General features: G+C 46.0%; 10 protein-coding genes across 13 annotated transcripts; 6 read left to right on the plus strand and 4 right to left on the minus strand.

The window, feature by feature from the left end:
- Positions 1 to 1,246: 1,246 nt before the first annotated feature.
- tefb (TEF transcription factor, PAR bZIP family member b) lies at positions 1,247 to 4,679 on the minus strand. Its single transcript, XM_084438856.1, has 5 exons — positions 4,610 to 4,679; positions 3,241 to 3,681; positions 2,647 to 2,864; positions 1,930 to 2,141; positions 1,247 to 1,377 (listed from the first exon to the last, which is right to left on the minus strand). The coding sequence occupies exons 1-5, from the start codon at positions 4,650 to 4,652 to the stop codon at positions 1,344 to 1,346; spliced, it is 948 nt and encodes a 315-aa protein (XP_084294982.1). The 5' UTR covers positions 4,653 to 4,679; the 3' UTR covers positions 1,247 to 1,343.
- A 9,016-nt stretch (positions 4,680 to 13,695) lies between these two features.
- LOC311309712 (zinc finger CCCH domain-containing protein 7B-like) lies at positions 13,696 to 30,240 on the minus strand. Its single transcript, XM_084439036.1, has 23 exons — positions 30,104 to 30,240; positions 29,824 to 29,884; positions 29,560 to 29,596; positions 29,207 to 29,404; positions 27,596 to 27,754; positions 25,736 to 25,816; positions 24,743 to 24,799; positions 24,604 to 24,646; positions 24,261 to 24,478; positions 23,101 to 23,725; positions 22,898 to 22,956; positions 22,700 to 22,799; positions 21,963 to 22,124; positions 21,100 to 21,305; positions 20,707 to 20,807; positions 20,376 to 20,557; positions 20,053 to 20,132; positions 19,775 to 19,941; positions 18,472 to 18,577; positions 18,072 to 18,180; positions 17,752 to 17,894; positions 17,400 to 17,572; positions 13,696 to 16,286 (listed from the first exon to the last, which is right to left on the minus strand). The coding sequence occupies exons 2-23, from the start codon at positions 29,880 to 29,882 to the stop codon at positions 16,106 to 16,108; spliced, it is 3,246 nt and encodes a 1,081-aa protein (XP_084295162.1). The 5' UTR covers positions 29,883 to 29,884; positions 30,104 to 30,240; the 3' UTR covers positions 13,696 to 16,105.
- Positions 30,241 to 30,529: 289 nt separating this feature from the next.
- LOC311309470 (ran GTPase-activating protein 1-like) lies at positions 30,530 to 48,038 on the plus strand. 3 transcript variants are annotated; one of them, XM_084438768.1, is made up of 16 exons: positions 30,530 to 30,645; positions 31,087 to 31,212; positions 31,380 to 31,507; positions 31,739 to 31,798; positions 32,118 to 32,297; positions 32,664 to 32,798; positions 33,001 to 33,159; positions 33,245 to 33,358; positions 34,051 to 34,150; positions 34,802 to 34,886; positions 35,178 to 35,325; positions 43,700 to 43,816; positions 45,306 to 45,411; positions 46,348 to 46,436; positions 46,717 to 46,838; positions 47,310 to 48,038. In XM_084438768.1, the coding sequence occupies exons 2-16, from the start codon at positions 31,095 to 31,097 to the stop codon at positions 47,593 to 47,595; spliced, it is 1,947 nt and encodes a 648-aa protein (XP_084294894.1). In that variant the 5' UTR covers positions 30,530 to 30,645; positions 31,087 to 31,094; the 3' UTR covers positions 47,596 to 48,038. The 3 variants fall into 3 exon arrangements, with proteins under 3 accessions (XP_084294894.1, XP_084294896.1, XP_084294895.1); XM_084438770.1 differs by having other exon boundaries at positions 47,306 to 47,519; XM_084438769.1 differs by having other exon boundaries at positions 30,562 to 30,645; positions 31,080 to 31,212.
- Positions 48,039 to 55,121: 7,083 nt separating this feature from the next.
- On the plus strand, positions 55,122 to 59,440 carry chadla (chondroadherin-like a). The gene is made up of 8 exons (XM_084437831.1): positions 55,122 to 55,210; positions 55,644 to 55,817; positions 56,011 to 56,205; positions 56,490 to 56,791; positions 56,871 to 57,375; positions 57,595 to 58,281; positions 58,524 to 58,690; positions 58,827 to 59,440. Exons 2-8 carry the CDS (start codon positions 55,644 to 55,646, stop codon positions 59,140 to 59,142), a joined length of 2,346 nt encoding a protein of 781 aa, XP_084293957.1. The 5' UTR covers positions 55,122 to 55,210; the 3' UTR covers positions 59,143 to 59,440.
- A 602-nt stretch (positions 59,441 to 60,042) lies between these two features.
- rbx1 (ring-box 1, E3 ubiquitin protein ligase) lies at positions 60,043 to 62,946 on the plus strand (the record flags this gene model as incomplete). Of its 2 annotated transcripts, XM_084438706.1 has the most annotated exons (5): positions 60,043 to 60,157; positions 60,688 to 60,766; positions 61,350 to 61,420; positions 62,538 to 62,623; positions 62,740 to 62,946. In XM_084438706.1, the coding sequence occupies exons 1-5, from the start codon at positions 60,080 to 60,082 to the stop codon at positions 62,750 to 62,752; spliced, it is 327 nt and encodes a 108-aa protein (XP_084294832.1). In that variant the 5' UTR covers positions 60,043 to 60,079. The 2 variants fall into 2 exon arrangements, with proteins under 2 accessions (XP_084294832.1, XP_084294833.1); XM_084438707.1 differs by lacking the exon at positions 62,740 to 62,946 and having other exon boundaries at positions 62,538 to 62,627.
- A 796-nt stretch (positions 62,947 to 63,742) lies between these two features.
- st13 (ST13 Hsp70 interacting protein) lies at positions 63,743 to 70,800 on the minus strand. Its single transcript, XM_084437577.1, has 13 exons — positions 70,692 to 70,800; positions 70,108 to 70,244; positions 69,307 to 69,355; positions 69,025 to 69,109; positions 68,645 to 68,718; positions 68,327 to 68,393; positions 67,481 to 67,565; positions 66,077 to 66,187; positions 65,783 to 65,885; positions 65,589 to 65,705; positions 65,228 to 65,312; positions 64,947 to 65,041; positions 63,743 to 64,672 (listed from the first exon to the last, which is right to left on the minus strand). Exons 2-13 carry the CDS (start codon positions 70,215 to 70,217, stop codon positions 64,541 to 64,543), a joined length of 1,113 nt encoding a protein of 370 aa, XP_084293703.1. The 5' UTR covers positions 70,218 to 70,244; positions 70,692 to 70,800; the 3' UTR covers positions 63,743 to 64,540.
- Positions 70,801 to 71,003: 203 nt separating this feature from the next.
- Positions 71,004 to 79,227, plus strand: xpnpep3 (X-prolyl aminopeptidase 3, mitochondrial). The gene is made up of 10 exons (XM_084438863.1): positions 71,004 to 71,272; positions 71,552 to 71,674; positions 71,900 to 72,307; positions 73,368 to 73,552; positions 73,876 to 73,938; positions 74,084 to 74,197; positions 75,883 to 75,968; positions 76,120 to 76,303; positions 78,634 to 78,754; positions 78,874 to 79,227. The coding sequence occupies exons 1-10, from the start codon at positions 71,203 to 71,205 to the stop codon at positions 79,038 to 79,040; spliced, it is 1,521 nt and encodes a 506-aa protein (XP_084294989.1). The 5' UTR covers positions 71,004 to 71,202; the 3' UTR covers positions 79,041 to 79,227.
- A 563-nt stretch (positions 79,228 to 79,790) lies between these two features.
- Positions 79,791 to 111,649, plus strand: ep300b (EP300 lysine acetyltransferase b). The gene is made up of 30 exons (XM_084437994.1): positions 79,791 to 81,856; positions 84,664 to 85,256; positions 85,916 to 86,092; positions 86,481 to 86,778; positions 87,107 to 87,220; positions 87,454 to 87,690; positions 87,808 to 87,913; positions 88,057 to 88,191; positions 88,450 to 88,567; positions 88,675 to 88,858; positions 90,148 to 90,225; positions 90,366 to 90,451; positions 90,820 to 90,972; positions 92,196 to 92,720; positions 93,031 to 93,279; positions 93,788 to 94,001; positions 94,674 to 94,792; positions 97,450 to 97,689; positions 97,972 to 98,060; positions 99,142 to 99,222; positions 99,670 to 99,726; positions 100,035 to 100,112; positions 100,473 to 100,549; positions 102,091 to 102,241; positions 102,491 to 102,751; positions 105,481 to 105,646; positions 105,823 to 105,990; positions 106,167 to 106,331; positions 106,588 to 106,869; positions 107,169 to 111,649. Exons 1-30 carry the CDS (start codon positions 81,763 to 81,765, stop codon positions 110,403 to 110,405), a joined length of 8,532 nt encoding a protein of 2,843 aa, XP_084294120.1. The 5' UTR covers positions 79,791 to 81,762; the 3' UTR covers positions 110,406 to 111,649.
- A 4,964-nt stretch (positions 111,650 to 116,613) lies between these two features.
- Positions 116,614 to 121,087, minus strand: cbx7a (chromobox homolog 7a). The gene is made up of 6 exons (XM_084437805.1): positions 120,859 to 121,087; positions 119,719 to 119,762; positions 119,549 to 119,614; positions 119,204 to 119,270; positions 118,235 to 118,544; positions 116,614 to 118,112 (listed from the first exon to the last, which is right to left on the minus strand). Exons 1-6 carry the CDS (start codon positions 120,925 to 120,927, stop codon positions 117,433 to 117,435), a joined length of 1,236 nt encoding a protein of 411 aa, XP_084293931.1. The 5' UTR covers positions 120,928 to 121,087; the 3' UTR covers positions 116,614 to 117,432.
- Positions 121,088 to 123,962: 2,875 nt separating this feature from the next.
- Positions 123,963 to 128,462, plus strand: desi1a (desumoylating isopeptidase 1a; the record flags this gene model as incomplete). The annotated part of the gene is made up of 6 exons (XM_084438097.1): positions 123,963 to 124,053; positions 124,294 to 124,315; positions 124,509 to 124,578; positions 124,807 to 124,916; positions 125,591 to 125,713; positions 128,375 to 128,462. The coding sequence occupies 6 exons, from the start codon at positions 123,963 to 123,965 to the stop codon at positions 128,460 to 128,462; spliced, it is 504 nt and encodes a 167-aa protein (XP_084294223.1).
- Between the last annotated feature and the right edge of the window lie 11,871 nt (positions 128,463 to 140,333).

Here is a 140,333-nt window from a genome sequence, read left to right on the forward strand (position 1 = left end):
CAGCTGAAGACACTTTGGAGAGTCCCATAGTTTAACAGTCTGTCATGTATTTTTGTATAACAAGAAATTCAGCCACAACCACTTTGGCAAGCTGAACTCCCGAGTCTGTTTTGATTCGTGATTCGGCTTTGCCAAATTCGGCCTTGATGTACTCGCCGTACCTGCCTCCATCACATTGGAACCTTCACCTTCCTGAATCTCCACCTCCACTTCTATCCAACAGGATAAGAGCATTTCAACAATGGAAGTGTACGAGGTTAATGTGAAACTGCCCTATCTTTAGAAGAAAAAAAAACAACATTTCCAGTACAATTCTCTTTTAAAATCCTGTATTCATCAGGAGAAAAAAAATCCAAAAGCACAGTTTATCCATTGAAGTCCCTGCTTAGTCATTGGTGATTATTGTTTCTCAGAGGAAATATAAGGTAACCTATTGATGCTCATCACAATCAATAGATGCATTATTATCAAAATAAATACAACACTGATCATAATGGATATTCAACAAACAGAAGGAATAGTAGTAAGTTAATAAGGTAAAAAGACAGCTAGTGACTGATTTACTGTCTTACTGTTGATAAATAAGACCATGTCCGTCAATTATTTACAATGTTCAGGAGCAGGTAACAGCAGGCATCTTCGGGTCTTGCTCAAATCTGTGACAACTTGAAGCACCAGTTCTCTAGTGCCCTCTACTTGCAGTGAAATAAACCACCCTACATCGTACGTACCCCTCCACCAATGAGGGCCTTGAGAAACGCCAAACGTAATCCTTCGTCTATGAGCAGTAACATACAGAAAAGATAGTCCTTGCCCTGCTCCTTTAAAAAGTGTAATTTGGGAATATCCCTACAGTTTTATTTATAAATCTGTGAGCAACATTGGAAGTAGATCTGGGGTTGTAGGAAACAAAGATACACAATTACTTAAAATTGTGAATCATGCTTTTTTCATTGCTACTATACCTCCCATATGATACAGAAAAGGTACCCACCCACTCCAATATCTAAGTGCAAAACAGGGGTAACACAGATAACACATATCTATGTGGTGCACGGAAAAGTATTTGTACATAAGAGTTCTTTAAGCGTGTGTGTGTGTGAGGGGGGGGGATGGGGGGTACAAACAAGGGCAAACGAGGGAGGAAGAACTGTGTCAATGTCAATGTCAATGTCACCGACTCCCCCTTGCTCTGATATAATTTATCAATTATTTCTCTTCCTCAATCTTCTCTTCCTCCTTCTGTTCATGATCCTGGAGGTGTGCTCTGGTTCTGGCCGCTCCGGTATTCATTTATTCATCGTTTTCTCCCCTGACCCGTTATGAATAAAACAACAGTTTTCTCACTTGTGCTTCTTCACAGTCTCTGCCCGAGTACTTCAAACAAAGGAGAGAGACAGTCAGTTACTGCACACAAAAGGGGGTGGGTGGGTACACCTTTCACTGACTAAGTTTTCGTATATGGTACTCATGCTTTGGTCCACTAAAGAACTTGTCGGTGTGTGCAGCGCTAAGTGTGTGTGGATGTAGCCTGTGTTGTTTATGTTTTCACAAGCTTGCAATTCTCCAGCAAAACCAATATTTCTTGGACTTCTCTGACCAGTCCCGAGATGTTTCTCTGTATGTGAGTGACTAATACAGTGACCAGAACCATGTCCCTCTGTGTGTGTGGGAGCAAGCCGCTCCCCTCAGGCCCTCCAGTCTCCACCACTTCCTATGCAGCTGTCTCACTCCCTGTCAGTGTGTGTCCATCTCTCCAGATAAGCGTTGGAGCTGGACCAGTGCTGGACGCAGAGACTGACTGGTGGTCAGCACAGGACAGTAGTGCAATGCATGAATTCCCTTTGCGTTTGTGTCTGCAACTCGTGTTTTGGTGGGGAGCTCTGTGTCGTTGGGATACAGTCTCTAGGATAGAAATCTGTCCCTTACATCGGTCCGTATTTGGCCTCGTATCGGGCCATGATGTTCTTGCAGCGGCCGCAGTCCTTCCGCAGCTCGGCCACCTGCTGCCGCAGCGCCGCGTTCTCCCGCTCCAGGAAGGATGCGCGGACCGTGATCTGGTTCTCCTTCAGACGCCGTGCGTCACGGGAACGCTTGGCAGCCACGTTGTTCTTCTTTCTCCTGGACCAGTACTTCTCATCCTGAGGGCATGGAGGAGGGAGAGAAGGAGAGGGACAGCAGACATCAAAAAAGGGAATTTTAATCAAAAGTACATCTGTGTTGTGGAAACAGCCTTAGTCTTTGATCACTTATCTACTGACCAGCCCTCATACTTGGTCTCTAACTCTAACTTTACATGAGGCTAGAACACAGTAATACTATAACCTTCACTAACCGGCTAGGCAACTATCACAGCGCAACAACGCTGGCCCTCATCACAGCCAGGTTCTCAATTCTAGATGGAAAAGTGCTTCAATCTCATCACTGCTACCCATGAAATATCCCACCATAAAATTCCATTATGTAGTAATAAAAACGGGCGTATACGACTTATTCCTCCTTATTATACCCGTTCACCAATAAACGTGACATTACTCCTACTACAGCCCACCACCACTACCACTACTACAACCACCACCACCACCACTACCACTACTACTACAACTACAACCACCACCACTACTACTCATGACCTAAACAGCTTACCTTTTGTTCATTAGGCACAAAGACCTTTTTCGCCTTCTTGATCATGGGCTGAGGTTTGAGCTCCTCGTCTGAGAACTTGTGTTTGCGGGGGTTGAACAGTTCTCCTCCAGGAACGCTGGACAACACCAGGTCGGTGGGGTCCGGCTGGAAGTTGACGTCCACCTCGATGGCCTCCGGGTCGATAGGGGAAGGTGTGTTGCGGTCTAAGCTTTTTCTCTCTAGGGGGAGATGGAAAGTCAGTGTGAAGCCGGGGTTCAAGGGTAAGTGGATTTCTATGGAGAAACCTTGCTTGTTTTATAGCTGGTGGACAGGCTGATTAGAATGTTCATAGAAAATGCCAATAATAAGGAGCTCAACTGAAAATTCACAGCCGTTTGATAGATTATTTTCGTAGGACAGCAAGTATGTTTGAACTCCAGGAGTGCTATGGTATGAATACCATTAAGTAGTGCAAGCATTTGGGTGGCTAGTATGAGCCAGACCAGCATGGTTTTGCACACACACATGTGCTTCAGTGCAAGGGTGTCTTATTTGATGAGATGAGGACTACATTAACATGATTCAATATCACGTTTGACTCAGCCTGTCACTCACCTTTACAATCAGTCACCTCTACCTCTGTAGCATCAGCCACAGACACGGACTCCTGATCTTCCTCCTCCTCCTCCTCCCCCTCCTGCTCTTCCTCCTGCTCCATCTTGGCCGTCTGCAGGGTGATGGTGATGGTCTCTGAGGCTGAGGAGAGGGTGGCAGAGGCCGAAGGCGAAGTGGCGTCACTCCCCTTGCCCTCCTCCTGGGTCAGGCTCTTCTGTAGCTCGTCCTCCAGGGAGGTGGAGATACCGTTCTCCAGCAGGAACTCGTCCAGGTCCATATACTCCAGGTGGAACTTCTCGCCATCGTAGGGGATGGTCTTCTCCCAGATGGCCGGGGTCAGGGAGGCTGAGACACCGCCTGTGCCCCCCACTCCGCTGCCCCCTCCTCCGCCCGAACCAACCTCCACATCCTCAGATGAACACAACTTCTCCTTCTCTATTTCTGGATATAGGATAGAGAAATACTTTACCATTAGTTGCTTGCTTAGAAAGGAGATGCACTTGTGAGTTCTGGTGAGTAGTAGTAGGGCTACACTTTACCAGTACCTAAGTTAAATGCTATTATTTTACCTTTTAGATAAAAGCATCTGCTAAAAGACTAATGTAATGTATCTGTCTGCAACATTCAGATCAAAGGACGATTACATTTAGATACATTGTCACACATTGTCAAAACTAAATGTCACAAAAATGTCTCAAATGCCAAAAACATTGAATGGAAGGCTACACGTGTTATACAGACACAAAGAAAGGCGAGTAAACAAATGTAAGTACAGGTCCTAAGTAAAGAGTCAGAGTTCGAACATAGGAAAAATACGGGTAGAAAGACGAAGAAACGGAACGAGAGAAGGTGCACCAGTGAATACAGGCAGGGGAGGCGAAAAGGGTACACAAAGGTTGAAAAAAAGTTAGTTGTTGCAAATGGGCAAACGTAAACATAACCTTAGCCTAAATGTCTCAAAAGACAGTTGAGTGTACACGTGATGAGATATTTTGTCCCGTACCCTCATTCAGATTTAACTGCACTGCTCTGGGGAAAGCAGAGAGGTGCAAGAACTTTTTGTTCTTTTTCTGTACCCACCCTACCCCCACCCACTCCAGTATAGGCTACTAGAGCCTCGGGGGGGAACTGAACTGGCGCACTAGCCGTGACAGTGTGAGTGATGTCTATTACTACAAACTATTCATAAAATAAAACAAGATTTCCAGTTGAACAATTACATTTCAGTAGGATAGCAATCAGCTTCATGCCGCGTGGGTCTTCATTCAATTTCGCTCAAGTTGTTTTTTTCAGCCTAAATATCCTACATTGTCTACATGAAAATCAAAACTTGGAAGGTTTTCATTCATGTGCGCACAACTAGTCTTACCGTCGTCACCTTCCTCTAGAATATTGGGAGGCGGTATGTCCATAATCTTCTTCAAAACAAAAGGGAACGATTTCTGCAGACCTGTTCTAGGCTCCATTGCCCCAGTGATAGTCGCCTTCCCAGGCATTACGTTACAGGGCGATGTACCGTGAATAAAAGAAAGCACAGCAAAAACGAGTGGATGGTGCCTGGTCTTCTTGTTTCAGGATCTATATCGCTTCGAAACCTATTTGCCAAATTCAAGCTATAGAAACAAACCCCTATCTTCCAGAGACCTGTCAGTCCGTCTCTGCGCGAAGCCTGTTTCGTTATTCATGAGCGGGCCACGCCTACTTGGGACATAGTAAGCGCTAAGCGGACGCTTTTGAGGAGTGCATATGAATATTTAGTTGGTGTGCTTTTCAGTGTCGTAGCAGTACAACACTAATCTGAGTATCGTACTCAGAAGCTTTTAACACTACAGAGCAGCCGCACAAACCTTTAATACCTGTACATTACAAAGCCTGTACATTACGTGCGGAAAGAGGAGCGGGAATATAGTGGCTCGCCTGACACACGTGTCATGTCAATACAATAGATTCGCTCGCGCATGCAAAACGCAAGCGAGGAGACAACTGGGGCATTCGAACTTCATCTGCTTCCAAGCAGGGTGATGATTCAAGACTGCCGAATACAAAGTATAAATCATGTCAACATATGCACATCATCGTGCCGTTGCAACAAGAATACATCTCCACGACTTTCCTTCCACAAGGTGACACTCCGCTCGTGGCCAAACATGTGCCCCTCCCCTCACGTGCAGCACAAGCTGTCCGGTGGGTGTGGCTACAGCACAAAACAGGCACGCTTGCAAAGAAGAAACAGCTGTTCCTTCCAATAGAAAACATTCTGTCCTCAGCATTCACGTGCTCGAATTTCATGTGTAGGGAGGGTGTAAATAGGACGAGTCCATACAGATGGAATCACACAAGTGACTTATGTTTCTCCACTGTAAAATGTTCTCATTATTTTCGAGCACGCGCACCGTTTGCCCCTCAATGCGACATTGTGGTTTTCGGAAGGATGTTCAGGAACATTATGTACTGAAGAACATTCCACCGTACACCCGCCATATGGTTCAACCACAAGTTCAAGTAAACAGAAAGAGGGAGTGTGCACTAGCCTCTGACACAGACCTTATTATCTGAAGTTACCATGCAACATTTAGTAACATTTAGTAAACCACACTACAGGCTATAGGGAAACATAACACCCAGCAGCTCTCTCCTCCAGACTGCATAGGCTACATCCCTGTCTGAAATAGGACCTGTCTACTGTTACAAGATAAGCTGAATCCCACTGTGGGGGGCACTTCCAAGACTAGACAAAATTAAAGTAAAGATGTGAGTTCATAAAGCAGTATAGGCCTAGTTCATCAAACGTGTGTTGTGTTGTTATTAAAATGTATGATCTACCTGGACGATTGTCTCTGTGTTCTGACTGTGTTTAGAGAGATGATAATAAATAAACAAACGTCAAATCCATCTGATTCCAAATGTGTGAATATGCCACAGCACGGACAAGTGACCATCAGTGCCTGTCTGTGACAGGAATGGCCGCTACTCCGACACTGCCATCCCCTGCAACCTGCCAGCAAACGTGAGAACTCTGGAGGAGGAGGAGGATATGTGCAACCACTGCACTATCCCTGACCATTTCCTCCCATGTCAAGACAACATGACTGTATCAACAGTCCCTCTGTGACATCATGTCTCCAGAGGAACTACCGTAGGCTACACATGCTGTACATATGGATGTACATAGTCCCTGTTCTACCTCTTTTTATGCTACTACTCTATCTACATATCTAGTGTGTTTTTTCCAACCTTGCTGTAATTCCACTGCTGAAACGCCAAATTTCCTCATAGGAGGATATCTATCTATCGATCGATTGATTAAACGCCACCGCACCACAGAGGTTGCAGCTTTCTGTATGAGAAGATTGTGCTTTTGTCTGCCAACAGACAGGGTGATGATGATATCGGTCCCAGTCTGGTGCTTGCCAACATAAACTGATGGCTTTCTGGTTATCAAGGCTGTGTCTATCTGAACTACTTGAACAGGGCAAAGGCTGCCATTGCAGCAGTCCACTGACCACAACACTCTCAATGGTGCTTTATAAGTAGGCTAACAAGATAAACACACAATGTAGGGAAATTAGACTATGAACAAGGAAGGTAGCCTAGATGAATAGCAATGAAATCTCACACTGAGCAATCCTGTTGACCCAACTGATAAAAAGCAGGCATGTATTAATAGGCTATTCTTGATTCCTTGCATGCTCTCTCAAATCACATTGGAGTTACTGCACAGGCCAGTGTATTATAAGAACGAGGCAAGGAGAGAGGACACAGGAAACACGGAGAATGCATGAGATTAATCTGAATGAGACTAACTGGAGGTAAATGAAAATGATTGATCCTGATCATTCTCAAGGACAGAGAAGATGAGAGAGAGTAGGAGGAGTGAAGGGAAGGGAGGTGTTCACCTCACCTTGGAGAGAGTAGGCTAGTGTCAGTAAATATGTAGGGAGATTTATGGAAAAGAACATGCAATCTTAAGAACACAGAGAGCACAAGGATAATTGACAACCAGGGTGAACCATCAATGCCATGTGATATCACTGTTATTTGGGCATGCAAGTGGCGTAGCATGTATACGGGATTGACTGGGTGAGGTGTCCCGCTGACAACGTTTTAAACAACCAAGACGTTCCTCAAGACATGGATAAGGAACAAGCCAAAATTGACACACAACACAAAATGGCCCCATTTTATAAGACACATAATGTGTCAAACTCTGGTTTGGCCAGAGCCTGTAACAGTAACTGCAGTGCAAACAGGTCGTTTTCAGCAGGCGTCCACCCATTTCAAAGCTATTGCACCAGTTAATTTGTGAACACAAGGAAGGGGCTATTCAATTGCTCAATGTAGCAGATATTGAAAAGAGGTTACTTTCTTGTAAATAGCCTATAATCCCGATCTCAGGTAACCATAACTGGCTTCAGTTCTCACCGCTGAGTATCTGTGTGCCTACTTTAGGCTATGATATATGAAGTAAAACTAAAATAATATAACTAATATAAATGCACAAGTGGACTTTCCGCTTACCGTTGTCATCAAAGGCAGAGAAGGAGAATGGATAGTCAATCACGGCTTTGAAGATTTGAGGAACATCGCGGAACAAGTCCCCGAAAATTTCATTAGCTGTACACATTTTATGGTGAGTAGGCTAACTTAAATCACTTAACAACTGCTGCCTATGCGTGAAAGGCAAATAAACTTGAGCTCACTTCAACAGTAGGCCTACTTCGCAAAAACTTGTCAGGTCACGTCACGGGGATGCAATGTGCGAGCAACTGGTATTAAAATGAGCTCTGTGGTAACGCCTCCCAACTTCATGAATATTGTAGCATATTGTCCAATGACCAATGAATCGTCATGAAATGAATCACATAATGTTTATTCAATTAGAACACGAGTTAAATTGGCCTTTAGGGCTGTCACTTATAGTCTACGTCCAATTGCACACTAGTGTGCTCTGACTCCCATACGCATGTTAGTCGATGTGACAGTACTGTATATGCCAGGCAGATTGTTTTGATATTTCTGGCCAAATTCCATGGCCTGCCCTATGCACTTCCCTTTAGGACACAGTGGCTTATCTGGACATTTTGCCTGAAGACGACCGGGCCGAAACATTGCTCATTGTTTAATAAATTTGACTTTATTTTACATTACTGGGAGCTGTAATCCAGTGTGTGGATATCCCTTTCCCGTAAGATCTTAATAATTAATAAAATAGGCTACTGGGAGCTGTAATCCAGTGTGCAGATTTCCTGCCCTTTCCTGTAAGATCTACATGACGTTAAATAAAAGTGGGAGAATTCATTAAAGTCGCACTGAAATGAAAAAAGCATTCTGTCCCATTTTGGTTCACAGAATTGGTCATAGTGTTCACCTATTCAACGATGTATGCCCAAAAATTTACAAAATTCTACTTTTGTTGTAATCTTTTAAAAAAGTATATAATTTCTTACTTCCTGGAAAACAGTAGGTCACGTGCAATGACGACAGCAGGTACCTTAGATTTTAGGCCAATAATCTCACGACATACACCCGTCAATCAACACTCTAGCGAATCTGTCTAAAGTTCTGAAAACCCGTCCACTTGTCAATGTTCCAATCAAATTCCTCTAAACATATGTCCCACCTTCATAGCTTGTTTGCATCGGAAATACGTCAAACTACGGAAGTTAGATGATCTCAAACGTCCGTTTCAGTGCGACTTTAAACATATTTCCGTCGGCCTAGCCTTGGGTGTATTATGATATGATAGTGGCCTTTGAGATATCCTTTCACTATCCTATAGGGCCCTTGTGTAAATGATGGTGCCTTTTTTCTGAGCGCCAGAATTGTTTCCAATGAGGAGACAGTGTTTGCATTTCTATTGAAAACACTTGAACATGCTTTAACCAACTATCTTCATACCTCCACCAGAACAACCTCCTGGACCCCCACTAGTCCGGGTTCAAGGCTGGCCACTCGACAGAGACCGCCCTCCTTGCAGTGACAGAATCACTCCATGCTGCGAGAGCAAACTCTCTCTTCCTGCTTGATACTTACTTGTCAGCAGGATTTGATATGATAGACCACCAGATCCTCTACACCCTTGAGGAGAACACTACACTCTAGGTTCTGTCATTCGCTCGCATGGCTTTTCTTCTCACTGCTATGCTGATGACAACCAACTGGTCCTGTCATTTCCCCCTTCTGACACAGGAGTGGCGACACACCACCTCAAGCTCAACCTGGACAAGACTGAGCTGCTGTTCCTCCCGTGGAAGGGCTGCCCACACCAGGGACCTGGCCATTGCCATTGAAGACACAGTGGTGACACCAACTCAAACTGCGAAGAATTTGAGCGTGACCCTGGATGACCAACTGTCGTTCTCCACACATAGCACATCTGATACACACGCTCTTGTAGATTCCTGCTCTACAACATCAGGATGATTCGCCCTTTCCTCACTGACGAAACAGCGCAGGTGCTCATCCAGGCCCTTGTCATCTCCCGCCTGGACTACTGCAACTCCCTCCTTGCTGGGGCCCCGGTGTCAGCGATTAAACCTCTGGACTTGTCCAGAAAGCTGCTGCTTGCCTGGTGTTCAACCACCCCAAGTTCTCCCACACAACTGGGACAGGTCCCTGCTACCTCCAGGCCATGGTCAAACCCTACACCCCCTCCCAAACACTACGCTTTGCTACCTCGGGGCGAGTGGTTGCCCCGTCACTCGAGGTCCCTGCGGTTTATCAACAATGGTCATGGCTGTTCTCTGTCCTGGCCCTGCAGTGGTGGCATGAACTGCTTACTGACCTCAGGACAGTAGCCTAGAGTTGCTGCCCATCTTTCGCCGCAGGTTCAAAACTCACCACTTCAAGAAGTACTACCAGGATCCTCCCTCTAAAGCACCCATTGTATTTTTAGTTTGCTATTCTTGCACTTTGCCTTCAGCACAAGATTATGCTCTTAGTCACATGTTATAGAAAGGAGATGCACTTGTGATTTCAGACAAGTACATTGGCTTTTCCTATGTTAAATGCAATTATTTTAAGTCATTTTGGATAAAAGCGTCAGCTAAATGACTGTAATGTAATGCTGCTGTCCATTAAAAAAAGCACTGCACCAGTGTCTTCTTTCAGATTTCAGACTTTTAGGGTTGTATCTTACTTAAATATCTTACTACCGTGGCCTTAGAGATATCAAATTATTATTATTATTATTAAAGCATGACGTGAACGTGATGTCTATCCCATAGGCCATCAGTCTATTTATTGGTTTAGATGGGGCCCCATGGTTTGACCCTGCAGGGAGGCCCTGAAAAATTGCACAACGCCACTGGCTAGCATCCACTACAAACTCACTTTAAACACTCCACAGTGCACCCAGCGCAAATAAAATGAGGGGTTAATTTCAGTGTTTATACCAGCGTATCACACAAACAGTAATCAGATATCTAAGCTGAAAGCACATTATGAGAGGGTTAGTTAGCAATAACTAGCAGACCTCAGCTGGCAGGAATGTGAAAAGAACCCAACGGATTAATGCGCCTTCTTATAGCCTACTACTAATATGTCTCAGCATCATTACTGTATGAGTAGGGCTAAACTAGGACTAACTGCTATTAAGCTAGTACACTGTGACAATTTCTCAATAGAACCAATAAAACAAAACTATACCAATAGTCTTGTAAATCTCAAAAGAATCTTTATTTTAAAACAGGTTGTGCAATTTGGTCAAAAGCTCTGAGCGCACAAGTGAAAAAAGCATAAACAATACAATAAACAGTGAATAACCCACAAACTCACATTCTCCCTTCATCCTAGTTTTTTATTATTGGCCACACGGCAGTGTAGTCGCCGATGGAATGCGTCTGCTTCAGACCCATCCAAGCTAGGAGCAGTGGGCAGTCTCACCAGTGGCACCCAGGAAGCCATTAGGGCACTTCGACATGTTGCCGGGAGAAGCTGGTCAGGAACCGGGGACCTTCCAATTCCCAGACGGCTTCTCTACCCCCTTCTCTGGTTAAGTGCAAATTACCTTTTATTTAACTTTAGTCAGTCTTTGCACGAAGGCCACCACCCTCAGATTACAGGGATGACCTTCCTACTGTAGATACTTGATACCTACAGTAGATGCCCTCCTAGATACTACACCTGATATCAAACAATATGACTTAGTAACGTAATGGACTAACTGATGTATATCTGCAATAAGATTTCATTTGAATTCGGTTGAACTACTAGGCCTATGTAAAATGATATGCAAGCATTATTTTAATATACTGAGTAACAAATGTTTATTTATACATTCAAAATCACTGAAGATAACACTCAAGAGCGAGACTATACTATAGATACTAAATACTGTAGGCACTTACAATATATTCCAACTTCCCTTACATTTGGTATCAATTGAAGGTCAACTAAAACTTCACAGGTAAAGTCTCAATAGGTTGCTCACTCTTGCTCCTCACAATGAACAAGACTGTCTGCCATGACAACTCCATCCATTCCCCTGCATGGATTTTTGAACAAAGGATTTGTGCAAAAGCCATGCTTCAGTCCTACACCAAGTGCAGACATTAAGGGAAAAGGTGGGATTTAGTTCACTGGCTGTTCACTCACAATACATAAAAATGTTGAACAAATGTACTGTCAGATTTCTTTCCCACATAGAAAACATGTTAAGAGAACAGCTATTTATCTGTATTACTTCAAAGCAGCAGGTTCTCCACTTGGCACATAGATACCTTACATCAACTCAACGTTAACAGGCCTACAGTGTGAAGTAACAGCTCACACTTTACTGCTAGTGTAAACACTCCCCATTCACTTATAATCCTGTCTAGCCTACTTGTGTGTGGGGGGTGTGTGTGTATGCATACAAAAGGATGAGATGCCTTTGTGATGTGTGTTTGTGTGTGTGTGTGTTTGTGTGTGTGCCTTTGTGATGTGTGTTTGTGTGTGTGTTTCCCAGCATGACATTGCCCAGAGCATGACACTGCCACCGCCTGCCTCCTTCAGAGGTTTGAATGTTGCGGCTGATCGCTGTATGTGTTTACAGTTCTGTGAAAGTGTGTTTTGGGAATTATTTGAGAGTTTTACAGAGGGCCTGTGGCAGAGTTCTCTAGTTGGTCGTTGAGGGAGAAGAAAGCAACAAATCTCCGCCTGTTACCTGCTTTCTGTTTTGTTGCATTATTTGCATGTGAGATAAATGTACAAGTTATAGATGAACTGATATATAATACTACATATGATGATTACTGTGAATGTTTGGGAAGTTTTGTGGAAGTTTTCTTGCACTTTGCCTTCAGCACGAGATTATGCTCTTAGTCACATGTTATAGAAAGGAGATGCACTTGTGATTTCAGGCAAGTACATTGGCTTTTCCTATGTTTAATGCAATTATTTTAAGTCATTTTGGATAAAATCGTCAGCTAAATGACTGTAATGTAATGCTGCTGTCCATTAAAAAAAGCACTGCACCAGTGTCTTCTTTCAGATTTCAGACTTTTAGGGTTGTATCTTACTTAAATATCTTACTACCGTGGCCTTAGAGATATCAAATTATTATTATTATTATTATTAAAGCATGACGTGAACGTGATGTCTATCCCATAGGCCATCAGTCTATTTATTGGTTTAGAAGGGGCCCCATGGTTTGACCCTGCAGGGAGGCCCTGAAAAATTGCACAACGCCACTGTCTAGCATCCACTACAAACTCACTTTAAACACTCCACAGTGCGCCCAGCGCAAATAAAATGAGGGGTTAATTTCAGTGTTTATACCAGCGTATCACACGAACAGTAATCAGATATCTAAGCTGAAAGCACATTATGAGAGGGTTAGTTAGCAATAACTAGCAGACCTCAGCTGGCAGGAATGTGAAAAGAACCCAACGGATTAATGCGCTATGATTGTAATTTTAATACTTGGTTTAAAAATAAGAGCACGCGAGTGGTCGATTCAAGCTGGTTTCAAAGACAATAGCTTTATTCTGAAATACGTTTACAAGCGGTCTCTCACACAGGAAGTGATTCCATAGTCAGAGCAAAGACACTGAGACGGGAGAATCCTTTTAAAGGGGGGTATGGGGATGAGAGACGTACCAACTGGTCTGGACAAACAAGATTACTTCTGTGGGAATGGAGTTAACTTCTGGTTTCCACAAACATTGTAAAACAATAAACTCAGAGAACTTCAGGAACATCAATCAAGTAGGAAAACAGAAAAACTATTTCTGGAGTGAACACATGGGTGATGACTTTAAATACTTTAACAGCGCCTTCTTATAGCCTACTACTAATATGTCTCAGCATCATTACTGTATGAGTAGGGCTAAACTAGGACTAACTGCTATTAAGCTAGTACACTGTGACAATTTCTCAATAGAACCAATAAAACAAAACTATACCAATAGTCTTGTAAATCTCAAAAGAATCTTTATTTTATAACAGGTTGTGCAATTTGGTCAAAAGCTCTGAGTGCACAAGTGAAAAAAGCATAAACAATACAATAAACAGTGAATAACCCACAAACTCACATTCTCCCTTCATCCTAGTTTTTTATTATTGGCCACACGGCAGTGTAGTCGCCGATGGAATGCGTCTGCTTCAGACCCATCCAAGCTAGGAGCAGTGGGCAGTCTCACCAGTGGCACCCAGGAAGCCATTAGGGCACTTCGACATGTTGCCGGGAGAAGCTGGTCAGGAACCGGGGACCTTCCAATTCCCAGACGGCTTCTCTACCCCCTTCTCTGGTTAAGTGCAAATTACCTTTTATTTAACTTTAGTCAGTCTTTGCACGAAGGCCACCACCCTCAGATTACAGGGATGACCTTCCTACTGTAGATACTTGATACCTACAGTAGATGCCCTCCTAGATACTACACCTGATATCAAACAATATGACTTAGTAACGTAATGGACTAACTGATGTATATCTGCAATAAAATTTCATTTGAATTCGGTTGAACTACTAGGCCTATGTAAAATGATATGCAAGCATTATTTTAATATACTGAGTAACAAATGTTTATTTATACATTCAAAATCACTGAAGATAACACTCAAGAGCGAGACTATACTATAGATACTAAATACTGTAGGCACTTACAATATATTCCAACTTCCCTTACATTTGGTATCAATTGAAGGTCAACTAAAACTTCACAGGTAAAGTCTCAATAGGTTGCTCACTCTTGCTCCTCACAATGAACAAGACTGTCTGCCATGACAACTCCATCCATTCCCCTGCATGGATTTTTGAACAAAGGATTTGTGCAAAAGCCATGCTTCCGTCCTACACCAAGTGCAGACATTAAGGGAAAAGGTGGGATTTAGTTCACTGGCTGTTCACTCACAATACATAAAAATGTTGAACAAATGTACTGTCAGATTTCTTTCCCACATATAAAACATGTTAAGAGAACAGCTATTTATCTGAATTACTTCAAAGCAGCAGGTTCTCCACTTGGCACATAGATACCTTACATCAACTCAACGTTAACAGGCCTACAGTGTGAAGTAACAGCTCACACTTTACTGATAGTGTAAACACTCCCCATTCACTTATAATCCTGTCTAGCCTACTTGTGTGTGGGGGGGGTGTGTGTATGCATTCAAAAGGATTAGATGCCTTTGTGATGTGTGTTTGTGTGTGTGTTTGTGTGTGTGCCTTTGTGATGTGTGTTTGTGTGTGTGTTTCCCAGCATGACATTGCCCAGAGCATGACACTGCCACCGCCTGCCTCCTTCAGAGGTTTGAATGTTGCGGCTGATCGCTGTATGTGTTTACAGTTCTGTGAAAGTGTGTTTTGGGAATTATTTGAGAGTTTTACAGAGGGCCTGTGGCAGAGTTCTCTAGTTGGTCGTTGAGGGAGAAGAAAGCAACAAATCTCCGCCCGTTACCTGCTTTCTGTTTTGTTGCATTTTGCAGGTGAGATAAATGTACAAGTTATAGATGAACTGATATATAATACTACATATGATGATTACTGTGAATGTTTGGGAAGTTTTGTGGGGATTGTGGATATTGTTTTAGGATTGAGGCTAGCTAACGTAAGCTAGGCTAAGGAATACTATTTTTATGTTTGTTTGTTTTTCTTTCCGGGTAAGTTTAATTATAGATTCAGTCGGTTGTTGTCTGACTCTCCGACCGACAGTATGATCTGAATGCACATTTTCAGCTTTATGCATATTTAGTTGTAGAAACCTAAGTTTTGTACCTGTGATTCATTGTCTCTATGGTAACGCAACAGGACAAGATCTGCATTAAATGTTAGGAAATTATTATTCTTACAGCATCTTTTTGTACCGAATCCATGTAGTGGCGCTAGCGGGCATGTCTATTCTTCATTCTTCATTCATTATTTCATTTTAGCCATATCCATATTTGGGTTTAGGGTTGTGGTGCCATAAGAATAGACAGTCTAAGAAGGTAAATAGAGTGGTGAGATCTGATGTCACTTTGTAGGCTTAAAAGTTACCATCGCTGCCATTAGGTTTTGAAAAAATGAATGGGATATAAAATATCCTATAAAATCACATCACCTCACCACTCTATAAGGAAGCGATACACAGGAAAATCATAAATATTTACAATTGTATAAGATAGATACTTAGAAGATAAAATGTATTACTGTTATTTAGAAATTAGTGTTACTTACATAGCCAGATTCTGTGTTGTATTCTTGATAAGATTAGATATGTTGTTTATTGTATTCTCTTCTGTAGTTCGCCATGAAAGTAACTAAATTCTGCCTGTCACCTGATTTCTGTTTTCTTTTATCATTTGCAGGCAATAAACCCAAACCTCAACCCAACTAAAATGTGATAAGTGCAACATATGCGCATGTGGGTATAATGTATGCATTGCCATATAGCGAACAGGGGCTTCAATCCTGGAGGAGGAAGTTGTAGTTCCCGAAGTCAGAATCCTCGGGCCTGATGAGCATGTCCTCACGGGCCTTGGCCAGCTTCCGACGCATAAACTCCCTCCTCTCCTTCCACTCAAGCAGCTCCGCCTCGCTGTGGGCAAAGTCACAGCTCACCCCCTCCAGACAGCTGCTTTCCAGCCTGTTGATCAGAACAAACGCATTCACCAATGACTGAGTGCACTTTGTGTTCTGTAGTTCATCGTGCAATTCCATTGGTTTTTAGGTGGGAGTTACACCCATATAGCTCTAGACAGTATCTAAATCACTGACTTGGGTACATAAGGTGACCCTAAGCCTTATGCTGGCAGCACAATAGAGGAGGATTTTAGGCCTGATGTCGGCTCCAATTCGCCAGGGGTGGGGGTGGTAATCCTGTAGGGTGAGGGGGTTTACCAACATAATCTTAACCAGAGTCTCGAATTGGAGTCTCCCCGATTTCTAATGTTAAATATAAACATGTTAAATACTTATCCAGGCAACTCAGGTTTTCTACCCAGCAACTGACAGTAGCCAGGTAGCTAGCTATAGGGCTCGAAGCATAGATGCAACATTGAAAACACTTTTTGTGCTCAGATAATTATCTTGTTGGCTAGCCATGACTTCTCTAGCTGGTGCATATTTTTGGTATGCTTATTCATTGTAATAATGTATTTAGCAGAGCTATATGAGAGCTAAAGCATAGATGCAACGTTGAAATCTACTGCTCACTGAGTATAGGCTTGTGTACAATCCCAAAGCACAGTAGGCTATTTATATTGAATGGCATTTCCATGGCAAGGTCAGAGTGTATAAAAATGACTACATTTCTAATGATTACAGGTTTCACTCTCCCTTCCACCTGTGTACAAATAACAATAACGTTAACTTGTAGTTCTACTGTATATCTATGCAGCTGATGACGGTCCGCCTCCATGTTTGTTTTGCTCTGAAGTCACGTTTGATCATGCGAGATTCTGTGAGATCCCAAGTCCCTTGCCTGGAATCGCCACTCTGAAATCATTTAGTGTGTGGTCCTGCGTCTTGACTGAGTAGTCTAGTGTGTGTGCTCTTACAATTAAAATAGAAAAAAGTGGTTCAATCTCTGTGGTCTCCCACGTTTTTTAAAATCGGTTAAGATTTGAACATCCTCTAGTGTGCACCCAGCGTTACACATTTGAGTGGATGTGAAAGTACTGGTACATGCATGATAGCCACATACTGCATAGTTATACAGGTTTTAGGAAACAGGCACTAAGGGTGGTGTCTGGTTGACCTGGGGCAGAGGGCGAAGCAGTGTCCAGGGAAGCGGTAGGCCCAGGCAAGGCTCTCGTCCTCTCCCTCACAGCTGAACACTCGCTCCTTGTGCTTCTCCGTGGAGATGTGGTCCTGCCACTGGCGCTCACTGTTGCTGTGCCTCCCACACAAACGGCAGTATAAACCGTCCTCCTGTAGTAGTAGTAGTAGTAGTAGTAGTAGTACTTTATTGATCCTCGGGGGGGGAAATTGCACATGTATTTGTACACATAGCCGTTTATGTGTGTTACATTAGAAACATTTAAAACAGTGACACCATAGCTGCATGGATGCAAGCGCACTCGATCAGAGAGGTCAGCCAGTCTACCTACCATTGACTCAGCTAAGTCGGTTGGCATGGCGATGTACTTCTCCTCTGGGTAATGAGGAGGTTGGGCAGGTAAAGCACCTTCTGGCCGGCGGTCCTGACTGGTCAGAGACAGCCAAATGCCGTACATCTGCTGCTTATCCCTCACTGCAAGAACATGGTGAACAGAAACGGTAAGACCCCCCATGTTCTCTCACAATGGTCCGGGGGAGGTGACCCACTATGGCACAGGGCGTCCCCCGGGTATACGAGAAATAGACAAAGATTCAGAAATGCTATGAAGGAAGAGCAGTGTGTATGTGCGCGCGTGTGTGAGTAACGTACAGTCGTAGGTCTTTATGTAGGTCCACACCTCCTTCTCCTCTTGACTGTGAGCGAAGTTGCAGTTCCCAATATAGGTGCACTTCCTCTGCTTCGCAATGTGGCCACATATCTGTGGGGGGGGGGCAATGGCCCTCTTTACACTCGCTTGAGCATAGTGAGACTTCTGTGATGAGTCTAGCTTACTGTACAATATATATATACATCTACATTCAATAAAATACAATCTAGCACCATATATTACATGAAATGCAAACTAGCAGCACCATATATGACATATATGACGAAATACAACCTATCCAAGCACACAGCAGCCAATGTACAGATGCCCATGACGCTACATACATATAGACGCCCACTACACACGTATCTGAGGGCAGGGTACTAGAAGAAGTGGACGTACGTCGTAGTGTTGAGGGTAGTTCTTGGCAGGCGGCAGAGGTCTCACCATCACCCACTTCTTCCTCTCCGGAGACATCACCAACAGCACAGCAGGCTCCTTTGTCCAGCTGTGGGGGGAGAGAGGGAGGGAGAGAGAGAGAGAGAGAGAGAAAGAGAGGGGTATTAAAAGGGAGGAGTTGACAGTGAAAGAGAAAAGAGGACAGGAGGCAGGGCTAAAGAGAGCAGGTATAATGTGTGTGTGTACGCCTCAGAGAGAGAGACGGACACAGGCCTGGATTACACTACAGCGTTTTTCCCCGGAAAAGACCTACGTTTGCGCCTTGTACGTTTCCGTGGTGAACCGAGAATGGCAGGCCTATAGAACGCTGCGCTCGAGGACGAAGTTGGGTGAATGGGTGGACTTTTCTCTCTTGGTTAAAGTTGATGTAATCGCGTATCGTCGGTTCGAAAGCGTAGCCATGGACACCCACGCGAGTGTAATCCAGGCCATAGGCTTCCATTCAGCAAAAGCATACAAAACAGGGTGCTGGGTATAGCCATAATCATCTATATCACAAGAAAATGGTCTACTTACATACCATCCCACATCCTGGATCAAGTTTCTAGATCCTTAATTTTATGCCACTTGGATTACTGTTCTGTTGTATGGGCCTCAGCATCAACAATAGAGCTGTCACAATTACAAGTTGCTCATAACAAGGCTGCTAGGCTTATTTTGGGTTGCTCTATTAGAACTAGCATCAATAAGATGCACTCTAGCCTATTGTGGCTTAATGTGGAGAAGAGGCTGTGCAATACATTTTTCTGGTACTCACTTTTCTGGCCCCCGGGTGATACTGTTTTTTTTGCTTCCCTCTGGAATATGTAGAGGTGGGTCGTATGCCCACCTCCCTTGTTCTCTGTAAACAATTGTGTTGCCTCTGGGTATGAAATGCGCTATACAAATAAATAAATAAAGCTTTGATAGTAATACAACGTGTACACATAAACCGGAGTTCTTGCTAGATCAAATTGCTTTTTGGAACAATGTTCACAGCCACAAGAGAGAGGGATTCTTGGTTGTTGTTTATTTTTGTTGGAAAGATGTTTGCTTTTTGATGATGCCTTTTAAAAGTGGAATTATCTTTTGTGATTTACATTTTAATGGAATGTATCAATTGTTAGCATTTTAATGTCGTTTTTGTTATAATGTCGTTTTTGTTATAATGTTTGTTGTGTGTGGACACCAGGAAGACTAGCTCATTGCAATAGCATTAGCTAATGGGGATCCTTTAAATAAACAAATAGGTAGGCTGGCTCCCTACCTGTGCCTGGCCTTGGCTGTGCAGTACTTGAGGGCTTTATCTGGTTCACTGACCAAACCAGCCCTCCAGCACTGAGCACAGACAAACTTCATCCTCATGTTCCACCCTCTGCCGCCCCCTCCTCTTCCCCCCGCTGCTGCTCCTCGAGGTTGTGGCACGTTCACAGGCTTGGGATTGACAAGAAACACGTGCACGCATTGGCCATAAACACGAGAGATTAAAAGAAATGAAGCAAACTATGGGCTGATATAAGGGTTGTGTTAAGATGTTGTTTTTACTTTGTTTGCCTTCGTTTTGTGTGCATTCTGCTCCTGCCAGTGTTTTGTTGACTCCTGTACAATCTCTTCACGGGTGATACCTGTATAAAAGACATACATACACAACAACCTGATTTTATACAGAGAAACACAACAACCTGATTTTATACAGAGAAAAAAAATACAGAGTCTACTGCCACCTACTGGTATAAGCTGAGAATGGCTATTGTAAATTAATGATCCTTTGATGCTGGTTTGTTCTTGCTTGTTCATACTGTGTGTGTGTGTGTGTGTGTGTGTGTGTGTGTGCGCGCGTGCATTCGTGGCAGCCTATCTGACTGTACCCGAGTCTCTCTGCAGCATCCAGCACTTCAGCTCTATGACAGAGTGGGCGAAATGGCAGCGGTCCTCTTGCTGGCAGCCGTAGAGGATGGCATGGCAACACACATCATACTGGCACCGGGCATGCAGGGGGCGGATCTTATTGTAGCTCACAATGGTGGACCTCACCACATGAACCAGGCACCTGGGAGGGGGGCAGGGTGGGCTGTAGTCAAGGTGTGTGTGCGTGCATTGAGATAGTGTCTTTTTGTGTATTTTTTCTGTTTATCAGTGTTTACGTTTATTAAGCAGGAGGTTGGACTGTGTGTGTGTGTAATTGTTCATGTGACTCACTTGTTGCTTTCGAATGGGTGGCGATCGGAGAGGTTGGAGCAGGTGGCCATGTCCTCTTCATTGCACTTACTAATGATCCTGGGCTTACTGTCATAACACTCCTGAGAAGAGGCACAGAGGGTATGAGGTATGACGAGGAGTGGAGGAGGCATTAAAGACTGCCAATGAGAATATCTGATATCTGTGTACACACACTCGCAGTGGCCACTTTATTACCTATTACCTATTGTATTACTTTAATGTCTACATGCTTTTTATATTGAGTTATGGCCACATGATTCGCTGCTTGGAGGAGCAGGCAATTTGTGTCAATTGTGTACCCAATTAAAGTGGCAACTAAGTGGTACGTGTGTGTGTGTGTGTGTCAAGAGTGCCGGTGTGTGTACACACTACCTCACAGAGGAACATGAACATGCCGTTGTGCAGCTGCAGCAGGCGTGTGACGGAGAGGGCGGGTCCGCGGCCGGTAGCCGGTGTGTCAAACAGCAGGTCTCTGTTTAGAGATCCATTCCTTTCCAGGGTCCAAATATCAATCTCCATCTGGCAGAAGGCGAATGTGCAGGCGTCCCCGAACTTTGAACAGTTTCCCTGCTGCAGATCTGGACGGGGAGAAGAGACAAAGTCATCAATAGGGATGAGACGGTATACCGTAAAACCGTGAACCGCGGTATAAAATGTCCACGGTATAAGAACCGTGACATTCCCTGTGTTTACGGTATTACGTTTACGGTATTACACAATAATGCGCTGCTGAAACTTCACATTTCAAGTTGCTTGCAACAGTTAATTTTGTAATTTAATGTAAGCTTGCTATTAATAAACTGAGCTTAATTACAATAGTGTGTATTTTCCATCACGTGTTGCACTGTAGTTCCTTCAAAGTAAAATACTTTTTTTTTTTATGTGTGTTGGGGAGGTAAAATGCCATATACCGCGAAATGCCGTAAACCGTACCGTGTAACTAGATACCGTACCGTACAGTAATGCAAAAATTCATACCGTCTCATACCTAGTCATCAACTTCATCAAGTACACATGAACATAATGTGATAGTCTAGCTTCCCCTGATGTAGACAGACGGCTGAAAACCTGAAAAGCGCTTCGTGTCACCAGCAGACGCAGCGTCATTTAGTTTAAATGAAAGACTGGTGGAATGACGGGTGGATTTCATTCGAGGAAAGGAGAGAATTTAAAAACATTAACTGTTACAGTTCAACATGCAGGTCCCATCGGTTTTATGTCGTAGTCGTCTTTACCCCTGCAGATGATAAACTTTCCGCAGAATTGGATCTTTGTGGGCCTCGGTCGCACCCTGGTCCAGGTAGAGTCCGAGGCTGCCCTCAGCTTGCACAGCAGGACGCTCCGGTCACAGTTGTGGGCCAGGTCTGGTTGGTGATTGTAATCACAGACCCCTGGACCTGGGAGGGAGAGAGAAGAGAAGAGAGACAAAGACAGAGAGAGCACAGGGAAAGAGAGGTGATTATCAGAGAGACATGGTCAGAGAGCGGGGGTCGGAGATCCGGACAGAGAGAGCGGGGGGGTAATACTGTTATAGAATTTAATAATTACAATATAGTCTGAAATAAGTGTGTAAGTAAGCTCCAGGCCTGTCCTAGATAATGTGAGGGGCTACCGAGAAGGACAAACACATATGTTGAAGGCAGAGTGCGGGGGAGGGGGTCTTGTGATTTCACTCCTTTCTACTTCTGACCAGGAGTCACAACGAGGCCTTTGTATAAGGACTGTCACAGGACTGTCAGTACATCATAAAATCATCTTTGCATCAAATTCTTCTGTGTCATGGTCAGGTATAAAGAGGAGTGTGTGACCTTGGTGTGTGTGCATTCTCTGCATCAGCGACTTGTCTGCCTGTTTCTCCGTATGTGAATTCACCCTCTGAGCTCAGACGAATTAAATCTTCAACTTCTATCCGAGGACGGTGTGGTTTATTCTTGGTATCCTACAAACTGAAGTTTTCCTAAACAGTACATGCCTGCGTGGCTGCAGCAGGTGGAGCAGGCCTGCAGGAACATGTGGGTGGAGGCCAGGGGGTTCTGGTACAGCTTGGAGAGGACCGAGCCACCTGGGCCCACCTGCCATAACAGGTTTCAGTTAACATTGTCATCAGGGCAAAACGGCAGCGTGAATATCCTGATTAATAACCGACAGGGCAGAAAACGTCAATTCGTACTGTATGGCGGGATCTGGCTGAACGGGGTGCCGGGGGAGCGCTGAGGGACCTCCCACCACCTAGTGAGAAGGTAGAGAAAAGCGACAGATGCATCTCTATTTGACACCGGGATCGGGCTCATTTCTGTGTACAGAAATAAAACAATGAATTGTGGAGGACACGCATGGGATAAAAGCCCCCTCGACCCCCCTCAGTCCACTCACCTGGCAGGGTGAAGTTAGAGAGGGAGCCCAGCCCGCCTGTGCCAACCGCAACCGGCTTACATTTAAGGATGGGGGCTGTAGCGCCCTCCAGTGGTGAGAAAGTGTCAAGAGCATCAAGGGAGTCCAGTATATCAAGAGGATACAGAGCCGTGTTATGGGCATCCCCACCAACAGGGATGGTGTCCAGGTCATCTAAGAAATCAAGATCGTCAAGGTCAAGGTCGTCCAGGCCATCAACTGCTGCTATCTTGCGGGCCGCCTCAGCCCCACTGCTGGGGAGAAGGTCCAGGCTGTCTAGAGCATTCAGGGAATCAAGACCATCCAGGGCATTTAGTGCCGGTTTGGGGGCATCGCCGCCACCTCCTCCATGAGCCGGGAAGCTGTCCAAGGCATCTAGGCCGTTTGAGTCGTCGAGAGGATCTAGGGCGCTCAGTGCCGTCTTGGGCTTCCCCCCCACACCTGGGGGGCAGAAGGTGTCCAGAGAGTTGAGCTGGCTGACGGCTGAGGAGAAGAAGGCCGGGGGGAGCTGGGGAGCGAGGGAGGGCAGACTGGAGGGGAACAGGCTCTGAGCAGGGCCGGAGGCGGATTTCGGGGGGTCGACAGGAAAGGTAGCCTGGAGGTGGGTCTAGGTGGGAGACAAAAGTGGAGGGAGGAAGGGAGGAAGAAAGTCAGAGAGATTAAGGAAAAACCTGTTGGTCGTAGTTTTAAATTCTCAACCATTAGGCTGCGTGTCCACCAACGAGCTGTATGTAGCTAAACAGCGGCAAGCTTACAGCTGCTTAGAGCGCACTAGAACTTAGAGCGCAGTTAGGCTAACTATGTTTTACAGCTAAGTTAGTACAGAGTATTGTGTTTTTGCAGACTGGAGTATTTAACTAGCTAGTGTTAGCTAGTGCTAACCTTAGCTGTTTCTACAAACCGACCGTCAGAACAGCCTTTAACTGTTGTCAGAACAGCCTTTTACAGCCTGCGCTTTAGCCCTGGAGCACTCAGCACTGGGAAAAAAAAAAAGACTAGTGCTCACAGTGCTCACTTAGAACACAGCTCTCGTCTCTAGATCTCTCTAGAGCTCATTACCCACTGTAAACAACGAGAAAACAGTGCCAGCTCTAAAATACAGCTCGCTGGAGGACAAGCCCCCTTAATGCCACTCGTCTCACCGCAGTAGCCTCTGGCTCTTTGGGGAAGCAGTCCAGGAGGCTGTCTAGATCATCTCCTATTACATCAAAGTCTCCCAGGGGCTCAGGTCCAGGCACTGAGAGGTGCTGCCCGTGAGGGTTTTGTCCAGACCTGTCCACAGGTTGGGCAGAGCTCATAGATCCAGAGGCAAGGGGGAAGGAATCATCGCTGATTGGTGCAGTGGCAGACTGAGCAATGTCTGAGAAGGAAGAGGAGTTTGAGTGGAAAAGGTGACGTCTCATTTTCTGCCATTTGCTGATGTGTGGCTTTAGTCTACTATTACAGTCAGCATTACAATACTATTATTGTGAGTAGAATTCCTACTTGGTGTGATGTCACTCAAGGAATCCAGACCATTAGCAGATATCTTGAAATCAAAGAGGAGAAAGACATGGGTGAACTGAAGTCCATAAAAAAAAAATCTCCTAAAAGTGAGATAGTTGAATTATGTTGCTGTACTCGCCTTTCCCATGCGAGGAGCCGTCTTCCCATTACTCTCACTTCCAGTAGCAGCCTCCGCCTGAAAAGAGCAATGATCGCAAAGCTCAATATAGCCAAGAGAAGAGAGAATTCCCGCACACTGTACGTTTTTACTTGCAATATTAGTACTGATACGATACAACAGTCCTTAGACCTTCATCAGGAAAAACTGAGGAACAGCCTCCTCCGGTGAGGCGTTACTTTGTGCCAGCAGCCATCAGACTCTATAACAGTGCCTGAGCCCCCCCCCCCTTCAAACGCCAAAACTACCAGACTGAAACTATCATGAAACTCAGTGGAGGTGTAGTGTAGTATGGGACTGAGAACCCATTCAATTCTGGAGCGGAACAGGGCGGGTCCACGAGCCGTCCAAACACGGCCGGGCCGACCCATTCATCTCTGTTCATTTTTTGGACTAGGGTTACGCAAAAACTACCAGACCGCTTTTCATGAAACTCAGTGGAGGGGTGTAGCATGGGCCAATTTAGAACCCATTCAATTTTGGTGCAAACAGAGCCACAAAATGCATTCAGGGGCAGAGGTCTGTGCTCTGTGTGCACTGCACCATTTCTAGTTATGTATATTTTTACTCTTGATCTATTCTGTGCCTTCTCTGTTCTTCTTGCTGATGTAATGCCTAAAGCCCCTGGGGATTTTTATTAAGTATTATAATTTATTATATTATAAAGTATATCTTATTTTATGAGCTGTTAGGCAATTGGTCCCACAGTCTATTTGCATTTCGCCTATTAGAAAGTACCTGATGCATCAGTTACTTTGATCTTTGGACAACTTGGAAGAATTACAGTAAAGTATCATTGGATATAAACTTTTTTTGTTTGAAATTTTTGGAAGACCGGACTCACGAAAGAACCCAGTTGGAAATCGAAAGCTTTTCCTCCACATAGAACCAAAGATTAACTCATTTTATCAGTCTCTTGCTGTGCTGAATTGGATCTGGGGAAAACATGCTTACCTCAAAGTTAACATAGGCTTTACGGGCATTCAGACCCAGTCTGTTCGCCAGCTCCTGTGCCAAATCATTGACTTGTTGGTCCTATGAGGGGAGATGAAGGAAACACATTGAGCACACACACACAATATATCCTCATGAATAGGATTTAAAAAGTCTTACATAGACCTCTAACATGATACTGTAACTAGGGATGCAAAGGGGTGGAACATTTCCGGAAATTTTCCATGGGAAGTTAAGCTCAGGAATTTTGGAAATGTTGACCTTTTTTGTAGCCTATAACAGCTTTTTTTCATTTTTATTTTATTTTATATATTTATTTTAGGATTTTATCCTGTTTTCATCCAATTTGATAGCCAATTTACCCTGACCTAGTGTCCGGTCACCCTCTACTAACTGTTGAGGATTCGTCACACAACCTGGCCAGTCGGCAATGTGAAAGGGAGAGACAACTCCTTGACTCTCTCAGCTCGCAACTGTAATTCCGACACCAGACAGGGTTGCTGTTGTGTGACGAACTCTCAAGCCAAGATTAAACTAAACACCCTCAGGGAGCAGTGGCCCAATAGGCCGCTCCCTCTGGGATCCGCCCATACTCTGGTGAGACCACTGGTTCCTGGTGGGCAGCTGCACTGGTACACAATGCATTAGACTGCTACACCACCGCAGACCCCTATAACAGGGAACCTAAATGTAGCCTAGTTGGAGAAAAAACATAAAATGCAATTCTAGAGCTTGCAGAATGATCTTGGTTAAAACAACCTGATTTAATGACAATTCAGTTGAGTTTCATACTGTGAGATTCATCCATCACATGTTCAGTGCATTCTTCCATCCAATGCACAGCTAATTCCTAGCATCCTGCACACTAAGAGGGCTGTAGAATACATTAAAGTTCTACTCACAAATAGATTAAGCAAAAAATGACATTTTTAATTTTTTTATTAGAAATGTTTGCCTGCATGTCTGTTTATGACAAAACAAAATGTTCATATTTATGACAAGGTAACTACAGTTGGTATAAATAACCCCAACATTCCCAGTTTATTCCTGTTAATTACCATAAATTCACGTTAATTCCCATGGAAAGTTTCCAACTTTTAATATTCCTGGAATTTTACAACCCTAATGCTAATATCTACTTCCACCCAAGTCCGCAGTGGCATGTGAAGTGCCAGGTAAGTATGGACCATGGAGATTATGACAAAATTGTGTGCCTTTGTGGAAGCTTAGTATCGCAAGGAATGTTACCTTCAAGGTTTCAAATATTTACAGTAACATTGGCTCAGATAGGCACTTCTGTATAGGCTGTATCTGTTGTTATGATAAGCTGTATCTGTTGTTATGGGAAACTTACTATAACACCTTCTTGTAGGGTTTGTTGTATGATAACCTATTGGAGCCTATTCTTATTGTGCTTTCTATAAGAAGTAATGTACTCAAAATTGATGTTTTTTGCAACACTGTTTTTGCACCTACTGCCTGAACAAGGCAAGTACTGTTGAGTATAGACTGACAAACACAGGAGCCTGGCTGACCGTGCCTGTGCCTTAGTAACCACACAAACTTCCTTTACCAAAAAGTGGGGCCATCAGGTAACATTCAACTACTGCCCCTGTGGAGAGGACCCCTCCTCTGTAAGACTGTGTATAAATATCCTGTGTATTGTGTGTGTGTAAGAGAGCCACTGTGAAGAATGAGTGCTTCCTGAGCTTGCAATCTCTGAGTAAAAGATCTTAAGAGTCTTGTTGTGTCTTCATGTTTATTGATTAATCTCACATAAGTGTACAATACGTGTGCGCTGGTAATTAGCATTTGCAGCACACTGTATGGACTCTTACCTGACCTGTGAGTGTGACTTACATTAGGAGCAGCAAGCAGGCAGCCATTGCTGCAGGTGTAGGCTTCTCTGTATCGGCCAAGCTCCTTCAGACACATGGCCTTCCTGTAAAGAGCCCTCCGGCTGCTCTCACACACTGCCAATGCGCTGTCACAGTCCTGAACGCCAAGCTCAAATTCCTCCTAGAGTGAGAGAGACAGACACACTGTGACCAGCGGAGGGGTGTGGGGCGGGGCACACTTGGTCAAATAGTTTCTAAGGCTACGTTTACACGACAATGACTTTTCAAAAACGGGAAAGTTTTTCTTTTGTGTTTTAAAAAACTTCTGCGGTCGCAAAACAGTGTTGTGATAATGATCCTCGTTTACACGGATCCGCAAAAATGATTGAAAATGCTGTAGTAGGCTATGCATGCCAGGCCAGCAGGCAACAGGCTTTGGACATGGCCTTCCATCTATGCTCGGGCCATTCACAAAGTTGTCCCACCAAATGCTTGCAGTTTGCATGTAGCCTAATAAATGTTTCTCTGCTGATCACAGTAGGCTAGGGCCTTAAAGTGCAGCTTGAGGAGAGTTAGTGATTATATATTTTTATGAAGAGTTTGGTTGTGAGATATTCATTTTAAGAAATGAAACATTACTGTTTAAGAAATCAAATTCGTTCACATCCTTTATCAACACCACTTCCGCCAGGCTTTCACACACCTGTCAGACCACTGTGTAACATGTAGGCCTAATATTATTTCACAATAGTAAGCACAGTCTTTATTTACACAGCAGTCTTTATTTATTCTTAATTTATATTTTGTTATATTATATATAAAAAAGGATCCTTAAAAGTACACAGGTATGATACAAACTAAAAATGACGTGTCTTTTAGCCATATCGACTGCCTTGGGCTTCATGGCCTAGCTGATTTGTAGGTTATGGTTAAATGTGTCATTTTGTTACCAGGTTATTCTATTCGATTCTACTATATTTATATTTTGCTATTCTATGTTGTTATTATTATAATTATTATTATTATGTTATTCTAATCCCTTTTCTATATGCAGTAGGTCTCTGCCTCTGCAGTCAATAGGCTAGTCCTAGGTCTCGTTCTGAATGGTATTGTAATGCCCACTGGGTCATTTTGTTACCAGGCTAGTCTATTCAATTCTGTTGCATTATGTTTTGCTATTCTATGTTATTGTTGTTATTATTATTATTATTATTATTATATGACTATGTTAATCTAATCTCTTTTCTATATGCAGTAAGTCTCTATGCCTGCAGTCAATAGGCTCATCCTACTGTAGGTCTCGTTCTGAATGTTATTATAATGCCCAGATTATGGACAGCAAAAGTCTGGTGAGGGACTAAAATGCTTTAGGGTGTCCAGATGTGGTTCCGTTTTTTTTTTTTTTAAAGGTCTCTTTATTTTGTATTGCCAGTTTGCACAACAACGATAAGGGTGGCATTCTTTAATAATTCCACTCTGGAACCCGGTTTCAAAAGTTTGTGGTTTCAGACCCCCAAAATGCCGTTGTTGTGTAAACGAAACAAAGGTTTGCCGTTTTATACAGGGACCGTTGTCGTGTAAACTAGGCCTAAAAAGGTTCCACATCAGTGCCACAACACTCTGTATGTCTCACCATGCTGTGGTAGGTGCTGGCCCGGTTGACATACAGACTCTCCAACAGGGCTGAAGGGACATCCAGGTCCTCTGCCTGGCCATACTTGGCCACATTCAAACCCTCGCTGTAGTCCTTGATGGCCTGGCCCCACGCTCCCTCCCTGAACGATAGATTCCCCTCCTCCATGAGGTTACACACCAGCTGGGTCAGAAAGCCCTGGAGGAGAGAAGGGAGGACAGTTAGAGGGGGAGTGGTGAGCAACCCACATACTGTATCTTTGAACCACAAGGCGATGTTGTGGAATACTTGGCCAAGGTCACAACAACAGAGGAACTGGACTAGACTAGACAAAACTTTATTCATAACACTACCTCAAAGCTTCCAGGTTCTGTATAAGGCAATGAAGACCTAGAACACAAGAGAACACAGTCAGCTCATTAAACAACACAAATTGATGATCAGTCCAAGCAACCTTCCAGGCATTTATCACCAGTTTGGACTATAGTGAAGGGTGTAGCCTCGTCAAGTGTGACAATGGGAATTAAATGTAGTAGCCTAGTATATAGGTTACTCCGCAGGAATGTAGCACGTGGGCCTAAAGTAAAAACAAGTTGCAAGAAAAAATTCCTTCTCACTGTATGAAAGCGAGTGCTCTCTGTATCTCATCCTTGCGTTTCTGTCGTGCACGGTCCATAGCTGATTAGATTAGAAATAGAGAGGCAGACATACATATTTTTAAGTACAACAAGAAATGCATGGACATTCACTATTTATTCACAAAATACAAAAATAGCAAGCTAGCTAGCTAATTGTGGACGTTTATCTAAACAAGTTCAATGTTCAACCCCCCCAAAAATGGCATGTATTAGCTACAACTTGCAAACGCGAGCGAGCAAGCAAGCAAGACCCACATACCTGTTAAGAAACATCAAATCGTTTAGCTAGTTAAGTGGCCTGTCCACATAGAGAGGAAAATGTACTTATTAGTGCAATAATGCAATAATATTAGCTAACGTTAGCTTGGCTATTCGTGCACGGAGAATGAGTTTCACTTCCAATTCCTCAGCTCTCACTGTAGACTCGCCCACTCGTCAGAGGTTGTTTGCTGATTTCCACCCGGGTCCTACAGTTAGTACTTTTAGTAAGAGGCGACGCTGTCGGAAAATAAGATAGATAGCAAATTTCTTTGATAACATTCTAACATTTTACAATCAAGCTTCTATTTCTTTTTGTGTTTCTTTAATTGCATAATGAATGAAACCACCAACCACGAATGAATTATCGAAAGGTTATTGGAACTACAAGTCCCATCATGTATCCCGGTGTTCTCAGCGCCGTCCTCCGGTTCCAAAACAGGGTGGTGGAGTTTTGAACGAACACAGCGAGCGGGAGACAACGATTTACCCTCGGCTTCAAAGTCACAACACGCCACAGATATACGCAGATCTTTGGATTTGGTACGCATATACTATTAGAAAAACATTTAACGTAGAACCAAGGCGCTAAGATAAACCCAGTGTAAAGTTTGACAACGAACTAACTAGCGTTAGCTAACCAGCGCGTGTCACCCTTTAGCTAGCTAGCTAACGCGTCAGCAGCTGAGCTAGCTGCGTTAGCTAGCCTGCTACCACTTGTAGCTATGTAGTAGGATGGTCATGTCACATATCACAATAACACTGATAGTAACTGGCGAACTAGCTATGTATGTACCTACCTGGGATCAGAAGCTAACGTTAGTAGGTTATCCATTGTTATTGGAAAGCTGAACATGATCTATATAGATATCTGTCTATCTCTTAAGAGATATACATAATCGACCTAATTAATTAATCGTAATGTGTTTATGCTCATCACGGTGTGTTTGTTATTTTGTGCCTTTGTGTCTGATAAGGTTTTAGGTGTCACAATGTCGACTGATGATGTTGCACAGTTGGCTGACTCTCTGGCCAAAACCCAGGTGGGAGAGGCAGAGGGAGAGTTGAGCTACAAGGGTCAGGGACTGAAACTGGATAACGCACAGTCTGGTGAGTAATATGCAGAAGATAAGTATACTCACAAATGTTGACCCAACTTTGATTAGACATGGCCACTCATCTCTCATTTCCCACCTTCTCTTGTCTATCCCTTCTCTATCACGCTCCTCCTACCTCCCCACTAACCCCCCACCCCTCTCTTTCTTTCTCTCCTCCAGTGGAGGAGATTGTGAAGGATATCCAGGAGTTCCAGGGGCTGCAGGCTCTTAGGCTGGAGGGGAACACCATTGGGGTAGAGGCAGCACGGGCCATCGCTAAGGCTCTGGAAACCAAGAGCGAGTTCAAGGTACCAGCTGGCCTCGGAGTGACGTTGTTACCTGGTGTGTTTGGATGGTGGTGTTCTGTTAAAGAACTCTCCTACCAGATGCAATATTGAGAATATGGTGCGGGAAGTGTCCCATGTTTTGATGTTTGCTTTGACATTACCATAACAAAATCTCTACCTTGTTCTCTCTCTCACACTATGTTGCTCTCTCTCTCTCGCTTCACCCCCCCACTCTCTTCCTCCTCCTCCTAGTGCTGTTACTGGAGTGACATGTTTACTGGTCGTCTGCGTTCTGAGATCCCTCCTGCTCTGGTGAGACTCCTAAGCTGCCTTCTTCTGACTTCTTCACTTGCCCTCCCACTTTTAATTCAGTTGACTGAAACAGATTAAATTGCAGATATACAATTCTGAACCTTTGTTGTTGAGTCATATCCATCCTGTTCTATTTCGTGGAGCTGGTGCACCCTTCCTATCTTCCCTGGAGAAATCACTCATCTTATGTGACTGGATTGGCTACTTTTCACCTAACCAGTTCTGTTAGATCAGTGATAACCTCAAGGTGGGGACAAAGAAAGGATACCCTTGGCGACAATGGCTTCAGTCTCAGAACAGCCTAATCTCCTGCTTCTAGAACTCTCTGGGCGATGCCCTGATGCAAGCAGGTGCCAGGCTGACAGTGCTAGACCTCAGTGACAACGCCTTTGGGCCGGACGGAGTCAAGGGCATCGAGAAACTGCTGAAGAGCACCGCTTGCCACACGCTGCAGGAGCTGCGTCTCAACAACTGTGGCATGGGCGTCGGCGGAGGCAAGGTGAGTCAGTGGACTGTGTATCAGATGTGGGTGGAACCACCCCACCCCCCCCACACACACACACACACACACACATACTCTATTCAAACCCAGTCCAGGACTGAAAACTGAGACACTGTTGAAATGGCTTTCAGGTTGTTTATGCTCTGGGAAATTAGAAATTTGGGACTGGGAAATTGCTCCATTGGTTTGTCTTTATTGAGCTTGCTGCTGGCAACAGTGGCATGTTTTTCCTGGTTGTTGAGATGTACATAGAACATAACACTGTGTGTGTGTGTGTGTGTGTGTGTGTGTGTGTGTGTGTGTGTGTGTGTGTGTGTGTGTGTGTGTGTGTGTGTGTGTGTGTGTGTGCGCGTGTGCTCGCAGATCTTGGCTGCAGCATTGACAGAGTGCCATAAACAGTCCAGTGCCAAGGGGTCCCCCCTCAGGCTAAAAGTGTTCATTGCAGGCAGGAACCGTTTGGAGAATGATGGGGCCACAGCTCTGGCCAAGGCCTTCCAGGTACTCTCACACATAGAAACCTCATACTACATGTTTTTTTCACAGTATTTTGGACTTTCAAAATAATAGGTTGTGGTAATGTAGATTACAGAAAAACAACTCTCCTCCACTTGTTTTTGACAACCATCGTTGTTAAGATTTAGTGTGGTATCAATTTGTGCATAGTACCTACCGCTCTGACCATCAGTGCTGCTGTCCTCAGCTAATGGGAAGTCTGGAAGAGGTACACATGCCCCAGAATGGCATCAACCACCCAGGGGTGACGGCCCTGGCAACAGCCATGCAGCACAATCCAGACCTACGCGTCCTCAACCTTAACGACAACACCTTCACCAAGAAAGGAGCCATCGCCATGGCCCAGGTACACACATGGACCCAGCTGTTAATAAATGTATGCGTGTTTGTGTGTTTACATTGTCACTCTCACAGCCTGTGTGTCCCCTCAGGCCTTGAAACATCTCCGCAGTGTCCAGGTGATAAACTTCGGTGACTGTCTAGTGCGTTCTGCGGGTGCCATAGCCATAGCCGAAACAGTGTCGGAGGGTCTGCCCATCCTCAGGGTAAGTCATACTCCTACCCTATGTAATGGATTTTATTGATCAACTCGTGATTGAGTGTTACAATGTAAATCAGTGTTAAGAATGCACACCAGATTGATGTTGAAACAATTGCTTAACCTTTGTTGTGAGATGACTCTGAACTAACCTATGTCCTCAACCCAAACTGGGGAGAGACCAGTTCCTCATTTATGTTTTTATGTAAGATTAATGCAGAAGTGAGTCTGATGGAAAATTAAATAATAGCATTTCGGCCAAAAAGAGACCTATTGCCTGAACAGATGTGAGATCATCCAGACTGGAATGCCTATATAAACTAACTTGTACCTTGTCTCGGGACCGTTTCAATCTGACACAGATTTAGAGAGGCTTTTCTTGAGAAGGTTGTGTACTGGTCTTTTCTTTTAATAAACTTTGCTGTTACTTTAAGAACGTTGACATTGAATATCTTCCAAAGAACACATTGAGTCAATAATTTCCACCACACCTGTGCTACAGAAACATCATCTGGACAACCTCTCATAGACTCACATATGCTGTGCTTGTATTGTTTACAAGAGGCTGAATAGAGTATAATGGAAGGCCATCTAGGGCTGTAGAACGGTAACAAACAAACTGATATACATATGATTGGATCTATTTCAAGATTTGACAGATGTTTGAAAATACATTCTTTCATTGCTCTTCTTTGTCAGGAGTTGAATCTTTCATTTGGGGAGATCACAGACGAAGCTGCTCTGGTGGTGGCACAGGCTGTCCAGGGCAAAGATCAGCTGGAGAAACTGGACCTGAATGGTACCTACATACACACGGACTACATGCCAAGCACTTCAGTTTTTCAATGTTGCTAAAACGTCTTAATAAACTGTTGAGATGGAATGAGTCAATTTCTAACACCTCTGACTAAGGCTGCGTGCACACTATGGGTATTTTTCAAATGCGCTGCGGATTTCGGCAGCTTATTTTCCATTCAAAGCTATGGGAAAAGATCAAAATGTGGCGGATATTGAAATGCGCTGCGCATTTGCGCTGTACGCTGGCCAGAGCGGATTCCTGAAGTTGAAAATAGTTCAACTTTTTGAGAAATCCGCTATGACGTGGAGCGTATTTTTATCAGACGACCCATAATCGAGTCCAACCAACTCTCTCCTCTTCAGCCTCTCTAAATAGGCTACAGCCAGAGCAATCTTTCTACTTTTTGACATGACAGTAAAAGCCAAAAAGTTGCGAAGTGCAAGTAAATAATGTAACGGTTGGTTACAAGATAAAACGTAAGGTACAATGTATCGAACTTGGGTAGAGTCAAGAATGTTGTTATGGAAACGAAATACACTTCGCGAGAGCCGCATCTCATTTTCAACACAAAATCCGCTCTCGGTAACTTAACCACTACATAAAATATCCGCAGTGTGCACACAGCCTAATGTGCGTGTTCCCTCTCCTCAGGTAACTGTCTGGGAGAGGAGGGGTGTGAAGCTCTGAGAGAGACTATGGACAGCATGGACATGGGAAATCTGCTGGGGTCCCTCAGGTAGACCAGACATTCATTTTCACCCCGGTTGGAGAGAAGTCCAACTATGCAAGTCTGCTAGGTCTTCCAAGGTTGCAGGAGCCACCTGGCCTTTTGTCTTACAATAACAGTTAAAGATTTCCTCACCTGATCCTCTGTTTTGAGGGTTCCAGAGTACAAACGGTGTCCCAAGTACTTATATATAAAATATTGATTGATTGCAACCAAGGTTAGTTTCCTCTTCAGCTAACTGTACCTTGTCCTCTCTCACAAGTCCCGTATGACAAGCCATGTTCTATCACTTGTTCACAGTGATGACGAAGGTGAGCCAGAAGATGATGATGATGATGAGGATGAAGACGAAGATGAGGATGATGACAAGGAGGATGTTGAGGAAGAGGAGGAGGAGGAGGAGGAGGAGGAGGAAGAAGAAGAAGAGGGAGACAGCAGTGTGACCCCGGTGAGGGACTCAGACTGTAATCTGTGTAACAGATTTTTTTCTAAACACATTGGCCCTCATTTATCAAAAGGAGCGCAGATCCGATCACAGAAGTGATGGTACGACAGCATCCACTTGTGATCTATCAAACATTCGTATGATCCCGCCAATCCCATCATACGAATGATCGGGCGTTGATAAATGTAACGGAAGAAAACAATGTTCATTTAAATATCACACTCCTACATATTCTGGCCTCGCCCCTGTAGTTTATGGTATGGTGATACAAAATACAGCCAAAACTAGAAGTTTCTCATTTAATTGTGTAGCCTATCCAAAAACCATTGCACATCATGTCAATTTGAGGATTTATAATAATAATAATAATTATAAAACGTTATTTTACCTTCCATACAGAAAAATTTACTTTGTAAATTACAAAGTATCAAAATCTAATTAGAGCCAACACCTGTGTGAATGTAATATATATATAATATCCTATTTCAACTAGTAGGCTTATAGAAACGTATAGCCTACCTCTCTCGCCCACTCCTCTCACCTCGGCGGAACGATAGGACGTGCATAGTCTTCTAGAGCATGGCATTACCGATATGATGACTCACTTATTTAAATACGTGACTGAAGCCTACCCATTGCTTTTCATTTGTTAATTTTGATTGCTAGTAATTATGTCACCGGCACATTGATTTGTGTAACCGTAATTTTGCTTTCATTTTAAGACTTGTAAGGCTGCATAGTCGAGTATGTTCAAAATGAAAGTGAAATTACTCTGTTTACCTCTTTAATGGCAAATAATTGGAAAATGCCCATAGATATATGACACAGTACATAGAAGAGGCCTTTACAAAATATATTTTGCCATAGGAAAGGCTGCATATTTTGAAGTGATGAATGGGCCTACTGCATATGGCTGCGCTTAGATGCCAGTCAGAATCAGTCTCATGACATTTCTCAAACGCAGTTTCCGCTCACGTCCAAATTGATAAATGCCAAACATGGCATGGAAATGACCGTACAACCAGTTTTATGTCTTATGGTCGCTTAGTAAATGAGGGCCATTATACATGTTAGACAGTAATTGCTGTAAACAAGTGGAAGCCTGTAATCTATGTAGTACTGAATTGTGGAATTATGCCCGTAAACAGTTTTTCAACATTTTTATTTTCCTGATTTTTTGGATGTCCCTAAATCAGAGCCTTAAGAACAATGCGAGCATGATGATGGAGAAATGTGCCTATCTGTCTGCATCAGTCCCACTCTCCCCACATGCTCTATGAATGTGTTAGTGCTGCTAGCAACAAGTCCAATAAAGCTGCTAGATGGAGCATTTATTTCTCACGTCATAGTGGTATTTGACAGCACATATGCTTCTAGCAGAAAGCCCTGTAGCCTACTGTATCCATCTTGTGCATTCTTGCAAAGGACAAACTTCTCGCGATTAGGCGTCCCATCAAATGGTAGCCTATCTAGTTTCAGCTGGCGTTTTAGAGCAGAGCATACTGGTTATTTGCATACAATTTTGAAACCTAATTTCGTATCATTGGCGATTTTTCAATTATTCTGAATTGTCTGGATGGCTAATAATACAATATTTAAAAATATTTAAGAAATATAAAAAATAATAAGTTTACTTTACAGACACTTTAAAGTCGCACTGAAATGAAAAAATCATTCTCTCCCATTCGGGTTCACATAATTGGTCATAGTGAAAAAATTCTACTTTTGTTGTAATCTTATATCAAAGTATATAATTTCTTACTTCATGTAAAAGGGTAGGTCACGTGCAATGACGACAACAGGTACCTTAGATTTTAGACCAATAATCTCACGACATCCACCCGTCAATCAACGCTATCCTTCTATCGAATCTGTCTAAAGTTCTTAAAACCCGTCCACTTGTCAATGTTCCAATCAAATTCCTCTAAACATATGTCCCACCCTCATAGCTTGTTTGCGTCGGAAATACGTCAAACTACGGAAGTTAGATGATCTCAAACGTCCGTTTCAGTGCGACTTTAAAGATGCATTGTGGGATTTTTTGTTGCATCTAGTGGTGGGGTGAACAAACTGAATTATTTTCAAGTAGGTATAGAAATTTTGACCAATCAACAAAGAGTCAACAAAAATATCACCTCATAGTCAGGAAAAATATGTGAAACATCATCACAATGTTCACACGTTGTGTAGTTCTGTTCCAAACATTCATTCATGTTTCATCAATCAATCAATCAATCAATCAATCAAAGCTTTATTTGTATAGCGCATTTCATACCCAGAGGCAACACAATGCGCTTTACAGAGAACAATCTCTCTTCATCTATGGTCTCGCCTCCGAGGATATATACATTTGGTGTCACCGCGCCAACGACATTCTCGCTTTCTTCCCCGGAAGAACTGCGTTGACCTACGCTTGGAGATCAGCGTTGTTCTAGGTACTGTTCGCTCTACTGCTCGCAGGCGGATTCAGTGGCCATTCTTGGTGACTGTTTTCCTGTCAAAGAGCACGGATCAGCATCCTCTTGAACTTGGCCGTCTCTGTGAAGCTACTATTTTAGCTGCTAGCTACAGAGAGCTAACCTTCGCAGGGCTCTCGTCTGTTGCTACTTAGCCACCAGTTATCTAGTGCAGAACTGTCGCACAAGATTAACCTTCACCAGGGTCTCTCGACAGTCTCTATTTTAGCCAACGAGCTTATCTAGCACCGAACAATTACAAGCACTACTGTCACACAGAAGTTACCTGTCAGGGGTTCCCCGGCAGGTGCTACAGAGAGCTAACCTTTCCGGGACTCTGCAACTGTTGCTATTTAGCCATTAGCTGTTTAGCACTGGACTGTCCGGGATTTCTCGGCGGTCGCTGGTTTAGCCAATAAGCTAACCTAGCACCGGACAGTTGCAAAGAGCCCAACCGTTCGGATACGGGATTTTACCTCACAGGGGTCCCTCAGCTGCTATCGCTATCATCCAACTGTCACTCGCTATCATCCAACACTTAAAGGACAATGCTCGTTTTTGACAACCTGGACCTTATTTACGACATATTATAAGACGTTTGACTCACCGAGATCACTTTGGTGTAGTTCGGAGGCATGTAGAAGAAATTTAAAATCCAGCGCGAGCCAAGTATATCCATGTAATGGCGGTGATCGGGGCACTTAGAATGCAGTTTCTAAAAATCTATTTTCTGCCGCGAAACGGTTGTTTTCATCAATCTGTCTTGATGAATCGCTAGTTGTGCTTACATAGAGCAGTGGTTCTCAAACTTTTTCTGCCCAAGGCACACCAAAGGGCAAGCCAAAATCTCAAGGCACACCTATGTTCATATCCATGCAAAATAGCCCCTATAACACGTGCTATTACTCTTATGACTCACTGTTAATTTTTATTTAATGCCTATTTGCTAATGCCAAACAATACAAACATCTATGTAACTCAAAATATTTATTAACAAAATAATTGAAGAATTAATTTAAAGCTTTATAGATTTAAATCAAAGCAGCAATACACCCATTAAACCAGACAGGTCACAACACTAAAGTGAGGTCATGGAACTTAAGAGGAAGAGACTGTGTGTGTGTGCGTGTGTGCGTGTGTGCGTGTGTGCGTGTGTGCGTGCGTGCGTGTGTGCGTGCGTGCGTGCGCGCGAGAGAGAGAGAGAGAGAGAGAGGAGGGGTAGATCTGGCCTGAGACAGCAGTAGGCTTATCCCTGGTGTACAGTAATCACTCTTTACAGAGAGAAGGCCTGAGAATGAAAACTCATTTGTATAACAGGAACTACTAAACATAATTAAACCGAGTATGCATTCAGTTAAAAAAACAAAAAACTTTAGTCTAAAATTGTGCTGTGAGTGTGCAGGTGAGGCAAGCAGGATGAACTGGAATGGGATCCTGGAAGCACAGCACAAAAGCACAGAAAAAAGACTATTAATCTTTTAGAAAGTTTCAGAAATATAATATCTTATTATCTATTCATCATTTATGTATATACACCTTGATGATTATTTAATTATGAATGAATAGTTATTGAAATGAGGCTAACAGATCCTTATTATGTTTTGCCAAATTGTAGGCCTAATTAGCCTATAATGTGTTAAAGAAATTATAAGTGTTATTTAAAATTGAATCAGTAACATTTACTATTATCAATAGGTTTTGCCTACTTACAAGCTAGTGAGACACATGTGCCTGTCGCTGGCTGCAGATTTTCTAAATCCTTGGTGGTACTGAAGAGAGGGCCACTCGCAAGTCCTGTTCAACAGAGAGGCTTGAGCTGCTCTTGTTCTTCATATACACCAGAGTAGAGAACGCCAGCTCACACAGGTAGGTAGTGGGGAACTGAAGAAGTTGCTGAATAGCGTGGCTGGAGATGGTCGGGTACTCTGATGCAGAAGCCAACCAAAACTGATCCAGAGGGAGCTCTCTCAATTTGAGTTTCAGTGTGCGGTCCATACGGAGCTCTGCGCATTCCGCTCTCTCTCTCAAAGTGAGATTTTCTGTTGATGCTTCCTGGTTGAATGGGTCTCGAATCCAGTCATAGAGTCCTCGATGTCGTCCACACATGGGAAGTAGCGCTCAAACCTCTCTGCCGGCTACATAAGCGCAAGCAACGCAAGCTTCGCAAGGCCACGCAAGATCTCGTTGCGTCCTTGCGTGTGTCATGCCGAAATTTGTCACGACGCAAGCAATAGTGCAATTCCTTGCGTTTCCACAAAACAAAACACAGAACGCACACAACATAGCTTGTGTTGTTTACGTCAACTATGAATCAAGGTGCGCAGCAAATACAGCGCGCTCTGTCTGCCTGGGGCGCGGCTGATGTCAGTGGGAACATTTCGAATTCGATTATGAACTATTCCAGCCAATCCGAATCGAATAATTACCCAGGCCATGAACTAATAATAAAATAACCATTATAATATTTATTTATGTTACGCCCCCTGGTGGCTCGAGGCAGAAGAGCGCAACATAGGGCGACACAATGGGTCAGTGAGGGTGCAAGTACACAAAACCAAGACACTAATATGCAATAAAAGATTTATTACCAAAGAAAGGCAACACAGGGAAGTCAGTGAGAAACTAAATGTGGCACCAAAATAAAGAACCAAACATAAATCCCCGCCCCTCCCTTAACAGGTGCAAAGCACCCAACAAAATACAAGGAATGGTGACCACAACTAAAACTGGGGTTCTAACAGAAAATAACTACATGTGGTGAAAGAAATGGAAACCCCGGGGTGTCTAAGGCCTGCTCACTGCTCCCTGTGTGCAAACAGACAAAAATGGTTAACAAAACACAAACAAACGAATACAACTAAAGTGGGCTGTTAAGCAAAACAAGGATCAGGTTAACAACTAATAATACTACTTTGAAGCTCCAACAAAAGGTTAACCAATAACGCAAACAAGAAAGCTAAACAAAACCAAACCCGCTCTACATACCCAGAGCTCTGCCACCGCTCAGGTAGCAGAGACAGAACTGAACACAAAAGGACATATATATAGGGGAGGGACACCAGGCGATTGGATGATTGGATGAGTGGGGAGGTGGGCTGGAGAACCGGAACAGGTGTGAATGATGAATGATGATTGGAACCAGGCGGCCGCATCTGCTAGAAGCTTGACAATGAAGAAACAGAAGGGGGAGACAAAAACAACACCAAGACAACACCAAACACATACTGGGCCCAAAAGAAAACACATCCAACACAAACAATACGTAACAATTTATTATTATTATTATTTACATAAATTGTCACAAAATTGCACGGCACACCCGGACTTGCCTCACGGCACACCAGTGTGCCGCGGCACACCGTTTGAGAACCACTGACATAGAGCATAACTGTTGTGGTTTTCACATGCCATGATCTTTAGAAACGTCTTTCGAAACGAAATAGTTACTCCAGCACGCTGTGCGCATGCGTGCTGGAGCAAGTGAGGAAGCTATTTCGTGTCTAAAGACGTTTCTAAAGATCATATTACCGAGGCATGTGAAATACCACAACAGGCCTATGCTCTCTATGTAAGCACAACTAGCGATTCATCAAGACAGATTGATGAAAATAACCGTTTCGCGGCAGAAAATAGATTTTTAGAAACTGCATTCTAAGTGCCCCGATCACCGCCATTACATGGATATACTGGCTCGCGCTGGATTTTAAATTTCTTCTACATGCCTCCGAACTACACCAAAGTGATCTCGGTGAGTCAAACGTCTTATAATATGTCGTAAATAAGGTCCAGGTTGTCAAAAACGAGCATTGTCCTTTAACCTTACCTGGGTCCCACCGATGAAACCGGCATAGTTTTATCACTAGTTCTGCTGTCGGTTTGTCACGTTGGTATCAGACTCACCTTCAGGACAGCTGAACTTGCTTGGCTAGCACTGCCGGTTGCAGAGATCTTTTGGCGGAGCCTGGGAGGACAGCAGCAGCTGTGTGTCCTGCGTGGGTCTTGCTCCGCAGGTCCTTAAGAGGAGCCTCCCCGCCCCCTATGACCCCGTCGAAGGGCTGGTTGCATCAGAGGATGAGATGGGAGAACTCGGGGAGACCAACTCCCCCAGTGAGCGAGCCTGGGGAGCCAGACCTGGGGACCCAGACCTCTGCTACTATACGCTTTCCCCCCGGTTGCCCTGATCTCTCAGGTTCTGACCAGAATTCGGGAGCAGGGCTTGTCACTGATTCTGATTGCGCCACACTGGTCGGGCAGACCATGGCTGGCGGAAATCAGTCAGCTTCTCTCGGGGCAGCCTTGGCCACTCCTATTGCGCAGAGATCTTGTGTCTCAAGCGCACGGGCAGGTTTTTCATCCTCATCCAGACCACCTGGCCCTGTGGGCCTGGCCTGTCCGGGGATGAATGCGAGCATGGATCACTCATACAGTAAACGGACTGCGCGATTGACGATGTGGACCGACCCAGTCCATTCTCCTGCACGGGGACCTTTGGTTACCAGCGCGCAGGCGGATAACCTCCCACCGACTGACCCGTTCGACCCTGTGGGCCTTACCTGTTGGAGACTGAATGTGGACATGAGTGAACTCACACCAAGTGTAATTGATACCATGCTCAATGCCAGAGCACCGGCTACGCGGGCACAATACTCCATTAAATGGTGTGTGTTTGAGAGATGGTGCGCTGAACAGTTAATAACTTAATCCTGCATTCGTGCCCAAAGTTATGTCCGCTCCCAACAGTATGACTGCGGAGCTACAGGCTTTCCACCCTCCTCCTTTCTCCTCGCCTGAGGACCGGAGGCTCAATTGTCCTGTACGAGCGTTACGCACGTACGTGGATAGGACCAGTGCAATTAGACAGAGCTCCTAGCTCTTTGTCCCGTGGGCTCCTCCTCGGGTGGGGAAGCCTATTTCTAGCCAGAGGCTATCGCACTGGATTGTGGATGCCATTTCTATGGCTTATGGGTGTAAAGGCATACATCCCCTGACTGGCCTCAAGGCGCATTCTACTCGGGGAATGACTCTGGTCATGGTGCCTCTAGGGCACTGTCCAAGGATTTGTCAGTAAAAGAAATCTGCACAGCGGTGAGTTGGTCTACTCCCCACACGTTTTCCAGATTTTACCGACAATGTGACTGCGCCATCTGTGGCTCATGCGGTGTTAGGTGTCGGCTCTTAGGTGGACGGCTGTTGGTCCCCAGCCACTCCGCTCTCTAAACTTGGTTTTTAACTTCTCTCCCTCTCTCTTTAACCACTCCCTCTGCAATACGGGAGTGGTCTATATCCATCCCATAGGTGAAACATGAACGAATGTTTGAAAGAAACTTCAGGTTACTTGCGTAACCACGGTTCTCTGATAACATGACTGAAATGTTTCACCAATTTCCCCGAATTGCATACACATTATGCACGGGTTCAGAAAGTTTGATCAAGAATGACATTAACGCGGTGACACCAGGGCTGAGTTTCCCAGAGGCATCGTACTGCTACGTTCATCGTAGCGCTATGATGAACGCCATAGCTTACGATGAACGTAGCGCTACGATGCCTCTGGGAAACTCAGCCCAGATATATATATCCTTGGAGGCGGGACCTCTTGGAGGCGGGACCTCTTGTCACGCGTCGCCAGTCTGTCCTATCAGGACAGATGTTGTTTAAACCTTCCGTCGTAGGGTCGCGTGAGCGCATCCCATAGGTGAAACGTGAACAAATGTTATCAGAGAACTGGGATTACGCAAGTAACCTAAAGTTGCTTGTGCATCCTCGTACGCGTGAAGAACACAATACACACATTCCCGGGGACCACGTTCTCCTGCGTGCTCTATATTGCCACCTAGTGTTTCTGAAACTCTTGTGCCCCTTCAAAACTCGTAGTCACGCCTGTATGATTGGCTAACCTCTGACTTCCCTCCCCCTGTCAGGTGTCCACCCCCCCGTCCATCACCCGCCCCCCAGATGTCTCCTCCTTCCTCAGCTTCCCGTCCCCAGACAAGCTGCTCAAACTGGGGGCTAAGAGGGCTGTGCTCATCCAACAGCAGGTACACACATCTGTTCACACCCTCCACATCCACTCACTGACTATTACTAACAGACAGTAAGACGATAAGGTATGAACTATGAACAGGATCAAATAGGTGAGATGTGCTAAAATCAGGATACAGTAGGGTTGGGACGATACCATTTAAAAAATAAAATAAAATTTAAGTACTACTCACTTTTGTGTATTTGCTGATACTGATACGAGTACAATTTTCACTTACCATAATCAGGCCCGGAATATCAATAGCTAGCCAAGTAGCTAAATCAGCCAAGTGTAATCGGATTCTTACTATGCTAACTAGCTGTTTATCAAGCTAGTAGCTAGATTAGGGATGTCCGTTAAGCACTCAATAGGTCAAGTATTTATTTAGCTAACGATGCTGTCTGCCACTAATGTAACGTTAGCTAGTTAACTGGTAAGGTGTGGTGGGGTCTGTGGAGCTAGCTAGAATAGTTAGGGTGCATGTCCACCTGCAAACTGTATTTTAGAGCTGGCGCTCTAGAGAAGAGAGCTGTGTTCCAAGCGCTATAGCGGTTTGTGGGCAGCACGGTGGCTCAGTGGTTAGCACTGTCGCCTCACAGCAAGAAGGTCCTGGTCGTTCCAGGTCCTTTCTGTGTGGAGTTTGCATGTTTTCCCCGTGCCTGCGTGGGTTCCCTCCGGGTACTCCGGCTTCCCCCACCATCATACATCATCATCATGTATGAATGTGAATGAATGTTCGTGGTGGTCGGAGGGGCCGTAGGCGCTGATAGGCAGCCACGCTTCTGTCAGTCTGCCCCAGGGCAGCTGTGGCTACAGATGTAGCTTACCACCACCGGTATGACTGTGTCTGAATGAATACTGGACTCTGTAAAGCGCTCTGGGTATCATGAAGGGCGCTATATAAATCCAACTTGATTGATTGATTGATATAGCACCATGAGCTCTACGTTATTTTTTCTACAGTTGAAAAAAGTTGAACTTTCTGGTCTAGAGCACTGTAAAAGGCTGTTCCGATGATGAGGATGGGCAGTTTTTGGCAATACTGCAGAGACAGCGAATGTTAGCACTAGTTAACATTAGTCGACATTGTGACATTGTCGAACACGCAGGACTCAGCTACTCAAAGTTTCTAGCTAACATTAGTCACCACTGATTAGCTTACTGACAATGTTACAACAATGTTCATTTTTCAGTGCAAATCTGAACAGAAGCCGATTTCAGTAATGGAATCAGCGTGAATTGTCCTACAGTTGCCTACAATTCATGCTGATTCCATTGCTGAAATCGGCTTCTGTTCTGTACTTTCGTGAGTCACTCAGTGTGATGTTATGATGTTGATATGGGTTAGGAGTATCGGTACATTTTTACGAGTAAGAGTACATGAGCACAGTACATGAGGACAGTATCGGCCCCAATACCTAAATACCTGTACGGCAGATATCTCTATATCTGATAGCTGTATCTGTGCATCTCTCTCTCTCGCTCTCCCTCTCTCATCCGTGCAGGTGGATGTGCTGGATGCTGGGAAGACAGCGGAGGCGTTCCTCAAGATCTCCTCAGTGTACAAGGAGGAGGACGAGGAGGTCAAGTCTGCTGTGCTGGACAGTGTTGGTGAGAGAGTTGCTCTCAGCATCTGTCTCATAAGCATCTATACAGGCCATCTTATCAACGATTCTATGCTTTGAAGTCCTTGTTGGAGAGATTACGAGGGCAGTATCTTTTCTTCATTACTCTTTGGGGCAGATGTACGTTTCGCCAGCGCAAAAAAGCACATGCTGTGCCTCTTCATTTTAAATTGGATGTACCAAACCTGCAGCTGATCCCCTTATCACCATGTCACCACCCTCGAAACATAATGAGTTATTTGGGAGGAAACCTTTGCAAACACGGGGAGGACAAGCAAACTCCGCACAGAAAGGCCCGGGAGACCTTCTTGCTGTGAGGCGACAGTACTAAGTACTGCGCCACCGTGCCACACCTGAGGGATTTTGGCACAATGCTAGGAGCTGGGATCGAACTGGGGACCTTGCCTCCCCAGCCGGCCACTCTACCTCCCGAGCTACGTGCCGAAGGTTATATTTGCTGTTGATGGTTTAATGTGATGATTGCATCGGTCATACTGTATCTTATTTGCAAGTGCACTGATTGCGGTGCCAATCTCCCCTGTTTAGTCATTGTAGACTATCCCTGGCAGCTATTTTCTAAAGCCAATTATTTACAAACCCTTGTACAGTACGTGCCCCTGATTCGTGCCAATTGTCTAATCATTGAAAATCTGTATTTGGAAGGTTTTGTTGCCGGCCTCCACAATCGTAACTTACTGCCTTTGAATAATTTTAGGCCTAATACATTGGGACATTAAATCTATCTGAAATCAACTTAGTTATGCGTGAGTGCTGCACAAATACAATAGTGTATTGGATTATCAAAAACATTTAATAATAATTGTGCCCCCCCTAAACCCCTAAAATTGGCGCTAACATGTTAGAATATTATAGTACTTCTGCCTCTTTGAGAGTCTCACAGTTTCTACTTTTTCTCGTGCAGATGGGATTCTCAGAAAAGCGTTCTCCAGTCCCTCCTTTGATGGCTACAACTTTGTATCAACTGTATTAGTGATGCTGGGACTGCTCAAGGTATGAGTCCACTGAACATATGACCACTCACATTCTCCTCACTCTGCTTTCTTTTCACTCCCTGCTTTGCTCCTCCGGTCTCTCTACCACTCCTCCTTACTCACCCACAGCCTCTTGTCTCTCTTGCCCATGATCTCTCTCATTGTCTCTCTGTCTCGTCCATTTCTCTTCCCCTGTGCTCTCACTTTCATGAATGTATTTCCTTTCATCCATGCACTCTTCCATACTCACTCGCTACTTCTCTCTGTTCCACCTCTGCCTCCCCCGCTTGCGGTGTCAGAGTGAGGACAAGGTGAAGCCCGTGCGCGTGGTGCCTGGTCACCTGCAGGCTCTGGAGCACGCCGTGCGCCAGGACTACTTCCCCCAACAACACATAGCCGTGCTGGAGGCCTTCGTGTCCCGGTAAGGACATGAGTGAGAGGCATGGATGTAGCTCTCTGGTACCCCTTCCCAGACACGCACACACACGCACACACACACACACACACACACACACACACACACACACACACGTGTACACCAGCACACACATCAGTTTGAATGTTCCACACACATTCAACTTGTGTGATGCTGTATGTAAACTGGGGCTTGTTAAGATGTCATTGTGTAGAAAATGGTTAGGTTACCTACAAAAAGAATGTGTTCCTGTAGATGTGCCAGGGAGAGAGTACTTTACAAGAGCCAAAATCACAAAAATCGTCACTGTCCAAATACCTTTGGAATTCATATTATTATTACGCGTACCTCTCAAATGTAAGCTTGGACCACTGCGGAGTGGGATATTTGTGGTTCACCTCACTCTACAATCTCAGTGAAATGTGTTATTGTCCAGTCATACAGGCTTTTGACTGATTGTGTGTGACCTGCAGACAGAGTAAGACCCTGGAGTCGTGCAGCAGAGCCAGGAACAGCCTCCATTCCACACTGCAGGAGGTCCAGTCTGAGAGCTGAACCATGGGACCACCAGTACCACCTGTCTGACTGGACTATGAACTCTCCACCTCTGTCTGACTGGACTATGAACCCACCACCTCTGTCTGACTGGACTATGAACCCACCACCTCTGTCTGACTGGACTATGAACCCACCACCTCTGTCTGACTGGACTATGAACCCACCACCTCTGTCTGACTGGACTATGAACCCACCACCTCTCTGACCGGACTATGAACCCACCACCTCTGTCTGACTGGACTATGAACCCACCACCTCTGTCTGACTGGACTATGAACCCACCACCTCTGTCTGACTGGACTATGAACCCACCACCTCTGTCTGACTGCACTATGAACCCACCACCTCTGTCTGACTGGACTATGAACCCACCACCTCTGTCTGACTGGACTATGAACCCACCACGTCTGTCTGACTGCACTATGAACCCACCACCTCTGTCTGACTGGACTATGAACCCACATGTGAAGGGGATTGAACACACTGATTGACTGAAGAATTAACACTCCCCTAATACAGGAGGGAAATGAAGCTCATATCACAAGCATGACCCACATGGCGACAAGCATACCTTCCTACTGCTCTCATGGACGAGGAAGACCAATATGGAGGATACAAGCATGGGGACTATCTCATGAATGTTTTTTGAAGTGGAATAAAGTCAAAGTCAGGTTTTTTTTGTGATCAATTTTTAGTGATATTTATATTTACTGGGGTAAATTGTGGTTATAAACTCAATTCAATAGAGGAGAAACATTATGGATAAATTATACAAAAGTAAAAAGAGATTTAAGAATACAAGTCAAAAAATATTAAGACAAATGTCATAAAAGTAAGGAAAAGATAACAAGAAAAATGAAATTGAGTTGTCATTCTCCCCTGCATTAATACAGCTATATAAACAAACATCCTGGTGCCCCAAGGATACTGGGGCAGGGATAGTTTAACAGAGAGACAGACTCACTACTGGCCATAAAACCCTATCTTACCTCCCACCATCCTTCTATCCCTTCTCTTCTTCCCTTGCCCCAGATCCTCAGGACCACAGGGACAACCAGACTACATTCATAATAAGGACATGATAATGATGATCAACTGTATCTGTATAGCACCTTTCATACAGAAACTCAACTCAGAGCCTAACAACAAATAAATTATATTCACATAAAACAAGATGGAAAATAAGATGGAAGATAAAACAATAAAAAGAAGTTGAAAGTTCAATTTAAGTTATAATTCCTTCATAAGAATATTGATGAGATGATTCCTACATGTAACATAATTTAGCATGCATATCAACCGCCCAGTATTCCATGCTAGCTATACCAATAAAATCAAATAAGTCAGAGAGTGGGGGGCCTCTATCTACAGGCTTTGAGTCTTTTCACAGCTCTAAGGCCAGCCAGACGCCACAGAGAGACGGCTCTAGTTGGAGCTGTATCAAAGTCAAGTTTATTTGTCACATACATGGAATTCGGTAGTGATCTCACAATTCGATTTCAATTCTTGTGGTCATGATTGGATTTCAAATAGATTATTACAGATTAAATTATGATACTAACATTTATGACAATAACATTTACACCATTTGACTGCAGTAACCCATTAAGTACAGTAACCCATTAAAGCTGCATGAGATAACTTGGCACTTTGGCAGCCCCTCTGGTCGTGATTAAAAAAAAACGCAGTATACTAGTAGTTCAGTAATACATTCAGTGTCTCATGTTACAAAAATGTTTTTTTGGATCTTGCTAAGGCCAATTCATAAACTAATAACAGAAAACCCTGAATATTTAACAATAAAAAAAAATAATCTCATGCCTCTTTAAATACAGGTGGTCCCGTAATGGTAGAGGAAACATTTTTTTAATGTGTAGTAAAATTTTATAAGTGCTTAAAATTAGTTGTATTTTTAAGTACGTAAAAAACTAAGTAAATACAAAGTAAAACACAAAATATGTACAAGAATGGGATGAGCTGAACAATATGCATGGATGAATTTACAGATAAGAAAACAAAGATACAGATTCATTTTACAGTTGAGTTAAATAGATTAATATGTTTATATTATGCTATTTTAAACAGACACGCATGCACACACACATTTCTCATGTTGGGACATAACCAGTGCCACAAGCTTTTGTTTCTGATGTGCTGAAGTGGTGTGAGAAACTCCTGGGCTCACATAACACAAACTCTTCAAACCTGTGGTGGCCCCTGGCTGACCCCCTGTCAGGGAAAGGACCTGATGACTTCAACATTGATTTTTCTGTCCCTGTTTACACCTTTATTGGACTTATGTATTATTTTATAAGGTTTATTAAATAATTGTTGTAGCTTGGTTTACTGAAGACAGGGAAATCTGAGCTGTGTAATAACACAGTAGTTACAATCAAAAGGGAAGAGCAGAATGATTGTGTGGGTCACTTGTTTGTCGCTCATAATCAGGTACAGTACTGAGTTTAATCAGCTTGAATAATGGACTGACTAATAAATAAATTACTGTACAGTTCAATTGGACTACATTTTGCCAGCGCTGCCTGAGTTTTCGTTGGCTTTGATCTGACGTTTGATTATTTTCAGGTTAATTGAACTGTAATAATGAGATGTGCATTACTTTTTTATATATGACAAAAAGGTATCATACTATAATAATATTATTAGTCCTGAGGTATTTGTTTAGGCCATGTACCTGTATGGGGTGAACATCTAATAACTTCACTTAACACAGTTTAAGATTCTCCAGCACACACCCTTGTACAGAAGATCAGGATAAGTATAGCACTGATTTCTGGTATTAATATGGCATTTGGGATTACAGCATAGTTTATCTGATAATTTAAACTTCATGCAGAAAAAAACAACAGGCCGATCCACACCAGAAACATTCCCCTGTATCAAGACAGCACCAGCGCCCACGTTACTACTGTCGACCTGCAGGGAGAACCGGATCTGAAGTCAGGAGCTGTTCAACATTCTAAAAGGCTAATTGGCAAAGAGAAGTCCACTCAAACTTAGCTTTAAGCAGGTTGGTCAGTGGGGTCACAATGGTAGAAAGGTTTCTACAGAACCCATAGTAATATCCCATCATCCCAAGAAAATACTGAAGCAGCTTGGTTGGACAGCATAGAGGTCAATACTGGAAACTTAAGCATGCACAGGACTCACTTAACCCTGAACAACCACCTTGCCAAGGTACATCATGGTAGCCTTAGCAAACTCACATAGGTTAACAGTAAGACGTGCCTCATCCAGACGATCAAACAGATGCCTTACATAGGCAAGATTTAGCTCCCAGGTGTCACAAAAAGTTGAAAGGTGGCTGGGGCATTACACAAACCAAAACTGAATATGAATACAATCCAAATGGAGTTATATGAATGCAGAGATTTCTCAGCAGTGTTATTCTCCAACATATACTAGATTTCTATGAATCTCTTTGTCTAGATGGAAACGCTTCACACAATAAAAACGCTACCAGATTGACTGCACATCCCCAACATTGATATCATGCTCCACTAAATGTGTGCTGGAAGGTGTGTCTGCAAACAAGGAGGGATATTCACAGATCAAATTAGCCGACTCCATAAGTCCAGACACAGGCAGATGAGACGGCAACATATCCACATTTTCAAGGGACTAAAAATTATTCAGTCTACCAAGTAACACACATGCCACCCTCTTCACCTTCCTGCCCTGCAGGGCAAGGAGAGCTGGACACCTACACCACCCACCAACAGCCCTGGCTTAGAGTCTGGATCCAGGGCAACATGTGTCATAGATGGGCAAGTATACAGTATACAGTAGGTTAACATGACAAAGTTAAGTCATCTTTCTCTTGTCAGGAGTTGAAACCACATAGTTTTTGTCAGAAACTTTACGGATCACCCTATAGGGACCAGAAAACAAGGCTTGAAAAGGAGTGCCAGACAGAGGCAACAGAGACAGAACTTGATAATAGGGCTAAAGTCACAATCCTCTGCCTGGCAGCCGTACAACCTCTTCATTTTGCCCTGGCTGACAACTTCTCCCTCGTCAACATACCAGCCGCATACAACTGTCTAAAACTACTGACCTAAGAAAGTAAATTCTGAGGAGGCTCAGACATCCTCCAGTCATCCATCAACACTGCCAAATGGCCACACACTATGACCAAAAGCCAAATAATTTGGACTAAACCCAAGGCTCTCCTGAGAGACTTCTCTTGCAGCCAAGAGCAGCCATGCTGCAGCATGCCTTCTTCCATTCTTGAGCCAACTTATGCAAATGCACAAACGCACCCTGACTTTGTGGATGGTATACACTGGCTTGGTTATGTTTGACAGGACGCTTCTGTGAAACTTGTGCAAACATATGGTAGGTAATATTGGACCCTTGGCCACTCTGAATAACCTCAGACTTCAGCCACAACTCTGAAGTGTGCCACTTCCAGAAGTTATCGGACGATTCCTCTATTGTGGGCTGCATCAGGGCAGACGACGAGTAGGAGTACAGGGACATGGTCAGGAGATTCGTTGAATGGTCTGAGAACCAGCTCCAACTCAACATCAGCAAGACCAAGGAACTGGTGGTGGACTTCAGAAGGAACAAGAAGCCACCAACCCCCATCACCATCCAGGGGGAGGAAGTTGAGATGGTGGACTCACACAAGTTCCTGGGAGTGCACCTGAACAACAAACTGGATTGACAACACTGAGGCCCTCTACAGGAAAGGACAGAGCAGACTGTTCTTCCTCAGGAAGCTCAGGTCCTTCGATGTGTGTAGCAGGCTGCTGCAGATGTTCTACCAGTCTGTTGTAGCCAGCACACTGTTATTTGCTGTTGCCTGCTGGGGAGGCAGCATCAGGTCTGGGGAGTCAAACAAGATGAACATCTTGTTTGACTCCTTGCAAGCTGCTGAGGAAGGCCGGCTCTGTTGTGGGGCAATGACTGGACAGCCTGGAGTCTGTGGTGGAGAGGAGGATGAGAGACAAACTGAAGTCTATTCTAGACAACCCCTCCCATCCCCTCTATGATGAGCTGTGGCAGATGGGGAGCACTCTCAGCCACAGGCTCATCCCACCCAGGTGCAATACGGAGCGGTTCAGGCATTCCTGTGTGCCTGCGGCCATCAGACTGTATGACAGCCTGAGCATTCCTGAGTGTTGTAGAGGTGTGCATTTATGTATATTTTTTTTATTAGACCTTTATTTAACCAGGTAAGCTTATTGAGATAAAGAATCTCTTTTTCAAAAGCGACCCGGCCAAGAGGCAGCAAATTACAATACAAAAGGTTACAATACAAATAGCATACATACAATAAATAAAATAAGCTCAAGTTAGTAGTATAACAACTGATTTAAAAGCAGTGACAAACCCCAATGCCTTCAAGTTCCTTATCCTTGAGAATGTCAACAAAGCTGTCAAACAGGATCAGTTCAGGCAATTTGAAGTCAGCTTGCAAGGAATTCCATGCAGAGGGAGCAGCATAGCGAAATGCCTTTTTCCCCAGTTCTGTGAACACTCGAGGGACAGTCGTGTAAAGAAGTCAGATGATCGTAAGATGTAGTATCCTTGATTCCTAATTAGGTAGTTTCCTAGATAGGATGGGACAACACCAATATTACTAGACATATCTATACAGTCTGGATGTACTTATGTGTACTCCTAGACATATCTATTTATACAGACTGGATGTTTGTATGTACATCTTTATTCTATTCTATATTATACTGTACACATGCTGTAATACAGTATGGATGCATATAGTCCCTGTTCTTCCTCTTTTTTATGCTTACTACTCTGGATCTAGTGCATTTTCCAACCTTTCTTTAAATTTTCCACTGCTGAAACACCAAATTTCCCCTTAGGGGTGATCATTAAAGTATATTGATCTATGCTCCAATTTAGGTTGAAATATCCTTCTTTAAACAGGGTCAATAAAAATGACGCAAAATGCGGTCATGTCTTTCTGACCTCCAAATGACCAGCCACATCATGTGAAGCCTGCAAAACCATTTCACGAGAAGTGTGAGGTTACAGCAATCTGAACAATGGGATCACCAACAAAACAATCTCCCTGATGAACCCACTTCATTACCGATAGCTGATCCTGAAGGTAGTACCCAACAACAGCACTCTCCATCTCATCAGAGAAGCTGTTCGAACATATCCTTTCAACATAGGCTCTCTGTTCCCTCAACAGGTCATTTTGAGTAACTGGACTGGGGAATTTAGACAAAAGATCACTTGATTTATTGATAACCTTGGTTACAGGGACATGTAAGCACAGGCTGGAAGACCCTTAGGGGAACAGCGTTCGCTCTCGTCAGAATCTGCTGAGAGTGGGGCAGATGAAACCACCAGAGGTGGGGATACCTCACACCAGATGCGTCCACCCACTAAATTGTTCCCCCAAGATCATCTCCACACCCTTAACAGGCAACAAGGGCCGCACTCATATAACTAGAAATGGTGCTTGGAGACCACAGACCTCCGCCCATCAATGCATTTCGTGCCTCTGTGCGCGCACACGTGCATGACAAAGGATGGGGGAGATTTTTAGCTCCTGAGCCCAAGTCCAAAAAATGAATGGTGGTAAATGGACGGCCGTGTTTGGGCAGCTCTGTGGTGCCCCCCTCCCCCCACACACCCCAGTCCAAACCCCATGTCTCTAGTGCCCCCACACAAGGAGCTGGCTGGTGGTGATTTGGATCCGCTCCAAAATGTAAAAGGTTCTAAGCTGGGCCATGCTACACCCCTCCAGTTTCGTGAAAATCAGTCTTGTAGTTTTTGCGTAATCCTGCTAAACAACCAACCAACCTGCACCGTTACTGGGGCAGAGGTAATGACAGACAGACATGTCCAATAACTGAGCATTTAGAAAATGAAAATAGGCTGTTGTATTTCTGCATTATTGTTTTTTCAATGTTCAATTTCATCCATGAAGCAAGAGTAAGTTCCTCGTTCCTTGTCATTAAGTTGGTCTCGGTTTACTGGGTTCCTTTCTTGACCAGGTAGGTCTGGTAGGTCAGGTAGGGCCTGGTAGGTCAGGTCCTCCTCTTATTTTTACCCTGGAGAGATAAGCAGTCCTGAGCCTTTTTAATTGTTTCTAAGTTGGCCCATGCTACACCCTTCTACCAAATTTAATGAAAATTGGTATGATAATTTTTGCGTAATCATAGTCCAAAGAATGAGGTGAATGGCCGGCCGTGTTTGGGCGGATCGTGGACCCACCCGTGATTCGGATCCACTCCAAAATGTAATGGTTTCTAAGTTGAACCATGCTCCACCATTTCACTAAGTTTCGTGAAAATTGGTCCAGTATCCTGCTATATGCAAACACACAAACGCGCAAACAAATGCATGCCACCGAAAAACATTACCTTTCGCCCTACGCTATTGCTGGGGGGGTGTGTAGGTAATCAGAACATTGAACTCACTTTTCAACTTTTTGTTGTGAATTAAGAAAAACAAATTTCAAAATGATAAGCTGTAGGCTACAGTCTCCGGTGTATCGGTCGTATGTGCCATTCAAAATGTAGATATAGTGCACTTACCTTATCTCCAACCTGTCCGGAAATGTATTGTCAAGGTGTTAATTTGAAGTGGGGCTCTAGGGTCATGACTGAGAATTTGCCAAAGTCGTGTTTGCGAGACCCCCTCACTCTTTCAACTGGTCAGTTATTCTAACAATGCAAAGTCTAGTGTACGCGCGAATACCTCATGCACTCACATTCTGCGTTGCGCGCAGGCCCAAGCGCATTGTAAATTATTCCAGACCTCTGTATGCTTATAGAGGAGAACACGCATTGGATGAGTGTTTCACAAATTCAACCAAGGTATGGACTACTGCAAACCGCGTTTTATTTCTCAAAATGTAACTTTTAAATGTGTGCTCTTTAGAAGTAGACCTACGCTTTTGGCCAAGTGGGCATTCTGTGATGTTGTGAATTGTCAACAGCATTTTTTTATTTTTTAAAGCTATGCCTGACAGAATTATACATTTTCCAGATATTTCAAATGTTGCTTAATGGAAAAGACACGTAAACAAAGAGTGGTGCGCATAATTTTTGCGCAAAAAATCTAAATCCCTACCAAAGACGGACGGAATAACCGATTATTGCGCATTTTCAGTGGATGTAATGCGCAACGTTTTATGGATCGTTTGTGCGTAATTACGTATTAGCCTACTGTAGCCGAAGTGAGTTCGTTCATTTTGCCTTATCTTTGTTATTACAATTCATTGTGTAACCAGTTTTATCCCCACCACAGATGCGTTCAGCAGCGGATTGCGTTATGCTCTCGGTCTGGGTGTTCATACTTTGGGCAGCAGTGTTGCCATCACAGGCAGGCAAGTGCCCAAAGACCTGCGTCTGCAACAGCCGCAAACTGACAGTGGCTTGCATCGGCAAGAATCTGACTGAAGTTCCTCCAACCATAGATGAGGTGAGGTTTAAATATATCCGAAAGTATTAATGCTCATACATTATTTAAAAGTAAATTGATGCCATTATCAAATAATAATGGGCCAAGTCACACTGTAATTAATAGGCCTACTATAAGACTATAAGATCATCCTACTAATAATCATTCTATATATTTTCCTGCAAATCCCTCCCAACACCTCACCTCCTCTTAGATCACAGTAAAACTGGACCTGAGGAACAATAACATCCAGGTGCTGCCGACAGGAGCGTTCCTGCACACCCCGTACCTCACCCACCTCACCCTGCAGCGCTGCAACATCCGGACGGTGAAGGAGGGGGCCTTCCGCACCCTGGGCCGCCTGGTCTCCCTCAACCTGGCCAACAACAACATTGAGATCCTCTATCAGGTGACAGAGAGAGATGGGGACAGTGCTGCATTCCATTCTAGAATCTTGTTCCTAGTCTGTCCCAGAATGTTTCTGCAGCCTGTTCCAGAATTCTGCTTCTTTGATGTGCCCTCCCTCCCTGTCATGTATCACAGACGTTTGTAGGAGGGGGCAGAAGGGAGTGAACAGCTTTCTGAAATGGAATACACCCTGGGTCACACTGCACACAGGTCCTTCAGGTCCTGTATATCAGATAGTACTCTCTCTTCATCCCTCCATCTCTCCGTTCCTCCCCCATCCACCAGGAGTCTTTTGATGGCCTTTCCTCCCTGAAGCTGCTACAGCTGGAGCACAACCGTGTGGAGGAGATCCGTCCTGGTGCCTTCACCCAGCTGGGTTTCCTCAACATGCTCTCCCTCACACACAACCAGCTGGTCTACATCCCCAACATGGCCTTCCAGGGCCTGCAGAACATCAAGTGGCTGCGCCTCAGCTACAACTCCCTTAACAACCTGGCCACCGAGGCCTTCGCCGGCCTCTTCACCCTCACGCGCCTCAGCCTCGACCACAACGAGCTGCAGTTCTTCCCCACCCTGACCATGACCAGGTGAACTGTCGAGAACACATACGCCCACACACAGGCTAGAGATACTTAGGATTGACTGACATCTCTTGTTTCCACTCAGATTACCAGAGGTCACCCGTCTGGACCTGAGCTTCAACCTCATGACCTACCTGGGCGAGGAGGCGGTCATTATGGCCAAGGTCACCGACCTCTACCTGGACCACATGTCCCTGCAGGACCTCTCAGACACAGCTATATCACGGGCCCCTCTCCTCTCCCACCTGGACCTCAGCCACAACCAGTTGAGATACCTGGAGCCCATCTCTGGACCCAAAGAGCTGTCGAGCCTCAACCTTACAGGCAACCCCATCCACTGCAACTGCTACCTGCGTCCTCTGAGGGAGTGGGCCAAACAGGGCCGGTTGAAGCTGCTGGGGGCCTGTGCGGGGCCCCCTCACCTGTCTGGCGAGCCCCTGGAGATGGTGGGTCCCCTGGACCTGCGCTGCCGGAGCAGGGAGGACATGCTGAAGGAAGAGTTTGAAGAGCAGGAGGAGAGCAGGGAGCAGGCCCTGCCCACAGCCAAGCCAAAGAAGAAAACCAAATGCCCAAATGACTGTGACTGTGATGTGAGTGGTCACTGTTAGTGAGACGAGACTTACCGTATGTATTGGTTTGTTTGATGTGTGCCAGACAAAAGCGGTCAATGGGAATGTATCTTACTATACATACTATATGAGATTCAGCCAAAATTTGACAGACATTGAAAATCTCACTTTCTGCTCCCTTTATCACAAGTATCATTGAATTTCCTCTAGCCTTTAGCATGTCTCCCTCTCCCTGCTCAGGTTGAGGCTCAGCATGTCACCTGTGAGGGGCGGAGTCACACCATGGTCCCCCGCGGCTTCCCCTCCCGCACCCAGCTCCTGGATCTCCGCGGCAACCACTTCCACTACCTCCCCAGCAACAGTTTTCCTGGCACGGAACAGGTGGTCTCTCTGCACCTGGACTTTTGCAAGATCCACAGCATTGACCCTGGTGCCTTCCGGGGCATGAAGGGCCTGGTCTACCTTTACCTGTCCGACAATGACCTCACCACACTGGACCCAGAGACCTTTGCAGGGGCACCTGAGCTTACCTACCTCCACCTGGAGGGGAACCAGCTCGCCCAGTTCCCAAGTACAGCCCTCACTCCACTGTTCAACCTGCTGGTGCTCCACCTGGAGCGTAATGCTATTAGTAAGCTGGAGTCCTCCAGCCTGCGGTCCTCAGCCCCTAGGCTGAGAGGACTCTATCTGACTAATAACACCATAGCCATCATCGCCCCTGGTGCCCTGGACTCCGCCCACCTGAAGACACTTCACCTGGAGGCCAATCAGCTCCCAGAGGTGCCTACTCGTGCATTGTCCAAAGCTTCCGGTTTGGAGGAGCTCTGCCTCTCAAGGAATCCCATTCGTTGGGTTGGACCAAAGGCGTTACTTCCTGTCTGGAAGACTCTGAAGCGGCTCTATCTGGATGATATGGGTTTGGAGAAGGTAGGGAATATCTGTGTGTTCTTGCGCACGTGTGTGTGTGTGTGTGTGTATTTATGTCTATTCCCCAGCTGATGATCATCTCAGTAGTTCATGAACAATTCATACACAGTTCCTTATTCACAGTCCTCCCAGTACAATGTCATTTATCTATGATCTTTATTTGTTGTTGTTGTTGTTGTTGTTTGTTTTCCATAGTCATAACATCAGTGTCCTTCAGATCTCCCCCCTCTGTTTCTCCTCAGATGTCCAGAGACTCTCTGGTGGGGCTGGGCTCTAGGCTGAAGGTATTGTCTCTGGGGGGGAACCAGCTAGAGGCGCTGCCTGACCTGAGTCCCCTCTCTGGTCTGGAGGTCATCAACCTGGCTGACAACCCTCTGCTGTGTGACTGCGCCCTGCTGCCCCTGCGCAGGTCAATCTGATACACACACATACACACAAGTGCAGACATGCACATATAAGTTGAAGTTCATGTCACACAAACATACCGTATACACAGTCAGGCAATTAACAATCCAGTTCCTTGCTCTGCCCTTCTCTCTGCCCAGATGGATGGAGAAGGCCCCCCTCAAGGTGACAGCGACCTGCGGTCGCCCTCGTGAGCTCCAGGGTCAGAGTGTCACAGACGTCCATGTCTTCAAGAGCTGTCCAGAGAAGATAGCCAAGGCCAAGCCACTCAAGGCCTCCAAAGCCCCAAAATCCACCAAGCCCAAACCAACGATCCTCAAGCTGGATAAAGGGAAAGCCAAGCTGCCAGTGAAAGCTAAAACCAAGCCAACCAAAGCCAAAGTCAAGCCACAAAAGAACCCCACTACAGCAGTGAACAAAAAGAACAAGAAGACTCTGAAATTACAAAATAAGTAGTTGTGAGTAACGAAGTAACCAAAATGAAGCCTCTGTGTCAAATATATTTAATTACCACAAGAAAGAAGTAAACTCTACCCGAGCCCAAGCTGGCGAATCTGTTCTCTTGTGGAAATTAAAGATACTTGACAGTTATGACAGATATGTGACAGTGACGTTGTTCGAATGAACTTTGACTGAAAAAGAGACAAAGGTGCAAGACCTGTGATTCTTCATTGTAATACTACATCTGCCCAACAGGTGTCACACATATCTCATAATCTATTATGATACTCGAATATTATGCTAAAGTGTAGGCTCTGTAGGCTACCCAATGTAAATACTGTACGCCTAACCATAAAATGCATTTCAAACAAATCAATATACACTGGCATCGTTCTTTTTTGGTGAATTCATTATGTTCATGCATAACTAATGTCATTTTAGAACAGTGATTAGGAGCTTGATGTTCGATAGGTAAGTAAGGATGATGTCTCATAATTTCATACTGATGACATCTGACATCTAGTTAATTTGTCCCTCTATCTAGACGACATCGTGGTGTATATGCATTGACTAAGATCGGAAAGAATAAAATCAATGCGCAACAATACACTTTGTATTTAATTGAAAAGTGGACATTTCGCTAGGACGAGCACAGTGGTTCTATGGTGTAATGGTTAGCACTCTGGACTCTGAATCCAGCGATCCGAGTTCAAATCTCGGTAGAACCTGATTTTTTTTCTTAATGGGTTTAATTGATCAGCGAACCCGCAAACCGACCAAATACTTTCTCATTTGTAATAATTGTATGTAATTTGTTTTTAGTGATACGGGCAAGTAATTGTCCCTTTTCATTATTCAATGCACTAAAACCTCCCCTTTAACTAAGGGCAGGCTATCGTTTGTTGCAAGCACGCAACCGCGCATTTATTCACGCGAAGATTCCCCAGTCAAGATGGCAGCAGCTATGGATGTTGATACCCCAAGTGGCACAAACAGTGGAGCGAGCAAGAAACGGTTTGAAGTGAAGAAGGTAACGTTAACGTGAATTTATTATCGGTGTTGACACCTCTACAGTTGTAGTAATTAGCTAGCTAGCAAGAAATTGCTACCAGTCAAATCTGCACCTGTTTAGCTAGCTAGCTAACTAGCCTAGCCAGCTAGCTAAGCGCTAGCTGTCGTCCCGGACATTATAGAATGAATATGCATTTCGCTAGGCTAGCTATTGCTTACTATCTAGCTTGAGAGTAGCTACAGAACTGAATGTACTCGTTTTTACAGTACTTGTTAACATAGAAAATGATTAATTGATCGCGTGTTCGAACAGAGGAAATTGTAGATATGGCAAGTGTGTTGCCAAACTAAATCGACAGGCCCCTTTGCCTGTTTCCCTTCTGTTCCGTATTTCTTGATGTATTGTAACCACTATCTTTATAATTAAATGCATCATTGTCTAATGATAATGTGATAGCCATATTTCACCCATATATCAATTTTGCGCTTTGATCATTGCGCAATGTTTGAGTCAGAATTACACTAATGTTTCTCTTTATTGCTCATCAGTGGAATGCAGTGGCACTCTGGGCATGGGACATTGTGGTGGACAACTGTGCCATCTGCCGGAACCACATTATGGATCTCTGTGAGTAGTTTATGGTCAAATATTTAAACCTCATTCTCCCGGTTCCCTCATTCTCTCGATGTCTCCTTCGTTCCTCCCTCCCTGCTTTGGCCCCAATTCTATCGGCCTCCTCAATAACGCTAGATAACAGATATACGATGTATGTACTGTGCTTCTACATGTATTTGTACTTGTCTATATTATTGTGGAATGTGAGTGAGTATGCAGCTTTTTATTATGTTCTCTTACTGTACCCTGTCATGAGACCAGAGACAAATTCCCAACCATGGTTGGACAATACAGTTATCTTTTCCTCTCTTCGTATCCTCTCAAAACAAAGTGGAAGAGATGGTCAAAGGAAAGGCACTTTGAATCTTCTTGTGTTTTGAGGAAGTAAGGAGAGAGAGGATACCAAGAAGCAAGGAATGACTTTGAGATCCATCCTATGAAAGATGGTGTCCAGGTTCTCCACCCACCTGGCCTTCTCTGGTTGTTTTATGTACTCAGTTCCACTCTAATTTGTGAAAAGATCTGGCTATGAATTGGTTCTAGACATGGCTGCTAATATGACATAATGACACCATGCTCTTCCTGTTCCCTTCAGGTATAGAGTGCCAGGCCAACCAAGCCTCTGCTACATCGGAAGAGTGCACAGTAGCCTGGGGAGTCTGCAATGTGAGTGACACTTTTTCATTTCATTTCAAACCTTTATTTATACTACTATACTTAGGGCTCAACACTAACCTTTCGAGTAGTACTGATGTGACAGACTTTTTCAGTGGGTCACACCTGCACATTTTTTTGTCGCACCGGACAGGTGAAGCTCCCGCGCTGAGGCGCTACTTGGCACGCGCAGATTTACAGACTTTTTCGTTTGGGCTTTACTTGCATTGCATAGCATTCCCCTCATACTGCAACCACAGGTACTGCGTTAGCCATTGTGGTTGAAAGTAGTACTTTTTCTTCTCAGAGGAACTCTCGTTCGTTCTCCCTCAACCTCCTCGACCCTCTATCTCCTCAATTTTTTGAAATAATCCTCTATAGACCGCTTCACCTTTGTAACACTAGCTAAATGGATAACAGACAGCAGGTGGGTGGGGGGTGCCTGACTTTATTCTCGGGGGTGCTTGATGCACACTCTACCAATACTTGTCTGCACTTTGATCGTTTCGTGAGTCTGGCACTTTCATGGTCAGTAGGCTACACGAGCTGGTGGGGGGGGGGGGGGGGGGGGCGCAGGCGGGAGCTTTATGCACTGGCGTGAATGGGACCGTGTGAATATTGAACTCGCGCACACTCAAACGGGTGCATATGCGACCATTTTGGTCGCAGTCTCGAGCCCTACTTAGGTTACAATCTTTATTTAACAGTGTGACAGTACATATTCCAGCAGATGATGATAAATCAATATATAACAAATCACAGCAATTTACATTGTCTCTATAAGAATGCATACTTTTCTGCTTGAAGAAAAATGTTACTACAAAAACTAAAATGTTAAATCCAATGGTTGTTACACTGGATAGTTGTACAGTATAGTCTTTTTTGTTTTATTTATACTATGCACTATTTATTATGTATATTTTTGCTCTTGATCTGAACCTTCTCTGTTCTTGCTGCTGAAATGCCCAAATTCCCCCCCCTGGGGATCGTGTCTTCTATGTTTTATACTTGTAGTCACAATGTAAGGACAGGTGTTTCCAACATCCAGTAGAGGCAGGTATTCTCAACCGAATAGTCTTTTGATATCAATGTTTGTGACACATCCTGCCGTTCCCTCCATCTGTTCCAGCATGCGTTCCATTTCCACTGTATCTCCCGTTGGCTGAAGACCAGGCAGGTGTGCCCACTAGACAACAGGGAGTGGGAGTTTCAGAAGTGAGTATTGGGTTAAGTGTAATCAGTGATGCTGGCTGTAATTTGGAGCCACAGAATGCCTGGCGTATTCCATTTACTCACTGACTAAGCTTCGGTCTGCTTTCTCTTTCATACAGGTATGGACACTAGGTGCAAAACTCTGGACCGAGACTTGGCAACTGCTGCCAGTTTCATGCTTACTGTTGTTTTCCCCTTCCTCCTCTCTTTGTTCTACAAAAGAACATTACCCCCATTTTCCCCATGTCATTGTTTTAGGTTAGCTAAAACAAAAAAAAAAAAGTTTTGAATTTGCAATGTTATTGTAAATTATGAATAAACATCAATGCTCTGTCAAAATTAGGTTCGTCTTTGTTGCCTTAAAGTGAAATTACGCAGAAGTCCACAAAGATGTTCTAACAGCATGTAGACTCTTAAGAGTTTCAGAAAATGAGACATACTGTGATCCCTAGTGCATAATCCTAATTGGTTGGCTTAACAAAAGAGATGTATGATGACAGGCATGGAAGCCAATTAGCAGGTTGACATTCCCTGGATGTGACAAGAAGCGGCCTCATCTCTCAACTCAGTCATTACTAACAAAGGAAAGGGGCGTCTGCTGTTACATGTGCATTCAACATTGCAAGAAATAGTGATGATCAGTTTCTAAAAACTGACTGTTTCCTGTATATTCCTGGTCATATCCCTGGTTGACTTAACCAGGCCAGTGGAGGCAGCTCAGACAGCTATGGATCCAGGCATGGTCTGGAAACTACATGGCCCAGAAAGACAACTAATCCTTCAGCAGGAAGACAGGGAAGATTTGCAGGCTTGCTAAAGCTGGCAGCCTGTAGGCCACTCAGCAGGAGAACACTGCACAATAGTGAGAGGTCATGAGGCTCTGAGTCAGCCATGTTTTCCAACTGTGATAATCAAAAGGCATGCAGTCATCAGTGTTATATTAATGCAATCTGTCAGTATGGCTGCAGTCTAGTGTAAACACTTCTGGGTCAGTACCTTATCCCGTTGTAATGAACGCTCTGCTGTCACCAACATTAATGGAACTGATTTTCATCACCAACAGTTAACCGATTTCAGTTTAGCCACGTTATGACTGCACTGTTGAAGAAACAAATAATACAAATAGGAAGAAATGTATTGTTTGGCAACCAAAATGTATTGATTTAATTTTTTTTTCCAACACAGATTCAAAAGCAAAAGGACAGTAATGCATTCATTTTTGCATTTGAAAGGAGACAAGGAAAACGTTACATTTAGAGTGAAAGTGAGGCGGAAAAAAAACCTGAGGGAGAAATCAGTTTACCAGAAACACACTCTACTGTAGACTACTCAACTCCTGATAAAACAAACAGGTTTGGTCAGCTCACTAGAGACCCCCAAAAGATGAGTAATAATCCATAGAGTAATAATGTCTCGAATGTTCCTCTATGCTGGTGGTATTAAGTGAGAGGTTGTGTTTAACTATTCCAGATTCAGGTTAAAGATAGACCAACCTGTGTGGAAGCGTAGCCCTAAGGGAGATTGGTGGGAAGAGTTGTCAGGGATTCTGTATGATAAACAGGGATTCTGTATGATAAAGGCTGCAGCAGACCTCAGTAGGACTCCCCAACAATAACCATGAAGCTGGCTTGTGTATAACCACTAAGTGCAAACTGCCTTAAACAGGCTGGCCCCCAATTAAGAACATTTAAGAGTTGCTATCACCCATCCCTCCCCAACCCTTGGCTAGAGTAAAACTTGCTGCATGCCTCTTTTTTTTTTTATATATCAGTCTGCCGGTCACCCTTCCTCATTTGATCCATACACAGGCTTCTTTGCTGTGCAGATCACCATGACTACCTCCACTCAAACTGACACCATCTCCTACTCTCCTTTTCTGAACCCGCCCCTGTTCTTGCAGCTTCTCTCCTCTTCGACCATCTATGCCTGCGGGCCTCCAAACTTGGAGCTCAGCTTGGTGATGAGGGCCATAACCTTGGGGTTGCCCTGGTACTTGGCAATGTTGGCTGGGTTCTGAGCCACATCCTGGAAGGCTGCCATCACCTCAGGGTCCTGGAAACGACGCACAACCATTAGATTGCATATGGGGATCAACTAACATGAAACCACTTCAGTTTAGCCCCTACTAACTATCCATAATTCCAGACTATCCCTTTAAGATAAGTGCAATTATGTCCATCTTGCTTAGACCAAGTGTTCTACAGTTTTGTCAAGTGGAAAAAAGCAAAGTGTTGTTCCTGAGAGAGAAGTTCTCCTGAGGAACAACTACTAAACTTGAATCTTGAATCACTTTAAGGTGCAACAGAGGTGGGACTTTGTTTCTTACTTTCATGGCATTAAGCACTTCTGGGTCATTGAAGAGCTCGCCCAGTCCGGGCATGCCGAACGGAGACGCTCCACCTGGAAAGCCACCGGCGCCACCTATGGGAAAAGACAACAGTGCTGGGGGTTAGAAATGGCTCTACTGGATTCAATGGTAACTTCCTACTATAGAGATTATAAAATATATATATATAAAAAAATAACTACAATTAATAATCTAAGGTAACTGTTTATGTGGACTTTCATTTTTGTCTTTGGAAAGGAGTGCGTCTCTGTAACTCTTACCTGGGAACCCTCCTGGCATACCACCAGGCATACCTCCAGGCATACCTCCAGGCATACCCCCTGCTGCTTGTCTGGCCTCCTCCTCCTGGCGAGAGAAACACAGGAGATGTAGCCCAGGGAGTTTACGTAGTGGAGGGATTGACTAGGCTACGCCCACAATTCACTCCCATTGTGAAGGTCCAATGGCGGCTGAACCAATTCACTCCCCATTCTCTCGGAATGGGGAGTCGAGCTCATTGGCTTAGGTAGAAACTCCCTCGACTAGAGTCGCCCACAATGCATTTAGTCTCCTTGGCTTTGATGCAGCCCGAGTCTCCAACGTTTACCTTCACTCTCCTGCTGCTGTTCGTACTGTACTCACCTTCTGGGCTTTCTCGTGTTCCTCTCTGGCCTTCTTTATCCTATCCTTCTTGTCATGGATCTCTTGCTCGTCCCTCTTGCGCTGGTACTTGCGCCTGTGCTCGATGATTTTGTTGGCCTGAAGAGATGAAGTGATAACGTGAGAAGGCGACAGGAGTGTAGAGGAGATCTTTAGGAACAGGGCAGGGTCAGTACCTTGGGCTGGACCTCTTTGAGCATAGCACTGGCATCCTCGTCGTAGTCCAGTTTACAGGCAGTGGCCAGGTCCTTGGCGGCCTCCTCCCAGTGCCCCAGCAACCTGATACACGAGGTAGGGAGTGGAAAATGAGCGGACCTCAAGTGAGCATCTGTCATCCCATCCCAGCAATCTCTTTATCTATTTAAGCCCAAACTGTAATAGCCTATGAATGTACATCAACCAAAATGATATCTGATTGTTATTGTAACTACTGTATGTGTTGTATTCCATGTTAAAGATGCGCAGCTTACTTGTGAGCCTTCCCCCTCCACTTGTAGGGCTGTGCAGAGTCTGGGTTGATCTCGATGGCTCTGTCGCAGTCCCTTATGGCGGCGTTGGGCTTTTGCATCCGGATGTAGACGCTGACAGAAGAGCATAAATGGGTCTGTATCACTATTCTGTGTTGATGTTTAGTCAACATGATATGTTCTACTGTCCTACGGACACAAACACATCTATAGTTGTTTAGCTGTCCTCTATACAATCTAATACTGTATAGTGGAGTATATGTGATTGCTACTGGCACAATGCATTATGGCCAACAGTCAAATAAACCAAACTGTAAATGGTTAAACCTGCATTCATTGATTTCATTCATATTGTCAAAACTAATTAAAACCACCTGATATCAGATTATTTCATTGAGCCATATCATCCTAATAGCATCCTACTTCAATGACTCACCCTTACCGGTCGCCTGGCTGTTGTTATTCCAGCATTCCTGCCTGTGTAGCCAATAGTAGTGCCTGTGCTCCGCCCCCTGTGCCTTGTGCCTTATACGGCTCTGGCCGTTCGTTTTAGCCGTTGGTTTATAAGCAAGTTTGCGCAGGTCCCTTACTACCATGTAATGGTAAAATAAAATCAATGAATGCAGCTTTAATACACGAAGGCCTTTGACATAGCATGTGGTTTTTAGATGGTGGTATACTGCTTTCTCTCTGTAACATTGCTTGGTTTGGCCAACGTTAGCAAGCTACCTAGCTAACGTTAGCTACTATTGTGTACAATGGGACCTCACAGACTCACGCTTGTGATGTAAAAGGAGTCACTATGAATGATAGTTTGCTTTGGCTAACGTTAGTGAGAAACTCACATACAATACGAACTATAGACTATGAGAGACATTATTCCCTTATTTCTGCTATCATCTCCTATGCCTAGCTAGCTAGCTTCCACTGCCAAAGCACTGTTTCCTCAAGCTTAATGGCTTGGACGCACACAGCCCAGCTCTGCAAAGCTACTATTGGTTGGCTTTACTTGGGTGCAATAGATTTAGACCGGAGCAGCACTTTGTGAAAGGAAGGTGGCTATGGAGCAGTATTTTTGGTTAAAATGACCCAAAACGTAAATTGATAAAAAATTCAGCTCCATCACTGCCTGCCCAGGACCCCTGTGGATACCCGTGCCAAATATGAATGCTGTCAGGCCGATGGTGTCCGAGGGAAATGCGGATCGACAGATTTGCTCTTTTATGTGTTCGATTATGAAGGGATCTTCCATAGAATGTATAAAACACAAATGTCGGCAAGTGACATGGCTGAATGAATGATGTAGTCCTCCGTGAGTTTTGCGAATGATGTAGTCCTCCGTGAGTTTTGCGAAGTTTGGGGGACCCCCCAGACAGTTCCATTGTGAAGTACCGCCTGGCAACTCACCTGGCCCTCTTGGCGTACATGACGGCTACACGCGGGTTGAGCTGGATGGCTTCAGTGAAGAGGTCCAGGGCTTTCTGCAGCTCACCTACATTTGACAGACAGCAACAAAGAGGACATTTAATCCATTGCTACCACAAATTTAATCCTTTGTTTAATTCTTAATTATTCAGTGTGAACATGCTCCCATTGCAGCAATTTTCTGAGATGGCCGTTGCCGAGGGAGTCCTCAGCGATTAGTTTATCCCCTAACCAATCATGTCACACAGTTTAATTCCATCACCACACTCAAAGGACACTGATTGGCCTGGTTAGATTTCCAACTGAGAAATCACTGTGGATGACAGCCTTTCCAGACCCTGAATCACATTTATAAAATTCAGATTCAGAGCTGGAGCCAGGCTAACATTTGTCTAATCCTTTCTTACACTGATGCAGAAAAACACCTATAGTACATGCATTCATCAAGGTCCTGCTCCTTACTTACAAGGTCTCACATGGCTTAGCCCTCTCCTACCCATCTCAACTTCCCCTGCCCCACTCTTCTGCATGAACCCTGTTCCTTCTACCTGTAGTCCCCAAGACGAAACTAAGTACAATAGAAGACAGGGCCTTTTCATCTACAGGGCCTTTTCATCTACAGGGCCTTTTAATCTTCCCTCCAGTGTCCGAGGCTGATACAGCTGAAGCTCACTTGATTAAACATGCCTGAACTTACTGTACAGTATGTTTGTTTTATATAGCTTTGTGTACACATTTTTCTGTTATGCACTTTTAATTTTGTGAAGAGTACTTTATAAACGAAGGTTAAATAACAACAACAAAAATGGGATGAGAGGAGAGACCCACCCTCTCCTAGTGCTTCGAGGGCCTCCATCTTCTTCTCATTGGCCTGGTCCATCATTTCCTCTGTGACCTGAAGGAGCAGGAAACCATTGTCATTGATGCATTGTGGGACATTTGAGATGCCATATCCTGTCCAGGCTAAAGTGGAATGTTACATTCAGAGTTAAGTGTTAAACATTTCTTCTGTGCTGCTATGCTCTGTGGCGATGGGTCTTCAGGTTCTTAACCGTGTAAAAAGGAAAAAAGAAAACTGGATAAGGTACTTTGTTCGTTCATCCATTCCATTCCTAAACCCATAATCTGCAGTGCCTATATCCTCACCTCCAGGTTTTCAAAGTCTCCCATCTCCTGGGGTTCATCTGTGTCTGGTTCAATCACCCCCTCAGCATCGATCTCTGAGGACAGAGGAGATCAATCTTCAATTGTCATTCTACAAATTTAGGAGTGGTTTCTATTTCACAGAGACATTCCCTCCCTTACTGTGTTCAGATGGCCAGCAGGCAGCTCAATGCCAGATTAATTTCCTATGTGAGCAGCTAGAGGCGATATGAAGGTTAAGGAGCAGGATGGCGACACGTAAAAAAGTTGTGAACATGTTTGCAATATCCCCCAGCATGGGAACACTGCACTGAGTAGATGCATAGAGATTAAAACGCTAATGATTAAAATGCGTGTGTATTTATCTCTATACGAGTACATACCAAGCTCACTCTCCTCACTCTCAGATGGCATGGTGGGCTCATGAGATGGAGCAGAGGTAGGGGGAGGACCACATGGGCAGCCACCCTGTGAACAGAGGAACAGGTAGACGAGTGAATGGCTATATGGGCATTAACCCACTGTGGTTTGAAAACCTGAACAGACAGAGCAATATGTAGGAACATCTAATGTGCTTTGCAAGCAAACAAATGGGTCACTAGTATAAAAAAAGAGGAAAAATGCATCTATTATTTTTGCCCCGGTTTGATTGTGACTCATCTCACCTTGCACGAAGAGTCATTTTTGGTTGCTTGTGGAAGATTGGCGCCCATTCTGAAACAAAACAAGAAATAATCTTAGCAGAGACTCATCTCTCTCTAAAGAGAGAAATGGTGTCTGCCTGCCTGTATCCTGAATTGGCTTGGGTATTGAGAAACAGTGCCATTTGGCACTAACCGAATGATGATGTCGCAGGGGGTGGAACAGATTTCAAGAATTTTAGCCATAAATACCTTATATTTGGGTTATGGTTAGGTTTGGTTAGGGCACCATAAGAATAGCGGGCACATAAGTCATATAGAACTGTAAAGTGGCTTTACCCGGTGAATATACAACAGCTCTTAACCAATCAGATTGCAAGGTCCAAACTACCCATTGTATAATAAAAATAATGCGTTATGCAATAAATCAATAATATATTTTAATTTGGTCTGGTGGTTATTGTACAGTACATCATATTATCATGGAAGGACTGCTCTCTTTTTAATGGGCATTGCACTAGTTCTATCAATAACTAGGTCTATCAAATACTATGTTATGTATAATACATGGTTCCTAACATGGATGCAGTCTCATCACCCATGTGTCCTATGGTAACATAGATGGAGTCTCATCAACCCCTTTCTGATGCGCCGCGCTGTCGAGCACAGACTGTGGGTGGGCGTGACTGCGGCAAAGAATTACGAGGCTTGAATGTTGAACCGAAGGTGCAAGTTAGCGATACAGGTGTGAATCAAAATAACTTTCAAATATTGTGACTTCACCCGCTGACATGGCTGTGCGCTAATGCAGAAAGGATTACTGACCCCTTCAACCAGGCCCGAAGGAAGCCAAGCTCGGGCAGGTGCAATACGGATGAGTTGGATTCGCACAGCTGCACGAAAGCCCTCAACTCTGACACTTTCCGCGAGTCCATTCTGGTCTCTCAGGTCCAACACAACCGCTGCAGAGAAGGAGAGAGAAACAAACGTACAGTTGGCTAGTCGTCTAGCTAGCTTGGCTTGAATGAATTGATAGCTTGGTTTGCTTGCTACCACTAGCTACCTAACGTTAGCATATTATGGCCTATATGAGCTATTGAAGCTAGCTAGTTAGCAACCCACAATAACGGACAATAATATCTAACTTACAGTCTTAAGGATCGTCAGGACGTACGTAGGCCACGTGCATTAGATACAATTGTGAATAGGTTATGTTACCCCTCAACGTTGGGAAGCGAGATAGGAGGCGGGATATCTGGAATATTCTGGAAATCGAACGTCAGCCAGCTAGCTACCTAGCATGCACGCAGGACGCGTGCTTGTTTTGATGCAGCAAATAGCTTGACAATTCAAGTATTTGAGTATCAAATGAATTATAATACGTAAAACAAATACATTTGGTTAACTACCTGTAATAGCAGTAAAATCTTCAACGGCAGGTAGGAATGGGTGGAGAGAGTTGCAACCAAGACTTCCACTCCCGCTTTGAATTTCGATGGTGTAGGTCTGGTAATTTTATGCAGGCTCAAATTAGACCAAAACATGACAACCAAAACACGCGATGGGGTCTTAAGTGAAAGACCTTTAGTCGCAAATAAACGTGTCACATCATTTCTATCCAATCATCAACCCGACGTTGCACTTTTCCGCCAATAGCAGCGAGGGTCTTAAAGGGGAGGCCGATCTGTCACCTTTCCACAAGCAGGGACAGCAATAATTTGATCTCGGTCTCTCCCTTCCCACATACTGTAGATATAAAATAAGGTACAAGTTAACTCCAGATTATACATTTATGTAGTTTCATCTATTTTATCTCATTATAATGCATGCACTGTCAGAATAGTCTAAGGAGGCGAAGACTGGAATAGACCAAACATGGTGGGACTTGACTGTCGCTAATGTTCTCACCGACTTGCAAGAATGTTGCCCTCACCCAACATTCTCATCAGATCGACCGTCAGATTGCTGTCACGCTCTAATTGGAGTCGAGGTTCGGTGTGATTTGTTGTTTCGTTTTATTTGTTTTGGTTTATTTGTAATTTGCAATGTAACTCTTATGCAAGTTATCTTATATGTTTGTATAAGAGCTTCGTCCTTCAGTGTGTATGAAAATGTTTACTACTTTCCCAGTTGGTTGATTTATTAGTACATTTTAGGAATATTGTGTTCTTTATACACTGGACCACGTGTAGTCAGCAGCAGAATATCCCATTTATCTAGCTGAATGAATTCTAGAAATCTTCTCCTAACTGGAACCCTGTCTGGCTAGGCTGTGTCTGGTGTCCATTCAGGAATGTGTCGGTCAAACCCGGAGGATGGAAACAGAACAAGGTTCCACCACGATACCTTGGCCAGCCTAGCACATTCACACACCCACACCTTATTAAACATGGTGAGTCTTGTTTGTGTGCATGGCTTGTTCCATCTCTATGAATCAACCACTAAAATGTACATAATTTAAATTAAATCAAAACCGGCTTGTAATTGTGTTATCTGCAAACCCAAACTGTAGCTCACAAGCTAAAACAAGTGTGCATCATTTAACACAGGGTAGTAGACAGACGCACAGTATTTCTGTTTCAATGACCTCAGCATCAACTCCTCATTTCTGTCGCAGGTGAGGTGACCCCAGGCTTGACCCAGACAGAGTATGAGCTTCGAAGACACAGGCTGGCCTCTCTCATTGAGGCCCAGGCGGATCGTCAGGGACCCAGTGCCTCCTCCAGCTCCCACGTGGTGGTGGTCCTCTCACACCCCATCCGCTACATGACCAACGACATCCCCTATCCCTTCCACCAGAACCAGGACTTCCTCTACCTCACAGGCTTCATGGAGCCTGACAGCGCCCTGGTCCTGTGTGGCAGCGGACATCCAGACCAGGCCATCCTCTTCGTGCCCCGCAGGGACCCCGCCCGGGAGCTGTGGGATGGTCCCAGGTCAGGGAAGGACGGGGCGGCAGCGTTGACAGGGATTGAGAGGGTCAACAGTACTGAGGAGCTTGGCCTGATCCTCAAGAGCCTCAAAGGTAGGTGCAGAGATGGGGGGGGGTCATGTGAACACACTGATGTTGATGGACACAGTGGAGGAAACACTACAAGATACTATGCCCGATTTTATACACAATTCACAATCCTGCCGAGTCTGTCCTAGTCAGCAGCAGTCTGCACTAGTTGGGGGCAGTCGGAGTGGCAATTTGGCACAGAAATCTGTAAGTGTATGGGGTACAGATTTAAATCGGCAAGTGTATGTTGAGAACAGACTTCTCCCGATCCGAGTCACATCAAACATGTTTGATATTTTTTAGCAGATTCTGGACGCAATCGTGTAGTGTAAACTCGTCACCACCCAGCTGTGAATGCCTATCGTCAATAGCCAATGAAATCAGAGGAGGCCAGATACAGGAAAAAGAAATAGCGCTAAATAAGAATAATAATGACGAACAGAGAAGGGAGGAGTGGAGAGCTCTGCGAGTGAATTGGAGTATAGGAACAGAAGAAGTGTTGATTCAGTTATGGCAACAGCCTCTAGATCTGCGGCATCCATGTTTGTTTACTCTACAAACTCTCGCAAGTGTTTTGATGAGAGTTTAATACGTTCAGTTGGCCTCAGTTGGAGTGACAAGTCGTATCATGTATGATCCATCACCTGGGCCAGTCGTTAAATGTGCGATACCCAGTTTTTCAGTTGTCATACATAAATCTGCAGAAGCCAGTCATCTAGTGTATACTCCCAGGCATTTCATAATCTGTTACGATTGTGAAAGTCTTCTAGTGTATCCGAGGCTTAAGATGAGGTAGATAATTTTCTCTGTCACAGCCATTAAGCTCCACTATGTAGGTCTTTGCAGGTCCATGCTAGCCTGGCAAGTGGCAACCCATCCCTAAATCGCTCTGCCCACTATTATTCTATTGTGGATTTAATTGTGAAGGAAACAACGGTGCAGTGAAATAAAATTCAAGATAGGTTGCCAGGCCAGGCCCATGCCCCTGCTGTAGATTAAACTAATGGAAAAGTGACTATAGGAAATTGTCTAATACCACTGTATTGCTCTACCCTCATTTTCATTCTCATGCTCTGTCTTACAGGCAGTACTGTGTGGTATGATGGCTCCCAACCCTGCCATCCTCGGCTCCACCAGAGCCATGTCAGGCCCCTGTTGGAGGGGGGGCCCATGGTGCGCTCCCTCCGACCCCTCACACACTCTCTCAGGGCCATCAAGAGCTCCGCAGAGGTGGCCCTCATGAAGGAGGCTGGTTGCATCACGGCACGGGTAAATGAGAAAGCAAGGACCATATTCATGCTATGTAGTGCTGTAGCCTCAATTACTTACAATGAGCAGAATATGATACACATAACTGAGAACATATAACTGAGAACAAGAACTGTCCCGTCTTGTCCTTGCACCCTGTCTAATGTTATCTGCATCAGTGTTGTGCACCAATTGACCAAAACAAATTCCTAGTATGTGTAAAAACTACTTGGCTAATAAAACTGATTCTGATAACAATATGATCAATGCATTAATACATCACACTAAAACTTCTATACATTACATACATTTTGCCATAGAAACCCTGTTTTTACTTGTTTCAGGCATTCAGAAAGACTATGGGTATGTCTCACGGGAACATTGATGAAGCTCTGTTGTATGCAAAGGTGAGGTGCACACGTTTACAGAGTCTGGCTTCAGTGTCTCCACTGCTCCAAGAAGTGTTACTGGGCCAAGTCTAGAATATGAAATGTGTATAATATTTCAGACAGTTATCAGTTTGTACCTCTATCTCTCTCATTCTGTCCTCAGTTTGACTTTGAGTGCCGTGCCCATGGAGCCAACTTCCTGGCCTATCCTCCTGTGGTTGCTGGTGGAAACAGAGCTAATACACTTCATTACATAAACAACAATCAGATTGTCAAGGTGAGTCAGATTACAGATATAAAATGACCTCACCAGAGCGATAACCAGATTAGATTTTCTATCACAGCACCAAATTACATAACAACTAATAAATAGTAGGGAAAAAATCACACCTAGTTGGTAAGTGGTGCAGGTTTCTACTGCCGTCTGCTGGTGTGCAATGGTATCAGCTACTCCTGATTGGTGTAAATCTCATGCTACGGACAAACAGAGACACATGTCATGTATAGAAGCGGCTGCACGCTTAAAAAGGAAAGAAGGGAAGAGCTGCCAAGTTACAGTGAACCTCGTGTCACGAGGCTGTCCTCTGGAGGAACCTGGGTTCCATAGGCTGTCCTCGGGAGGAACCTGGGTTCCATTCACTACCAGATCCAGACCCTGTCTAGAGCACGCCTACTCCAAAACTGGATCCGGTCATTGTATCCGGTTTTGTATCAGGCTGTATCTGGTTTGTCGCTATGCAATAGGATAAAACATGGATCTACTAAACAAAGCATTGCAAGAAGTACTTGAAAAGACTTGCTGGATCCATAAGAGTAGCCTACAGTACAGCTTTGAAGCCACTACAGCGGTTTTGCATCAGAAATTGAATTGACCGCTGAGCACTCTTCCTCTATCCGCTGATTCCTAGGCATATCCGGGGGATCCAACCTCACCCCGGACCCCAGACTGGGGTACAATAGTAGATCTTTGTAGATTGTAGATTGGAGGTGCTGTCGATTGGAGGTAAACCCCGGGGTTTAATAGGTCGTAACCAAGCAAAGATCAAGACACTCTTCCTATAGTTAAAATGCCTTCATTGATAGAATATTTGGTGGAAGAAAAAGCTTTTTTCTTTCGCAATGGCAGTGGAGTAATCAACAAATTAATTGTTTATAACTACTTATTGGTAAAAAGGCAATTTAACCCCCGACCAACCATTATTATTATTATTCAATTATTTTTTATTGATTGTAAGCATAACAACAAACAACAACAAACAACAACAGAACACCCCCCCCTCCAACGCGGGAGACTGGCTACCCTCCACAATTACAGAAATAAAATGGTTACTGACAGTGGCAATATTGCTACTTGTGGTACATATAGCAAAAAGACATGATGGACAAGGTCACATTCTGTAGTAAGGTAAATAAATACAAGTAAAATAAATGGAAATGCAGGTGACAGCAGTTCTTCAAAGTTAGTAAAGGTCGGATACAGACACTAAGTTGCAGTCCTTGGAATGTAAACATTATTGTAATAATTCATGAATGGTTGCCATACTTTACAGAATTCCCTACTCGATCCATGAGTGATGTATCTAAGCTTTTCCAGCTTCAAGTGGGCCGTTACCTCGTCAACCCAGCGGCTGCAGAGGGGAGGGGTGGATTTCCAGTTACACAAGATAAGACGACTTGCTAAAAAAGACGAGAAAGCTGAACATTGGGTTTGGGCTCGAGAGAGACCAAGGTCCCTCTGAGCCACACCAAATATTGCTCAACTCGGCTCTGGGTCCATGGTCTTGTTGCATATGACCGAGAATGTTTAAAAAATCATGTCCCAGAATCGTCTCAATTATGAGCAGGAACAAAATGTGTGGAACAGGGTTGCTGGGCCTTTGATCCATTACACCCCATGATGCCTCTCTGTCATATTTATGTCTAGTGAACTTCAGCAATGCCTTCTTTATTTCTCTCTCTAAGGATGGGGAGATGGTTCTACTTGATGGGGGATGTGAATATTTTGGTTATGTCAGTGATATCACTCGGACTTGGCCAGTGAATGGAAGGTAAGCAGGAGGACCTGTCCATCCATAGGACATTCAAAATTATTATTAAATTACGAAGTAAGTCTTGAAAGGGTTGCGCTAAGATTTTGGACATTTAGCTTCCTTTGTGCCCCCCCCCCTCACCACCACCTGCCCCTTCCGTGGACCCAAGGTTCACCCCGGCCCAGGCAGAGCTGTATGAGGCGGTGCTGGAGGTGCAGAGGACCTGTCTGTCTCTGTGCTCCCCTGGCGTCAGTCTGGACCACATCTACAGCACCATGCTGGCGCTCTTGGGACGGCAGCTCAGAATGCTGGGCATCATCAGGGCCTCCACCAGCAGCGCTGATGCCCTTAAGGTAGGTTACATGAAGGGACTGTTTCCCAAACACAATCCTAGGCCTAAGGCTACGTTTACACCAATACATTTTCATTTTAAAACCCATAAACTTTGATACATTTATGCCTAGCGTCCACACTATGTTTGGTGTTTTTGAGCCTCTAAAGCTGAGACTTTTGAAAACTCTGCTGATAGTTTTAGTTTGAATACTCCGGATTGTGTTGTCGTGTGAACGGGCGGAAATGGAGACTTTTGAAAATGATGACGCAGACACCCATGTTCTCTTCATCACACACCATATCACGTAATCCTTTTCCGGAAAAAAACAGACATCAGCCTTGACTACCAGTGGTTATTTCATCATGGATACCAATGTGCAGGTGTTGCTGACCTTGTTGGCTATGCTAGTGGCTGCTCTGCTGCTGTGCAGTTAAATTCTGCATTTCATAATGCTACTGCTGCTGTTCTTCCTCCATAGTATTTTCTGCAACTAAGCCGAAGACTAAGACTATCTGCTTGCTGTTTATACCGGCATGCGCATGCCCAGTGTATGTGAATGGTCATGTGATATGCACTTTCATGACGTTAATATGGACGTATATGGAGATTATTTCAGAAACAGTGCTAGTGTTTTAAAATGAAAAAATATTTGTGCAAATGTAGCCTAAGGCTAGTACTTTTAGTAGTTTTAATTAGTGTACAGGAAACTGGGCCAGAGACTCTGCAACAACCATTAGCAATGCTACCAAATGACAGAGATAGTGTAGTGTCAGGAGTGGAACTCTGGAGACCTAGACCCAATCCCTGAAGACTTTCACCCTGACCCAGTCTCTCAAGACCCAGACGCTGAGGCTGTGATCCAGGATGTCAAGACCACGGACAATACCAAGATCAGTTTGAACAGAAAACACCTTCATTCTATAGTATGCAATGCTTCATAATTAAATAGTTGCAAGGTATTTCTTGCAAACACAAAAAAATTATGAAAAATGAAAAAAAAAATAAAAAAAAATTACATTATCAGAAGATAACTGAAAGTGGTCAAAACCAATGGATGAGACCCAGACCACACCAGGATATTGATTTCCAGAGGATGTTGAGACCCAGACCAAAACTCTATGACTCCCAAGTTCCAGACCACGTTTATGTTGTATGGAGACTGAAATGAGCTCAAGACTAATCTCTGCAAAATTATGCCTATTAGTCAGCTTTACTGTCACCCAAAATATGAAACAATAACAGTGTATCAACAGGCATATTTTTGTTGAGGCATTTGAGGCTCCTGCAGCTGCTTATAAAGGCTACATTGAGGTTACACTTTTCAAAATCAGGGCATTATCAAACAGTCAAAGCTACCAGCTCTTACTGGGCATGGAATCAAGGAGCCTTGGCTATATCGACTATTAATTTTTACTCAGTCCAATGGCCTGTGGTCAGGAAATGGCCATAAACTCTTCTGGCCAATTTAAAGTATGAAATAGTGATCTGCAGTAATTACACCCTTTTTAAAGCACAATATCCCAGTGTACCACCTATAATAGAGGCACTCATTTCTTTTAGCAGTTCAACTCGGGGAAATGTACAGTAATGACAGCAAGCCAAACCAAAGCCAGTAGGGTACACTTTAAGAAATGTTCTGCAAGTCTGCTGGTGTGCAATGGTATCAGCTACTCCTGATTGGTGTAAATCTCATGCTACGGACAAACAGAGACACATGTCATGTATAGAAGCGGCTGCACGCTTAAAAAGGAAAGAAGGGAAGAGCTGCCAAGTTACAGTGAACCTCGTGTCACGAGGCTGTCCTCGGGAGGAACCTGGGTTCCATAGGCTGTCCTCAGGAGGAACCTGGGTTCCATTCACTACCAGATCCAGACCCTGTCTAGAGAGGGTGCAAAAGTGGTGCAACTTTGTTATAACACTGTAATAAGCAGCAACAGTGTTGCAGCAATGTAGTAATCCATAATACCACACACACACATATATATACACTCTGCACACACACTATATACACTCACCACACTCCGTATATTGTGTATTTTGCATTTGTACTTTATTGGATATTGTATTTGCACTGTCCTGTCCTTGCACTGTCCTGTCCTTCACCCTGTCTAATGTTGTCTCCATCATTGTATGCACCACCGTCCTTAACAAATGACTAGTATGTGTAAACTATCATTGCAATAAACTGATCTGATTCTGATTTGCATTTCAACCCAACATTGAAGTACATCACCTAATGCTGATTAACACGTGAGATGAGAAAGATTTGTTTTGTGAGGAATTTTTAGAATTCAACAACACTTTGTCTTCTTGCTTCCACGACTTGTTCTGTTGCTTTGCCCCTCTCAGGCTGCAAAGAGGTACTGCCCCCACCATGTTGGCCACTACCTGGGTATGGATGTACACGACACCCCTGAGCTGTCCCGCTCCCAGCCCCTGCAGCCTGGCATGGCCCTTACTATAGAACCAGGTAGGCCTGGTGGCACACACAGCATACACTTATTCACCCACGCACCCACGCAAGATCTAGACACTTAGATTTTGCCCATGAATGCATTCACATGTCTATGTCCATTTCCCATGTCCCAGGGCTGTATATCTCTGAAGATGATGACCAGGCTCCAGAGCGGTTTCGAGGGCTTGGGGTGAGGATAGAAGATGATGTTGTGATACGAGAGGAAGGGGGGCCACTGATCCTGTCCTCTGATACGCCCAAGACCATCTCTGAGGTGGAAAGAGCCTGTACTCAGAGATAGCTGAGACGGGCAAGCGGGCTGCATTGATGTACTGGATGTATCTTGCTGGTTATAATAGCAAGTGTGTGCATGAGAACCTGAGAATATCTTCCCTTGGTTGAATGGCAGGAAGAGTTTCTGTGAGTAACCAGATGTGAAGGATCTTACTTGATTTTTATGTTCTCATCCTCATCTTTCATAGAAATAAGACAGAACCCTATTCTGTTTCCACAATAAATGAAAAAAACATACATTTCACAGGTTCTGTGCAAGACATCAGGGGAGAGAAAATGACTTGCTAATAATTTTAATTTCTATTGTGTGTGGGTAAAGAGTTAATTGAACAGCAACTTGATTGGTTAAATGATCATGTTGCTAAAACGTTAAGCAGGTGAGTAGGCCCACGGTGTTCAACGTGATGGTTGATTGATCATGTGGGAAACAGTGAGGTAGAGACATGAAATCATACTGGCGAAGTTGATTAGCCTACGGAGGTAAACAGGCTACATATGTGCGCAGAGGCATCTCTCACAAGTCCTCCTCCGGTGCGGTGGAACGCGACTGTCCCCTACAGATGATAATGGTACTATTGCAACTCCGAGAGAATACGAAAGTGCTATCCGGGCAATACCGAGCACCAACCCCCCCTTCACGCCTAATGTTGCTGTACCTCCAACCCTCCCCCCGTATCAGAGGAGTAGAAACAACAAGCCGCCATTTTGTTTGTGCGGACAGACCGAAAGAGGCAGGAGATACCGAGAAAAAGAGCGACTTCAGCACCGATAACTGTCACTCCGGGAGCCACCGGTGAATGAGTGGCGGTGTTATCGGGGCGCAAACGGGGATAAAAGGAAAAAGTAAAAAATCTGTGATAGGAGTGAAGACAAACGAGTCTGTGAAAAAAGGAAATTCTCTTTGAAAATCCAAGGAAGGGGGTGTTTTTACGGAGCGGAGACGGAGAGGAGAGGCGGAAGAGGGCAATATATTTTAACGAAGGAAAACCTGCGAACGAAAGAAAAAATGGAACGCCAAAAATCCTTATGAGCCCGTCGCCGAACAAGGAAAATGCCCGCATAGACATTTCAAATGATAAATTGCCTGTAGGCATGCGAGAGAAATAATAATAAAAAAAAAAATAGGAAAAGACGTATTTTAGGGAAAGGAGAAATTGCCAGGGTAAACGCTAAGGGGGGCATTCTCCATCACAAAGACTCAATGAAAGGATTTTGTGAAACCAAAATATTTTGGGGGTGTTGCTGTCCTTATCAAACGGATCCGAAGCTTCCCACTTCTGAAATAGCCACAATATTGTAGCGACCCCCTTCGCTTTATCAGATTTTCTCTTATCGTTATTCTCCTGATCTTGGTTGTTTTTTCTTCTTCACTTGCCTGGCAAGACGAATCAATAGACTACACGCAGTGACAGATAATTTCGTTCAATATTTATCAACCGTTTCATATTTTCTAATAAACGGTGATCGGATTGCATTGCGTTATTTGACCAGCAGTGAAATTTCTTCTCAAGCCCAGGGCAAGTATCCCTACGGAACGTCCTCTGCAAAATAAAACTAATTGGATCAATCTGATCACCCATTGATTGGGAAGAACTGTGATTTTTCGATTTTGGTAAAGGAAAAAAATCATACGAATCTGGGAGCAATAGTCGTCAGCCGACAGTGATTGTGATAACTCAATTGTTGAAGATTTTTTGCAACCATTTTCAACCTCGCTGGCTGCAACTGGCATATTCGCGCAAAGGGGTGCAGCATCCAAGTGTGCAGAGCCAACCAGTCCGTTATTTCTGACTCGGTAGCATTGCATTGACGAACGGACATTTAAATTGCACGATGTAGTCTGCAACAACGTGCGAAGGGAAAGTTTTAAGATGCATGGAAATCGACATTTCCAGTAGGACTCTTCATGAGCCTAATTTATGCAAGTATATCGGACTTGATTGGTCTGTCCTGCAGAACTGCATTCGATGCCGATATTCTGTTGAAAATACATTGCATGTCCTTTTCAGTGTTGAATGAGAATGCCATACATGCATTAAATGCATTTAAACCACTGTCACCCTCTGGACCTGGTCATCACGATTTTACAACCCACCAATTGACCACCTTGTTTGTGGTGATGCTGGGAACAAATTGCATTGACTGCAATGGAAAGTCAGACCAAGTGGAAGATTTATCCATTTTCGGGGCTCTCATAACTGTTGCATGAGACGAGGCCCCCAGTTACGACCGAGGAACGTTTGGACTACGTTCCATTGTAGACTTCTCATCTCCATTCTCTGGCCCCTTGACCTAATCACGGCGCTGTATAATTAATCTCAATTTCGCCGCCGACTATGGCGGAAAAGACTGATGCTACCATGGAGGACAGGTCTTGGGACAATTTCAGCGTCGCCGAAGAGGCTACATGAGATTGTCGAAGGCCTGCTCACTGTCTTTTTCACCGACTCCACCTTCCCACCTCCTCCTGTTAAACTCAGAGAAATCTATAAAGGAACAAAATCTCCGACAGGGGAGGGGGATTGATAGCTACGGCGAAGGATAATCGAGAGTGGAACCCTGAAAGGAAGAGTTGAACGCAATCGCTTTCTTTCCCCCTACCGTCCCCAAACGGTGGGGGAAGAAACCCCTACAGCGGAGGATAAGTTCAAAAGGATTCGGTGGGACGCTTACAAGGGAATACTTTTATCCTTTGTGGACCTACAGCATTTTTTTTATTCGTGAAAAATATGGCCGATAATGTTCTGGAGTCCGGCCCGCCTTCAGCCAAGAGGCCTAAACTATCATCCCCGGCTCTCTCAGTGTCTGCCAGCGATGGAAACGGTAAACATTGAATGCATAGCTGCAAAATATAAGATTGGTACATGTGCACCAGTACCTTCTGTATGTTTCTGACATGTATAGCCTGCTCAAGCAAATATATATTAGCTAGCCAAGCGAAACATTCCGCGAGGGAGAAGAAGTCAGACCCATTTCATCTTCATCTTAGCAAGCCAACTTATGTTGGTTGCGTTAAGTTGACAAACCACTTGAATGGTTAAAGTGTTGTTCTGGCTAACTTGACTGATGGCACATGGTTAATGCTACATATTCAAATGCTTAATATGATAACTAATTGTTATTTGCAAGAAAACGTTACTTGGCAAGTCAGTCAGTTTTCTGCCCGCCAGGAACAATGGAACAGCAAGTTGTGTCAGATCACTGCTTGCTTACTTGGAAGATGGTAACGTAACTGTGTTAGTGCTACGCCAGCCAGCTAAGCAAGCTAACTAGCCATGGCTCGTAATTACCCGACTTTATTTCTGACAGATACCGTCCTGTGAATGGTAAACACGACTTTAAGCTTGTCACACAACCGGGACTCTACATTAGCCATCTTAAGTTTCAGGATGTGCTGAAAATAACGGTATCGGCCCCACTGAATCAGCTAATGTTAGCTAGCTTTCCAGCCAAACAGGCTAGTGCTAGCCCAGACAATGTTTCAGTGATTTCTTTCGACGCAAGATAGTTTTCTAGGAACTGAAACATGTAAAGGTGCCTCCTAGCTTGCCAAAAATACTCACTGTTGTCAGAGTAAGCTTGTGAACTTATCGTCAGCTTGGGCCCTGATCACCACTTTGTGCTACTGAATGTTAAGTTGTGCACCGCTGGCTGCATTGTTGTCTAGTTACAATGCTAGTGCTGCTAGCTATGGTACTGGTAGCGACGTACTTCGCCAGCTGACAAAAATGTAGCCAACATTCTAAGAATTGCATCCGCCGCTACATTCAGTGTTGCCGGCAAACATGTGTGTTGCAGGCATGACGTGCAGTTTCTCAGATTTTGTGAATTGTGTTTGAATTGCCTGTGGTGAGGTCGATTCAGTCGGCTTAATATCATAAATATGGCCCCGTATCGCTTTTGTCTGCCTATTGCGCCCTCCCCTCTTGACTTGTGGGCAGACTACGATAGGTCTACTATGCTTGAAGCTGCTTTATGAAATTTATTTGCTGGATGGATCACGTATTTACTTGTTGTTAATTGGTTTGCTGAAAAAATGTTTGATGGGCAGCATTGCATATTTTTGAAAACCATAGACTACTTGTTCCTGAACTGTACAGACTTTTTCTGTTGAAATACATTATTGACAACTTTAACATTATATGACGAAACCTAAGCATCTGAAAGCTGAGCAAACCTACCTCTAATGTGTAGGATGCTTTGGTGTTGACCAGGTTCTGTTTCACCACACAGAGCAGACTGAGGGACATGCGCCAGGGAAAGGCAGAACCTACCCTGCAAACTGCTGTCAATCCTGTCATACCACATCATTAGCCTGTGTGATTGGTGTTAAGTCTTGGATTTAGGTGGTTCTGTACTTTATGGGACTAGTTTAGGGACAAAGGGATCGGAAGGGGTTCAGAGGTTCTGCATAAGTATGTGTTTGTGTGGTACATCACTGCCCGTTCTCCTGAAAGAAAACATACTATAACTGGCCGAAAAAAATCCAGTGGAGCAGGGTGAATGATACGAGTCTATCCTTGATTCTTGGAACCCTCTGTTTGGCTCCAAATCAAAATGCATTGGAGTTACAAGGGGAGAAATGACCTAATAGTCATCCTAGTCCAAGGGTTCTGAGAAGGAGGAAAGAGCGGCCACAGAATGAGGGAACCCTCTCTCCCCCCGTGTCCTCCAGAGTTCTCCCTCCTTACACAGATGTGCTGTACATGGTGCACACCTGCCCAGTCACTATTTACCTGTCTGTGGCTTCTCACCATGACCCTACCGCCTCCACTTTCCGTGTTTGGCTCCCCATCAAACCACAGACTCATACTCAGGAGTTAGAGTTCAGCACTGGGCCTCAACCCAGAGCTGCCGCTGCACTGGCTCTGGGTTACTGTGGTAGACACATTATTCAGTGCAGTAACAGTTACACTACCGTAGCCCTGTGCAGAGTTTGTAGCTAGGGGTCTTTGTCATTTTTTCCCCAGCATGTTTTCTAGCTACAGTGGCTTGTATAAGTATTTGCACACTGCACAGTGAAGCAGTTTTTGTTGGTTGTTGTAGCTCTGTACTGTAGTACCATGGATTTGAAATAATCTAATGATGACGATGTTAAAGTGCAGAGCGTCCGTTTTAATGTGAGGGTATTTTCATTCATAGCAGATCAACTGGTTAAAAATCACAGAACATGTTTTACATGCCCCCCCCCAATGTAGTGCTAAAAGTATTGGGACAAATAAGCATTACAGTAAAGTAGCCATGTTTAGTACATGGCCTGCAAGGACTTCCTTAACTCTGAGACCGCTCAGCATCCCCAAACTCCTACAGAACTTCACTGTAGATATGGATCACTTTAGAAGTAGGCTTAGGTCAGGTTTCTCCTGACTCATTTTCTATTGAACTGACTGAGAAAATCAGCCAGGAGAAAGAACTGCTAAAATTGTTAAAAGTTTTAAAATGCTTAATTGTCCCAATACTTACGTAGTGCACTGTAAGGCAGCAATATGGTTAGTCATAGTTGTTCTGCAGCTTCTAGTCCATCTCTCTACAGGCGTAGTTACTGTCACTGCTTAGCTTATCATTCTCCAAAGATGGTTTTAGACGCTTCACCCACTGAGCCCTCATCACTTCCCTTGCTCTCCTCACAGATTTTGGTTCACTCTTCGACCTGGAACACGATCTCCCCGATGAGCTCATCAACTCGTCGGAGCTGGGTCTGGTCAACGGAGGCGACCTCAGCCAGCTGCACACCAGCCTCGGAGGGGGGGTTGGCATGGGGCTGGGGGGAGGCCAGGATGCAGCCGCCAAACACAAACAGTTATCGGAGCTTCTCCGCGCCGGAGCACCTTCCCAGCAGGGGGCCACCAACAGCCCAGGGGGAGCGGGGGCCTCCATGGGTATGATGGGGGGTATGAACGCCTCCCCAGGGGGCCCCCAGGGCTTGGGTCCGCAGGGACAGCAGCACCCTCTGCCCCAGCAGGCTGGACTGATGCAGCAAGCGGGCATGGTGGGAGGATTGAACCGGGCGGCCATGATGGGCGCCCAGAAGGGCAACAACGGACAGCCACAGCAAAGCATGATGGGAGGCCAGGTGATGAACGGCTCTCCCAGGATGGGTTACCCGGGCAACCCAGGGATGGGCAGCAACAGTAACCTACTGGCTGAGACCCTGGGGGGGCAGCAGGTGGGGGCGGGAGCCCAGGCTGGGATGAGGTCACAGCCACCTGGAGCACTGAACAAAGTAAGACATACAGAGAGTGTCACACGTCATGTTTATGTCACTAGAGAAAGACCCTTTGGTATGTATTGGCGTTGCATCAGTCGGTGTTGCTCTGTACTGGTCTAGGTGCACATTTGTCTGATATCCTAGCTCTCGTAGTCATAATGTCGGGACAGATTCAAGATTCCTTTCATTCATGCGTTGAACAGTGTACAGTCACAGTGAAATGTTGCTGCCGGCTCCAAGATTATGCTACAGATAAACTCGAATACGCAATTACTGAACAACTCAAGTTGTTAAGAAAGAGATCTTTCAGGCCTTTACGTCTAGTGGATATCAGAACCCGGTAACTCGATGCAGAGCAGTTCCTCCGACCTTTGTCCCACCACTGGGGCTGCTGCTCTGCTATCACATCGACACAGGCAAATTTGTGAAAAGATACGGGACATTCATTGCTCAAGTTGTGTGTGATGTTTGCTCGTGTTGACCTAGCAGAATGTGTTTATCATACCAGACTCGCAAGCGTCATGCTTGGCTCCTCTCATGTCAGAGGACTGAGTCTTGGAGATGACCAGTCTGTGTTGAGGTGAATGAAAAGGGTCTCACTCAGAATCTTGTTTTCCCTCCACCCCCCACACACACCCACCAACCTCTCCCCTCTTCACCCCCCCTTCCTCCAGATGAATATGATGGCCAACTCGGGCCCCTATGGTGGTCCGTATGGCCAGTCGACGGGCCAGGGACTGGGCGGGGCAGGGCTGGGCCCTCAGCTCCAGAACAAGGCAGGGCTGCCCAACAGTCTGGCCCAGTTCAGCCTGGACAAGAAGACGGCGCCGGGTCAGGGCATGGCTGGCATGGTAAGAGAGCATGTCTCAAGTCTTTCTCTGTCACGTTCCTCATCGCTTGTAATCGTTGTAGCTGTAGCTAGATGTTTGTATATAATATTGTAGGACATGAGTGGTAGACTAACTCTACCAAGGCTTGCCTGTGGAGTTGGTTTATCACAAGTCTTTGCCATTAGACCATCCTATGTTTCTGTGAAGCGACCTAGTTAATTCATTTTCCACAAGCCGTAAGTTCACTTCCACGCACACCCAGCCCGACGGGGAAAGAGGAATAGACCAATAAATAAGTTCATCCATCCATCCATCCATCCATCCATCCACCCATCCACCCACCCACCCACCCACCCACCCATCCATCCTCGATTAACTCCCCTCCCCGTCCCTTGCTCTGCACCCCCAGGCCTCCCAGCAGCCCTCGGCCGCCGGAGGCGTGTCGGCGGGCGGCGCCGCAGGCGTGGCCGGGGCACAGGCCGGCCTCGGCGCCGTGGGGGCGGGCCCCGGGGCCGCGCCCCCGACGGCCGACCCGGAGAAGCGCAAGCTGATCCAGCAGCAGCTGGTGCTCCTGCTCCACGCCCACAAGTGCCAGCGGCGCGAGCAGGCCAACGGGGAGGTGCGCCAGTGCAACCTGCCACACTGCCGCACCATGAAGAACGTCCTCAACCACATGACCCACTGCCAGGCCGGCAAGTCCTGCCAGGGTGAGTGGGCCAACCAGGCTACCTGCGTGTTGGTGAAGTGAGGCCAGGTCGTTTATCGAGAGCAGAACGTCTGATGTAGTCGCAGACCCCAGGAAGACTAGCGCCCGCTAAGCTTTCGGGGGGAACCAAACAGAACGAATTGGCGGTAGTTTGAGAAGTAGCTCTACCCCTCTTCCTGTTGCTGGTTACTGTTGGGTCGACAGCCCTATTGCCCATATCGGCTCTCCTCAGGGTCGCCGTCTTTTTTACTGTATGGTTTGTCGTCTCATATTATCTCTCTCTCTCTCTCTCTCTCTCTGGCTCTCTCTCACTCTCTCTCCTCCCTCAGTGGCGCACTGTGCCTCGTCCAGACAGATCATCTCCCATTGGAAGAACTGCACGCGGCACGACTGTCCCGTCTGCCTGCCGCTCAAGAACGCTGGAGACAAACGGAACCAGCAGTGTGAGTGTGTGTGAGCACACAAAATCAAATCAAACTTTATTTGTATACCGTATTGCATACGCAGCAACACAATGCGCATAGGTCCCATCCCTACATATTCCAGTCAGCCTTACTCCTTTGTTGGTGAGCTTTTGGTGCTTAGTGATTTTTGAACTGGTCTCCCTCTTCCGCCTCCCCCCTCCTCTCCATCCATCCATCCATCCATCCATTCATCCATCCATCCCCCTCCACAGCCCTCCTAAGCAGTGCGGGGGTGAGCCTGGGCTCTCTGGGGGCAGTACCCGGGGGCCAGCCGAGCACCCCCAACCTCAACCCCCCCAGCCAGATCGACCCCAGCTCCATCGAGCGCGCCTACGCAGCCTTGGGCCTCACCTACCAGGGCAACCAGATGCCTCAGCAGCCTTCCCAGGGCAACATGGCCAACCAGGGCCTCCCAGGCCAGCCTGGCATGAGGTCCCTCAACGCCATGGGTGAGTCATAGCGTTTAGTGTCGCGTACGTCTAATTAATTAAGTGTTATTACGATACATTGGCCTGAGGAAAACTAGTTAAGTGACTCCCCCCTGTGTGTGTGTGTGTGTCCACCAGGAGGGAACCCCATGGGGGTGAATGGAGGGGTGGGGGTGCAGCAGCCCAACCAACAGTCCAACCTGCTACCAGACGCCATGCTGCACAACAACATGAACGCCCAGAGGTAACACACACACACACACACACACACTTACAAACACACATACATACACATGCCCACCTCTCCCTTGAGATGACTAATCATCCCCATCACCCACCCTGGTTTTGGGTCAGTCATTTTCTTTCTCTTGCCCCCACCTCTCTCAGTTTGATGAACGACGGCAGTGGGGTGGGCAGCCTGGGCTCGATGCCCACGGCGACCCCGCCCTCGGCGGCGGGCATGAGGAAGTCCTGGCACGAGGACATCACCCAGGACCTGCGCAACCACCTCGTTCACAAGCTGTGAGTCCGCCCTCGCTGCACCACGCATGCATCGTTTTGTGCAGACCTGGTTAAAGAACAGCGCTCGAAAGTCCATCGAATCCCAGCGACGGAACGAACTCATAGAAACGGACCGAAACGAGGCATATCTAAACCTCGGCCTACCGGCCAACTGTATCAGCAGGGTTAACGAGTGGCCGAACAGCCTAGCATGCCACCCCCGGTGTCCTCCTGGCTTATGTGTGTCCCCGTGTGTTTGTGCGTGTGCTGGGTGAGCAGCGTGCAGGCCATCTTCCCCACCCCGGACCCGGCAGCGCTGAAGGACCGGCGCATGGAGAACCTGGTGGCCTACGCTCGCAAGGTGGAGGGGGACATGTACGAGTCCGCCAACAGCAGGGTGAGTCGCCGGACGCACGGCGCAGATACAGCGACGCGCGCACACACACGCTCTCACGCTCAACACGACGGAGGTTGCCGTCTGATGCGGCCGTGTCTCTCTGCCAGGCGGAGTACTACCACCTGCTGGCGGAGAAGATCTATAAGATCCAGAAGGAGCTGGAGGAGAAGCGCAGGACGCGCCTGCAGAAGCAGGGCATGATGCCCAGTCAGCCCGGCATGCCACCCTCCGTTCTGCCTCAGGGGCCCCCGGGCATGGGCCAGCCACCGATGGCCCCCGGACCGCCGCCCAGTAAGGAGACCTGCCTTGAATGCACGCACGCACGCACACACACACACACACACACACACACACACACACTCTCACTCTCTCTTTCTCTCTCTCTTTCTCTCACACTCACTCACACACACACTAGGGCTGCAACAAACGACTATTTTAATTGTCGATTAGTCACCGATTATTGAAACGATTAGTCGACTAATCTTTTCCTCTTTTAAATAACCAGGTTAATTGCATGAATATAAAATGGCTCTTATGGTATATTTAGCCATCAGCTTTTAAATCTAGCAAGACAAGAAAGAACAAACTCCATTCAAAAATGTCTCTCTTAATTATTACCCTTCTGCTGATGGTACAAAGTATAAAACTATAAATAAATAAAAAATATTGTCTGTGCAGTGTGTATAAACTATCAATAAATCTTTGTCCATTGTTTTGAACAAGGACCGGTATAAAGTTCTGTAAACCAAGGCACATTAAATAACATTAAATAAAGGTAAACATAAACATGAGGCCACACGTGAAGGCAGTGGCCTGCTGGGGGGTGCATGTCTGCTTCTTCTGCACAAAAGTATCCAGCGTGCTTCTGCTGCTTTTCACACTGCATAAATGGGATACAAATAATTTTGTCAGGCAGACAGGCACAGTAAACATGTTGGATGCGTCAGACCTATTTCAGAAGAAAAGCAATTTTTTTGTACATGATTCTAGAAGCAGTCTTCTCCCTAGTAGAACCGCTATCCTGGCTTGCTAGTGCTAGCTGGGATAATGTTACCAAAAGCAATGCAACAAACTAATGTGGGCCAACTCCTACTAGTTAGCTAACCTTAAACTTGAAAGTTGAACCTACACGGACATCAGAATGTTCTCACGTTTGTGCTGATTCATAAACTGTAACGTTAAATATCTAAGCTGTGCGATGTATAAATGGCTCCACCATTTTATCCCACTGAGTGACCCTTGAACTCTGAACGCTACTGCACATGTGCAACTCGGGGGAGAAAAACAAAACCAAAAAAACCTTCGGCTATCAAGGCGACAATAACGACAATTAAATTTGTTGGTGACTATTTTTATTGTCGATAAATCAGGAGACAAAAACAACAATTAAATTCGTTGGCGACTATTTTGACAACAATATTGACTAATCGTTGTACCCTTAACACACTCACTCACTTGCACGCACGCACTGAGGAGGAGGAGTAGTAGTTATAACACGCAAAAAGTAAGCTCACAATATGCAAGTCCTTGACTGTGTGTTTGTGGATGACTTTGACACATCCATTCCTCCACCTTCTCAGATGGTCCCCATGCCGACCCCGCCATGGTCCGGCCCGCTGGACCCAATCAGATGGTCAACCGGATGCAGAACCCTGCAGGTACACACACACGCAGAGCACACATTTAGATGCCTGTTGGACAACATGCACTTCTGTAATATGTATTTTATTTTATCTGTATTTCCACCCCTAGTTTGCCTTCATCTTCAGTCTTTCTCACTCCCTCTTTCTCTCTGCAGGGATGAACCAGTTTGGTCAGATGGGGCTGCAGTCGTTAGGTCAGAGGTCAACCCCGCCCCTTGCTCTCGGGGCTCCCCTCAATCAGGTTTGTATTGTATTTAGTAACATTATATTTAAGCAATAAGACTCGAGAGGGAGTGCTTTACTGTGGTTTATTGGCACGGCTGTGGTGCGGCCGCAGGCACGACGCGAAGCAATTACGATTGCTAGGCAACGCGAGTACGCTACGAGTACACTACGAGCGACAGGGAGTAGGAATACATTTGTTGATTAACCCAGTGCCATTATAGGGTTTTAAGGCACTGCTTGGAATGCGTCTTAGCCAATCACAATGCGCGGTCGGAACTAGCTGTTGTATAATTATCTATCAATGTCTATTAAATGCAAGATATTCATTCCCTGATGAATCTCAAGATACTCATTACTTTCCTGCACACTCTCTCTCTCTTCCAGATGGGTATGGCAGCGACGAGGATGGGCCAGCCCAACGTGGGCCAGCTCCAGAACCAGTACCTTCCCCCGGGTCAGTTCCCTGGGTCCAGTCCTGGCCTTGGCACAGGTCCCGTAGGCATGAACCAGGCAGGGCAACCAGGAGGCATGGCACAGGTATTACAAGATGGAGACACTTGCATGGCTGTGGTGGGAACTGGTTTTGATTAATTTTTTTTATGGACCCGAATTAATATCAATCAATCAATCAATCAAAGATTTATTGGTATAGCGCATTTCATACCCAGAGGCAACACAATGCGCTTTACAGAGAACAAGGGAGGTGGGCAGACGTCCCACCCCTACATATTCCAGAGGGAAACAAAAAAACAGTAATCACCCGGGGGCCAGATAAGTGAGCTGTAAAAATTCTTCCCTGACCCCTCTCAACAAGGCGATCGAGCAAGCTCCTGGAGTATGTTTGTCTACCGGCTAAGAACATTTATAAAGCAATAAATAACATTAAATTACATTTTCAGAGTAAGAGAGGCTAATAACATCATAGGAGAGACATGGCAAACACTGGTGTATGTCTGTGTGTGCGTGAATGTGCCTGGGCCCAGATAGAGGCAGGGGTCAGGGGTAGGATCGGGGTAGGAAAAGGATACGGACCCGGGTTAGGGTGAGGGGAAGGGGATCTGAGCCCAGGACTGGTGTATGTCTGTGTGTGTGTGAGTGTGCCATGTGTGTGTAACTAGCCTATCTACAGTATAACCGCCTGTCCCATGCCCGGGTGCGCTACGCAGTCCAATAAAATACACGCCCGGACAATTATTGGACAATTTACAGGTATGATCAATGTAACATTAGCTAGTGCTAGCAAGCTAGCTACTGTAGCTAGCTACCTCTATATGGATCTGGCTGGGGCTAGGTTAATTCACCTGAGGTGATCAACACAGTCTGGTTAGTTTTGAAACCCTTAATTCTGTTGATGTGTAGACTTTGTTACACACCCTGACGAAGACTTGTGCCGCTAGGCATGGGTTGTACCCAGCTCAGTCCATATACTGTGGATTATGATTTCATAATGAAATCTCAATAAAGCCTTTTTAACTTTTTTACCAGAAGAGCGTTTTTCTTCTTTAGACTATCTTTGTTTGAAGTCCTTTGAACAAAATTACTTTTAAGAGCAAGGTATCTCACAGACTAGTCTATGGTCGTACTCACTCACTGAAGACGCAGCTCTAGAGATAAAATGTCTGCCGTTAATGGTAACACCGTCGTCATGAGTTTATTAACTGGTTGGAAGACGCCCTCGTCGTGGCAGGATGGAGACACTTGCATGGCTGTGGCGGAAGTTGGTTTTGATGAAGGCCTTAACCCTCTGGTCCGTTCCCCAGCAGAACCAGATGTCCACGGCCTCCCTCCTGGCCAGCAGCCCTGCGGCCCAGCCGGGCTCCACCGCCGCCGGCGCCCCCCCGGGCTCCTTGGGTCCTCCCAGTGCGGGCGGGGGGCCCCCCTCCAACCTGCCCCCGTCTTCCAACTCCTCCCAGCCCAACTCGCATCCCCACTGCCCCCCTCTCCGGCAGAACTCCCCCTCGCCCGCGCGCAGCCTCACGCCCACGCCGCACCAGACTCCGCCCACGCCGCACCAGACTCCGCCCACGCTGCCCGGCTCGCAGACGCCGCAGCCGCACACGCCCAACCCACCCCAGCTCGCCCCCCCCCAGCCCCCCCAGCAGCAGCAGCAGCAACCAGCTTTACAGCAGCCCCAGCCAATGGGGCAGGGGATGAACTCTGAGAAGGCCAATCAGCTCCAGCAGCAGACGCATGGGGGCGGAGCTTCTGGAGGCCCCCAGACGGGGCAGGCTCAGTCCGGGCCTGCCCAGAATGCACATGTGCCAACTCAGTTACCGCGGACACCGGTAAGTAGCTCCTCCTGGTCTCCCTCCAGCGCTGCGTGGTCTACAGCTGAGGCTTACTGTCCTCTGTTTGTCCTGCAGCCAAGCGTATGGTGTTACTTGGGCTCTCCAGCTGTTCCTTGGCCTCCTGGGGCCATGTTCCAATAGCCCCTCTGTGACTGCTTCCCTGGCGATTTTTATTTGCTCTTTGCTGTAGTATTGTACTCTTTGCTGTATTCTCTCACGCGTTCTGTCATCGACTGTTCTCCTTTTTCCACTTTTAACCGGTTTAGTCTGTTCTGTTCCTCTAACCCTCCCTCTCTCTTCCCTCCAGCTGTCTCAGAAGTCGTCTCTGACGGCGGACGGCCAGGCCTCCACACCGGCTTCCGTCAGCAGCACTGACCCCTCCTCCCAGCTGGCCCCGCCCGACGCCTCCAACCCCGCCCCTGGCCCCGCCCCGTCCGAGTCCAAGACGGGCGCGAAGCAGCAGGACGAGGAGGAGGCGGAGTCCCAGGGCGAGGGCAAGGCCTCGGGGAAGATGGGCAAGGGCCCAGCCGACATCAAGATGGAGGAGAAACCAGAGGCGAGTCTCAGTTTGGATTCTGGAACACACCCTCCCTCTCTCCTTGCCACTGATCTGATTGGATTTGAAAAGGCCGCGTTGAAGAGCGCACGCCTTCATTTATCCTGTCATTTACATATGACATCATTCTTAAGGCCGTTTCAGACGGGGAGCGATATTCCGCCTGCGTTCTCGCTCGGGTCAGCGGGGGACGCACGCGTCCTGCGCACAGCGGGGAAAGCTGACTACAATTCAGCTCTTGTCGCGGGCGGACGTGCGCACGAACGAAACGAGCGCGACAATTTCACGGGGTCGCGCCCGCATGCCGCTCCGCCCCAGATTGTCCGCGGCTCCCAAATTGTCCACTCGCCTCTCTCATTGAAAATGAATTACAATGCGCGGATATCGCTCCTCGTCTGAAACGGCCTATACTCCTAGAAGGGTATAAAGGAATTACAGAGGATACTGTACATTCTGTGTTCAAATAATATTGTAATGGTGGAAGTGCATGGTCATGTTTCCCTGTCAGATGAAGAAGGAGAAGCCCTCAGGTGACGGCTGTAAGGGCGAGCCCATGGACACGTCCACCTCGTCATCTTCATCAACGTCGTCGTCGTTGTTGTCGGGGACAACGGGCGAAGACAGGAAGCCAGAGATTAAGACGGAGCCCAAGGAGGAAGAGGAGGTTTCCGGGTCCTCCGGCACGAACAGCTCCCCTGCCAGCGCTCAGAACAAGAAGAAGAGTAAGACCGTCCTCCCCTTCCTCATTTCTATTGCAGTAATTATAGGGATGTAACGATAACCGGTATAATGATAAACCGTGATAAAATTTGAGGAAATTTATCCTGATAATTTTATCATTAAAACCGTGCTTGATTGCCCCGCTTTTGAAAAACTCACTGTAAATACTGTCCAGCATCAACCAAAGCTAGCAACAGTCTCAAAGACTTATTATTTTAATGTTATGTAAAAAAAAAAGTGCATAGTGCTGCTAATTTTATTTGTGGTTTTCAATATAAAACTTGGTAAAATTATTACAGTGTGTGTGTATCGGTAGTTTTAGAAAATGTGATAATTTTGGTCACTATAATCGTGATATGAAATTTTCACACCGTTACATCTCTAAGCGATTACCCAGCTACCTCTGTAGGAAGGACACTGCCACCTGTTTGTACTCAAGGACACAGGGGGGCTTTCTGACCCAAATACATCTTAGTTAGTTTGTGAATATGTTGTGTGTGAATATGCTGCTATTTCATAGTTCAGTTCATGATCTGTAGGCAGTAGAATACATTTGATTGTCTTGCCCTCCCCTCCTCACCGTTGTCTCATTTCCCCTCACCTCTCACTCTACCTCCAATCCCTCCTTCCCCCTGCGCTCCTTGCCCCCCCTCTCTTTCTCCTGCCCCTCCCAGTCTTTAAACCGGAGGAGCTGCGCCAGGCTCTCATGCCCACCCTCGAGGCCCTGTACCGCCAGGACCCTGAGTCTCTGCCCTTCCGACAGCCGGTTGACCCCCAGTTACTGGGAATACCCGTACGTATTCGAACTAGTAACAAAACTAACCTGGTAAGGGACTGCGCTGGCTTCCATTTTGCTTCCCTCTAAAAAAAAAAAAAAAACTCCTTTTAGTTTTTTAGTTCTCACTTTCTCTCTTTCCTTTTTTGCCACGTTGCTTTTTATTTCATCCTTCACTCTCTCCATCTTTCATTCCCATGAAATGTGTGCAAGTGTAGAGGTTGAGAGAATGGCATTGGTTCTGAGGAAAAGTGTGTGTTTGTGAACTTGAAACTTGAATGTGTTGAATTGAGGAGTGTGTTCTGTCTCTACTCAGGTAGTGTGTATGGTTCTGTACACCACATATAGGTCAGTTGCTTGGACTTAGGATTATTGGGAAGGTGTGTGTGTGTGCCGTGTCTGTGTATGCCAGCTCATGAATGCCTTAATTCTCTTGCACTACATGCGCACAAAAAATCATTTTTGACCGGGTAAAACAAAGCAATGCTATGAACATTCTAATATTTATATTTCATAATAAGCTTCCCTGGTGGGTTGCTCTACCGTTAAACAACAACAAACTTGTTTAGTTGATGTTCACATTTCTGGGTGTGTTGGGCCAGGCTGCATAGCCCAGAGCGCCTAGGCTTAGGTAATGGCTGTTTGTCTTTCATCACACATTAAAGAGCCAAAATAAGTCGCCATTTTAAACAACGATAAACAAGCCCTACATGGAGAAATCTGACTTCCAAGAGCCCCAAAAACTGTTCGTAGCCCTTTGCTTTCTTTTACCATGTTTCACACACTACTTTCAGTTAATTGTTTATGCTTCCAAGCTTTTTATTTTGCTTTTTTGAGATTCTTAATTTGAAATATGATTTAGTTTTCTCATGTATGCTAATTCATAGCTTCCTAGTCAGTTCCTCGCCAGTAGTCAGTGTTGTGTTGGAGTTGAGTGATTTGTTTGTTGTGTGTTGAGGTGTGCCAAGGCTCTATCCTTACAGCCTGCAGAGACGACCTGAATTCATGTCTTAATCAAATCTTATATTTTAACTGAACACCTCTTCAGACACATACTCAATTGTACAAATATGATTATTGTGATCAATTGTACCATTTCATGTTTTAACCATAGATGGTTCTTCCTATGGTCATATACAGCAGGCCTCTAGATACATGTCTTTGGCACAGCTCTTCGCCTCAGTAACCTGTCTATGACCCAGGTGATGCCTATAGAATCATGGATTTGTAAGGTGTTTTGTTAAGCCTACCGTTGATATGGACCTTCAAATGCCATATGGCAGTTCAGTATTGAACACAGACTCGGACCCAAAATAACCCATCATGATTCGAATCACCACCGTTGATACTCCTGCTATCAACCTCACCATACAATAACCATGAACATAGGGATAGGAATCTATGTTGGTGTGCATCACCTGGCTGTCATGCGACCATTGTAGGTCAGACCAGACCCATCAGTGCTCTGCCTATCTGCTGCATCTGTGCCCTTGGCACTGCTGGCTGAGTTATGCCAACTGCCACACTGCCAGGGTCCGAAATTAACACCCGCGCAAGCGCCAAATGCTGATAGAGTTTCCATTTGGCGAGTACATCTCGGAAGGCTATCTGCCACACTGGCGGGTACCTGTAACCGATTTACTGCAACAAAATAGTGTAAAATGAAATATCTCATATAAACTGGGCCCCTGTTATGTATCACTGCTATGCTCTTTACATATTTTTACTGCGAGGTCTCACCACTGTACGCTCTTAGCCGTGGTCTGTGAGGTGAACTAATGTACTAAATAAATTCCCTCCGATTTGTTCACAACTAGGCTGCTTGTCTTCTGAAAGCTAGTTAACGTTATATGCCGATACTTGGAAGGCGTAAAGCCTCTGTCCTGAAAAGAAGGACAAAGACAGATAACCTTAAAACCAGAAAAGTTAGGGAAGTCTTCGGAAGAGTGGAGATACGGCGACGTCTGTTTATTATTTTGGCCGTTAAAAAAATATGCTTGGCGGGGTTTTCTTTTCATCCACCAGAGGCCTTGGAAAATGAGACAAAGTTAATTTCGGACTCTGCACGCTTCCAATAAAAGAGAGTGTTTCTCTCTAGGATGATTCTGTGTGCCTGTCTGATATCACTGCTGCCCTGTTGACATCACCCATGCACCCAGACCTCCCACGCGACCCTGCAGTCTCTCTTTCTGCTGTCGCTCCACAGAACACAGAGCCATAGCTATTCACCCTTGGCTGGCAGACGTAGATAAAGCCTTAATACAGACATCAACATGTATTTGGATAAGGGTTAAGATATGTTCTCGGCAATAGCTCCCCCCTTCCCCTCTCTCCCCCCCCCTCCCCCCCCCCCACACACACACACACACAAGTAGTAGAAGGAGAAGCTGGGTGCGAGGTGGAGTGTTGGAAGGGAGAAGCTGTCATGTCTTTCTGTCTGCACGTGAACCTCCTCTCTGCAGCCCTCAACAATGTCCCCCCGCACCTTCTTCTCTCCTCTACCCCCGTTCGACCTGGACCTCCATCGCCGCCTCCGCGACGACGACGACGGTGGTCTTCTCTACCTCCCTCCACCACGACACGACCACCCCCCCCCCCCTCTCTTCTCTCACCACCCCCCTCATCACGCCCCCCCCCCCCCCGGGCGTCTGGACACGGCCCCGCCGCCCCCATAGGACTACTTCGACATCGTGAAGACCCCCATGGACCTGTCCACCATCAAGCGCAAGCTGGACACGGGTCAGTACCAGGAGCCCTGGCAGTACGTGGACGACATCTGGCTCATGTTCAACAACGCCTGGCTGTACAACCGCAAGACGTCGCGCGTCTACAAGTACTGCTCCAAGCTGGCCGAGGTGTTCGAGCAGGAGATCGACCCCGTCATGCAGGGCCTGGGGTACTGCTGTGGGAGGAAGGTGAGGGAGTGTGAGGGAGTGTGTGTGTGTGTGTGTGTGTGTGTGTGTGTGTGTGTGTGTGTGTGTGTGTGTGTGTGTGTGTGTGTGTGTGAGGGCAGCACATGTCACATCTATATCCATTGAGTCAATAACATCATGCTGTTTTGTCAGATTCTGCCCATGTCTTACTATGATCTCTGTCCCCCTCCACCCCTCCGTGTCTCTCTCTCTATCTCCCTCTCTCTCTCTCTCTCTCTCTCTCTCTCTCTCTCCCTCCCTCCCTCCCCGCGCTCCATGGTACAGCTTGAGTTTTCCCCCCAAACTCTATGCTGCTATGGAAAACAGTTATGCACCATCCAACGAGACGCTGCTTATTTTAGCTACCAGAACAGGTAAGGGACGCAGACAAATGGACCATCCAACACGAAACACTCAGGAGACTCAGTTGACATGATGAGTCCACCCCATACACCCAAGAGTTTACACACGCGCACACACACACACTCACTCTCACACAGGGCAATGGGCATATGACATGGGTGATATTGTGCACACTGACATTTTAGCATTGTTCAATCACAGATGAGTGAAGTGGTGATTTGGCTTTAACTGGTTATCCTGCCACCATTCTCATGGTCATTGTCCACCATTTTAATTTTAATTTGTTTGTCATTTATAAAGAGGGTTCCTGGACTTGACTACTTGGGGTCCTAATCCTAAACCGCTCCATTCCACTCTGGCACCACTGATAACCAGAGATGGTCATATTATGAATGTTATTTAAGCTTCTGAAGTGAAAATCACACTGTGTTTGGGGAAATGGCTGCCTCTCCCCAACACGACAAGACGGGGGTCCTCTTTATAAATGGACTGAAAGGATGATGGGTCTCTCTTGCACTACTACTTGTTTTTCTTTATCTGTCCTTGTTGCGAGCCTCCCCCTCCCCCTGTCCCCCCTCCCCCCCCGGCTCCCAGCAGACTCACCTGTTAACTCTGTTACTGCAATGTTTTGGTTGCCCGTTGGGTGTCGGACGCTAATCTATGCTTTGCCTTGGCTCTCTGTCCTCCATCCCTCCCTCCGCTCCATCTTCTCCATCCCTCCATTGTCCTCGTCCGACCTGTAACGGTTATTTCACTCTGTTTTAATATTCATTTTGCCCTCCCTTCCCCCAACCCCCTCTTCCCTTCTCCCCTTCTCTCCCTCCCTTTTTAACACTTGTGATGTCTGCATTGGCCTGCTTTGGTGTGACCAATCATCCGCTCCGAAATTTACGTGCAAAATCAAACACCCGCCCACACAAAAACCCCGCGTCACGATTGGCTGCTACATGGCGACGACCTCGCCCCCTGCCTTCTGCCGTGTGCCCGCCTGCCCTGCCCTGATTGGTGGCTGCTCCCTCGTGCCTTCTCTGTGATTGGCTGTGCTGTTGGCGAACGGTGTAGTTCACCACAATATGGGCTTCTCGCTGACAGGTACCACTTCTGTGAGAAGTGTTTCAACGAAATCCAGGGCGAGACCGTGTCCCTGGGAGACGACCCCTCCCAGCCTCAGACGTGAGTACCAGACACCCCCCCCCATAACCTAACCCCCCCACCCCTCCATATAAATACTCACATGTCCTCTCTGCTGCTCATCTTGATGAATAATCTCTGGTCTTTGGCAAGGTTGTACCCTTGATAAATAATTGATATAGGGATGAAATGTTTCTCTGACTCTTCTGAGGGTCCTCCCTCTCTCATGACTTCTCCGTCTCTCCCTGTGTGACTAAGTAAAACCCTTCTTTCTCTTCTCTTTCGACCTGCGAAGGCAGCACGCTAGACTTTTTAACCAAACTTTTCTCCTCCTTGTATTTTTTAGTCCTAGCCTGTCTAAAGCTCCACACGGAGCCTGCATTTCTGTCCCCTGCAATGCTACAGTATGGATGTGCGTTTGGCCAGTCGATGGCGTTCAGGCGGTTGTTGTCTGACAGTCCGGGGTCTCTCTTCCTCTCCTCCTCACAGGTCGATCAGCAAAGATCAGTTTCAGAGGAAGAAGAATGACACGCTTGACCCCGAGCTGTACGTCCTCATCACTTTGTTTGGATTTTTCAATGTTGCTAAAATTAGTTGAAACAAATTGTGTAGATTTCTTATAGCTGATAGCTTCTTGTCATCATTAGATTGAAAGGCTAAGCTACAGTAGATTGTGTTTGAGTCGTCATGGCTTGTTCTAGAGTATCCAGCTACGTTGAAGAGAAAATAATTGACTATTTCCATGTTGAGTGACACATGTTAACATTAACTTAATCTCTCCCTCCTCTCTCTCTCCCTCCCTCTCTCCCTCCCTCCCCCTCTCTCTCTCCCTCCCTCCCTCTCTCCCTCCATAGGCTTGTGGAATGTATTGACTGCGGTCGTAAAATGCACCAGATCTGTGTCCTCCATAGTGACACCATATGGCCAGCAGGGTGAGCCAAGCAGCCTCCCTACACATTCTGGACATTCCTTACGTCTTGCTGTGTCCCAGGCCCGGTTTCTTATCTAGGCTCTATCTACCCTAATATGGCTGTTACAACCCAGGAGGTTCTGGTAGAAAAGCAGAAGCCTAGTCTGTACTGCAGTGTCCACCCCTATTCCTGGCTGGTTTAACAGGCGCCAATTTGTTTAATGATAGACATGATATGATTGAGGGTCAATTCAGGCCATTGGTAATTCATGTCAGACAGTCCATGTTAGGAACATTTGAATCTTGATTGTTGGTAGCGGAAGCTTGATGAAGTCAGAGTATTGACATTAAACTTCCTCCTCTGTTTGTTCCACTTCCTCAGCTTTGTGTGTGACAACTGCCTTAAAAAGGCTAATAAGACACGGAAAGAGAACAAATACGCGGCCAAAAGTAAGTGGAGTAAGTAACCAGCGGGGGGGCGCTCATCTACTCGCAATCAATCATTGGGGTGTCCGTCCGTGTCCGTCCTCCTCCCCCCTCCCCTCCCCCTGTCCCATCAACCTTTCCTTTACGTTCTAATCTCCATCCTCTCCCCTCCTCGTGCTGTAACTGACACATACTAATCTCTTCTGAAGCCCACGGCCCATGAGTATAACACAGTGCCTTCTTGCAAAGAGCAAACACATAAAAGAAACTTGATGAACACTTTAAATCTTGATTTATTCTTTTTTTGTGACCACTTTTTTCATTGACTAAATGTCCTCCCTTTTTGTATGGTAGCGGTCTGGTTTAAGTCCTCACCATGGAAACCACACACAGCTTGTGAGGAGGAGTGGAGCAACAAATAAACATTTCTTATTTTCTTTTTTCCATAACCAACCCACTCCTTCTGTATCTCCCCCTCCCCCCCAATGAAAATGTTACCTACCTGTAACCAAGCCTGTCTTTTCATTTCAGAAGCCAGTCCTCACTCTAGTCCGCTGCTGCCAGAGTCCCAGGCAGTCTTGTGGTTTGGTTTCATTCATATCCTCAAGGCCTGTAGCGACGCGCTGAATGCCCACGGTTCACATTCGGTTCCCAGTCGTCCGTTTTAACGTTTGCGGTCCGACCGGGCGGTCTCATGGATGCCAGACGCCACCTTTTTAATGTCTTTTTTAAGTCTCATTTTAGATCGTATTTGATCCCTCTAATCTTTTTTTATTCCGTCCGCTTTCCAGCCTGACTGGACTGGACTGGATATGTATTTATATAACCATATGTATAATTATGTGTTTGCATTGGTGTACTGTAGCTTGTCTGCTACTTCCTTGGACATTTGTCCCATTTTTGTGTGCTTCAATCCTTTCTAAAAATCCTCCTGTCCTCCATACTCAATGAAGGTGATGGTTTTAGGGAGGCACAGGTCGGCCGACACATAATCAGCCCGACCAATCAGCTGAAACCAGTCAGCTCAGTCAGCCATGCGAAGAGCACTATGGGATATGTCTGAAGTGGGAGGGACCATGAGGAAAGTGTTGCTAGTATGCAGTCAGACCCAATCTCTCCCCTCCTGCTGTTCCCTTCTCATGTCCTCCAAGTGGTTCATAGCAACGACTGACTCCAACCAAGTCTCAGTTATCAGTTCAAGATGGTAAAGTCTCATCGTCTGACCCCATTAAAAGCCAGAAAAATCAGTCATCAGGCCATTTGATCCAAGGAGGGACCTGAACGCGGTCTTCAGAATGCTTAGACCACTGCCAAGCCCTTTAGAGACAGCCCCAGATAATGGGTTATAGAGTACCAGTGCCTTTAAGTCACCCAAGCCTTGAAATCCTCTGCTCTGAACTATTTAAGAGAAACACCCCCACCTGCCCAGCCACCACCCTTACCCCATCTCAGACTGGGCTGGCTTTTACTCCAAACACGTGGCCTGTCTTCTAACCTTCATTTTCTGCCTCCCTTCTTCCCTCCCTCTTTCTCCGTTCTCTGTCTCCTGTTCCTCCTCTCTGTCGCTCTCCCAGGGCTCCCCCAGACTAAGCTAGGCATCTTCCTGGAGACGCGGGTGAACGACTACCTCAAGAGACAGAACCACCCGGAGTCCGGCGACGTCACCATTCGAGTGGTCCATGTGTCCGACAAGGTGGTAGAGGTCAAGCCAGGCATGAAGGCCAGGTGAGGGGCTGGGGGTCGAGGTGGGGGAAGAGATGTACTTCCTGGGTCAAATGTAGATTGGGGAGTGTGTACTGTTAGTCCTAGAGCGAGTGTTCAGAGCTAGAATGGGGAGGTTGGGAGGTTCTTTTCTCCTCAAATTAGTCTTAATGGGCCGTTAGTGGAGCGTTATTGGTATTACCACAGCTGTGTGTGCGTGTGCGTGTGTGATGATTATGTGCTGGCTCACCCTCCTCTCCTCCCCACCTCCAGGTTTGTGGACAGCGGGGAGATGTCGGAGTCCTTCCCCTACAGGACCAAGGCCCTGTTTGCCTTTGAGGACATCGACGGGGCGGACGTCTGCTTCTTCGGCATGCACGTGCAGGAGTACGGCTCCGACTGCCCGCCGCCCAATCAGAGACGCGTTTACATCTCTTACCTGGACAGCGTGCACTTTTTCCAGCCTCGCCACCTGCGTACGGGCGTCTATCACGAGATCCTGATTGGCTACCTGGAGTATGTTAAGAGGCTGGGGTAAGAAACTCTGGTTAACCATTATTATTTATATGTAGAAATCAACATTTGACGTCGACCAAAACGCAATCAAGGCCACCAGACCAAAATGCAATCCAATCCAAAATGGAGATCCATCCATCCATCGTCAGCCGCTTATCCGGTGTCGGGTCGCGGAGGCAGCAGTTCCAGCAGGGGGCCCCAGACATCCCTTTCCCTAGCAGCATCAACCAGCTCTGCCTGGGGAATCTTTAGCCGCTCACAGGCCAGTGCGGAGATGTAGTCCCACCACCTGGTCCTGGGTCTACCCCGCGTCCTCCTCCTAGCCGGACATGCCTGGAACACCTCCCTAGGGAGGCGCCCAGGAGGCATCCTCACTAGATGCCCGAACCACCTCAATTGGCTCCTTTCGATGCAAAGGAGCAGCGGCTCTACTCCGAGTCTCTCCCGGATGACTGAACTTCTCACCCGATCTCTCAGGGAGACCCCAGCCACCCTCCGGAATTCATTTCGGACGCTTGTATTCGGGATCTCGTTCTTTCGGTCATGACCCATCCTTCATGACCATAGTTGAGGGTGGGGACGAAGATAGACCGGTAGATGCATAACCCACCACAAGACCTCGCGAGGGACCTGGTCATAAGCTTTCTCCAAGTCCACAAAACACATGTAGACTGGGCAATCTCCCAAGCCCCCTCCAAGATCCTTGCGAGAGTGAAGAGCTGGTCGGTGGTTCCACGACCAAGACGAAATCCGCATTGTTCATCTTCGATCTGAGGTTCCACTATCGGCCGGACCCTCCTTTCCATCACCTTGGAGTACACTTTCCCTAGGAGGCTGAGTAATGTGACGGCACACACCCTCTGGTCCCGTTTTTTGAATATTGGGACCACCACCCCAGTCTGCCACTCCTTTGGCACTGACCCTGACTTCCATGCAATGTTAAAGAGGCGTGTCAACCAAGACAGCCCCTCAACACCCAGCACCTTCAGCATTTCTGGATGGATCTCATCAGTCCTTGGGGCTTTGCCACTGTGGAGTTGTTTGACTACCTCAGTGACCTCCTTCAGGGAAATTGACGATGGCCCACCATCATCTTCCGGCTCTGCCTCGATCGTAGAGGGTGGAAAGTCGGGTTCAGGAGTTCCTCAAAGTGCTCCTTCCAACGCTCAACAACCTCCTCAGTTGAGTTCAGCAGTATTCCCTCCTTGCTGTATACAGCTTGGATGGTCCCCCGCTTTCCCTTCCTGAGGTGTCTGATGGTCTTCCAGAAACACTTTGGTGCCGACCGAAAGTCCTTCTCCATGGTTTCTCCGAACTCCTCCCACAGCCGCTGCTTTGCCTTGGTCACGGCCGGGCCAGTCGCTACCCTGCAACTGCTTCTGGAGTCCCCCGGGCTAACATATCCCGGAAGGCGTCCTTCTTCAGTCGGACGGCTTCCCTGACCACCGCTGTCCACCACAGTGTCTGAGGGTTACTGCCCCTTGAGGTACCTATGGCCCTCAGGCTGCAGATCCCAGCTGCAGCTTCAGCAATGGAGGCTTTGAACACCGACCACTCATGCTCGATGTCTCCAACCTCCACAGGGATGCCTGAGAAGCTCCGTAGGAGGTGGCAATTGAAATCTCTCCGGACAGGCTCTTCTTGGGTTTTCCAGGTCTGTCCAGAAGCTTCCCCTGCCATTGAAACCAGCTCACCACCAGATGGTGATCAGTGGACAGCTCTGCCCCTCTCTTTACCTGAGTGTCCAAAACACATGGCCTCAGATCAGATGATACGATAACAAAATCGATCATCGACCTTCGGCCTAAGGTGTTCTGATGCCAGGTGTACTTGTGGGCATCCTTGTGTTTGAACATGGTGTTTGTTATGGACAAACCGTGACTAGCACAGAAGTCCAACAACAAAACACCACGCAGGTTCAGATCGTGGTGGCCATGCCTCCCAATCACGCACCTCCACGTTTCTCCATCATTGCTCACGTGTGCATTAAAGTCTCCCAATAGGACAGTGGAGTCCCCTGCAGGAGCCCCAAATAGGACTCCACTTAGGGTCTGCAGGAAGGCCGTGTACTCCGAACTGCTATTCGGTTCATAAGCACAAACCACAGTCAGAGTCCCCCCTCCCACAGTCCTAAGGCGCAGGGAGACGACCCTCTCGTCCACTGGGGCGAACTCCAGCACAGAGGCGCTCAGCTGGGGGCTAGCTAGTATAGCCACACCTGCCTTACGCCTCATACCGTGAGCAACTCTGGAGAAGAACATATCTATACAGGAGTTTGGTTCCGGCGCCGGTTCTGTGCGTGGAGGTTATCCCCACCAGGTGTAATTGGTATCGCTCCACCTCCCTCACAAGCTCCGGCTCCATCCCCCCCAGCGAGGTCACATTCCATGTCCCTAGAGCCAGCCTTTGCCGCCCGGCTCCGGTCCGTCGGTGCCCCCCGCCTTCACCGCCACCTAGTTGGCAGCGCACCCGACCCCGACAATTCCTCTCGCAGGTGGTGGGGCCACGGGACGGAGGATAAGATGGTGTTGCCACGTTGCTTATTCGGGATGGGCCCGGCCGGGCTCCATGGTAAGCCTGGCCACCAGGCGCTCGCAGGCGAGCTCTCCATCTGGGCCTGGCTCCGGATGAGGGCCCTGGGCTTCCTCCGGGCCGGGTCTCTCTTCCTCTTTGTTGTTCTGTCATCCAAAATGGAGATGACTTCAATAAAGTTGACTAAACGCCGTTTGTCCCGCGTTTTGTACCAGGTATACGACGGGACACATCTGGGCGTGTCCTCCCAGCGAGGGGGACGACTACATCTTCCACTGTCACCCGATGGACCAGAAGATCCCCAAGCCCAAACGCCTGCAGGAGTGGTACAAGAAGATGCTGGACAAGGCCGTGGCTGAGCGCATCGTACACGACTACAAGGTCAGTGCCTGTGGGTGTGGTCGGGAGACAAAGAACGAATGACCGGTGGACGGATATTGATACAGATTGTGCCATACACGCGTCCCCGAAAACTATAAATACACCATCTGTGTATCTACATCTCCTTGACTCATCTCTCTCTCTTTCTCACCACACCTGTCCCATCTGTCCTTCAGGACATCTTCAAGCAGGCGACGGAGGACCGCCTGACCAGCGCCAAGGAGCTGCCGTACTTCGAGGGCGACTTCTGGCCCAACGTGCTGGAGGAGAGCATCAAGGAGCTGGAGCAGGAGGAAGAGGAGAGGAAGAGGGAGGAGAACAGCACCTCCTGCGAGAGCATTGATGTGAGTAGGAGGGATAGAATACAGCTGGAAGAAAAGAGAGGGGGGAGTTGGGAACTTGATTGCTGAGAGGAAAATAGATTTGTACACTATCAAATAACAAACACATCGCAAATTAGCAAGCGACAAAATATCATTGATGTAAATCAGTATTAATATGAATTCCTCCCCTCTCTCAGGCCACGAAAGGCGATAGTAAGAATGCCAAAAAAAAGAACAGTAAGAAGACAAGCAAGAACAAGAGCAGCAGTCTGAGCCGAGCCAATAAGAAGAAACCAGGGATGCCCAACGTGTCCAACGACCTTTCCCAGAAGCTCTACGCTACCATGGAGAAACACAAGGAGGTATCTGGCCACACGCTCCTGCACATGAAGCCAAACACCGTTGGCTCATAATGATCTAGTCTGCTGTTGAGGCGCAGAGGTTGAGAATGTACTGTAAACTCAAGAGTCTGCCTCTTGTGTATCATTAGGCCACAAATAAAATCTATCTGCTATAAATAATACCATAACTACCACGCTTGCACACACACACACACACACACACACACACAGACAGTACCATCCCCAGCCCTCATTGGCTCTTCCCGGCCCCCCGCAGGTCTTTTTTGTGATCCGACTGATCGCCGGCCCAACCGCCAACTCCCTGCCGCCCATCACCGACCCGGACCCCATGATGGCGTGCGACCTGATGGACGGCCGCGACGCCTTCCTGACGCTGGCGCGGGACAAGCACCTGGAGTTCAGCTCGCTGCGCCGGGCCAAGTGGAGCTCCATGTGCATGCTGGTGGAGCTGCACAACCAGAGCCAGGACCGCTTCGTCTACACCTGCAACGAGTGCAAGCACCACGTGGAGACGCGCTTCCACTGCACCGTCTGTGAGGTGAGCAGGGAGGGAGGGAAGGAGAGAGGGAGAGAGAGGTGGGGAGGGGGAGAGAGATAGAGGGGGGGGGCAGGGGTGAGGAACCATGAGAGGGTAAGAGAGAAAGAGAGCGTAGGCAGAAGGAAGGTTACTTCTGAATAAGGATGTAAAAATGGAGGATAGCAATGTTTACGCCAGGGAAAGTTTATGGTTGGTCAGTCTACAACCTGTTACTGAAATTGGAACACAAGGTGAACTGCATACGACGCGGACATTAAATGCACCTCTCGCTCAACCCCCTCTGTGTCCTTCCTGTCCAGGACTACGACCTGTGCGGCACCTGCTACAATGCCAAGGGCCATGAGCACAAGATGGAGAAGCTGGGCCTGGGCCTGGACGACGAGAGCAACAGCCAGGCGGCCGCCGCCACCCAGAGCCCCGGCGACTCTCGGCGCCTCAGCATCCAGCGCTGCATCCAGTCGCTGGTGCACGCCTGCCAGTGCCGCAACGCCAACTGCTCGCTGCCGTCCTGCCAGAAGATGAAGCGCGTGGTGCAGCATACCAAGGGCTGCAAGCGCAAGACCAACGGCGGCTGCCCCATCTGCAAGCAGCTGATCGCGCTGTGCTGCTACCACGCCAAGCACTGCCAGGAGAACAAGTGCCCGGTGCCCTTCTGCCTCAACATCAAGCACAAGCTGCGGCAGCAGCAGCTACAGCACCGCCTCCAGCAGGCGCAGATGCTGCGCCGGAGGATGGCCAGCATGCAGCGGGTGGGCCAGCCTGCCGGTGGCGGTGGCGCCGGCGGAGGGGGCGGGCCCGTCGGCGGGCTGCCCTCGCCGGGGAACAACAACAACAACGGCGCTACGGCCCCCAGCACCCCCACCTCGGTGGGGACCCAGCCCCCCACGCCCCAGACGCCCACCCAGCCCAGCAGTCTACCTCCCCCGGGCCCCCAGCCGGGGATGGGCCCGGGCCCCGGGAATGGGCCCCAGCAGGGGCAGCAGCAGGGCGGAGGCATGACCCCGCAACAGCAGCAGCAGCACCTGCACCACCAGTTCCAGCAGCAGATGCAGATGCAGCAGGGCGGGGGGGGCATGATGAGCTCCCCCCAGCAGCAGCAGCAGCAGATGATGCCCCAGGTGCAGCAGCAGCAGAACCAGAACCAGGCCCCAACCCCCCAGCAGCCCCAGCACCCCAACAGCCTACCCCCCTATGCCAACAGACCCCCGGGGTCGTCCCCTCACCACCCCCAGTCCCAGGGGAAGCCCGGCCTCGGCCCGGCCACCCCGCCCCAGACCCAGCCCCCCCAGCAGCAGCAGCAGCCCCCCAACCCGGGCCAGGCTCAGATGTCTGGGCAGCCCCCCCAGCAGCAGCAGCAGACACAGTCCGGCCCTCCTCCGGCGGCCGTGGAAATCGCCATGAAGATCCAGCAGGTGGCGGACGCCCAGAGGAAGATGGCCCTGCAGAGGCAGGCGGCCCAGGCCGCGGGCATGATGCCTCCCCACGCCCACCACCAGCAGCCCCAGGGGCAGATGGGCATGGCCCACCCCGGGGCGGTGGGCATGGTGGGTGCCCAAGGCCTGCCCCCACAGGCCCAGGCTGCAGCTGTGGCGGCCAGAGCTCACATGGAGCAACAACAACAACAACAGCAGCAGCAGCAGCAGGGGCCTCCAGGGATGATGGTGGGGGCTGGTCCCATGCAGCAGCCCCAGCAGGCTAACCCCCAGGCCCAGGTGCAGCTCCAGCAGCAGAGGGTGGGGGGTCCGCCCCTCCAGAACCCCCAGCAGCAGTGGGCCGGCCAGGGCATGCCGCCCCAGCAGAGGCAAGCCATGATGGGCCAGATGGGACATCCGGGCATGGTGGCTGCCCAGCAACAGCAGCAGCAGCAGCAGCAACAACAACAACAACAACAACAACAACAGCAGCAGCAACAACAACAACAGCAGCAGCAGCAAATGCAGCAGCAAGTTCAGGGGCGTAACGCGCTGATGGGCATGGTGCAGCAGGCGGGAGGAGGAGGAGGGGTGCCCGGGGGGGTGCCGGGCGGGGCGGCGGTGGGCCCCAGCGGGGGTAACCTGCCCCAGGCCGCCCTCCAGGAGCTCCTGCGGACCCTGCGCTCCCCCAGCTCGCCCCTACAGCAGCAGCAGGTCCTCAACATCCTGCGCTCCAACCCCCAGCTCATGGCCGCCTTCATCAAGCAGCGGGCCTCTAAATACAAGGGGGCCCAGGGAGGACCGGGGGCCCCTGGGGGCCCGGGGCCGGCGGGGGGGCCCGGGGCCAACGTCATGGGCGGGCAGCAGGTGAACGTCAACGCCGTGGGCGGCCAGGCTGGCATGGGCCACATGGGCCAGGGGGTAAACGTCAGCATGGCTCAGTTACAGCAGCTACAACAACAACAGCAGCAGCAGCAGCAACAGCAACAACAGCAACAACAACAACAACAGAGGCCAATGCTGAGTGGTTTACAGCAGCAGCAGGCTGCAGCCCTTCAGCAGCAGCAGGCGGCAGGTGGCATGCAGGGCCAGGGCCCTCAGATAGCCAACATCAACAACCCTCAGTACAGAGAGCTCCTGATGAGGCGGCACATCCAGCAGCAGCAGCAGCAACAACAACAACAACAGCAGCAGCAACAGCAACAGCAGATGGGGAACCACGCCCAGTTCCAACAGCCCCAGCCCCCTCAGGGGCAGGGCTACATGGGCCAGCCTGGGATGCAGCCTCCCCAGCAGGGCCAGCCCGGAGGCCCCCCTCCTCCGCAGGTGGGCGGAGGTCAGCCGGGCCAGCAGCAGCAGCAGGGCTACCCAGGGACGGTGGCCCAGCAGCAGGCCGCGGCCGTGCTCCAGCAGAGGCTCCAGCACCAGCACCACCTCATGCAGCAACAGCAGCAGCAGCAGAACGCCATGGCAGGCCTCCAGGCGGGCGACGTAGGGCCGGGCGGAGTCGTAGGAGGCCCCCAGCAGCAGCAGTCGGGGCCGCAGCCCCCCCAAGGCGGGTCCCAGCCTCCCTCCTCCCAGGCTCTGCTCCAGCAGGCCATCCACCAGAGGCTGCTCCAGCAGCAGCAGCAACACCTGGGAGGGGGCTCCCCCGCGCAGCACAGCAGCCCCATGAGCCCGCAGCAGCAGATGGCCCAGTCGCCCCACCCACACCTCCAGGGTCAGGCCCTGGGCGCCGGCTCCCTCAGTAACCAGGTCCGCTCGCCGCAACCCTCCCCGAGACCCCAGTCCCAGCCGCCGCACTCCAGCCCGTCCCCGCGCATGCAGCCCCAACCCTCCCCCCTCCACATATCCCCACAGACCCAGACGGGCTCTCCGCACCCGGGCCACCTCAACCAGCACCACCCTGGGATGGTGGTCCCACAACAACAACAACAACAGCAGCAAGCAGCGCAACAGCAGCAGCAGAACTCTATGGACCAGTTTGGGTCGGACCAGAATGCCATGCTGTCCCAGCTCAGTGGGATGGGGGGTCTTCATGGGCCCGGAGGGTCCGATATGCTGTCTGGAAACAGCCAGGACCTCGGGCAGAACCTCAATCACAACACCTTAGACATCATGTAGGGTGTCAGCGATTTGCCTCATGCTTTGCAGAACTGCACTCGACTAGGACAGTGTTAGCCTTTTTTATACTATTAATGTTATTATTTAATGTTTTCAATAAAGATACATTGAACTGAACTTCCTATGGGAGATGCAACAATAAATCTACAAGTCAATGAATGAAAACTAAATGAATGGTAAGTTATTGCTGTTAATATATTTTTTTGCCAATTGTGTACAAAGAGGGGGATGTTCTCGCTCTCCCTTAGAGAATACAACACAGGTGATATTTTTGGGGTTTGGGGGACTATGGGAGTATTTGCCTTTTTTAAGAAATGTTTTTAAGATTTTAAAAGTGGCGAAGAATTAAAGAGCAAATGATTTAATGCAATGGACTTAATTATTGTATTATTTTTTTTCTCCATTCAGTCTGTCTTATCAGTTTTGCAGAGTGACGTGGATTATATTATTGTTATAATTATTATGAATCCAAACATGCATATCTTCCTTTTAAAAGTTTGGGTTTTACTTTAGTTTATTTATTTTAGTTTTTTTTGTTGTCGTTGGACGGTTTGTTGGTTGGTATATACCCTGCGACTGCTACAATTCACATAGAAATATATTTTTGTTATTGACTGTTGAAATGGGGGGAGGGGGGTTATTTCATTTCACATACTATGTTGTGGGTTGGGCCTATCTAACCTGGAATAAATGTCAGTGTTTTGGGGTTGAGGGTCTTGCTGTGTCAGTGAGTGGGGCCAATGGAAACAGGCCTACTTCCATGGAAATGACCCATCATTGGACATGAATACTGGAAAGGGACATTCCTCACTCAAACACACACAAGCCCTCGCCCTCGAATGTGTGCACTCCTTCCTTAAAGACACTTTTTGAATAGTGGAGGCGGGAGGTGCATACCTGCGTGCCTGTAACATGGAGCAGTCCTTGGGTGAGGTGTGAGCGGGGCGCGTCCACCAGTGTTGTAGTAGGATGCGTCCGCTCTGGGAAGCAGAGGGAACGGATCCTGAATTACCTGTTCTGTACAGAACTGACCTGAGGTGGGGGGAGGGACGGGAGGTGTCTCCCTCATGCCCCGCCCCTCCATGCTGCTCCCTCTGGACTTGAACCCCACCTCCCTCAGCTCAGAGCTCCGAATGCACTGGTCCCCCCCCACCCCTCTCCTCCTGCCCTTCACCCCTGGCGAGTCGCTGTACCTCCCTCCTACCCCCCAAACAACCCTCTCAATGTATCTTTCTGCTCAGAACTTTGGGAGTTTAATTTAATATTTTTTACTGTACAAAGAATACACAAACTGTGGACTCGAATACTGTTTTTTATAATAAAATGAAAATGTCAAATATATGATGTATGCCAGATGTGGTCTCATATTATTAGTCAGTATACAACAATACAATACATCTTTTATCATTTTATTACAGGAATAACAGCCAGACGGTCCTCTTTAACATACATTGCCAACTCTTACTTTTTAAGTGACATGCAAACTTGATACTGGTTCTTATTCTGCACTTCTGTATTTTATGTTGCTGTAATGCCCGAATCCCCCCCCCCCCCTAGGAATTATTTAAGTTTTATTTTAAGGTGGAGGCCATAGAGCAGCGCTCTGAATGGGTTCGAAACATGACGACCTCATCCCTGAGGTAAATACGACCCCTAGTGGTCATGTTGTGTGGCACAGTGGTTGTGAATACTGGCAAACCTCAATAAGACAGAATCAGATTCAGATACCTTTATTGTTACAGTACAGCCTTTGTACATGTACAGGGGAGTAAAATTCCATCTATCAAAAGATAATGACAGTAAATAAGTATAATAGTTTAATAGTAGTAAAACAATATCTACAGTAGTAATGAAAATTGCAATATGGCGTAATAGAAGGCTATAGTGTGTGCATGAATGTGCAAATGAGCGTAGTACGTAATACTGTAGGTAGGTAAGTAATACTGTAGGTAGGTACTGTAATACTGTAAGTAGGTGGGTAGATAATACTGTAGGTAGGTAGTAACTAATACTGTAAGTAGGTGGGTAGGTAAGTAATACTGTAGGTAGGTAGGTAATACTGTAAGTAGGTAGGTATGTAGGTAGGAAAATAGGTAGGTAGGCAATACTGTAGGTAGGTAGGTAATATTGTAGGTAGATATTGCTGTATGTAGGTAGGTACGGTAATACTGTAGGTAGGTAGGTAATATTGTAGATAGGTAATACTGTAACTGGGTAATACTGTAGGTAGATAGGTAGGTAGGTACTAGGTAGGTAGATATTACTGTAGGAAAATAGGTAGGTAGGTGGTGCTGTATTACTGTAAGTAGGTGGGTAGATGATACTGTAGGTAGGTATTAACTAAGTAGGTGGTGTACTGTAATACTGTAGGTAGGTAGGTAGGTAGGTAATATTGTAGGTAGGTATTGCTGTAGGTAAGGTAGGTATGGTAATACTGTAGGAAAATAGGTAGGTAATACTGTAGGTGGGTAATACTGTAGGTAGGTAGGTACTGTAATACTGTAAGAAGGTGGGTAGGTAATACTGTAGGTAGGTAGTAACTGTAATACTGTAAGTAGGTGGTGTACTGTAATACTGTAGGTAGGTAGGTAGGTAATATTGTAGGTAGGTAATACTGTAGGAAAATAGGTAGGTAGGCAATACTTTAGGTGGGTAGGTAGGTAATAATGTTGATAGGTAGGTAGGTTATACTGTAGGTAGGTAGATTATACTGTAGGTAGGTAGGTAGGTATGGTAATACTGTAGGTAGGTAGGTAATACTGTAGGTAGGTAGGTAGGTAGGCAGGTAGGTAGATAGGTAGGTAGGTATGGTAATACTGTAGGAAGGTAGGGGCAGCACGTAGCTCGGTTGGTAGAGCAGCCGGCTTGGGGTCACAAGGTTCGATCCCAGCTTTCGGAGTGTGTCTGTATCACGTGTGGCGCAGTGGTGCGGTACCTTGTACTGTCACCTCACAGCAAGAAGGCCTCCAGGCCTTTCTCTGTGGGGTTTGCATGTTCTCCCCGTGTTTGCAAGGGTTTCCTCCAATACGAAAAACATGCAGAAGAACAAATTACTAATGCTATCCATCCCTGACGAAGATGGACAGGAGCACTTGATTGGTCCGCATGGTGCGCCCCCTGCACACTGCCTACTGCCTGCTCTCGGCTGCCCTTGGGGGAAGGACGACGGGATGCGATAATAGCAGAGGACATTTCATCAGCAACAGCCTACTGCATGTGTGTGTGTGTGTGTGTGTGTGTGTGTGTGTGTGTGTGTGTGTGTGTGTGTCATGCTGCCTATGTGTGTTGTGGGACAAATAAAGCCTTTTTCTTCTAGGCAGGTAGGTAGGTAATACTGTAGGTAGGTAGGTAATACTGTAGGTAGGTAGGTAGGTAATACTGTAGGTAAGTAGGTAATACTGTAGGTAGGTAGGTAGGTAGGTAGGTAGGTAGGTAGGTAGGTAGGTAGGTAGGAAGGTAATACTGTAGGTAGGTAGGTAGGTAATACTGTAGGTAGATAGGTAGGTAGGTACTGTAATACTGTAAGTAGGTAGGCAATACTGTAAGTAGGTACGTACATTGGTAGGTAGGTAGGTAGGTAGGTACTGTAAGACTAAGTAGGTAGGTAGTATGGGTAGGTGGGTAGGTAGGTAGGTACTGTAATATTGTAAGTAGGTAGGTAGGTAGGTAGGTATGGGTAGGTATGTATGTAGGTAGGGGTAGGTACTGTAGGTAACCCAGGAGGAAATCGCAGTGGCACAGCAGCAGTATACAGGTCAACAAAGAAACACAATCAAGACTAAATACAAATTTTCATGAGATTGAAAATACAGTGAAATCCAAAATATGAATGTTAACAAAAATATACAAGACTAACAGTAGACATGTCTAGATTATGCAACATTCAAGTAAGAGTATGTCGGTAGATATCAAAATCGCTCACGTGCAGCACGGTGGTGCGGTACCTTGTACTGTCACCTCACAGCAAGAAGGTCTCCGGGCCTTTCTGTGTGGAGTTTGCATGTTCTCCCCGTGTTCACAAGGGTTTCCTCCCAAAAAGAACCCAATACGAAAAACATGCAGGAGAACAAATGCTCTTCAATCTTGTCCCTGACCAGGACCTGGACTGAGCACTTGGTCCCCAGGCGGCATGAGTGATGGCTGCCCACTGCTCCTGGCTGCCCCTGGAGGAGGACAGCTGGGATGGGATAAATGCAGGGAACAATTTACACCGGTGGCCCCCAAAAGTTGCATGTGTGTGTGCTATGTCACCGCTCATGATGGGTGGTAATGTGTGTGTCACTGTGTGGTGGAATAAAGACCCCCCTTGGGTCCTGTCATTTTTTATTTAAGTAAATGGACTGCACTTATATAGTGCTTTTATCCAACGCACTTCACAATGGCCTCTCAGTCACCCATTCACACACCAATGGCGTCAGCTGCCATGCAAGGTGCTAGCTTGCTCATTGGAAGCAATTTGGTGTTCACTGTTGCCCAAGGACACTTCGGCACGTGGACAGGAGGAATTGGGATTCGAACCAATCATTGGCCGACCCGCTCTAGCTCCTGAGCCACAGCCGCCCCCATGTTGGGACCCGGTATATTGTTAGAACCTTAGCACCCTCTAAGCTGACTCGGGTCTATGGTGTCCAGCCAATCAGGGGATGAACAGTCTGATGGCGGCTGGTAGAAAGGACTTCCGGTAGCGGTCCGTCGAGTACAGTGGCAGAATCAATCTGTGACGGCAAGTGCTCCTCTGCCTGAACACCCATGTAAGGGGTGGGAGAAATCGTCCATAATGACCAGCAGATTGGCCAGCATTTGTCTCTTTGCCATCACTCACCGAGTCTAGGCTGACCTCAGGCCAGGGCCCACCCTCCCGATCAGTTTGTCCACCCTGTTGACGTCTGCTGCTTTGATGCTGCTCCCCTAGCACACTCTACACCAGACTGGTAGAACATGTTCAGCATATATACAGTACATACGTACATCAAAGGACAGGAGTCTCCTCAGACTGTAAAGTTGTCTCTGGCCCTTCTTGACTGTGTTTCTAGCCTGTTATCCAGGTGCGCTCAAGATTCTACAGTCCTTTTATTCGTCACATGTACGGTGTAGTCACAGTGAAATGTTGCTGCCGGATGCAAGATTATGCTCAATACAGATAAACTCTAATACTCAATACCAAATTTACAAGTTCCAATTTTACAAATTATGAAAATTCCTAATTAACACTAATTACACAATAAATAAACTCCTAAATACTTGCATGACTAGACCACATCAACAGCAACCTCTTGGATGAAAACGGGAATCAGCAGAACCTTGTTCTTTCTTAAGTCCACCACCATCTCCCTGGTCTTCCCTACATTGAGCTGTAAGTGGTTCTGTGTGCACCACTCAACAAAGTCCTCATCTAGGCCTCTGTACTCCACCCCCTTTCACACATCAAACAACTGCAGTCATCCAAGGACTTCTTTAGACGGCATGTCTCCGAGGTGTATCTCAAGTTTGATGTGTAGAGGGTGAACAGGAATGGATCCAGGAAAGGCCCTTTGGGGGCCTGTGTTGCTGACCACTCTCTCTGATACACAGCCCTGAAGCCTCACATATTGCCAGTCAAGTAATCGGGTCACCAAGGGGTCATCCACCTACATTGTTCATAGCTTGCCTCCCAAGTAAGGGCTGTAAGGGCTGAAGGCAAAAATCTAAGAACATGATCCTCACAGTTCTACCTGCACAATCCAGATGGGAGTGGCCCCTTTGTAGCAGATACTGTGGATGATGGCATGTGGAGTCATACATCTACGATACAGTACAGATGTGGACAAAATTGTTGGTACCCTTCCGTTACAGAAAGAAAACCCCACAATGGTCACTGAAATAACTTGAAACTGACCAAAGTAATGATGAATACAAATGTACAGAAAATTAACTAATTAAAGTCATGTGTGATTGAATGCTGTAGGACTTCAACACCCAACCTTGCACCATGCTGAGCACATTGTCACAATGCCTCTCAACTAGGCCCATTGCTAATTAACCTGTTTACAATCATAAGTAGATGTGATTTCCACATTGTTAGAATAAGTCTTACAACAAGCATGTTTTAATTATATATTTATTGGAAATACAGTCAAAATAAAAAGGCATTTGTTATAGAGAAGACAAGTTTGACAAGTCATCATAACAAAAGATTCATTCTGACACAAGACACATAATTTAAGTTAGCTTGTACAAGTGACATGCGATAAATAACAGACCTACGACCTACAGTACATCTGCTTCAGTTTTCACGGTTCCTACTGTGTAGCATAGTGGAGGCTGAGGCTAAGCGAGAGGGGTGGACTATCAACTGGTATTACAAAAATAGAACCAGATATACATATTCAAAGTATAAGACGGACCAATAACACAAGTGTACTTCTACACACCCAGTCTCCTTGAAATACAGAACTTCCAAACCGTTCTTCTGAACTTCTGAAACATCCGAACGTAACTTTTGAAATAAAAGGGAGGGAGTGTGAATGACTGACAGTGCATGCAGAAAGTACTCTGAATACTAAATGAGAAGCTTGGAATATCTTTAGAAAAGATTTTTTTGTTTGTTTTGCTGTTGTTAAAAAACGGAGCAACTGTGAAACAAGCCCCAAAACACATTTGAGAATGAGTAGGCAAGCCATGTCCTGGACATAACAGACACTGGGGAAGTAGAAATCATTTGGAAGTAGTAATGTATGACATTCTGCAGTCAAACTGCTGATCTCTCCCTAATCAAGTCTTCAATCATCATCTTCAGTCTTCCTACACACTCTTCTGAAAAGCTAAAAAGTAAAATTTACCACCCATTTTTCCCAAGGCAAAATACTTCATCTAACCCATAGGAAATAGTATACATTTTCATTTTAGGCATTGTAAACATCTTTCATGAGAAATTATATTACTTACATAAACTGTTATATACATGGTATATAAAAATGAATGGTAAATTCAACATTTTGGTTACATTTCAGGTGGAAACATTCTCTCTCATTCTCTCTACCAAGCTCTCTCAGACCTCCATCCCACAGCCTCTGAAGAAGCCCTCAGCTGTCAGGGCCTCTTTGAAGGTCACGGTCAGAGAGTTGATAGTCACGTCGGTCACAATCACCTTACCAGGATTCCCTGTGGCTGAAGCACAACTCTCCAGACTCTCTGTCCTCCCTACCCTGCCTACCTGCTGGGGGGTGTCCCTCCCCACCTCAGGACAGACTGTCAGACCAACAGTCAGACCAACAGCCACTGGACTACAGGCCCCTTCTCTAACCTTCTCTATTGGCGTGATATCCGGTTTGCTCTCCTCTCTTCCCAATTCTACCTCTGAAGTGCTCTCTGCTACCCTGTCAGTCAAAGTATCTTCTCCTAACTTCAATTCTGTAAGGTTGTCTGAACCATTGCCCATAATAATGTATTTTGGTCCCTCCAGTACAGAAACACAGCTCCCTGATAGGTCAATCATAGTCATTTCTTCTTCCTGTCTGGACTCGGAATTTCCACCCTCTGGCTTGTCAGTCACGGTCACTTCCCCTGTCCCCCTCATCTCTGAGGCTTCAACAATCAACAACTCCTGTGGAAAACCACACATCTCCACCCTGTCAGTCATCTTCATTTCCTGGTTCTGGTCCTCCACCCTGTCCATCATCTCCTCCACCTCCCTCTCCAGAATAGGGGGAGAGCTGCACTCTGACTGCCCTGTAGGAGAGATGGATGGATGGAGAGAGAGAGAGATTTGATCAACATAAACAATTTGGACCAATCATGAATAAAAGGGCTAACTTCAGCTCAACGTTTTTAAAGCTTGAATGAAAACCAACCATATAGACTGTCATCACGTGTCTCTGTGGTACATTCTGATTCCTGTCTCTCCTCCTCTATGCCTTCCCAGTCCTGTTCCAATGGGTTCTGTAAGGCAGTCTGACTCTGCAGTTGGGGCGGATTTCGATCAGGCATTCGTTTGGACACCCTCTGCTTCTTCTTGCGTCTCACCAGGCGACGATACACCCTCGCCCTTTCACTCGGGTCCAGGTCAGAGCCCAGCGAGGAGCGGGTAAGGGAGAGGCGTAGGCGAGGGGGGGGCTTCTCTGGGACCTTGTGTGCACTACGGAGATCCATGGCGTATATGTTCTACAAGAGGAGAGAGACCTTTTTTGAGCTCTGGACCCTTGGCATATTTCTAACAATCCTCAAGGACCCCCTAACTCACCCCAGTCATTTCTTTTTTTTCCCCTTTTTTAAATGTATTTATATTTAATATTAGCGATCTTAACAGATGTAGGATCAAATAGGTCTCGCCCATACCCATCTTTTCCTGAATTTAAACCAGAAATCCTCTATGTGTCACCCCTATGCAATTTACAGTATTATATTTCTTATGGGAACAAAATATGGCCCCCAACAACCTGAATCATATATGCTACGAATGTGAGCTGAACAGAGCATGTGCCTATCTATCACCCCCGCTTCCCTTTTTTGTTTAAAGTAAAAACAAAAAAATATGCAAATGCATTGTACAGCCCACAAAATACAACTTGTGTTAAGAGGCCCTTAGACTTATGTACCCCTAAGGGTACGTGTCTCAATGTGGACACTGAACAACAGAAAGCTGCTCCTCATTCAATCCATGTTGGCGTTGAAATTGGTGCACTGGTTTCTGATTCCACTATCATAACATAATGAAACAACAGCATCAACTGTTGTAAGTCAGTAGTGTAACACAGTAGTTTATATCACACACTCCTGTACAGGGGACTGTGTCTGATTAAAGAGAAAGGTAAGGGCCCTACTCGCAGGACCAGCCTCCGAGGTCTCAGTCCTTTCCTGCGGTACGCCAGGGCCCGGTCCTTCTCCTCTCTGGTAAACGTCAGGGGGGAAAAAGAGAAAGAGAGAGCAGGAGAGGTAGGAAAGGAGGGAGGGAGAGAGACAAAGTGGAAGAGGGGTGAATGGAAGGACAGAGTAGGACAGGAATGGAGAGAATAAGAGATGGAGGAAATGAGAGAAAGAGAAAGGGTGTTTGAGGGAGAAGGGTGGATGAGAGAGAACATGTATTTAAGTTAGAATCAAGTTATGATAGAGCCGACCGATCACACAAGAGGTGTTCACACTATCAGAACAGCACCAAGATAACTCACTTCTCCTCATAAGCCATGACCAGGCGTGGGTCCAGGATGTTGTCCTCTGGCTCCCAAGTGCTGTACCTATCAAACACGCACAACCCACACACTGTGAATACATCTTCATTATCTGGAATAACATTTCCACTACCGCTGACTTAGATGCATATTCATTAATGAGCACTTACTTTGGTGACCATCCCTGCCACTTCAATAGGTACTCCACGTTACCCTGAGATAGATAGAAAAGGGATATCTCAAAAGCCAGCAATACACTCTGTACCCTAGCACAATGACAATGCCAAGCTCTGTGGGTGTAGAAAATGAAGACTGTATCTTTAATGGTCAAACGCGGAGGGGAATCATCGGCATGATTTTCTTTTCGAATGGATATTGTGGAGGATGACGTCAATGACAGGGGAGCTCGGTTATTGCCTCGGGCTCTACTACTGTGGTGACGTGACTGCACATGTGGTATGAGTTGGTTTAATAATGTAACAGGACTTTCTAGAACATTATAGTGATGGAAATAGGTGGGGCCATGGTAACATGTAAACAACTGCTATTGCGCAACGCGCTGTGCAGGGAAGATCTTCCCTTTACGTCCACCTCCACCCATTAAGGAACGGCGATGTGTGCAGCGCATTGCCCTTTTACAGAATTATGTTGAAATAGTGGGGCAACATATACGATAATAGCAATATTATTGGCTACTGCTAGGCTGTCATAGTTTTTTAATGGTTGATGCTAGGCCTATATCACCGAAAATATTAAATTAAAAGTGCATATCAAATTGACTTTACGAGATATAGACAATGCCATTGACCATTACGCCGTAACATTACGCAGCAGTTTCACGGTTCCATCCATCTCCGTCCCGTCGATGCTCTCGCGGGCACAAGATAACCTACAAATAAACTGCGTAGCTCCGTACGTTGGCCGCGGATAAATGCGTGTATCCCCACACCGCGGAGAGATTCGATATGGAGAAACACACCCCCTTTCTATTTTACTACGAGAACGCAGGGTGCTTGAAAACAAGCTCTGATGAAAAACAAAGTGAGTCGACGAACAAAATCTCGTCCTTACGCATATTCTCCCCAGCAAAACAATGTCAAACTTTTGCGTAACAGGACTAGCCTATAATGTCCCTCCCCACATAGGCTAAAACATACAGCGACATCGTTTCTCTGGCTTTTAACTCCACACGGGAACTGCGTATGACTTTATTTTGGTAAGTAATGATTCATAAAGATTGAGTAAAATAAAACGTTCGTTGGTTAGAATAGCAATAATTCTCTATGCGGAAGCACGGTCGCATTGCTTACCTTCCGAACTCTCTTCTTGGTTATTGATTCAACTGCAAACACTTGTTCGCCTATAGATGACAGTTCCATCCCTCCTCGAGTGAGCTGGGCGCACGCAGAAGGACGCAGAATGTGTCTGCACTGTTCTTTTCTCGTTCTTTCCAGGGAAAAATAAATTCCTAAAAGAACTCAGGGCAGCGACTGAAATACCTCATCTGCAAACCTTCCCTAGTATTTAGGTTTTTCTTTCATTCTCAAACGCAAGTAGGCTATTTTACTGAGCTACACGCTAAAACAGTATTGTCTTTCAGAGTTTTTAAAATCTGCGACACATCAACACTGGCCGGCGCGTGCTTCGCTCGGGCGCGCCCCCTTTCCATTGCAATGCGCCGAGCCGAGCCCCCACAGCGTGCCCACGGGTTCGCGCACGCAAATGAGAGCAGAGCGCAAAGGCTGAAATGATAGGAAGGAGGGGAGGGGAGGGGAGGGGAGGGGAGGGGGATTTAACAATAATCAGGCCTACTTTCTATTCCCTTCAGAGCAACACTGCTGTTTTAGACGTACTCGACGTTCAACTTTCATCGTGGTTATAAATTGTCTATTTAAATAGTAGGCTGTGATTTTTTGTCCACATGCTTATTCTCTCCATTTAGGTGCTAAATTAATTTGTAGAATGCAATGTCACATCGCTATTAGGGGCAGGCTATCTTCTTTCAAGTAGCCAAGCTTTAATGTGGTGATTTGAAATGGAATTAACAGTGCAGCTGAACCACTGAACCGAAGACTAAAACAGTGAAACAGCTGAAACAATGCAATCTGCATTGGAAATGAAAGGCCTTTACTTGACCCCCCAACCACCACCAGAATTGGTTACAATTATGACACTCCTCTCACCCCTACAGTGTATAATATGATGCCAAACAAGATTGTAGCCTATATCTAACTACCGCAAAACACATTTAAAAGAACAAGGTGTCTCTCAACCAGAACATGGAGAAAGCTTAGTACTCTTTGTCAACACAGCTAGAGCTAAATATTGAGTGTGTAAATTAATGGAAGGGTTTTATGGATGGATGGATGGATGGATGGATGAAGACTGGATAAATACAACTAGATCACATGCTTAGCATTAATGACCCTCTGTTGGGAGGCCCCCTCCCCTATTTCTTCTCTTTCCCTCCCTGACCCAGTTCAGTTGCCTCGATGTTGTGAAATAAACTCCCATCACCCCCCCCCCCCCCCTGTCACAGCCTTGCGCTCTCTGCACCTGGAATACTTGCATCACTAATGGGCCTTGGATGTCATGGTAACTGTTTCCAGGGTGACCAGTGAAAAGCTGGAAGAGGTGCTGGTAGTGGGAGGTCAGAGTGAAACAACTGTTGGTTGGCGGACCACCTCACACGTCCTTCGACCTTTGACCTGGACCAGAGGAACCAGCAGGCCTAAAGGGCAATTCTACACTTTTATAATAAAGAATTGACGGCCATCAGGTGATGCGTTTGGAAGAGAACAAAGAGGACTGATGGAAAAGCAAACAAGGCAGGACACATACACCCACATGCATGACTCATATAGGCTATATGACTCATGAACGTGCCAGCGGCAGGCAGAGAGTGTGCTCAGAATCTGTGCGCACAAGCCGTGAAACACATAGGGTATCAGCAAAACACTTAGCACCCTCTTTCAGCTACTGCTGGTGAGCTTCATTTTGCTTATAAGAGACATTGGGTGGAAGAGGTATGGTCCTCCACTGGCTGCATTAGGCTGTGCCATGGAGGGTAAAAATTATGAATTATTCATGAATATTCAAACCACTCAATCAATACCAACATTAATAAGTGGCAATTAAAAATCCCCTGATATACCACAGCTATTGTTTTTTTTAGATTGGCTTATTCAATCTACCTTCCCCCAAAATAACTTCTCCAGGTAGTTGCTGTGGGCTTGTAGTATTTTTTTTTTATCCTGTATTACATTAATCACATGTCTGTATTACTCTCATGTAGTAATACTTTTTAATTAGTTTGAACTGTGTTAATTCAAGGCTCAATAGAGGGCCTTTGTCTTTGTTTCTGAGTCAGCATAGCTAATGGTCACCTCTGAAGTGAGTACAGTCTTGTAACATGATCCCAGGAGGACACAGGAAGCTCCTAGAGTCCAGGGGGGCAAAGATCAGCTAATACATTGACCATTCAGAAGACTAGTTGACCATATCTGGTGTTGATGAACATTTCCTGTATGCAAATTTGTTTGTCATGTGATTCCTGGCTTGAAGCCAGTTTAAAAGCTTCAAAAGTCACAACACTGTGAATTTAGTATTGCCGAAGTTCTGACCCCATGTAATAGGCATGCTCAATAAATTGTTGATTCGACTGTTTTTTCTCCTGAAGTTCTTTTTCACTCGAAGTTTGTACATTTGAAATACACTGCAGGCTAAATATGTACAGCATACAGTAACATCCACATTGTAGTAGAAAGGAGGGGTCATGGAGTGACAGAGTTATAGTTCCACCAGGAATCAGAACTCTGAGGGCAGATAGTGTGACTGCTTGGAACCATTAGTGGATATAGCACTAGTAAAACTCATTCACCCAACAAAGTATTACCTGACAGTTTAATATATTATTATCTAATCTATTATTATTATTATTATTATTAATAATAAATCAGGTTTATATTGATATACTGTCTTTTTCTTCTGGAGCGGAGATGAAGGTCCCCCTGGAATCAAAATTCTACACCTGGTGAGAAATCCTAAGAACAGAATGTTGCAGGGACAAACAAGATGATGGCGATCGTGATGTGTCCGCATGGAGGCGCCAAAGCACTTCTTTAACCAGCACAGTGAAGCTAGCTTAGTTAGCCGTCTGCTACCTGCAGCAGGGAGTAGGGACCACTGTGTCTGGGCATGACGTCTAGTCGTCGACATTTGATTAATGATTAATTTAAGATTAGTATCTAAAATCAGGTTATTTAGCTGCTTATCTCGTTGTGACACATTTCACGGAATACAGGAAAGCAAAGCCAGCAGCCACTCAGCAGTTGTAAGCTCAGGACAAGGCTGCAACACAAGCGGCGAACATAAGGCAACACATCATTTGGGGTTTACTTTACCCGATACCGTGATGGAAAAAAATGACACGAAATACAGTGTACAACTGTATATATACGACCTGTCACGAGGAATGGCCCGTAGTCTCAGCCCCATCATGTTAGGTAAGTGAGAAGTCTATAAATGTGGCTATGTAACTGTTTGCTAGCGGGCTGTCAAGCTCTGTCTGGGCCGACGGTACAGTTATGCGCGCCAGCCTTCTTGTCTGTAGGCTACCAGTAGCTCCAATTGCTTGTCAGATGATCAGGTTGAGAAATAACAATGAATTCACGCGAGTCTAGTCCATGTGACAGATAGACTGAGGCTCACACTCTCTAATTCTGTTTCCCACCTCTTTGCTGCAGGAAAACAACTTGATGGAATTTGGTATGAATCTTTATATTCCTAATTCTATGAAACAGAGGAACTGCAATTGATAGATTTACGTTTTGTATGCCGAATAAGACAGCATTGTCCAGCCATAGATTTATGCAAAAGAAAGATTTCTTGTATACTAACATTGGACCTGGTTGTAAATTTTGTGTTTGTTCTTTTTGTATGTGTATGTATACTCACACAGGCACACTGCTATTGTGGTGTATGGAGATGAGTTCTTCTTCGGTGGAGTGGGCATCTCTAGCTGCTCGCCAGTAAGTCCAACATAACGTCGGTCAATATGATGTATTGACAGACAGGAACACAGATGACTCCAATATCAGAAAGTTTGATGTATTTATTTACATTACCAATGCTCTTAATGTACCTAAAGTGACTCATTAGTATTGTTGAAAAGACTGTATTTTTGATTTGTATAGGACTTTATAAGTATGTGTGTGTGTGTGTGTGTGTGTGTGTGTGTGTGTGTGTGTGTATTTCAGGGAGGAACCATGCTTGGCCCTCCAGATACTGTGGTGGAGCTGGGAGACACAGAAGTGTCAGAGGAGATCTTCATGGACTACCTTTCATCACTTGGAGAGAGCGCATACAGGTGAGTAGCCTACATTACATTTACATTACAGTCATTTACAGTAGCTGACGTTTTTATCCAAAACGACCTACAATAATTGCGTTTAGTGTAGGAAAAGCTAATGTATTACTACTGGCCTGAACTCACAAGTGCATCTCCTTTCTAAAACAAGTGACTAAGAGCATAATCTAGTGCTGAAGGCAAAGTGCAAGAATAGCAAACTAAAAATACAATAGGTGCTTAGGAGGGAGGATCGTGGTAGTACTTCTTGAAGAGGTCAGTTTTGAGCCTGCGGCAAAAGATGGGCAGTGACTCTGCTGTCCTGACATCAGTGGGCAGTTCATTCCACCACTGCAGGGCCAGGGCAGAAGGGACAGGGTCTAGGGAGCACATGGTGGGGCGGCTAGATGTTATAAGATTGAGGACCTTGTTGGGGGAGGGGGGGAGCAGAGAGGGAAGAGAGGGTGAGGGTGGGGAGGTGAGCACGTCGACCAGGGTTTGGGGGAAAGAGTAACACACACACACACACACACAAAGAGACATTACATTTTCCACAGCGCTGCTCACCTCCTCAACACTTTAGCCTGTATGCACACACACCATGGTAAGTGTTCAGCCAGATGTGCTCTCTTCACATCAACCTACTCACTCACTGTAGGGAGTTTAGTCATTTCTCCCTTTTCCTTCCTTCGCAGAGGCGACAGGTACCGTCTGTTTGAACACAATTGCAACACCTTCACCAACGAGGTGGCCCAGTTCCTGACCGGCAGGAACATTCCCTCATACATCACAGACCTGCCTTCTGAAGTGCTGTCCACGTGAGTACGACGCCCAGCTACAAGTACATCATTATTGCTAAGACCAGTGTGGTACTGTATGCCTTTCTCTGTTTTACATAGTTGTTTTCCATGCAAGTTGATTAACTCATGGTGTTGGGACATTTTGCACCTCTGCATGCTGTACAAGACTAAAACAGCACATTTTTACCCTTGCAATATTCACAATGTTGAATTTACTTGTTGTACAGTAGTTAAAATGTAGCATTATGAGCCTTGTTACTACCCACACAATGTTGTGACCTTGTGACACATTGTGACCAACATGCTTGGCCTAGACGTAGTCTAGACGTCTTTATTGCTTTAGTTACCTTCCTACAACATTGCTGAGAGGTGGTCTGCATGTCTTTATTTACATGTTGATTGGCCACTTACTTACTAAACCCTGACCATAGATTTACATTTTGTGCATTAAAAAAGGATGAAATGCCAATGCTTCTGTAATTCATCATTTCAAAGTTTATTTTCAAATATACTCCGTGCAATAAATGTCAACTCAACACTCACATCTCATCTCAACTGAACTGAACTAAACTAAGAAGGTATATGACGGACTGGACGGATATCAAGTGCACTGCAACAGTACTGTATTACCCAAATAAGGATTTTTATTAACTTTAACTTAAAAGCTAAGATAACATAGTTACGCAGATCAAGCCGAAATGCCATTGAGATCAGGTTCAAGTTACTAAGGGATACAGTGGTGGCTTCTTGTATGAACATGGTGGCGTCTCCTGAAATTGTCCTCTTAGGCCTTACCACACTGGTTCGGGGAAAAAAAAGAATGCCTTAAAACGAATACCTACTAAATGTGTTGTGGGATAATGCGAAATCAATGAGTAAGCAAATTATCCCATATTATTCCAAGTGATGAAATGGTACGAACGTGCAAGAGTTCGAGCAAGCAGTAGTGCGCTTGTGAAACATCGTTGCCACTCCACTGAGATCTCAATGACATTCTGTCTGATATCAGGCTAACATCATTGTGGACTACACTATTTGGTAGAAACAGCCCAAAATGTTTTTTAAGCCATTTCAAGTTTTTGATTGATTTTAGTAGGCTACTATCAACCCTATAATTTATTATGGTACAAAATATGGATGTAGAGCACCTATTTAAAAATGAAAGTATGTTTGTGTTGCGTTGTTACAGCCCCATACAAACCGTATACAAGCTAAACTGCAGCCATTGCCTGCTGGTAGCCAACAAGGGCCCACCACAACGCTTCACAAAAGTTAAAGAAATTTTGCCAACCCAACGTTACAATTACCACAAAAAGCAAATTTATAACACTGATGGGGACAGAGTAATTTTACGTTGGCTACTTAGATAGCCATGTACAGAAAAAGCTTAATCAAGTCAGCTAGCTAACGTTGGAAAGAGATATGATAGAGAATCATTATAAAAGGGTAGCTTGCACATAACGTTGGCGTTATTTACTACCAGGGCGATACCAAAATCCATAGCTAGCTATGTATACATTGAAATTGAAATACTTACAGTACAGTTACAGGATCTGTGTTGTTGTTTGCTCTCCAGAGACGTGGGGACAAAGAGAGTACTCTTTTTCTTTGGCGGGTTGGCGGGGATAGTTCAAATTAACCGGAAGAAGGATACCCTTCTTTACCTTCTTCTTTTTCTTCTTCTTCTCTGGGTTTACTGGCGGATCGCAAATAACTTCAATGTGCATATCGCCACCTACTGTACCAGAGTGTGTAACATCGTGTAATTGGCCTAGTTCTTAAATTATAACCTGTGTCACCTTTGTTTTACCTTCATTGCTCACTTAGGCTGCTAAATTAGGAATTTATTTGTAGGCATATTTTTATCATTATATTTATTAGGTCTAGACTGTAAATCTTAATACAGAAAAATAATGTGTCTACATATAATTATCAATCTAATTAGAAATAACACACAAAACAGAAATTAAATGATTGCTCCTCAATATTACAATTCTGTTACTGTACGACTTAAAATTATATTTTTAAACATACGTAATTTACAAACATATGTAATGACAACTCACCAGTGACATTAGAAATGTACATTTGCAATAAAGTAAGGATGGGGATTGTGATATAACGTAATTGTCACGTTATTTAATTACATTGTATTTACATATTTCTGTAACGTTACAGCAACGCTGCCGTGCAGTCTCCATGAGGACTGGTTGTTTTGCGAATTTATAGGACTGTTGTCACAACGTCGACTGTTGGTAATGTTGCAATTCACCAAACTATGACCAATATGCAACGTCGGTTTTACGTACTGTGTTAGTAGGGTATACGGTTATTTACGATCATATACAACGGTCAATATCAAACCTTTGACAGACAGTGCACTCTTGAGATATTATTGCTCATATACTGTATTTGTCCATAGAGATCCATTGTGTACTACTTAGCTGTGACATGAGCAATGAGCACTGAGCACTAACAACCTATAACAATGCTTATAATGCTATATTCCAAACTAGTCCTTTAAACCATGTGAGCACAAGTAAACATCCATATAAACCACAAACTGAGGTTGTTCTTCTGCCGAACACAGTCTCAGCTCAGTGACAGTAGCATGAATACTAATCTCTCAGTCCTTTCCCTGATTCATTCTCTCCTCTTTCTGTGACTTTCTCCCTCCAGGCCATTTGGTCAAATTTTGCGGCCTATACTGGATTCCATCCACATTGCCCCTCCTGGGGGAAACGTCATTAACGGGCGCCACAGTTAAACTCTCTCTCTCTCTCACACACACACACACACACACACACACGCACACACACACACATACATTCTAATATACATTTCAAGTCATTGTGAAGTAAAAAAGGGTGGAGAACCAATCTGATGAGTCAAGTGGGTCCAGCCAGTCAGTCAGTCAGTCAGTCAGTCAGTCAGTCAGTCAGTCAGTCAGTCAGTCAGCCAGTCAGTCAGCCAGTCAGTCAGTCAGTCAGTCAGTCAGTCAGCCAGCCAGCCAGCCAGCCAGCCAGCCAGCCAGTCAGCCAGTCAGTCAGTCAGTCAGTCAGTCAGTCAGTCAGTCAGTCAGTCAGTCAACATTGCTTTGTTCTGAATGCTCTTGTTTGACTTTGTGTCATTTTTATAGCATCTTCAACCAGCAATGCTCTTGTGAAGGTTTTCCCCTCCTCTTGATTGTTTCCTGTTTTTGTACACCAGCTGACATTGTGAACTCACTATGGAACACAGTCCTGATTTTGTTATTATGTGCATCATGAACTTTTTAGCATATTTGTCAATGATATCCATCCATATATGATTTGTGAGAATGTTGGTATCTCCAGTCAGGAGTGTGTGATACATGCACCTCTGTGCCTTCACTTCTCATAGGTTGTCATACACACACACACACACACACACACACACACACACACACACACACACACACACACACCTGTACAGTACTGTCAGTGTTGTCTGCTTATGTTTACATTTAGATAAGAGTTATATTCTAGCCCTGCTTATCCTCTCTGATGACTAGGACAGTGAATTTGGTTCAAGCACATGCTGATCTGGTGCCCAGCTTGTAAAAAGGATTCATCATGGAGTTTACAATATCTGCTTTAAATTGCCATTTACTGTAGACAAAGTGACAGTCGCACACACCGATGCTAGATGCAATTTAGATAACCATCGACATGTACTGTATGTATTACTGACAGGAGAGGAACTATGCCACAGTCAATCTGACATAATTCTACACGACTTCTGTGAGCTTTCAGTGCTGCAAACGCTAGAGTAGTTGAAGTTCTCTGGTCCTTAGAGGACCTTCAGTACATCTCTGGTTCACAAAAACATCCTTCAGTTGTGCTGAGCAGCTCAGTTATGTATGAGAGAGAACCTCTCTAGTGAGAGCGCATAGTACCAGCAGAGAGAATACTCAGTCTAGCTGATCATGCTAACAGTAGAATTGTTTGCGTATAAAGACAGCCTGCGACAGGTGGCCTTCACCTGTTAATTGCTCACTTGACTTCATTTTAACAGCCTTCAGCCAACACGACCACTGAAATGTATTGCACAAATTGTGTTATAGGATTTCAGTCAGCATTTTACAATTGCTGGCTGCTACTTGTAATGATACATTTAAATAGATATTTATGGATAATATAGTTATGTATGATTGTTTACATATATGTAATGATGGATATGAAGTATTTTGCTTTTGCATTTGTTCATTGTTCATTTGAAATGTATCTATCTACAAATAAAGCCATTGACTGCAGATTTTACTTTGTGTTCTGGTTTTATTACCTCCGCTCAGGAGTCTGAGAGAGGAAGTTGTGTTTTCGGTGCTGCAAGCGTGTGTGTGTGTGTGGGGGGGGGGGGGGGCGCGGGCGCTTGTGACTAAGGGATAAAATCTCTGGGGGACAATTTTGTTGAACACCCCTGGCTATGAGTCTTAGTTAGCAAGATTACACAAAAACTACCAGACTGATTTGTCCTGTATCTAGCTAGCTTGGTAGCCGAAATAGAGAGCAGAGCAGAAGAGCACCCGTTCGGCCTACTCCAGCTGTGTCAAACACAGCAGCTCCAAACTACAACGGTGATGGACCACCAGTATACTTCACATTGGCCTCCTCCTACCTGTAGGTATCTGTACCCTAATGTCACTCCACATGCTGACGACATGCAACACGGGCAGAGGACTGTGCTGACCAAGCGCCCTTCTAGTTATAGATATATACAGAACAGTGGTGTAAGATACAGCAGTTATGTGCAATGCATGCATGATAATGTCCACAGTTTAGTTAGGGTTGGGGGTTGTGGTATAGAATTTTAACTTGCTCTGTGATTGATATAATTTGTAGCAACACGTCTGTGATGGTAGCAGACAAGAGGCTCCAGGATGTCTGGGAAGTTGATTACTAACAATGATCAATCATAGTAGATACCAAAAGGTATTTGGGTTCAAAGGTTGTGAGTGATCACAACACTATGATGGATAAGAGAATTCTATTGGTGAAAGAATAACCGGTTACATTGACAACAAATGGATCATTCAGTGTATCCCATTTACTGTATAAAACAGTTGGACTGTGTGAACACTTCTCTTTCTCTCTCTCTCTCTCTCTTTCTCTCTCTCTCTCTCTCTCTGCACCTGTTTTGCCTGTACTCTGGTGGTGGACCTGTAAAAACCTATAACATTGTGTTTTGAAGACACAAATGAAGCTGTTTCATAGCCTAGCTGCTGTTCCTGAGTTGTCCACAATGAGGTGCTATCGCTCTTTCTCTCCACCGTTGATCCCTCCATCTCTCTCTTATTTATTTATTTATTTATTTTTCTATTTAATTTTTTATTTTTTACAAATATACAGTAGATAGATAGATAGATAGATAGATAGATAGATAGATAGATAGATAGATAGATAGATAGATAGATAGATAGATCAGCCAGTCAGGGGGGGGTTTGAACAGTTTGATGGCAGCTGGTAGGAAGGACCTATGGAAGTGCTCCGTAGAGCGCTCTATGGCGAGCTGTGACGAGGAGCCCCTTCAGCCACAGGCTCATTCCATCCAGGGGCAAAACTTTATGCCATGAGTGTTGGGGATGTGTTCATGTATGTATGTATGTGTGTGTGTGTGTGTGTGTGTGTGTGTGTCTATGTATGTATGTATGTATGTATGTATGTATGTATGTATGTATGTATGTATGTATGTATGTATGTATGTATGTATGTATGTATGTATGTGTCTGTCTGTCTGTCTGTCTTTATATCTGTCTGTCTGTCTGTCTGTCTATCTTGGCAGAATCAGTCACTGCTGAAGGTGTTCCTTTGCCTGACCAGAGTGTCATGAAGAGGGTGGGAGACATTATCTACTGTATGATGTCCCTCAGTTTGGCCAGCATTCTTCTCTCCAGAACTCAGAACTACTGTCACTGAGTCCAGGCTGACCTGTCCTGTTAGCATCTGCAGCTTTGATCCTGATGCCCCAGCACACAACTGTGAAGAAAATGGCACTCGCTAGAACAGACTGGAAGAACATGTTGAGCATTGTTCTACATACATCGAAGGACCTGAGCCTCGTCAGGAAGTAGAGACAACTCTGTCTCTTCTTGTAAATGGCCTCCGCGTTCCTTGGCCCCCATTCCAGCCTATAAAGTCCAGGTGCACACCTAGGTACTTGTATGACTGGACCACCCTCCTGACATCAACCCCCCTGGATAGAAACGGGGGTCACCGGAGCCTTCTTCCTCCTAAAGTCCACCACCAGCTCCCTGGTCTTCTCCACGTTGAGCTGCAGGTGGTTCTGCTCACACCATCCAACACATTTCTCCACTAGGCCTCTGTATTCCTCCTCCTGTCCTCCTCTCACACATTCAACCATAGCAGAGTCGTCCGAGTACTTCTGCAGGCGGCACGTCTCGGAGTTGTAACTGAAGTCTGAAGTGTAAAGTTTGAACAGGAAGGGAAACAGGGCAGTCTCTTGGGGGGCTCCAAGGTTGCTGACCACTTTCTCTGACACAAAGTCCTGAAGTCTCACATATTCTGGTTTGCCAATCAAGTAATCCAGGTCACCAGGGGAGCGTCCACCTGCATTGACCGTAGCTTGCCAAAGAACATGATGAAGTTGTAGCCGAGACTACCAGGCCAGGGTGACACCTGTAACGTTCAACACTAACATGTACAACTTCAAACAATAGTAGTAGTCATCAATGTAATGTGTCAGGTGTACTAGCAAGATTATGTGGGAATTGAGGGACATTTATCTATGCACATATGTACATGATGTAGCCGATTGGATTGGAGTCAGATTGGATTTCAGGAAATTTCTCTTTGGTCTAATGATAGATGTTTGGTTTCCCATGTGAATGGTCGGTGATTCAAATTCCATCTGCTGACTTGAATTACATGTGCTTGTGCTGGACTAAAATCAAAATGGCTCTGTCCAGCAGGTCTCACTCTAGGCCCAGAGTTGAGAAACACCTAATGGTAGTCTAACTCCTCAGAATTGTGTCAGAGAAGGAGGGTGTCGCTGTTGACATGCCACTACATCTGTATGAAAAAACACTGACCAATGACAAAATGTTACATGACAGACGGCTTATTTTTTCTTCATGGTGTGACTCAGTGTGGGGTTTGAATGGGTATAAGTCAGCCACTGCAAATTAGGTCTGCCCAGACCCTAGAGGTTTTTAAATGACAGTTGAAGACTCACTTGTTTTCATTGGCTTTTGAGGCTTGTTAGGCCATACATCCCTAGTCGTGTTGTGTTCATTTATTGTATTGAATGTTAACTTGCACTTTATATTGTATTTTGTATTTGTCTGTTTTATATTGTAAAGCACTTTGGTGCAACTTTGGTTAAATGTGCTATATAAATAAAGTTGACCTTGACCTTGACCTTGACCTTGACCTTGACCTTGACCTTGACCTTGACCTTGACCTTGACCTTGACCATAACAGACATCACCTTGGCCTGCCAGGAGAAAGCAGTGTTCAGCAACAGTTGAGATAGATTTATATAAACTAGATTTTAATATGTATATGTAGAGTTTGAAGATATTTCTTTCTCACTAAATCTAAGGTTTTAACTCATTGGGTAATACGTTTATGAATCGTATACAATATGAAGAGAAGCGTTTTTGTGCTCATGTTAAATAGATTCACATTTTAGGTTGCCATGCATCATTGACGTTTGCCAAAGGAAAGATGAACTAATTCCTAACAGACTGAAAAGTGATGTAATCTGTATAGTACACTACATGAGTACAGTATGATCCTATCCGCTGGGCTTTTGATTGAACAATTGGGAGACACTTCGAAATAAGACTAAGGTCAAATGTCTCAATTGTCTCAATCCAAGGTTTACTTCATGCCATGTTTATCATGCATTTCAAGCATTTTTTCATCCATCTTTCCAAGCTCAGTTGTCACCTATCTGCTAACATCCCTCTCACTCTCCTCTGGAGCACAAAAACACCCACTGTTTTGACTATATTCAGTATTTTCTCTAGCTCTTTTCCTCAACACGTGATTTTGCTCTCTCCCTGTTACTCTCTTATTGGCCCCTTCCCCACACAGGCAGAGACCCAGATGATTAGTATGCAGCTGAGGCCTGGGTGGACGGTGTTGGTGGTCTTGTGAGTTAATGAGAGAACAGAATGCTGGGGGAAGCATGTTTGTTCTGCATAGAGCCGAGAGGCCATGACATTCTCATCACATCCTTCTCGCACTCATTCACCTCAGGAAAAACCTAAATCCAATTCACACTTGTGACTCTACCCCGAGGAGCCTGAATTAGAAGCGAAACATTCACGCTCAAATAAGTCAATGCTGTTATCACCGAGGGGAAAAAAACAAAAAACGCTATGGTTTGAGAGCTCAACTCTTTTAATTACACCTTTTTCACCTCATGTGTCAGAAACATGTTCACACTCAAAGACGCCTGACCATTTTTTCACAAAACACCTTTTTAAAACAAAGTAATGTGGAAGAAGAACCTTGAACCTCGGGAGAGGAGACTCTCTGCATACTGCGCCGACGTTCCACCTCAGGGAGCAGCGGCCAGCTGTCCACGTCGCCATATGGACGATCCCACAAGAACCCCGACCTCCATCCCCTGCGTCTGCGTCAGGGCCGGTACTCTGACACACACATGCGTACATACTGTACATACTGTACATGAATACTGCTTATATGCTTTCCTGCCCTCTACCCCCGTCAAGGGGTCAAGTCAGTCACTGACAGTCTCCTGGTATGCCCTTGGGGAGTCCCATGTGTGTATGTGTGTGTGTGTGTATGTGTGTGTTAGAATGTATGTTTTTGTGAAGAGAGCACCAATACTTTCAATAGTATTATTCATCATCAGATCATGCTATAGTACTCATATAACATCATGTAACTACTGTAATTGATCATGTTACAGTTCGACCATGCCTGACATACAAGCTACTGCCATTAGAACTGCCGCAATAGTGCACACTAGCACACACAAACACACACACACACACACACACACACACACACACACACACACACACACACACACACACACACACACACATACACACATGCACAGAGAGAGAAACACACACACATATACACACACCAACAGAAACAACAGTAGTCACACTTTCTCCCTTTCATAATATCCTACTCAGAGGAAACCATCAGAAAGCATAGCCTCAAAACAAACGCAATCCAGGAAATTGCCTTTGTCTCCCTGATCCCTACTTCCACAGCAGTGGGCTGATCGATCAAGTGTTCTCTGCCACAGCCACTATCAGTACAATCACCCCTGAGCCCCCTCTCTCTGACAGGCGCAGGCCTGAGATATATTCTATACTTTATTGACAAAACGGAGGGCTTGCGGTACCTTACATTAAAAGCCCTGTCGATGCCTCTGTCCGAGTCTCACATAACTGAATGCAGACCCAGTGCAAGTTTGTGAAGCAACAGAAATACATTACAGTACACACACACACACACATCCTATGCAAATTCTCTCATCCTTCCCGATATGATTCTTAGCAAGTATTGAAATGGACGTGCAAGACTGGCACTTGTGCTTGGAACAGTTTGTGCGTGCGTGTGTACACTTGTGTGTATGTGCATGCACTTGTGATTTCCCCTTGTTGCCATGGTTAAATCCCCTCCACTCCGAAGGTCCTTTGCCCCAGCTAAGTGTGTGGAATAGGAGCTAAGCCCCATTAATTCCTGCATTAAGGCAGGTCTGCATAGAGCACAGCAAGCTGCCAGGCGCACCAGCCTAAAGGGACCTGCTCTGGTCCCCACAGTATAACTGGCCTCTGTTACTGCTGGAGGCCAGCTCTAATTACAGGGACTGAGAGAGAGAGAGAGAGAGAGAGAGAGAGAGTGGAGAGAGAGAGAGAGAGAGAGAGAGAGTGGAGAGAGAGAGAGAGTGGAGAGAGAGAGAGAGAGAGAGTGGAGAGGGAACAGAAATGTAGAGGCGTGGAGGAGAAGACGGGGAGTGAGGGGGAAAGGGGAGGTTTGTAGAAGGAAAGGGAGAGAAAGAGGAGAGCGGAGAGGAGTATGGGAAAGAGAGAGAGAGAGAGAGATGGATAGGAGTTTGGGGAAGAGAGAGAGAGAGAAATGGAGAGGTGGAGGAGAAGAAGGGGAGATAGGGGGTGGAGGAGAGGCAGAGAGAAAGAGAAACTGCAAAAAGAAGAATAAAGAATCCACGCAGCTCAGCTCTACATCATTTCCACAAAAAAAAGCACTTCTCTATTGTTATGTTAATCAAATGTCTTTCTTTTATCCCCTAGCCTTAACGTTAGCCCAACAGCAGCTTCCCTCCTTGATAAGCAGCTGGCTCTCTGACCCTACTCTCAAGGACACTGATGATCTTCCTGCATGGAAGAATCTGCTCATGGTAGAGTGCTGTTTAAAATTCTACAGACATTTAAAGATATTGAGATTGTCTACCTCACTTGCCACCACTATGTAGATATCTAGATATTGAGGTTGGTCGAGTACCTCGCTTGGCCACTTGGTGGCGCTAGCTGGGAGCATTGGAATGGAGACGGACTGATATGGTGATGTTTTGGTAAATATGGTACTTGTAGTCTTTATGGTCACTTTAATGTTTATTAAGGTCAAGGATTCCTGGACAACTTCCCCTTATTTCATTCGAACAGACTGAGAGGCCATGCTTTATGAAGTGATCTTACCATTCTCACTGAAAAATGGACACAGGTTAGCTCGACATATGCACCATACTGTATTTTTTTTTTTTATGTAGAAAACGTACATTGTACTTTAACCTACGGCACATCAACTTGATAATTAGACACAAGAGTAACATTAAAAGTTGCTTGACTAGAGACTAGTTCCAATTCCTTTTCGTCTGTTCTCTCCCTGCGTGATGAAAGGTTCATTTCCTGTCTTTATGTAACCTCTGCTGTGAGCGCAGGAAGCCAGGGGCACCTGGCAGCCTACATCACCATCACCTCCTTCTTTCCGTCGCTCCCCCTCTCCCTCCTTCATTCCCTCTCAAGTACACACCGCCACAAACAGCCATGGCTTCTCCGGCCCACCTCTCATTAGATACTTACCACAGCAGAGGCAAGTCAGACAACAACCCCCTCCAGGCACTCTGACAACACTGCTGCTGTTTGTGTTGAGTGCTGAGCTGGAATTGAAGTTCCAGATAAGAAGTGGAATTGAAGTTCCAGATAAGAAGTGGATAGGGGATATCCATAACTGCTACTAACCCAGGGGCCTCTGACATCATACATTTGCTCACTTGTGACCCTGACTACTTGGAAGGGGGGGCTGCTTCCACTGCTCCATCTGCTGCTCTGTCCTGAGGAGATTTACAGGCAGGGGCGGGGATCCTGGGTGGGGTCAAGGGGGGACATGTCCCCCCCAATATTTGAGATCATTAAAATTGTCCCCCCAATATTTAGATTGGGGTTGTGGCATTGAAATTACCATACAGCTGCGTAGGAAGCTGTCCCCCCAAAAAAATACTCTTGCAAAATTTAAATGTAAATGTCCCCCCCAAAGTTGGATACAGATCCCCGCCACTGTCTACAGGTGCTGCTCCAGGTGTACTCTGGGGTTGGTGTTAATGAGCAGGTGCTGCTCCAGGTGTACTCTGGGGGTGGTGTTAATGAGCAGGTGCTGCTCCAGGTGTGCTCTGGGGGTGGTGTTAATGAGCAGGTGCTGCTCCAGGTGTGCTCTGGGGGTGGTGTTAAGGAGCAGCTGCTGCCCCAGGTGTGCTATAGGGGTGGTGTTAATGAGCAGGTGCTGCTCCAGGTGTACTCTGGGGGTGGTGTTAAGGAGCAGCTGCTGCCCCAGGTGTGCTATAGGGGTGGTGTTAATGAGCAGGTGCTGCTCCAGGTGTACTCTGGGGGTGGTGTTAAGGAGCAGCTGCTGCCCCAGGTGTGCTATAGGGGTGGTGTTAAGGAGCAGCTGCTGCCCCAGGTGTGCTATAGGGGTGGTGTTAAGGAGCAGGTGCTGCTCCAGGTGTACTCTGGGGGTGGTGTTAATGAGCAGGTGCTGCTCCAGGTGTACTCTGGGGGTGGTGTTAAGGAGCAGCTGCTGCCCCAGGTGTGCTATAGGGGTGGTGTTAAGGAGCAGTTGACCAGCAGCGCTGTGTCCTACCTGGAGGACTTGAAGGCCGATGAAAACTTCTTGCCAGACCTAGCTGTGGAGAGGTCGCAGTATGACCTCCGCGGGGTCAACAGGGATCGGGATTTGCATCAGCTGATGGGTTTTGGAGTGACACGATGTTGGTGTGTGTGAGACTAGTGTGTGTGTGTGTGTATGTATGAGTGAGTGTGTGTGCGTGTGTGCATGGACGAGAGAAGGGGTTTGTGTGACAGATGCCCTCTTTACTCAGGCTACCGCGGTTAGGACGACCTGACCCGAGAGAGAGGAGATTACAAACCATAAGGAGAAGGACCGAACGAAGGAAAGCCCAGTGAGAGGGAGAGAAAGAGACGTGTCAGAGCTCTCAGGTACTCAGGTCTCTCCCAGCTCCCAGGGACCCGGAGAGGAGCTCAGACAGAAGGAGTGGCAAGCCAGCAGTCGCTCAGCAAAGTCAAGAGGTGCATCATCAACAAGCTTCCTGCCTGATCTTTTTAAGAGGCCTGTTAGTTTCACAGTGTTAATTCTAAGAAGACGCCTTATTTGGAATGCGAAGCTACTGCTGTTGAAAGTAGCGTCCTTTTGATGTCCCCATGCGCCTCAATCAATACAAACAATTTTCACCAGAGAATGTACTGTACCCAGATAACAAGCGGATCTGGGCCATATACAGGCCAGATCTGGCCCTTGTGGCTTAGTTCCGACCCATATACCTGTATGGCCCAGAATTATTACACATCCGCTTGCTATCTGGGTATGTTTGAATGAGTGCTGGTTGAGACAGCAGAAAAAACGTTTTGTAGCTCAAGAAGTGTGATATGCGTTTGTTTGCGGCAGAGAGGAAGAGGAGAGGGGGTTTGTTTACTACTGAACCAAACAAGAGAGGCCAGGCAGAGTTAACAACATGTCATGATGCCACAGTTATCACTTCACTGATCATCTGCAACGAGTAGCCCTCAGACTAGACATGCCGGAGAGAGAGGGAGAGAGAGAGGGAGAGAGAGAGAGAGAGAGAGAGAGAGAGAGAGAGAGGGAGAGAGAGAATGGGAGAGAGTGAAATTGTGGAAAAGAGAGTGGTTACAGGGATATAGATAACAATGAGGATAAACACTGAAGCAGAAAAAAGGATGGAAAGAGCAAGAAACAAGTCAGAGTTGCTTTCTACCCGTCAGTGAAACTGATGTAGTTGTTCTCTCTCTCTCTCTCTCTCTCTCTCTCTCTCTCTCTCTGTCTCCCTTTCCCTCTCTCTCTCCCTGTCCTCAGTCCTAGCTGGCAGTGGTGCTGGAGTGGATGGATATATGGAGGGATGGGTGGAGGCGGACGTTGTTTCGTTTTCCCCCGAACCCGGAGCCCAGTGAACGCTGCCGGGTATGTGGGCCTGGCCCCGGGGAAAACGGAGTACCGGAGCGCACAGCGTACCAGACAACAGGGACGGCAACGCAACGCTGGACGGACACACAACGCATCAACTCTACCAGCCTTGCCCCCCCCCCCGTGCTCTCCCTCCATCTACGCTGCGCAGCCCCCCCCCCCCCCTCCTCCCCCCCTCCGCTGTCTGTCCTCCAATCTCCTGCTTTTACTCCTTTTCCTTCACTCTTCATTGTCCTCTGTGTCCCACGTCTGGACGTCTCCGTTTCCAGCTCGGTTCAACTCGTCTCCCATCTCAGCCGGTCTCTTATCCTGACGTCTTGCACGACGGGAGTGGAGTGCTAATCTGTGTGCGGTGCCGCGTTAATCATTCTTGTCAGTTATGGACAATGTATAGACGTCATCAGACTCAGGGCCGGCTCTATGTGATCCAGGACCCGCCCCTCCGCAAAGTAACCTCCAGTGATCATCTGGACACAAAGAGGAACCTTTCTTTCCTATCTTTCCTCTCACTCTTTCCCTTTGATCTTTTTCTCTAGTGCCGTGCTCTTACATAACACTACCCTTCCTCCAACCCGACCGTTCCTGCGTGTGTGTCCTGAAGCTACTGGATTTGGCGTGCGGGGGGTTCACTGAACGGAGAAAATCGGCATACCTGAGCGTGAACATGTTTACCCCCTCGGCACACTGCAGGGCAGAGGAGAGTGTATACGGCATACCTGATCCGCACACACTGAAGGGCCCCCGTGTGTGTTTATGTCCGATTTTTTACTTCCCTCCCTCCCAGTAAAATAGAACACGGGAGGAGTCTCATGCTTTAAAGGTCATGGCTGCATGTATAACACCCATGATGATGACTATGCATATATCTGTTAACTTGAGTTGAACCTGTGTGTTAATATACTTATTATGCTGGTGTTTTCATTACATTACAGTCATTTAGCAGATGCTTTTATCCAAAGCGACTTGCATTTATTGCCGGTACTACTAATCTCTAGAACTCACAAGTGCATCTCCTTTCTGCACAAATGATTAAGAGCATAATCTAGTGTTGAAGCCAAAGTGCAAGAGTAGCAAAATAAAAATATAATAGGTGCTTTAGAGGGAGGATCCTGGTAGTACTTCTTGAAGAGGTGAGTTTTGAGCCTGTGGCGAAAGATGGG

This window comes from Borostomias antarcticus (assembly GCF_949987555.1).
Source record: "Borostomias antarcticus genome assembly, chromosome: 5".
Lineage (NCBI taxonomy): Eukaryota > Metazoa > Chordata > Actinopteri > Stomiiformes > Stomiidae > Borostomias > Borostomias antarcticus.

Coding starts and splice junctions, on each gene's coding strand:
- tefb (XM_084438856.1), bottom strand. CDS start 4,652: ATGGACATACCGCCTCCCAATATTCTAGAGGAAGGTGACGACG. Junction 3,682..4,609: donor TCTAGAGGAAGGTGACGACG/GTAAGACTAGTT, acceptor TCCTATATCCAG/AAATAGAGAAGGAGAAGTTG. Junction 2,142..2,646: donor TTGTGCCTAATGAACAAAAG/GTAAGCTGTTTA, acceptor CCATGCCCTCAG/GATGAGAAGTACTGGTCCAG.
- xpnpep3 (XM_084438863.1), top strand. CDS start 71,203: ATGTTGCCCTCACCCAACATTCTCATCAGATCGACCGTCAGATTGCTG. Junction 71,273..71,551: donor ACGCTCTAATTGGAGTCGAG/GTTCGGTGTGAT, acceptor CTGTCTGGCTAG/GCTGTGTCTGGTGTCCATTC. Junction 74,198..75,882: donor ACAACAATCAGATTGTCAAG/GTGAGTCAGATT, acceptor TCTCTCTCTAAG/GATGGGGAGATGGTTCTACT.
- cbx7a (XM_084437805.1), bottom strand. CDS start 120,927: ATGGAACTGTCATCTATAGGCGAACAAGTGTTTGCAGTTGAATCAATA. Junction 119,763..120,858: donor CCAAGAAGAGAGTTCGGAAG/GTAAGCAATGCG, acceptor TATCTATCTCAG/GGTAACGTGGAGTACCTATT. Junction 119,615..119,718: donor TGGCAGGGATGGTCACCAAA/GTAAGTGCTCAT, acceptor CGTGTTTGATAG/GTACAGCACTTGGGAGCCAG.
- LOC311309712 (XM_084439036.1), bottom strand. CDS start 29,882: ATGGACCGTGCACGACAGAAACGCAAGGATGAGATACAGAGAGCACTC. Junction 22,800..22,897: donor CAGCCAGATCCCGCCATACA/GTACGAATTGAC, acceptor CTGTTATGGCAG/GTGGGCCCAGGTGGCTCGGT. Junction 18,578..19,774: donor ACAGCCAAGGCCAGGCACAG/GTAGGGAGCCAG, acceptor CTCCCCCCACAG/CTGGACAAAGGAGCCTGCTG.
- chadla (XM_084437831.1), top strand. CDS start 55,644: ATGCGTTCAGCAGCGGATTGCGTTATGCTCTCGGTCTGGGTGTTCATA. Junction 56,206..56,489: donor ACATTGAGATCCTCTATCAG/GTGACAGAGAGA, acceptor CCCATCCACCAG/GAGTCTTTTGATGGCCTTTC. Junction 58,282..58,523: donor ATGATATGGGTTTGGAGAAG/GTAGGGAATATC, acceptor GTTTCTCCTCAG/ATGTCCAGAGACTCTCTGGT.
- st13 (XM_084437577.1), bottom strand. CDS start 70,217: ATGGACTCGCGGAAAGTGTCAGAGTTGAGGGCTTTCGTGCAGCTGTGC. Junction 67,566..68,326: donor CCTCGAAGCACTAGGAGAGG/GTGGGTCTCTCC, acceptor TGTCAAATGTAG/GTGAGCTGCAGAAAGCCCTG. Junction 65,706..65,782: donor TCAAAGAGGTCCAGCCCAAG/GTACTGACCCTG, acceptor TCATCTCTTCAG/GCCAACAAAATCATCGAGCA.
- LOC311309470 (XM_084438768.1), top strand. CDS start 31,095: ATGTCGACTGATGATGTTGCACAGTTGGCTGACTCTCTGGCCAAAACC. Junction 32,799..33,000: donor CTCTGGCCAAGGCCTTCCAG/GTACTCTCACAC, acceptor TGCTGTCCTCAG/CTAATGGGAAGTCTGGAAGA. Junction 35,326..43,699: donor GAGACAGCAGTGTGACCCCG/GTGAGGGACTCA, acceptor TCCCCCTGTCAG/GTGTCCACCCCCCCGTCCAT.
- ep300b (XM_084437994.1), top strand. CDS start 81,763: ATGGCCGATAATGTTCTGGAGTCCGGCCCGCCTTCAGCCAAGAGGCCT. Junction 99,223..99,669: donor GACCCCTCCCAGCCTCAGAC/GTGAGTACCAGA, acceptor TCCTCCTCACAG/GTCGATCAGCAAAGATCAGT. Junction 106,332..106,587: donor CCATGGAGAAACACAAGGAG/GTATCTGGCCAC, acceptor GGCCCCCCGCAG/GTCTTTTTTGTGATCCGACT.